We start from the raw sequence: 144,179 nt of genomic DNA, 5'->3' as shown, positions 1-144,179 counted from the left end.
AGTCTCAAAAAAAAAAATAAGAACACATAAAAAGCAGTAGAAATGACACGCTGAATATTCCAAGTCTCAATGTGATATACATTTATAAAAGACAGACAAGAATACACGTGTAAAACACGTACGTCTTTCAGAAAAAAAAAAGTTTTTATCACAATAGGAAAGTTTACAAAACTAACCATATTTGAGAAAAACTGGACGTACGGCCTCCCGCTGCTCCCTCATCATTAGATATATTGGCCATAATCAATATACTAGTGTTGTATATACAGAGGATAAGCATGCGGCTGTCTATACAATATGAGGAGTGGCTGCTGCTGTTCACCACTGCTCCCAGCTAAAGTCATCGCCTCTTCCAAAGACAATGAAAAATCCCAGAATCGTTAGGAAAATCACAGCATTCCCTGCAAGGACCAGGCCGCATGCTCCCCAGAGGATCTGAAAGAAAATACACAACAAGCAATCAAGTAAGAAAATTTTCACACTGAAATATTTGCAGACAAATCACCTATTTCTGCTATTGTCCTCAGACGCCACCTAGTGGCAAACTCTTAGAAACTACTGGAAGTGTTAAACACCTCTTAGGCCCTGTATGTCATAGCCAATTTTTCATTTTTTCCTCCCATTCTTTAAAGTGCCATTACTTTTTTCTTATTTTTTGTCTACAGAGTCATAGGAGGGCTTTTTTTTTTTGCAGGACGACTTGTAGTTTTTAATGGCACTATTCATTTTACCAGGGTGTCCGTGCAAAAAACTACCCATGTGCGCTAGCAAACAGGGTACAAATGAACTGAACACATTAATGAGAATTTCCATGTGTGCATTTCAGATGCTTTTGTTACTATATTGTTTTGTGGACAAGATGCTGTTATAGGCTTTATTTCTTTTACAGACAGACCTTCTGCTAAGAGGTATTCCTATCTCACAACCTGATTATATATAGCTAAATATATACAATCACAGTATGATCGGTTAGGGTCTAACCTCTGGGGTCTCACGGATCCCGAGAGTAAAAGGCCAGACCGCTGATTCAGCCCTGGGCCCTTATAAGCGATGCAGAGAACCACAGCTCAGCGCTGTTCCACTTGTATAGGGCTTTGCTGAAGTTTCCTGTCGAAGGACAGCGTGTTGCTGTGTGGTGGAATAACTGGAGACGCAATGATAAATCAGCGCTACAGCCTTTTCAGTCTCAGAATAAGTGGGAACTTCAGATGTCAGACCCCCACCAATAAGAAAGTAATGGCATATCCCAGCAATATACTATCCCCTTATAGGATGGGATGACAAAACCTCACAGACTAACACTAGTACAGTATGGAATCCGTAAGGATTTTGGAGCTGCAATGGTAAATGAGTCCCTATGGGCAGAGCAGGGCACAGGTTCCCAGCCTTTCCTGCAACATAAAAAGCATATTAAAGCTGTAACTGGGGAGTATCATGGGCACATACGGTTCTAGTTACACGATGGTGGTAAATATTTTCTTAGTTCTCTGCGCACAAACTGTGCAATGAAAGCTTCCAGAAAATCATGTTGCAATTATTCAGTAACTGCCTTGGTGATCGCTTCTCCAATAAAATCTGTTTTTCTATCTGAAAACTTAGCCTAAATCTCACCGCCCCAAGGATTATTTTGACAGATGAGATAATAGCCTGGAAAAAGCTTCTGCAAAGCCTCCCGAGGTCTGTCCTATTAGGTTGTAAATATGAGGGACATGAGCACCATCAGGTGGCATTTCTCAAAATCGCACCGTGGTCAGCAAATATATTCACCCTGGTTCAGCGGCTATGTCAGCAGTCCGTGGCCGCAGGGCAGGAACCTTGCAGACTGCCTCCCTGGAGTCTCTTCTGATCTGTTAACTTCAATATATAAACTTGGCACACACAAGTGGATTCCAATGCAAAAGGTGATTTAATAAAGTACAGTACATACATTAAGACGTTTCGGTCTGTATGACCTTCATCAAAGTACCCTATGTTGTACTGTGAGCTCTTAGAGATTGGGCATAAACAAGGCCAGTAGTAAATGAGGAGGCACCTGGGGCCGTCTCTCGTTAATCAGTGAGCGTTCTGTGTGCCCGAGTCCTATTGAAGATCATGGATTGGGATCCTACTTGTGCACCACGTCTTAGGGTTGTGCCAACGGTTTTGTTCTTCTGATCTGTAGGCCTGGTACAAATGTCATTGCTGCAGCCTGACGCATGCACAATGTTGCATCAGGGCTACTTGTCAGAAAAGGGGTCGAGGATAGCGGCAGGTATGAGGCAGTCTGCAGTGCTCTCGTCCGGTGGCCAATGACTACTGACGTGGCCCCTGGACCAGGGTCCTGTGAATCAGTTCGCTCATCTGTAGATTACAAGTCTGTGATTGCACACAAACGTTTAATCTCTGAATGTCTGGTACACTAAAAATATTCAGAATTGAGAGTCCTCAGTGGTTGATACCTTTTAATGGCTAACTGAAAAGATGGTAACACATTGCAAGCTTTCGAGACTACTCGGGTCTCTTCATCAGGCATTGACTAATACAAAATCTGAAGAGTCACATATTTATACTAAAAGTGACTTTCCTCACTGAAACATAAATGGATTCTTATCTTATCCCACAGAACACAATCCGCTGAACTTAACCATGTCTGTGAGGCACAATGAACAGTAACGGATCCGTTAATAAATGACTTAACGGGACCCTCATGTGTTATCGTCCCTTTCATACAGACTTTATTGTTACGAAAAACAGATCAAGCTGCTTTCCAGACTGAACAAAAAAGTTATGCAGAACTGCAAGTGCAGCTCTGGAGTATAATACAGGATGTAACTCAGGATCAGTAATGTAATGTATGTACACAGTGACTGCACCAGCAGAATAGTGAGTGCAGCTCTGGGGTATAATACAGGATGTAACTCAGGATCAGTAATGTAATGTATGTACACAGTGACTGCACCAGCAGAATAGTGAGTGCAGCTCTGGAATATAATGCAGGATGTAACTCAGGATCAGTAATGTAATGTATGTACACAGTGACTGCACCAGCAGAATAATGAGTGCAGCTCTGGGGTATAATACAGGATGTAACTCAGGATCAGTAATGTAATGTTTGTACATAGTGACTGCACCAGCAGAATAGTGAGTGCAGCTCTGGGGTATAATACAGGATGTAACTCGGGATCAGTAATGTAATGTATGTACGCAGTGACTGCACCAGCAGAATAGTGAGTGCAGCTCTGGGGTATAATACAGGATGTAACTCAGGATCAGTAATTTAATGGATGTACACAGTGACTGCTCCAGCAGAATAGTGAGTGCAGCTCTGGGGTATAATACAGGATGTAACTCGGGATCAGTAATGTAATGTATGTACACAGTGACTGTACCAGCAGAATAGTAAGTGCAGCTCTGGAATATAATGCAGGATGTAACTCAGGATCAGTAATGTAATGTGCAGGTGCTTCTCACAAAATTAGAATATCATCAAAAAGTTAATTTATTTCAGTTCGACAATACAGAAAGTGAAACTCATTATATACAGTGATTACAAACAGAGTGATCTATTTCAAGTGTTTATTTCTGTTAATGTTGATGATTATGGCTTACAGCCAATGAAAACCCAAAAGTCATTATCTCGGTAAATTAGAATACTTTACAACACCAGCTTGAAAAATGATTTTAAAAATCCAAAATGTTGGCCTACGGAAATGTATGTTCAGTAAATGCACTCAATACTTGGTCGAGGCTCCTTTTGCATCAGTTACTGCATCAATGCGGCGTGGCATGGAGGCGATCAGCCTGTGGCACTGCTGAGGTGTTATAGAAGCCCAGGTTGACTTGATCGCAGCCTTCAGCTCATCTGCATTGTGGAGTCTGGTGTCATCTTCTTCTTGACAATACCCCATGGATTCTTTATGGTTTTAAAGGGAACCTGTTACCCCCTCCATTTGCATTTTTAAGTAAAAGAGCCACCTTGTGCAGCACTAATGCTGCATTCTGTCAAGGTGGCTCTTTTACTTAGCGTCCCTTCCACCGCAGAAATAATCGTTTTTAAAATTGTTCAAAAATACCTGAATTTTGACAGGGGGGCAGGTCTTTCCCCCTCTGACAGACGCCTCTCATCCATCAGTCATTTCTTTCTTCAGTGTTTGGCGCCGCCTCCTCAGTGTTCTTTTGAAATGCTGGCGCCTGCGCTGTACTATAGTTTCGTGGGCATGCGCAATTAGCGCTGCCCGACGTCTCAGATCACATCCCGGTCTCCATATCGCGTGGCCAGAGATCCCGCCCCGCAGTCGCTTATGATTTATTCACACTGTGGGGCTGGGAATCTTGGGCATGCGCAGTAGTTCTCTGCGGCTCTCATTCCCAAGATTCCCAGCCCCGCAGTGTGAAATCATAAAGAAGAAAGAAATGACTGATGGATGCGAGGCGTCTGTCAGAGGGGGAAAGACCTACCCCCCCCCCCCCCCGGTCAAAAATCAGGTATTTTTGAACAATTTTAAAAACGATTATTTCTGCGGTGGAAGGGACGCTAAGTAAAAGAGCCACCTTGACAGAATGCAGCATTAGTGCTGCACAAGGTGGCTCTTTTACTTAAAAATGCCAGGGAGGGGGTGACAGGTTCCCTTTAAGTTCAGATAGCGGTAATAACAGTATTTAAGGAGTGCATAGCGGTAATAACGGTCTTTAAGGAGTGCCAGCCGTGCGCAGTTTGGGGCACAATGCAGCTCCAGCCGGGTACCTCTGGAGAGGAGGGTAAATGCGATGCTAGGTATTAACCTGGTCAGAAGGAGCGCAGAGAAGGGAGAGGTGGGTTTAAAATCTTCTTTTTATTGCATAATCCACAACGCTTTTTGACAGGATTATCTGTTTTCAGCAGGTGGCAGTCTGAGGAAGACAGATGATCCTGTCAAAAAGTGTTGTGGATTATGCAATAAAAAGAAGATTTTAAACCCACCTCCCCCTTCTCTGCACTCCTTCTGACCGGATTAATACCTAGCATCGCAGGTTCCCTTTAAGGTCAGGCGAGCTTGCTGGCCAAGCAAGCACAGTGATACTGTTGCTTATAAACCAGGTATTGGTACTTTTGGCAGTGTGGACAGGTGCCAAGTCCTGCTGGAGAATGACATTTCCATTACCAAAAAGCTTGTCGGCAGAGTCATGCATGAAGTGCTCTAAAATTTCCGAGCAGACGGCTGCGCTGACATTGGTCTTGATAAAATACAGTGGACTTACACCAGCAGATGACATGGCTCCCCAAACCATCACTGATTGTAGACACTTCACACTAGACCTTAGAAATCAAGGTCCCAGAGTCTGGAGGAAGAGTGGAGAGGTCACAATCCAAGCTGCTGGAGGTCTAGTGTGAAGTTTCCACAATCAGTGATAGTTTGGGGAGCCATGTCATCTGCTGATGTAGGTCCACTGTGTTTTATCAAGACCAAAGTCAGCGCCGCCGTCTACCAGGATATTTTAGAGCACTTCATGCTTCCCGTTGCCGACAAACTTTTTGGAGAAGGCAATTTAATTCTCCAGCAGGACGAAACAACAGTATCACTGTGCTTGATTGGCCAGCAAACTCCCCTGACCTTAACCCCATAGAGAATCTTTGAAGCATTGTCAAGAGGAAGATGAGAGACACCAGACCCAACAATGCAGATGAACTGAAGGCTGCTATCAAAGCAACCTGAGCTTCCATAACACCTCAGCAGTGCCACAGACTGATCACCTCCATGCCACGCCGCATTGATGCCAAAGGAGCCCCGACCAAATACTGAGTGCATTTGCTGAATATACATTTCAGTAGGCCAACATTTCAGATTTTAAAATTATTTTTCAAGTCAGTGTTATACAGTATTCTAATTTACTGAGATAATGACTTTTGGGTTTTCATTGGCTGTAAGCCATAATCATCAACATTAACAGAAATAAACACGTGAAATAGATCACTGTGTGTAATGAGTCTGACTCTATACAATATACGAGTTTTACCTTTTCTATTGAAGAACTGAAATAAACAAACTTTTTGATGATATTCTATCTTTGTGAGAAGCACCTGTATGCACACAGTGACTGCATCAGGAGAATAGCGAGTTCAGCTCTGGAGTACAATATAGGATAACTCATGTAGATTATTTATATGGTTAAATTGTAAAATATTGCTTAAAGTTAAACACATTAACTGTTTTTACATTCAATACATATATAAAAGGAGCTGCTCCTAAAAAATATGATCTAAAAGTTTAGTGAGAGTAATTATTTCAGCTGCTGCAATTCCACATAATACAGAAAACATGAGACACTGTTTTCACATACCAACTCATTATCTTTTCAAATGAATGGGACTTACAAAAATCCAAACTTCCAATGGTCAAGATTTTTTACTGACATATTACTTTGAGGTTAACCTCTTCCATGGGAATCATACATTACGTACCACATGCATCCTGGCAAGAACAATGGGAAGGCCAAATGCAGAGACCACAATCCCAGTAGTGAAAAAGTACGCCAATTCTCGGCAGGCACTGCTCGCTGCATCGCTGTCATCACTGACTCTTGTGGCAATAAAATGTGGAATGGGGCTAATAACGTAAAATATTAAAACAAAGAGGGGCCAATAGGTTCTGAAAAAAAGAAGAGAGAATTTAGGTAACAGAAAGGACTTTCCTGAAGAACAGGGGAAACTAGGGACAAAAACAGCTGGTGGCACTAAGGCTGTGTGCACACGCTGCGGATTTTGCTGCGGTTCCGCAGCGGTTTTGGCCGATGCGGACCCGCAGCAGTTTCTGCTGCGGTGTACAGTACCATGATTCCCTATGGGAATCAAAAACCGCAATGCAGACGGTGCGAAATTTTCCGCGCGGATTATCTGCGGTTTTCAATCCGCAGAAAGAATTGACATGTCAATTCTTTCTGCGGATTCTCCTGCGGTTTGCCATCTCCTCCATTGAGGAGATGAAAAACCGCAGAGCAATCCGCAGGTAAAACCGCAGGTATTTTGACCTGCGGTTTCACCTGCGGATTTTACAAAATTCGCGCGGATGAATCCGCACCTAATCCACAGCGTGTGCACACAGCCTTAAAGGGCTGTGACATAAGCAACTGATCATCAGGAAGGTTAAAGGTGTGTTCCACTTTTAAACTTTCACAGCCCAAAAGCTAAATATTTTTAGAAATAGAAAAATCAGTCTTGCATACCGTCTCCTGCGCCAGAGCTACTAATAGGTGGTCAATGTTTACATGGTTGCAGCGGTGAAGTGACATCAACTGCATGTGACCACTGCAGCCAATCACTGGGCTCGGCTGTACACTAATATAGACAGCACAGGACCCGCTGTAGACAGTGACTGGCTGCCGTAGTCACGTTCTGTCGATGGGAAGTCATCGCTCCACCTTGTGAACAAAGACCATCAAGAAGAAGAAGCAGTTTCCAAATTTAGAGAAATTGAAAAGTAAAAAAAATATAAAAACGCTTTTCCGCCATTGTTTTTCTGCTTTTATGACGTTCATTGTGCAGTAAAAATTATCTAGCAATAGGATTCACCAGGTCAGTGCAATTATGGTGATACCAAACTTATATATATTTTTTTTTTATTTAACACCTTCACGCTGCAGCCCTTTTTTGGTTTTTGCATTTGTTTCTTGGTCCCCTTCTTCCCCAGAACTTTTATATTTTTCTGTCAATATGGCCATATGAGGGCTTGTTTTTTGCGGGATGAATTGTAATTTTGAACGACACCATTGGTTTTACCATATTGTGTACTCAAAAACAGGAAAAAAAAATCCAATTGTGGTAAAATTGCAAAAAAAAGTGCAATTCTACAACGGTTTTTTGGATTTTTTTTTACTATGTTCTCCAAATGCTAAAAATTACCTGCCATTATGATTCTCCAGGTCATTAGGAGTTCATAGTGCTGAGGTGACGTTTTTAATGATACCATTTTGATGCAGAGACGATCTTTTGATTGCCTGTTATTGCATTTTAATGCAATGTCGCGGCGACCAAAGAAAAGTAATTCTGGGGTTTTGACTTTTTTTTTTTATCACTATGACGTTTAGCGATCAGGTTAATCCTTTTCTTTAATTGATAGATGGGCCGATTCTCAATGCGGCGATACCCAATATGTGTAGGTTTGATTTTTTTATTGTTTTATTTTGAATGGGGCGAAAGGGGGGTGGATTTGAACTTTTATATTTTTTTTTTTTTACTTTTGGCATGCTTCAATAGTCTCCATGGGAGATTAGAATTTAGCTCTGGTCTATACAGGCGATGATCAGATCACCTCTATAAAGCAGAATTGCTGACTTGCTATGAGCGCCGACCACTGGGAGGAGCTCACAGCAATCCGGAAGTGACAACCCACCAGTGACCCACATCGTGTGATGGGGGGGGGGGGGGGGGGGGTGTCATCGGTGGGTGGATTTCCAGACCGATGGCCGGAAGCACGCGTTAAATGCCGCGGTCAGATATATCCTTATTGCAATCTTTGGCAGAGCTGTGGCAACCTAAATCCGCAATTCTAGCATTTTTAATTCTTTTTCTCCTTAAGGCATTTACCAATTGAGTTAATTGCATATTTTGATAGATTGTACTTCACAGACACAGCAATACCACATATGCTTTTTTTTTTTTTTATTTTTATTTCTTCACTCTTAATGGGGGAAAATGGTGGTGTGATTTGAATTTTTAAAAACATTTTTTTCATCACTTTATTTTTTTTAGTCCGCTCAGGGTACACGCACACGATCAGGAACTGGCAGCACTTTGGAAGCAGCGCATGTCCACTGCCTCCAAAGTGCTGCCGGCTATTAAACGCAGGTGAATTCGCATATATACGTTCGTTGAACCGTACGGATTCACCACATCCAATACATTGTACGGGTGACATTTATCTTGCAGAGACGCATGTGTCTGCGAGATAAATAGACATGCTGCGGTCTGGAGAGACACGTCGCATGTCCATCTCCGCAGGTGATCCGCGGACGCCTCTGGACGCATAGTGGAGATAGAATTTCTTGAAATCCTATCCACTATGCTGTAACATCTGGACACTGCAGATTGGACACTGGGCAAGTACACAGCATTTACTGACCCGAATCTGATCGTCTGTGTGCATGTACTATATACCGCAACACATGGTATTTCAGTAGTAAAAAAAAAAAAAATCACAGTCTCCCAAGAACACCAGAAAGAGGCTGTTCTTCACAGGAGCATTCTTATGGCAGGTACAGGGGCCTTCAGTAGGAGCCAAGCTGCAATATTAACCCCACATCAACCCATGGATCACGTTGTGTGGGTGAGTGTAAAAGTACCCCCCCCCCCTGAGTGCTTGACAGCAGCACTTCAGGAGTTACAAGCGATGGACTGAGTTTAGCTCCACTCACTGCTGCTGGAGACAGACAGATGGTTTGATGCAGGCTCAAGAATCACACACACAGAACACCGACAAGGAAGGGGGTATAGTTTAAAATTGTATATTCCCTTTAACAATTTATACGCCAACCACAAATACATAACAGGATCCTTACTTGTAAGTCTCTAAGGCACATCCCAGCATGAGAAAGGTTAAACCAATGGCTCCACTAAATGATAAGGCGACAAGTGCTAAAAAACACAAAACAAAAATATGAAAAAAAGTAATAACCACAATTATCACTTACAGGTGTAATGCAGAGTAGATCTGTCGCCCAGAAAGCTTTATAAATAAAGTTTAATGAAGCAATAATTTATTAACAATTTATACGGTATCTGATTCGACCGAGGCTAATGAGCACGTGGGGGCACTTACTTATTTCATCCTGAGCGCCAGTTGTATAATATGGGGCCAGAATGAACTAGATGACGCACGTGACGCAAGGCCGAGCTCAGGCGTCAATTCACACCTTCTATGTGCTCAGGTTTAGGAAGATAACAAATGAAATTCACTTGCAAAAGAAATCAGGGATACAAGAGGAAGCAGGAGTGGCACGGCAGCCGTTTACGGGAGCCACCCGAGCTCAGCTTAGCGCCTTTAAAAACAAAAAAATAAAATAAAAACACATTATGCATCGTTATAAAAAATGCAATTAAAAGCGATCACGATGGTGTACGAAGCCCAGAATGATACCAATAAAAAAAAATACAAAAGTTCTGGCTCTTGTAAGAAAGGGAGGAAAGAAAGAAAAAAAGAAAGTGCACAGTCATGAAGGGGTTAAGTCAATTGTTACACTAGAATTGCAGCAGTTGTTTCATTTACGGCCAGTATTAGATCGACCTCGTTATACTTTATACACAGGACTGAATTTCGTGAGCCTTGTTGCATAGTATATATGGAGTCCGGCCATACCTTTTATCCCCGCCATGTTGGCGCACGGCTATCTTTGGTACAGTGTTTACACCGCAGCTTCCTGACTGCCAGCCACTGAGAGGAAACCGGAAGCGCTGACAGGAAAGCTGCACGCTGCACTGTGATTGGTCACATTCACCCGTCAGTCATGTAACGTAATTCCTGATTGGCCGCGCAGATCTCCCGCCTTCCTTCTTTGTAGTTTTACAGTTGCTGTGAAAACATAAGCGAGAGAGGGCAGATTACCAGAGAAAGAACGCTCTGATTGGCGAAGAGGAACGCGTCAGGAAGAGTATGGCGATTTTTGATTGGAGGATAGGAGTGGCTTGATAAAGACGTGCGTTTCTATTGGACGTTCTTCTTTTTCTTCATGGAGACTTCTCTGTGTGACGTCGAGCAGTCAGCTGCTTGGTGGGGACTCTCCAGTTCCCTCAGCCATGTTTTTTCTTTCTGTGACCTCTTGGCTGTAGATTTGTCATTTTTCATTTGTAAGTATTTTACAGCAAAAAAAAAAAAAAAAAAAGAAAATAATAAAAACTGCACCTGTTATTTTTGTACATTTTTTATTTTGTAAATGTATGGTAAGAATGTGGTGGCAATGCGATTCTCCAGGTCGGTACGATTATGGCGATAAAAAAATTATAGGTTTCTTTTATCCAAAACAATTCAGAAGTTTGTAAAAAAAAAAAACTGGTTTGTGTCGTTATTTTCCGTGACTTCTGACATTTTCTTTTTCCATGGATGGAGCTATAGATGGTTTCGATACCAATTTTGGCTACATACGAAGTATCGATCGCTTTTCATTGCATTTTTTAGGCTGTGTTCCCACGTTCAGGATTTTCACGGTTTTTTTTAGCGTTTTTTTCCCCTGCAAAAACGCTTAAAAAACGCATACATTAAGCATCCCATTATTAAAATGCATTCCGCAATTTTTGTGCCCTTGATGCGTTTTTTCCGCAAAAAAAAAAAAAAAACGCAGCCTGTTCATTAATTTTGCAGAAAATCTGTGGATTTGCCACTATGTTCATTGAATTAGGATGCTCCGGAAAACCCCCCGAAAAATCCGCACAAAAAAAAATGCGCAACAAATGCGTATTTCCTGGGAAAGAGTCCGGTTTTCCTCAGGAAAATTCTGCTTACGTGGGCACATAGCCTTAGAGAAGTGTGAGTGAAAAACAAAACAATTCTGACGGTTCAATTTTTTTTTCTCTTTACTGAATGGGTTAATTAATTTTAGATTTTGATAGTCTGGACTTTTACGGACGCGACATAATAAATATGTTTAAATATATATATATATATATACACTCACTGGCCACTTTATTAGGTACACCTGTCCAACTGTGTGTTAAGACTTAATTTCTAATCAGCCAATCACATGGCGGCAACTCAGTGCATTTAGGCATGTAGACATGGTCAAGACAATCTCCTGCAGTTCAAACCGAGCATCAGTATGGGGAAGAAAGGTGATTTGAGTGCCTTTGAACGTGGCATGATTGTTGGTGCCAGAAGGGCTGGTCTGAGAATTTCAGAAACTGCTGATCTACTGGGATTTTCACGCACAACCATCTCTAGGGTTTACAGAGAATGGTCCAAAAAAGAAAAAAAATCCAGTGAGCGGCAGTTCTGTGGCCGGAAATGCCATGTTGATGCCAGAGGTCAGAGGAGAATGGGCAGACTGGTTCGAGCTGATAGGCAACAGTGACTCAAATTGCCACCCGTTACAACCAAGGTAGGCAGAAGAGCATCTCTGAACGCACAGTGCGTCGAACTTTGAGGCAGATGGGCTACAGCAGCAGAAGACCACACTGGGTACCACTCCTCTCAGCTAAGAACAGGAAACTGAGGCTACAATTTGCACAAGCTCATCGAAATTGGACAGTAGAAGATTGGAAAAACGTTGCCTGGTCTGATGAGTCTCGATTTCTGCTGCGACATTCGGATGGTAGGGTCAGAATTTGGCGTAAACAACATGAAAGCATGGATCCATCCTGCCTTGTATCAACGGTTCAGGCTGGTGGTGGTGGTGTCATGGTGTGGGGAATTTTTTCTGGGCACTCTTTGGGCCCCTTGGTACCAATTGAGCATCGTTGCAACGCCACAGCCTACCTGAGTATTGTTGCTGACCATGTCCATCCCTTTATGACCACAATGTACCCAACATCTGATGGCTACTTTCAGCAGGATAATGCGCCATGTCATAAAGCTCGAATCATCTCAGATTGGTTTCTTGAACATGACAATGAGTTTACTGTACTCAAATGGCCTCCTCAGTCACCAGATCTCAATCCAATAGAGCATCTTTGGGATGTGGTGGAACGGGAGATTCGCATCAGGGATGTGCAGCCGACAAATCTGCGCCAACTGTGTGATGCCATCATGTCAATATGGTCCAAAATCTCTGAGGAATGCTTCCAGCACCTTGTTGAATCTCTGCCACGAAGAATTGAGGCAGTTCTGAAGGCAAAAGGGGGTCCAACCCCTTACTACATGGTGTACCTAATAAAGTGGCCAGTGAGTGTATATATATATATATATAATGGTCTTCTTTGAATACCTGACGCAGGCCAAGATTCACAGGAGTACCAAGATGGCAGCCACAAAGGCCTTCAAGGGGCTCCCAGTTGCCATGGTAACCTATCAGTCTCTCTCCATCGCAGCAAGCCTGTGCACTGAGATTGACAGCAGCATCTAAATGATTAACAGCAGCTATCGAGCTCACCTCCAACCACGGCTGTTAGACACAGATGTTGACTGTCTAATATATATTCCACCACTGTTTAAAGAAAAAAAAAAAAGTTTCTGGTACTGTGTTAGCCAGTTGAAAAAAAAAATAGGTTCTTGTTCAAACTCCGTCCAGAATATTAAGATATCATCAATGAAACAGAAATAGGCCAAGGGTTTGATGGAGCAGAATGATTATTCTTATTATTTATATAGCAGCATCAAAAAATGGTGCTGTACATGAGAAGGGGGTTACATACAAAGTTATAGAAATCATTTACAGTAAACAAATTTACGATGACAGACTGGTACGGAGGGGAGAGGACCCTGTCCTTGCGGACTTACATTCTACGGGATAGTGGGGAAGAGACAGAAGGTCGGGGGTGCGGCAGCTCTGGCGGTGGTGAGGCGGCAGAATGGTCATTGCAGGCTGTAGGCTTTCCTGAAGAGATGGGTTTTCAGGTTCCGTCTGAAGGATCCGAGGGTGGTGGATAATCGGACGTGTTGAGGCGTGGAATTCCAGAGGATGGGGAATATTCGGGAGAAATCTTGGAGGCAGTTGTGTGAGGAACTAATAAGTGTGGAGGAGAGAAGGAGGTCAGTTAGAACAGAGGAAGAGGAGTTCATGGGATTCTGGGGTGCAGTGGGTATTCTGGAATAAGATAGTTCAGACGTTCCAGTTAGAACGGAGGATGATGAAGTAATTTCCCAGTTTAGCCAAGAAAAAGTTGGCATACTGGAGAGCCATTTTACTTCCCTTAGCTATATAAAAGGCAAAAGTGCAATAAGGTCTTAGCCAAGTAAACTGGTGAGAAAAAAAGGTATAAGCTCACCTGAAGGTCTAAGACACAACAACTGATAACGCAAAACTCTCAGCTGCTGCAATATCCATGAGTGTTTTCAGAGAGATATAAGGGTATAGTGGATTTTTGATATGTGCTGCTGATGTAACACAATCCAAATGATTTTAGAAAAAAGTGATATAATTTCAACACTTTTCAGAATCCATCTGACTCCTTCAGGACAACCACAGATAAAATCAAATGGACTGTGAAATGCATTGACATTAAACCATTTTTTCCTGAGATAATTTGCATTGTGATAAACAAGCAACGCATATCAAAAATCCACTCTACCCTGATATTTTTGCTGCCCATAGCAGTTCCAATGCATTTAAGCACCTGCACTTACACAAATTTGTTACGTAATGTGGTTAGTCATGTGAAAAATCTGTGTCTAGGAATTACCTTATGTAATGCTGTTTGTAATGTTGTAATGTTTGGAATGCTGTTTGTAACGCTGCTGTAATACCATAATTTACCTCGTGATCAATAAAGTGTATCGTATCGTATCTTATCGTGTTGTAGATATATGGAGGTTGGTGGTTTTTTCACACACCATTGTTTGGCACTTCAAATCCATGTTCTTGGGATTGGCGAGTGGTAGAGACACCCTTGATGAGCAAATTATCACATGTCCTTTGGATAACTTGCTAAGATGGTAATAACTCTTTAAAGTCAGGCCTTACCGCAATAAGGCACACATTGATGTCACAGCACAAAAATGAATTGCAGTAATGGAAGAATACAGAGATAATACACAAAGTAACGTCACAACTATGATAAAAATGCAAAGACCCACAGTGATGGCTCAGGAGAAAAAGGAAGTGCAGTAATGTCAGAGTATACGGATAATGCACATAGTGATGTAATGATGCAAAGAACATATGCCCAATAATGTCATGGCACACTGAAAATGCACACAGTGATGTCACATTATTATAAAAAATGCAGTCACACAGTGATAGTACACAACAAAGGTAAAGGGCAGTAGAATACATATAGTGATATATCGTAGTTATAAAGCAAAAAGGAGGGAATGTAGCAATGATCTATAGGAACTAGTCATGTTCGAGTATACTCATTATTTGAGATTTCCTGAGCATGCTCGGGTGATCTCCAAGTATTTGGATGTGCTTGGAGATTTAGTTTCTGTCGCCGTAGCTGCATGATTTGCCGCTGCTAGACAGCCTGAATACGTGGGGATATCCTAACAAACAGGCAATCCCCACATGTATTCAGGCTGGCTAGCAGCCGTAAATATTGCAGCTACGGCGACAGAAACTAAATTTCCGAGCATATCCAATACTCGGAGATCACACCCGAGCATGCTAGTATACTCACTCATCACTAATAACAACCCTTTAAATTCTCCATCTCCCTATTATCCATGGTTTCCTACCTATCTTACCTGTTTGTTGAAATGGGCCCTACTAGTTTTTGATTCCCATAGCAGCTATTTTGCGGGATTACCTAGTAGATAGGATGCCTTACAATTAGTGTTGAGCGATACCATCCGATACCCTAAAATATCGGATCGGATGGTATCGGCCCGAAACGAAAAAAGTATCTGGTATCGCCGATTCCGATACCGGAAGTCCCATTCAGGTCTATGGGACTTCCGGTATCGGAATAAGAAAAACCCTTTTCTGTCCTTGTACAGCCTCTCGGGGGTGTGTACGGACCTTCCGGGGGTCTGTGCCGGCCTGCCAGAGGTCTGTGCGGACTGCCGGGGGTCTGTACCGGCCTGCCGGAGGGCTGTGCCGGCCTGCCGGTGGTCTGAACCGACTGTCCGGGGGTGTGTACAGGCTGCAGGGGTCTGTGCAGGCATCGTCCGATGGAACTACAAGTCCCATTGGGCGATGCCTGCTACCATGACGGTGATTGACACATTAGCCAATGATGGGACAGTAGTAGTCCCATCATCCGGCTAATGTGTTGAATGTAAAAAAAAAAAATACATACTACATACATACTACATGCTACATACATACTACATACATGCTACATACATGCAACATACATACTACATACATGCTACATACATACTACATATATGCTACATGCATGCAACATACATACATACAACATATATACTACATACATGCATACTACATATATACTACATGCATGCAACATACATACTACATATATACCACATGCATGCAACATGCATACTACATATATACCACATATATACTACATGCATGCAACATACATATATACTACATATATACTACATGCAACATGCATACTACATATATACTACATGCATGCAACATACATACTACATATATACCACATGCATGCAACATGCATACTACATATATACCACATATATACTACATGCATACTACATATATACCACATGCATGCAACATACATATATACAACATATATACTACATGCATGCAACATACATATATACAACATGTATAGTACATGCATACTACATATATACTACATGCATGCAACATACATATATACTACATGCAACATACATACTACATATATACTACATGCATGCAACATGCATACTACATATATACTACATGCATGCAACATACATACTACATATATACCACATATATACCACATGCATGCAACATACATATATACAGCATATATACTACATGCATGCAACATACATATAGACAACATATATACTATATGCATGCAACATGCATACTACATATATACTACATGCATGCAACATACATATATACTACATATATACTACATGCAACATGCATATTACCAGGGCTGTGGAGTCGGAGTCGTGGAGTCGGAGTTAGTTTTGGTTGGAGTCGGAGTCGGTAGAAATGTACCGACTCCGACTCCAGCTTTAAAAAAAATGTATTAATATTTCATAATTGAACTTTCATATGAATTTTATAAATGTTACTCAAATATATATGTTCTATCAAACTATGAACAACAGTGATAAGCAGTTCTGCTGGAGATAGAGACATTTCTTCTTGTGTGTCACTGTTCTCCACTGCCCTTATCTCATCTTATACTTGGTTAACCTCATGCTGCCCCAACCCCCCTACTTACAATGTATGAAACTGAAAGTGAAAATGTGTTGCAAATTCTTAGTAGTAAAGCTCCTCCTCTAGACTAGATCATACTAGGTGTGCGTCTTCCAAGCATCTCACAGCTGCCTGCTACTCAGAAGAGGAAGACTGTAAGAAGTATTATCCTTTCAACAAACTTTGCATCAGTTAACTGTGAGTACATGAGGAATAATAACAGTATTACTGACCACTATATCAGTTGTACGACCTGGCAATAATTTTGTACAATTGTTTTTAGGAAAAACAATTGTCATTTGGATTGTGAATGCAGAATTAAAAACCTGAGAATGTCAAAGAAGCATCACATTAAATCAGCTGTATTTGAACATTTCACCATCACTCAAGATAGAAAACATGTCTGTCAGTGTATGACAAATGATCCAGACAAAAACAAATGCTGTGAAGCCAAGATGAGTGCATATTCAGGCAAAGATAAAAATGCTCCTACCAGAGCTTCTAATCTAAAGAGACATTTACAGCGCTTTCATCCAGAAGTACTGAAAGCAGTGGATGAGAAAGACTGCATCCAAACCAATGAACCAGTGCCCAGCTCTTCCAGCTAAACAAAGGAGCAGAGAACTTTGCAGCCATCAGTTGCAAGATATTTTGTCAGTGACAAAGTTACTGTGACAATGACAGTAGATACATTTAAAAAACAGATCATAGAGCTTGTTGTAAAGGATAGTGTGCCTATTTCATTATTTTCACGACCAGCTTTTATGTGTCTGAATGGGGAAATGGCCCGCAAGCTTGGTGTTTCTCTGGAGAGAGAGAGTATTAGAAAATTAGTTATCGAAGAAGCTTTTAAACAAAAGGAAGAACTTAAAAAACTCTCAAGGGACGCTTTCTGTTTCTTAAAATGGATGCCTGCACACGTCACAGAGTGAACTATTTTGCCATCAATGTCCGATTTGTTTGTGACAAAAATGAAATAGTTACCAAGACATTGGCAGTAAAAGACACCAAAGCTCATCACACCAGTGAGTTTCTCCAGGTCTTGGTGGAAAAGGTTCTGCAAGACTATGAACTTAAAAAAGAGCAAGTTCTTTCTGTCGTAACTGACAATGCTTTAAATATAAGTACTATTAAGCTAATGAATGAGAGTAATGATGGTGACCAGCAGGTAGAAGAACATTCTGGGTCCACAGACACAGAAATGTTTGAAATAGAGGAACACAGTATTGTAACTGAGGAGCAAACTGAAGTTGCTTCAGATGAACAGCAACATGATAGTTTAAATGATCTTGTTGAAACTGTGTCAATATGTTTTTTCATTCATCACATGCGCTGTGTTGTGCATACGCTACAGCTGGCTATAAGAGACAGTCTGCAAGAAGGACATGCTGCTGCACTGATTGGCAAGGTGAGAAAATTGGCTACTGTTGCCAGAACCCCTAAAGTTGACTCAATTTTGAAGAGACGTGCTGGAAAAGGGGCAATTATTGATCAAGCCACACGATGGGGCAGTACTTACTTAATGATTCAGCGCTTGGTTGATCTGAAAAACCTTTCTTGTACACATGGCTAACCCTCAACTGACGCTAAATGAAAGTCAGTGGAATCAGGTGACTGAGCTGGAAAAATTGCTAGAGCACCCATTTACAGTGACTAAAAAATTACAAGCAGAGGACTTAACTCCAGGTATTTTCTTAAAGGAGTGGAAGAACCTGATGTTTCGCCTGTCCCAAAGAGGAGGGTTAATTGCAAGTGGCATTGCTACATCAATGAAACGGAGAGAGGAGCTACTATTACAAAATAACATTCTTTTGGCAGCTGTTTATGTAGACCCAATGCATCGGATTCTTCTAGATGATCAACAGCTAAGTAAAGGAAAAGAAGCTCTGTTTGAAATAGCAGTAAGGATGAAAGGGTTGCAGAACAGTCAGGAGGAACAAGAAGAATTTGGTCGTCCTGCCACATCTTCACCCTCATCATCAACTGATGAAGAATTTAATTTAAAAAAATATTTGGATCACAAGGACCGTGCAAAGCGTTCCCGCATAGAAGAAGAGTCATCCCCATCAAGGAACACAGCCAGTACATTTCAGCAGAATTTTTCATGTGCACTAAAAGAAATTGAGAAATTTGACCGTTCATCAAAAATAACAGTGCAACAAGCGATTCCTCTGTATCCTGACATTGTCAGAGATGTTGCCCGAGTGGTTACTGCTTTGCCACCAACACAAGTTAGTGTAGAGAGGTTGTTCTCTGCTCTCAAAATAATTAGATCAGATTTGAGGGCATCCATGAAGGAGGATCTGACAGAGGCAATACTTTTTCTGAGGACAAATTTATAGATTTCTTCTTATTAACTGCCTAAAAGTGTTTATTGCATATTTACTTACAGTTTAGAAAAGTTTATAAAAGTTATTTGCTATATTCTAATTGTATTCTAATAAATGTAGTTTTTGCTCTAAGTGGTCTGATTACTTATATGATGGTGAGAAACTGAATAAGCACGATGTTTAATATTTTACAACAGTAAATTTGTTGTTATGAATTGGCCATTTATGAAGGAGTCAGAGTCGGAGTCGGAGCCTGATAAAATCCAGGAGTCGGAGTCGGAGTCGCAACTGTGGCTTACCGACTCCACAGCCCTGCATACTACATACATGCTACATACATACTACATGCATGCAACATACATACATATAACATATATACTACATGCATGTAACATGCATACTACATATATACTACATGCATGCAACATACATACATACTACATATATACCACATGCATGCAACATGCATACTACATATATACTACATGCATGCAACATACATATATACTACATACAATACATTCATACAATACATACATATAGACATACAGTACATATAACATAGAGTACATACCATCACTTGTCACTTTGTTCCCCGAAGCCATTGTCATCTGTGGAATAAATATTAAAATAACAAACCACCAATATACTTACCCCTGATCCGCAGAAGTCCACGAGTGTCCCACGACGATCTTGCGTGGATAACAGCAACATCAGCTGATGCTACTGTTCTCTACGGGCTCCAGGAATCCAATGACGGGAGGTAGGTATCCTTCCGCACTGTATTCCGCCACTGTAAAAAAAAAAGTCCCTAGTCTCACTTTATGGCATTGCTGTGTGAGAAATTTCCCACTCAGCTTTTGCCATAAAGTGAGACTAGGGACTTTTTTTTTTTACAGTGGCGGAGGAATACAGTGCGGAAGGATACCTACTTCCTGTCATTGGATTCCTGGAGCCCGTAGAGAACGGTAGCATCAGCTGATGCTGCTGTTCTCCACGCAAGATCGTCGTGGGACACTCGTGGACTTCTGCGGATCAGGGGTAAGGATATTGGTGGTTTGTTATTTTAATATTTATTCCACAGATGACAATGGCTTCGGGGAACAAAGTGACAAGTGATGGTGAGTATGTACTCTATGTTATATGTACTGTATGTCTATATGTGTGTATTGTATGAATGTATTGTATGTAGTATATATGTATGTTGCATGCATATAGTATATATGTAGTATATATGTAGTATGCATGTTGCATGCATGTGGTATATGTGTAGTATGTTGCATGCATGTAGTATATATGTAGTATGCATGTTGCATGCATGTGGTATATATGTAGTATGTATGTAGTATGGATGTTGCATGTAGTATATATGTATGTTGCATGCATGTAGTATATATGTTGCATATTGCATGCATATGGTATATATGTAGTATGCATGTGGTATATATGTAGTATGTATGTATGTATGTTGCATGCATGTATTATATATGTAGTATGCATGTAGTATATATGTAGTATGTATGTTGCATGTAGTATATATGTATGTTGCATGCATGTAGTATATATGTGGTATATATGTAGTATGCATGTTGCATGCATGTAGTATATATGTAGTATGCATGTTGCATGCATGTGGCATATATGTAGTATGTATGTTGCATGTAGTATATATGTAGTATACATGTATGTTGCATGCATGTAGTATATATGTTGTATATATGTATGTTGCATGCATGTGGTATATATGTAGTATGCATGTGGTATATACAGTATGTAGTATGTATGTTGCATGCATGTAGTATATATATAGTATATATGTAGTATGCATGTTGCATGCATGTAGTATATATGTAGTATGTATGTTGCATGTAGTATATATGTATGTTGCATGCATGTAGTATATATGTGGTATATATGTAGTATGCATGTTGCATGCATGTGGTATATATGTTGTATATATGTATGTTGCATGCATGTGGTATCTATGTAGTATGCATGTAGTATGTATGTAGTATGTATGTATGTTGCGTGCATGTAGTATATATGTAGTATGTATGTTGCATGTAGTATATATGTAGTATATATGTATGTTGCATGCATGTAGTATATATGTAGTATGTATGTTGCATGTAGTATATATGTTGTATATATGTATGTTGCATGCATGTAGTATATATGTTGTATATATGTATGTTGCATGCATGTGGTATATATGTAGTATGCATGTTGCATGCATGTAGTATGCATGTTGCATGTAGTATATATGTATGTTGCATGTATGCAGTATATATGTGGTATATATGTAGTATGCATGTTGCATGCATGTAGTATATATGTTGTATATACAGTGGGGAAAAAAAGTATTTAGTCAGTCAGCAATAGTGCAAGTTCCACCACTTAAAAAGATGAGAGGCGTCTGTAATTTACATCATAGGTAGACCTCAACTATGGGAGACAAACTGAGAAAAAAAAATCCAGAAAATCACATTGTCTGTTTTTTTTTCATTTTATTTGCATATTATGGTGGAAAATAAGTATTTGGTCAGAAACAAGCAATCAAGATTTCTGGCTCTCACAGACCTGTAACTTCTTCTTTAAGAGTCTCCTCTTTCCTCCACTCATTACCTGTAGTAATGGCACCTGTTTAAACTTGTTATCAGTATAAAAAGACACCTGTGCACACCCTCAAACAGTCTGACTCCAAACTCCACTATGGTGAAGACCAAAGAGCTGTCAAAGGACACCAGAAACAAAATTGTAGCCCTGCACCAGGATGGGAAGACTGAATCTGCAATAGCCAACCAGCTCGGAGTGAAGAAATCAACTGTGGGAGCAATAATTAGAAAATGGAAGACATACAAGACCACTGATAATCTCCCTCGATCTGGTGCTCCATGCAAAATCCCACCCCGTGGGGTCAGAATGATCACAAGAACGGTGAGCAAAAATCCCAGAACCACGCGGGGGGACCTAGTGAATGAACTGCAGAGAGCTGGGACCAATGTAACAAGGCCTACCATAAGTAACACACTACGCCACCATGGACTCAGATCCTGCAGTGCCAGACGTGTCCCACTGCTTAAGCCTGTACATGTCCGGGCCCGTCTGAAGTTTGCTAGAGAGCATTTGGATGATCCAGAGGAGTTTTGGGAGAATGTCCTATGGTCTGATGAAACCAAACTGAAACTGTTTGTTAGAAACACAACTTGTCGTGTTTGGAGGAAAAAGAATACTGAGTTGCATCCATCAAACACCATACCTACTGTAAAGCATAGTGGTGGAAACATCATGCTTTGGGGCTGTTTCTCTGCAAAGGGGCCAGGACGACTGATCCGGGTACATGAAAGAATGAATGGGGCCATGTATCGTGAGATTTTGAGTGCAAACCTCCTTCCATCAGCAAGGGCATTGATGATGAAACGTGGCTGGGTCTTTCAACATGACAATGATCCAAAGCACACCGCCAGGGCAACGAAGGAGTGGCTTCGTAAGAAGCATTTCAAGGTCCTGGAGTGGCCTAGCCAGTCTCCAGATCTCAACCCTATAGAAAACCTTTGGAGGGAGTTGAAAGTCCGTGTTGCCAAGCGAAAAGCCAAAAACATCACTGCTCTAGAGGAGATCTGCATGGAGGAATGGGCCAACATACCAACAACAGTGTGTGGCAACCTTGTGAAGACTTACAGAAAACGTTTGACCTCTGTCATTGCCAACAAAGGATGTATCACAAAGTATTGAGATGAAATTTTGTTTCTGACCAAATACTTATTTTCCACCATAATATGCAAATAAAATGAAAAAAAAACAGACAATGTGATTTTCTGTATTTTTTTTTCTCAGTTTGTCTCCCATAGTTGAGGTCTACCTATGATGTAAATTACAGACGCCTCTCATCTTTTTAAGTGGTGGAACTTGCACTATTGCTGACTGACTAAATACTTTTTTCCCCCACTGTATGTATGTTGCATGCATGTGGTATATATGTAGTATGCATGTAGTATGTATGTAGTATGTATGTTGCATGCATGTAGTATATATGTAGTATGTTGCATGTAGTATACATGTAGTATGTATGTATGTTGTATGCATGTAGTATATATGTAGTATATATGTAGTATGTATGTTGCATGTAGTATATATGTTGTATATATGTATGTTGCATGCATGTAGTATATATGTTGTATATATGTAGTATGCATGTTGCATGCATGTGGTATATATGTAGTATGCATGTGGTATATATGTAGTATGCATGTTGCATGCATGTGGTATATATGTAGTATGTATGTATGTTGCATGCAGGTAGTATATATGTAGTATGCATGTTGCATGTAGTATATATGTAGTATATATGTTGCATGCATGTAGTATATATGTGGTATATATGTAGTATGCATGTTGCATGCATGTAGTATATATGTTGTATGTTGCATACATGTAGTATATATGTAGTATGTATGTAGCATGTATGTAGTATGTATGTTGCATGTATGTAGCATGTATGTAGTATGTATGTAGCATGTAGTATGTATGTAGTATGTATTTTTTTACATTCAACACATTAGCCGGATGATGGGACTACTACTGTCCCATCATTAGCTAATGTGTCAATCACCGTCATGGTAGCAGGCATCGCCCAATGGGACTTGTAGTCCTATCGGACGATGCCTGCACAGACCCCCGCAGCCTGCACAGACCCCCGGACAGTCGGCACAGACCACCGGCAGGCTGGCACAGCCCCCCGGCAGGCCAGTACAGACCCCCGGCAGTCCGCACAGACCCCCGGGCAGTCGGCACAGACCCCCGGCAGGCCAGCACAGACCCCCGGCAGGCCGGCACAGACCCCCGGGCAGGCCGGTACAGACCCCCGGGCAGTCGGCACAGACCCCCCCCCCAGGAAGGCCCGAACTGACGGCGCATCATGATGCGCACAGACCGCGCATCATGATGACGTCATTTCGGCAGCCAATCAGAGCCACAACAGTGGCTCATTGCATTATGGGAACTTCTGATTCCGATATCCGATATTGAAAAAATATCGGTACTCGGTATCGGAATTCCGATACAGCGAATATCGGCCGATACCCGATATTTGCAGTATCGGAATGCTCAACACTACTTACAATACTTGTTGAGCCAAAATTGTGCTACACCGAGCCCAAACAATGTCTCATTGACATTACTAGTTTTACTTTTGAAGAAATCCAGGACTATCTGATAAAATTCAGAGCCTCTTTATTCTGGCACAGTGGCGCTACTCTACTTTTATATTACGACTCTTGAATTATAGAAGAGCCTTGTAGCTTTGAGCACATGATGGCTGTTATAGTTTTGCAGCAGCTATAGTGCCACAGGATGCAAATTGCTGCTTTGCATTATAGTTGGTAAGATTATTACTTTATGCGGATCTGCTTTGTTGCCATGAGAAAGTACTTTTAATTTCCCTTAATGCTTTTTCTTATCTGAGAAGCTTTTAATTAAACTCTACAGGGGTTATTTGTCACGTGCAAAGCTGATTTTCTGAACTTGTGATATTATTATAGTTGCTTATACAGTATGTAGATCCAAGTGTTGAAAATGGCAGGTTTATAAGTATGCAAAAAGAAGTTTCTGAATCTGTCAGGTCTCCTATCTGAAAGGAGCATAGGATAGATGAGAAGACACTGAGCTCTTGGATGTAAAGTTTATATGATTTAATTCTGTATTTTTATGTAAAACCAGATTAAGGGTATGTGCACATGCTGCGGATTCTGCTGCGGATCCACAGCGGATTTGAGCCTGAGTGTCTTGCTTCCCCTGCCCACTCAAAGACAAAACCTGGGAGTCCTGCTCCACCACCTACTCATGGAGAAAGTTTCTAGGTCCTACTTCCCCCAGCCACTCATAGAAAAACACTGCGTGTCCTACTTTCCACACCAACTCACAGACCATAGTAAATGCTGGCGAGTCCTACTTTCCCCATCCACTCAAAGAAATCCTGTGAGTCCTGCTTCTCCCACCCACTCATAAAGTCTGTGAAACCAACCAACTCATAGATGGATGAAGCAGGACTCAGGCTTTCATTATGAGGGGGAAGTAGGAATCACAGGCTTTCACTATGAGTGGGTGGGGGAAATAGTATTCATAGGCTTTCTGTAAGTGGGTGGTGGAAGTAGAGCTCACAGACTTTGCGCATGGGTAATGGAAGTTGGACTCAAGCTATTTCTATGAATGGATAGTGAAAGTAGGCCTCGCATGCTTTTTCTGAGTGGGTGGTGGAAGTAGGACTCACATGCTTTATCTACAAGCGAGTGGGGAAAGAAGGACTCGCAGGCTTTCTTTGAGTGGTGGAAACTGGGCTCACAGGCTTTCTCTGAGTGGGGGGTGGAAGTAGGAGCTTTCTCTGTAAGTGGCAAAAGTGCAACTTATAGGCGTTCTCTGAGTGGATGGTGGACTTACAGGCTTTTTCTAAGATGTTGGTCGTATTTGGACTCACAGGCTTTCTCCATGAGTGGGTAGGGGAAGTAGGACTCATGCTTTCTTTGCGTGTGGATCGGGAACTAGATCCCACAGGCTTTATCCTAAGAGTGAGTGGAGAAAGTAGGACTCACAGGTGTTTTCTGTGAGCTCATGGACAAAGTAGAGCTACCAAGCTTTATCAGTGGATAGAGGATACAGGGCTCACAAGCTTTCTTTTACATTCTTATACTGTCTGCAGTGGATGTCCCCATTGTTATATGGCTATTTCCCCGTTTCCTCTCATTCTACATCAGTTTGTACTATAATTCTAGTATTCCCTTCACAAATTTGTAAGATCAGTTCATCCACTTGTTGTCAGGGGTGCTTCAGCAGCACCGCCACCTCAAGTAACAAGGACACAGAGTGCACGTGGAGGACTCTTACCCCAGCCACGGGAGTCCTGGCGTCTAACGTGGGTAGGAGCAGAGTAGCTTGAGGACCTGCGGGAGGTGGAGTAACGAAGCAGAGCTAGGTGCGCACAGGACCTACGATCATGTGACTGCAGGGGGCGGGGCTTAGCGTCCTACTACTGCAGATGATATAGTATACTCGCTACAGGAATACTGAAGTAGAGGAGAGGGGAACTCAGGTCAGGCAAGCCAGGAGGTCATACACAGAGCGGGCAGCGAGGTACAGGAGGGATAATCACAGAAAGGTCTATGTAGCCAGGGGTCATACACAGAGCGGGCATAGAGGTACAGAGTCAGAATACAAGAGACGTTAACTGTGACAGGACCGAATCAAACACCAAGCAAGCATACGAAGACAGGCATGAAGCACAGGCAGAACAGGGTCAGGCACACTCAGCTAGGAGTATAAAGACAGGGGATGGCTCCTCCATGAGGCTATAAGGACCCTCCCCAGATCCATAGAGAGGCTTCCCAGATTAACCTCTGCACCGCTTAACCTGGAGCCTCCGTAAACCATGACACTTGTCTCTCACATTGTCTCTGTATGTGGCTGGTGTCATACTACATTATAGCATCTGATGTAACATGCTAATGACCCTCGGCTCTCCTGCTCAGTTGCAAGTGGGAGCCAAGTGTCATGGTACTGTGCTCCAATCCTCTTGCATGACAGGATCGGAGCACAGCTGCAGAGGACATGGATAAAGTAATTTCTCCATCTCCTTTGCTGGTGGTGTCTGCGTATATCGCACTGCACTCGGGTGATATCCGAGTGCTGTGCGATGTTTCACTTGTACCCAAAGACTTGTATCGGTGCGAGTGAGCCAAATCTTGCTGCCAATCGCAGCTGTGAGGGTCGCTATGTGCTCCCCTCAGGATGCCCACAGAGGTGTATTGAGGCCGCGAAAGTGCATTGCAGTCACAGGCGTAGCTGTGATTGCAATGGAAAATAAAAGTAAATGTTGATCTTGGGCAAGCTATTTGTCCAAGCAAGATTTAAGAAAATCTGCTCTGGGCTTTTATTTTTGAAACGGACTACAGGATGGTAGTGGGGCAGTCCTTTTCCTTCCCGGCCGGGTTTTCCATATGGCCTACAACCACAGGTTGTTTGTAAAAACCCCTGCAGCAGAGGCTTAGGGGTGTCAGTTTGGTCTTGCAAGCATGCAGAGCAAAAGGGTCTGCAGAGCTCCACCTGTGTGAGGCAACACAGGAGCAAGTGGAGCCAAAAGGCCTGGCACCCCACAGCGTGCACAGCGGTGTAGTCGCCCACGGCTGCCATCTGGAGGTGGACTGTCTTGTTCCAGGCTGCAATCCGACTCTGGCCTATTCCTATTGCTTTTACATAGTACTGTTGATAAAATATCTCTGTCCATCTGGGAGTTAAAGACTATAATGCATGAGCTAATCTGCCCAAACATTTTCGGTTCTGATCCTGAGTGCTGATCAAGCTAGAACATTCAGTACAAGAATTTTATACATGTATTTAAATGTTGATGTTATTTTCGTCTTTTTATATGTCATTGACTGTACGTTGTATCAATAATTGCATGTATTGGAAGAATGCCCTGTTCTTTCACAATAGATCTCATCAGTCCTCCTTATGTCTGCACTGTCCATTTTTGATTCAGGTTTTGCATGTGTCTTTTTAGCAGGAACAGGCTCGTAACCTAAGACAATGAGATGAATCAGGAGTCGCCAAGCATAGTTGCATAGATCCATGGATGATGGATAACACTAATGGAAATAAGAGGTAAGGTTTGTTTCTACTTCAACCTTTGGAATAAAAATATCACCAAGTGATCCACATCGAAATAATACAAAAAGCTTTTTCATAAGAAAAAAATGCATGTTTAATCGCTTAAACCACAAACAAGCATGAAAATAAATCTTTTGAAAAATGTTAAACCGTTATGTCGCTATCTTTTCATTGAGATGACAAAATCATTTTTTCGTTAGGAGTTGAAATTGAAACTTCATTACACAATGCTAAAGCTATGAGACCGGGCAATGAGTCTAAGCTGAATTAAAATTAAAAGTAATATGACAGGCCACTCTATCACTGGCTCTCAGAACACACAAGAATATCTACAAACATAAATAATGAACCGTTCATTAACAAATCACAGGAGAGGAATTCACATTCCAGGTAAAGAAGACAAGCAAATGTTTGTTCAGAAGCTCATTACAGTTTACAGACCGTATAATCGTTAATTGTGATTTTAACCTCATTGTATTTTTTGGGGGTGTATTTTTTCAACTTTCAGTTTTGCATATAAAAAGTGGAACCCGACAATATCTTGACAATATTTCCGTACATAGAATAATAATAAAAAATGGAAAAAAAAAATTCCCAATATGGAGACATAAAACACAAGTCCACCTGTAGCCACAAAATCATTAGTAGTGAAAAAACCTTGAGATGTCCTCCTCTGCAGATTGGAAAAAAAAATATTATTCGACCTGGGTGACAATCAACATGGCCCCATTATAGTTCCCGCAGAGATTGTCACCAAGCTTAGCTCCTGGACAGACAAGACGTCCTAGTTGTGCACTGAAATATCACCCACTCATGTATTAAAGGGGTCATCCAAGACTATAACATTTTTTCTCTATGCACCGAAGAACTAACAGGCAGGTAATTGTTATCTACCTACCTGTTGTGCCCAGCACCGATATCTGGTAACACACTGCCTTAACAGACCGATCCTGCTGGCGATTTAGTGCCTTACGCTGACGCTTTATCGACATAGCAACAGCTTCTCATCCATTGACATCATGCTGATTGACAGGAGGCTCCTAGTTGCCTAACTGCAGGAAGCTAGCTGTCACTCAGCATGACATTTGCAGTCACACCCTGTCAACAGAGCAGCCCAGAAGAAAAAGAGTAGCTCTGTTGATGTGGAGCAGGGAGGTAGTTTCCTCTGTCAGCAACTACCTGCCTGATAGATTTTTGGTCCATATTAAAAAAAAAATAAAATGGTCCTTGATAACTTCTTTAAACTGCAAGTAGGCAGGAAGAGACAAGCAGAATGATATTTAGTTTGAAGGAAAAAAAAAATCAATACATGGCTGGTCGCACACAAAGGTGAAATACATACCATACTCTGATCGGAATTTCCAGCCCAATGCCGGGATTCCTGAACTGAACGAATGAGATATATATATATATATATATATATATCTATCAATCTGGGCAAGGTGCGTGTCTCACAGTTGTACGAGATCGGTCTAGCTTGCATTTTCTTTATTTAAATCCTTACTAAATCTGAGCTTGGAGGTCCATTCGGCGGTCTAGCTTATTATTCTACAAATGACTCCACCCTCTGGACTCATGAGCTCAGGACCAGCCCTGGAATTTAAGGGAATTAAATAAAAGTTACTCTGAATCTTTTCCTACAGAGCCAAACATTAATCTGCTCAGCTCCATCTGCCCTACGTTGGACACCGTGGTAAATAAATGTGAGGCTGGAGTCACAGACAACCATTAAAAAATCGGTCCGATTTTAACGGTACGAAATCGCACAAAGAATTCTTGTCCAGGGATCCGTCTGTCATCCCATTTTCTGGCGATGAACCGATTTTATTCGCATCTAAGGATCAAATTGACATCCAATGCCAATGCCTGATGCTCTTTCCTGTTGACCTGGAGAAGTCTTGCGATTTAATCGCAAGTCACACGTGTGGTGCGTTTTCAATGCGATTTTTAATCGCATCCATAGACTTGCATTGGCGAATCCGATCCGAAAATCAGTGACAATCGCAGCATGCTGCGATTGTCTCGGTCCGAGGAACGGATCCGATAAAAAAACGCATGATGGGAGCAGCACCATAGAATAACATTGGGACAAATGCAATGCGATTTTTTATCGCATTGCATTCATCCGATTTAATCACTAGTGTGACTCCGGCCTGATAGGTTTTCTCTAAGAGTAATGATATAGTAATCCCTATTTGAGCTGTAATTGCGGCCTTTAGTAATTGTCAAGTGAGAAGAAATAAACAGATATAACTTTATAATGGTTTAATATAATATTTACTAATGTTATAGAAGAGGATAACTGAAGGACTTGTATTTGCTTGTGATTTTTGACATTTTGGTGGTCTTCACAGAGGTGTATATCTTGTAGTTTATGGGCAGCAATGCAAAGCACAACACTGCTGCCTTCTTAAAAAGCAGAGGGGGCATTAGGTACAGAATGAGCTTGAACCCTGTGCACCACTCTGTAGCTACAGCTCTGGGGCTTCAGGAGAGAACAAAATATAGGTGATGCCCATAGATGATCCACCAATACTAAAAGTAATAGCTGCAATCTCCAACGTGCTGAGAGTTGATGAGAGTCGCTCTCTTAATGCAAAAATCATAAATTCTTGAATACACTTTTCTGACCATAAAACAAAGTGATTGTCTTAGACACAAAACTGTAGACTTGTTCCAATGCTGTTACCAATTACATCATGTTTTACATAGGTTGTATAAATGAATGTATTTTTCAAGAACAATCGTGTGTTGCTAGAAAATTGGAGTGATCCTGGTGGGGGTGTCCTCTACGCCTAGCGAAAAGTATGATTTCACTGTCATTACATACTGGGATTCTTTACTGTAAGAGCAGTGAGATTATGAAGCTCTCTATCAGAGGGAAATATCCTGCTGAATGCTCTACAAATGCCTTTCTTGAGTGTAATAATGTTAGGTTTGAGTAGTGGATTTCTGAAGATGGGATGCAGAGTCATGGATTTATTCTAATTGCCATATTTGGAGTCAGGAAATAATTTTTTTCTCATAATATGGGGCAATTCAAGCTTAGCAACTGTGTGATATTGCAGAGTTGAATATGTCTAGAGTGTTAAGGCCCAATGTATATTTATCATACAAGTTTACAAAAAAATCTTATCAGTAATGTTTACTTTAAAATAGAAGGGCTTACGGGTATGGCACTGAGGGATGTATAGTGGATACTTAAAATTCATTATACCATACCTCTAGCGCTAGATAAAACTGCAACATTAGTAAGATAATTTAATAATGTTCATACCACTGCGTTACAGATCCCCATCATGATGGAAATCTAGAGGGTGATTTACAGACAAGATCCATTGATGTGGCCTATGGAGATGGGAAGCTGGTATTAGGCAATGGTCCACAATCAGTGGGCTACCTGAGCATTCAGCCTTTAACGAAAGTATCCATTTGGAAATCTAAAGCTGAAAGCTTCTCTTAGAAGAGATTCCTCAGACCCCAAAAAACCATTTGATTGGAGAACGATTCTAAAATACTAGGGATGTACAGCCATGTACCTACTTTTTATTGCAGCAGGATCTTTGGTGTTGATAGTACCTCCTCTGCCCCCTGTAAAGTACTGTAAAGTAATACCCAAGTGGTAACATGTAATAGTAACCAGTTGGACGAGACCTGGACAATTGTAGTAAATGCCAGATGTCTTTTAGTCTATAGTCAGTTATTTTTCAGTGAAACTTCTACATAACATGAAGGTGATTTGCAGAGCCCTGATCTAGCAGCCACGTCGGTAGTCCACGGCCTCTGGACCAGAGCATTGCAAACCTCCTACTTATGGCATCCCCGTTGCATTTTCTCATAAGTAGGCCCCTGCACCATCATGCGCCCATTGTGACTCAATGTAGTGCCATAGCGGGACCTACCAATCAAAAGAGGAGACAGGAATGCTGCAGGGTCTTCCAAATCTTTTTGCTGAATTCTCAGAAATATCTAAGATTTTGCAATAATCTCCATTAATTAAACTCTGTAAAAAAACAAGTTGCTTTATATAATCTTTTAGGGATAGCATGGCAAGGGAGCAAAGAGTCCATAGCACTGATGGACAATTCAATATTTAATAGATGCAGGGTGACAATTTATCATTCTTACTTTATATAGCATCCTGAATATAGAGAAATATACACAATGTCAGCACCCCAAGATCCTGATTCATTAATGTAAATCTGCATCCATCCCTGAAATGCCACGGATTGCATTTGTCTCCTTGATTTAGAGACCATCCCTCAGTTGAGGCAATATAGCAGGGGTCTCAAACACGCGGCCCGCAGTCACTGTAGACCCCTTGGTGATCCCTGTCCAAATTTGTGATGAGTCTGCAGTCATATACTGAATATAGTAATATCCAAAAGCAATGTAAAATGCAGTAAAACAACGAAATAATTTTTAATTGAGATTCCGATTTAAGTTTTCAAATCAATTACATATTAACTGTATAGAGCTAATATGTTACCTTAAACATTGTAACAAAAACTAATTGATTGAAGGGGAATTACACTTGGTCATAAAGATCTGCCACATTCTCAGGAATTCAATGTCAATCCCACTCATGATGTCTCCTTCTGATGAGCAAATATGATTTACCATATTAACGGAGATTTCCTATCGCAGTCTATTGTTAACTCTCCTTAGGTACTGCAGATAAGCTCCTATTTCTTAAAAAAAAATTGTTCTGCAGTACCTGGCAGCAGCTGCTACACATTAAATGGAGCTGTACATTGCATCTCAGTTCAATGTGAATATCCAACCTCTATCAGAGCTTATAGCAATTGGTTAGTCAGGGTGCTGGGTGTCAGACCCCCATCAATCTGATATTGATGACATGTCCTACGATTCTTGCTACTGGTCAACCCGTTTAAGTTGAATATTTCATGATAGTATGTTATTTCTCTGCATCCTAGAAAATGAAGGGTTTGCTTCTCTACCTCCAATAAGGAAAAGGAGAGTTCAACACACATTTTCTTCCTAGAGAAATCTGTAAAATATGTTATTCCTATGTGTTTGGGAAGGGTATAGGAGAATTCGTATTTATATTAAAAAAAAAAATAATAATAATACAGGCACATACCACGGACAAGAGCTGTCACTTGTGTTTAAGTTAACGGTTTCAACTCCAGAGGATTTTACTTGAAATCCACTTTATAAATAATTCAATAAATTATCAAAATAAATAAAACACTAAGGAGGGGAACTCAAGACAGCGATATTTACTGCTACACGTTAAGTGCAAATGTTTGTTCTCAAAAGGATATCCATGTCAACAACATTCGCCCTAACACACGAGATAAATGGAAATATTGAGGTTTGTAGAGAAAACCAGGGAAGGTCCGTCACGTTCATGGATGGATGTTATACTGCACAGAAGATAAGGGAGAGATATGTAGATTAGTATAACGCTTTCTGTCCTTGATTCTCAAATTCTGACCAGGCGTCATTCAGCTCCATAAAGATCATCTTTGCATATTGCTCGTAGGGCTGCCCAGTGGCCTGTGAAATAAACACAGTCATTAAAGTCATCTCGTTTATTCATGTGCAGTTGTGCACCACCCCTTTACCTAGCTAAGGGGGAAGATATTCTTCCCTTTTTCTTTTTGTAACTTGCTGATTAGACTAGACAAACTGATAGTGCTCTGTTCCGCCCTTGAGACTGCAGAACTGAAGGCAGCAGTGCTGGAAACTACGGAAACTACATGCCCCATGATGCCTCGAAGAAGGTCACAAAGAGACAGAGATATCACAATGCAGAAACATATCCCAATACAGAAAAATATAACTCAACACCTAATGATACACATTCAATGTCTTTTGTTGTGTTATGGGTTAAGAATTAAAGAGGTTGTCTGGTCATGACGCCTAATCTGATAGGTAAACAATATCAGATCAGTGGGGGTCTGACACCCAGCACCCCAGTAATAAGCTTTTATTTGTTCTGGTGGCAGCCAGATATAAAGACTTTGAGCCCCATTCATTAACACTGGCTTTGTGCACCCCAGTCTAAGTGAAGACACTCTTAGAATAACTTGCACCGAATTAAAAGGCATTCTCCTCTTAATTAATTAGATGCATCTTACAACTGCCCTGCACCTTTGCCAGATATGTTACTCCAGTCAGTGACTAGAGTACAATTCTGGTGTAATTAATGCACTAAAGTGGTGTAATTTTTTATGTATTTGCGGAGCAGGCTTTGTCATGACATCCGTTCGAAACGCGTTGCTTTCTGCATTTCTTCTCTGTATCAAAATGATACTTTTTAATCTATGATGGAATAAAGTTCTAAGAAATTTTACCAGGAGCTAGAAATATCTTTTTTTTCTTCGTCATGCCACAACTTACCCAAGGGTTGCCCACTTTGGCAGAGCTGGCTGAGACTGGCGTAGCTATGCCAAAAGTCGCAAAATATTTGTTCTGCAAACATTTTTCGACATTTCAAGATGTTTTACGTCGGATAATTGGCTAAAACAACTTGATGAATTAGGCCCTTTGTATTACAAAGTGAAGCTCCATTTAAGGTGTAGTAAGATGCTGCCAGGTACTGCAGAACAGCTCCGAACAGAAAGAATACGGCAATTCCTGGCGGTGACCGCTACACTTTGGATGGAGATGCACAGTGCAGCTGTGTTCAAACCATTCTTTTCTGGCCGCCACAGGAACAAATAACAGCTGAGCGTGGGGGGTGCGGTGTCATTGTTTCGGACCACCACTAATCTGATATTGATGACCTGTCCTTAGTGTTTATAGGAATCGTCACACTTTGCACTGATGTTTGTGGGAGAGAAAGAAGGACTGGGCATTTTGAATTTTATAATGTTCAATCCTTTGTCCCCATGGAGGATAAGTTAATGCCAGAAGGGTTTGGCAACTGCTTGTCTCCCCTTTAAATGTTTATCAGACAGCAACTGTTATACTATGAGGACCTTAAAAATAACATATTAAATTTGTGGGACCATGCACGAGAGCAGATGTAGCTTTGTTACTATTAGATGCTGATTGTCAACACAAACGTTAGTAATGGCCGTGTCTAATTACACTGAGTCATTGAGTGCCGGGAAGCTTCCCCCTATGCCCTCACTTATGTGCCATCCCTCTGCCGGCCTTGTTTAACAGCAGACCATTTCAGAGATACAAATCTATAAGTAACATTGTATATAAACGTGTAAACGTGATTAAGTCCATGACATGACCTGACAATAAAGCTGCCGACACTGCTAAATAATTTATCTGGGGAGCAGAAAGTGGTAACGTTTCCATCAAAGTCAATGTCAGTGTCACATTTCTGAGAAGGAAGAGGAGATTGTACAGGTGGCTCACCTGGAAGAGTCGCTGAGTAGGGAATGTATGAATTGTAGGTTTTTATCTGGTTACTTCACCCTCACCCCAAAAAAATTGGAGTAAAAAGCAATCAAAAATGATTCCAATAAAAATTACAATATGCACAGAGCTCCATAAAAGGAAAAAAAATAACGTTACAGTACTTAGAATATGGCAACATAAATCCAATTATTCTTTTGAATGGTTCTGAATATTTTAGAAGCATTCAAATATTTACTTAGGTTTGTTTGTCTGTTATCACCGTATTTGTACTAATCTGAAGAATCAAGTTGCCAGATCATTTTTATTGTACAATGAATGCCGTGAAAATAAAACAAAAAAATTAAGGAATTTGTTTTTCACCATCTCTCCTCTGTTAGAATTTGTTTCCTGCATTCCAGTACATTATATGGTCAAGTGAATGGTATAATTTAAAAATTAAAGTTATCCCACAAAAAACAAGCTTTCCTTAACTATGTACAAGGAAAAAAGTTATGTTTCTTGGGAGAAAGGGAAGAAAACATAATGGGAGTAGCTGGTACTTACTTTGTCTGGGTGAACCACTAACACAGCTTTCCGGTATACTTTTTTAACTTGTTCCGGGGTGACCAGATCGGCCATGCTGATTGGTTTCCACTTGGTTTCCCCTGCCCAAAGCACAGTGTGCATGGTGGAGAGCAATGCTCTGATGTTTCGCTCTTTACCTTCAATCCAGTCTAAGATCTGCAATAGAAAATGCAAGTTGATATCACCATTATCAAGGATTATGGCATCTCCGTCCCACCAGGGGTGTACATAGAAATCATGTTGCCCCATAGCAGAAGTTCTAATTGCCCCCCCCCCCACCAAACAAAAAATAATATTTGTCGGGGTCACACAAAAGCATATGTCACAACTTTGCAGACTTTACAAATTAATTTTCCTCCTACTGAAGATCTAGATTCCCCTTTCATTGAACCCATAAAGTATGATGCCAACAAAGTGCCACGCAAACACTGTATGATACCCCCCCACAGTGGATTCCTCCACACGCACTGTATGATGACCCTACTACATGCTTTCTAGTAGTAGTAATACTATAATACACTCCCAATAGTCCTCCATATAGTATAATGCATTCCCCATAGTCCTCCATACTGTATAAAGCATTCTCCATAATCCTCCATACAGTATAACGCACTCCCCATAGTCCTCCATATAGTATGATGCATTCCCCATAGTCCTCCATATAGTATAATGGGCCCTATAGTCTTTCATATAGTATAATGCACCCTGCATAGTCCTCCATATAGTATAATTCACTCCCCATAGTCCTCCATACAGTACAATGCACTCCCCATAGTCCTCCATATAGTATGATGCATTCCCCATAGTCCTCCATATAGTATAATGGGCCCTATAGTCTTTCATATAGTATAATGCACCCTGCATAGTCCTCCATATAGTATAATTCACTCCCCATAGTCCTCCATACAATACAATGCACTCCCCATAGTCATCCATTTAGTATAATGCACTCATAGTCCTCCATATAGTATAATGCACTCCCGCTAGTCTGCAATATAGTATAATGGGCCCCATAGTCTTTTGTATTGTATAATACACCCTGGATATTTCTGAAAAAGTGCTAGAAGTTTATTTTTTGTTTTTAGCACATTAATACAAGTTATCAAATACCCACAACTATAGATCTTGGGGATTTCACCGCTCTGCTGAGATCAGCACCAATCAACATAACTGTGCACTTTTGTTCCTGTTACAATAAAGCAGCAGTGCATAGGTCCAAATGTTTCTCCATTTATTTCCTATGGGGCGGCTGAGTGCTGCGCTGGGCTTTTTCTGGCAGCTCCAGCTGTCTGGAATATGCACTGCTACTCCATTCTAATGAGGATAAAAGTGTCCTATTGCGGATAAAATTTCATCGTCCTGCTGGTCTCAGTGGTCAAACTCCGACGATCAATAAATGATCACCTATCCTGTGAGTATGACTTGGTTTCACCAGACAAGCCCTTTACATTTTCCAATACTTCTCATTCTCCCAATACTTTTGCTACTTATTTTTAACTGCGTCAGCGTTCATAAATCAAGTAACATGTTTATTCTTCGGGCGACTTCTGCTAGGAAGCCGCTTGCCACTAAAAAAAAAAAAAAGACATCATGTGCATATACCCTTTATTGGAAAGTGCCTAGCTTGGAGAGGTTTTCAGGATCAGCTTCAAAGAAGTAATATGCACTGTTTCCAGTCAGTCTTTTTCAAAACATCTTCAGTAAAAACCTCTCAAAACTTCATATGAACAGAAAAGTGTATGTCCCAAATCAGAAGAGTATTCCAAACGGTCTTTATATATGTGCACTATGAGGCTTCTTGCTGAGTTTTTGAGCGGAAACTGTGCAAAAAACGTTTTTGAAGCGTTTTGCATTTTTGATGAGGATGTGGAGAGTTTTCTCTATAAATTCTCCACAAAAGCTCTGTGTGCACATACTGTTAAGAAGGTTTTTGCGGAGGATCCACTCCGAAAAATACCTACAAAAAATTGTGTGAACACATAACCTTAGGGGATTTTAATATTCGATCCTCTGATGGATGGGCTTCACAGGAGAACTAAGATGACTGTCACGGTAGCTTTCAGTGGGGTGATAGACATCAATATGTAAATGGTTAAACAGCAGGGATCAAAGCAAGCTGCCAGGTAATATGATAGCGTGGGTGCTCAGCCTGATTCATACACTGGGACCCAATGTAGGATTTATCATGACTTCCTATGTTGGAAAGGGGTTTAATAAAAAAATTAAATGGCCTTTTAAGGAACAATTAGTAAAAAGATGGGAATTTCTTATTTCGGGACTGCACTAATTATCTGAACTCCAGAGAGGATACAAATGGTGCGGTAGCTCTCTGTGGAAGAATCTGAGAATGAGAATTGTGATGCATTTTCATTAGTGTAAATCTGCTCCACTCTTCTCACCTTTAATTTTTCAGGATCCATTTCTTTTGACATTTCTTCCTTCCTCATTTCAGCAATAGTTCTTGGTCCTCTCCTCTCCTTGTGTGCATTGAACCCTTGACTAGAGAGCAAATCTTCAAAGTTGTCGGCTGAAGCCTTCGGTTTCACATCTTAAATAACAAGAATACCCGAGTATAATATCTAGTATAATATCTAGTATATATAGTAATAGCTTGTAAAGATAACGCTAGGCAATAATTTTGTATAAGGTGGTGACAATGTAGTACATTTCACTAAATTTATTAAAATGACGCATGCAGTGTAACACATGGGACACTTCTGCTTATTCAACTTAAGCTTGACAGACTTTACACCAGTATTTTGGACCAAATAAAGTGGTCATAACATTAATTTACTACTTTTTGGGCTTTTGTAAGCCATAGCTCTTTTTTTCAGAACACTTCAAAAAAATCGCCAAAGTAGGTGCAAAATATGTGATAAATGCACTCAACTTTTTGGAGCACTTTGCTCGGTAAATCTGCACAAAGCCGACGTCACACTACAGTAAAATACAGCCAAGTGCTATGCGAGAAAACATCTCTTAGCACTCAGCCCAGTTTTAATCTATGGGGCAGCTCACATCACCATTTATTTTATTGGGTGTATTCAGCGTATGTGTAAAATCGCAGCATACAGTGATTGTCACCGAGACTCAGCAATGTAAGCTTATGGGTGAGAGAATAAAAATCGCACAGCACTCGGACCATGCGAGTGCTATCCGATTTTTACGCACCGGTGTCCTTTGAAAAGTCGGCAATTCATGTGCCGTGTACTGTAAAGTCACACTGACAGGTTAGAATAGAATAAATATAAACACATAGAATACATAGATATATAGAGGTCAGTGGCATACATATATATATATATATATATATATATATATACGGTATGTATATACTGTATATTACATAGATAGAAGAAAAGCCAGCACACACACTGTAATAATTGTATTTGTCACTGACATCTATATATCTACCTACAGTATTCTATTTACTGTATGTGATCCATCTCTTCTATCCTGTCAGCTCTTGCAGTGATTTTACAGAGCACGGCAGATGAATTACCGGCTTTTATTCTATGTAATCTAAATACATTATATATATACTGTGTATACAGCGTTGGACTGGAACACCTTGGGCCCACCAGAGAAAATCATTCTTGGGGCCCACTATGTAGCTGCATAGAGTTAAATACCAGACCACCAATTATGCGGTAAAACACGCTAATATCCGGGTATAATATAAGGTTGTACATGTCTTAATTATGTAGCAGGAGTTGGGGTAGCCCCCTCATAGAATATAAAGCAGCCCCCTCACATAGTATAATGCAGCCATCTCATAGAATATAATACTGCCCCCCTCATAGGGTATAATACTGCCCCCCTCATAGGGTATAATACTGCCCCCCTCATAGGGAATAATGCACCCCCTCATAGGGTATAATGCACCCCCTCATAGGGTATAATGCACCCCCTCATAGGGTATAATACTGCCCCCCTCATAGGGTATAATACTGCCCCCCTCATAGGGAATAATACTGCCCCCCTCATAGGGAATAATACTGCCCCCCCTCATAGGGAATAATGCTGCCCCCTCATAGGGTATAATACTGCCCCCCTCATAGGGAATAATGCACCCCCTCATAGGGTATAATGCACCCCCTCATAGGGTATAATACTGCCCCCCTCATAGGGTATAATACTGCCCCCCTCATAGGTCATAGGGTATAATGCACCCCCTCATAGGGAATAATGCACCCCCTCATAGGGAATAATGCTGCCCCCTCATAGGGTATAATACTGCCCCCCTCATAGGGTATAATACTGCCCCCCTCATAGGGAATAATGCTGCCCTCCTCATAGGGTATAATGCTGCCTCCTCATAGGGTATAATGCTTCCCCCTCATAGGGTATAATGCTGCCCTCCTCATAGGGTATAATGCACCCCGTCATAGGGAATAATGCTGCCCTCCTCATAGGGTATAATGCTGCCTCCTCATAGGGTATAATGCTGCCCCCTCATAGGGTATAATGCTGCCCCCTCATAGGGTATAATGCTGCCCTCCTCATAGGGTATAATGCACCCCGTCATAGGGAATAATGCTGCCCTCCTCATAGGGTATAATGCTGCCTCCTCATAGGGTATAATGCTGCCCCCTCATAGGGTATAATGCTGCCCCCTCATAGGGTATAATACTGCCCCCCTCATAGGGTATAATACTGCCCCCCTCATAGGGTATAATGCTATATAGATATATTGATCTAGAGTTAGATAGATATAGATAGAAAGATAGATGTAGAAATAGATATAGAGATAGATAGTAGATAATGAATAGAAAGTAGATAATGGATAGATAGATTCATAGAGATAGATAGAGATAGATATAAAGATAGATATAGAAAGAAATATAGATAGATAGATAGATAGATAGATCTAGATAGCTATAGATAGAAAGATATAGAGATAGATATATAGATAGAGATAGATAATAGTTAGAGATATACAGATATAATAATAATAATATAGACATATATAGATAGATATAGAGATAAATATATATAGATAGATGGATATAAATAAAAATAGATATAGAGATATATATATATAGATAATAGATATAGAGATAGATAGATAGATAGATATAGAGATAGATATAGAGACAAATAGATATAGAAAGATAGATATAGAGATAGATATAGAGATAATAGCTAGATATAGAGATATGTATAGAGATAGATAGATATAGAGTTAGAAAGATAGATAGATAGATATATAGATAGATAGATAGAGATAGCTAGATAGATAGATGGATAGATAGATATAGATAATAGAGATAATAGATAGATATAGAGATAGATGGATAGATCAATAGATAGATAAAGAGAGAGAGATGGAGATAGAGATAGAGATAGATAATGATATAGAGATAGATATAGAGATATAGTGTTAGATAGAAAGATAGATATAGAGATAGATAGATATAGAGATAGATATGGATATAGAGATAACAGATATAGAGATAGATAGATATAGAGATAGATAGATATAGAGATAATATATAGATAGATATAGAGATAATATATAGATAGCTATAGAGAGAGAGATATAGAGATAGATATAGAGAGAAACAGATATAGATATAGAGATAGATATAGAGATAGATAGGTAGATAGATATAGAGATAATAGATAGATATAGAGATAGATAGATATAGATGTAAAGATAGAGACCGAGAGAGCGGTAGATAGAGAGATAGAGATAGAGAGAGATAGATACAGAGATCGATAAATAGATAGAGAGATAGATATAGATAATAGATAGAGATAGATAGATAAAGATAGATAATAAATATAGAGATAACAGATAGATATAGAGATAGAGTAAGATAGAAAGATATAGAGATAGGTAGATATAGATAATAGAGATAGCTAGATAGATAGACATAATAGATAGATATAGATAGATATAGAGATAGATAGAAAGATAGATATAGAGATAGATGTAGAGATAGAAAGATAGATATAGAGATAGATAGATAGAGATAGATATATATAATAGATAGAGATAAATAGATAGATAGATAAAGATAGATAGATATAGAGATAGATATAGAGATAGAAAGATAGATAGATATACAGAGAGATAGATATAGAGATAGAGATAAATAGATAGATGGATATAGAGAGAGATATAGATATAGATATAGAGATAATAGATATATATAGAGATAGATAGATATAGATAGAGATAGATACAGAGAAAAGATATAGAGATAAATAGAGAAAGATAGATAGATATATAGATATAGAGATAGAAAGATAGATAGATATACAGAGAGATAGATATAGAGATAGATAGAGATATATAGATAGATAGCTATAGAGATAGATATAGAGAGAAATAGATATAGATATAGAGATAGATATAGTGATAGATATATAGATATAGAGATAGATATAGAGATAGATATAGAGATAGAGAGATAGATAGCGAGAGATATAGATATAGAGATAGATAGATAGATACAGAGAAAAGATATAGAGATAGATAACGGATAAATAGATAGATAGGTATAGAGATAGATAGATATAGATATTAGATAGAGATATATATAGATAAAGATAGATAGATATAGATGGTAGCTAGATAGATAATAAATATAGAGATAATAGATATAGAGATAGATAGATAGACATAATAGATAGATATAGAGATAGATATAGAGATAGATAGATATAGAGATAGATGTAGAGATAGAAAGATAGATATAAAGATAGAGCGATAGATAGAGATAGATATAGAAACAGACAGATATAGATAATAGATAGATATAGATAATAGATAGAGATAGAAAGATAGATAGATATAAGAGAGATAGAGAGAGAGAGATATATAGAGAGATAGATAGAGAGAGAGACAGATAGAGAGAGCGAGAGAGATATAAAAAAAATACCAAAACACAATACTCACCTCTCCTCCTCGCTCCCACGCTGATCCCGGCTTCAGTGTCAGGAGCTGCCCCCTCTGCCAGACACACAGCGGGTGCGCGATGTAGTGACGTCATCGCGCACTGGCTGTGAGCCAGGAGCAGAGAGGACTGAGGGCGGCGCCGGCCCTGATTTACAGCTGTAGTCTGCAGAGCAGCTTACTGGGCTGGGGGCGGGGCCTCTGGGGGGTGGAGACCTGAAATGATATTCACTGCTTCGCAGTGAATATTCATTTCTCTTTAGCAGCGGGGACAGGGGCTCCTGCCTCCTGACACCCGCTGCTGCTCCGCTGGCAGGGGCCCCCATAGCAGCTGCATGGTGTGCGACACACCACTGGCTGGGGGCCCCTGGAGCAGCGGGGGCCCAAGGCAACTGCTGGCCCTGTATGCCAGCAGGTGCCAGGGCCCACCAGATGCCAGGGCCCACCGGAGAATCCTCCGGTTCTCCGGTGGGCCAGTCCGACGCTGTGTGTATATCTATCTATATGTGTGTGTGTGTGTCACGGACATCTATATATCTATGTATTCTATGTGTTATGATTGAGTCACCGTAGGAGGCAAAAACAGAAATGCTAGCTAAGTCCAGAAAACCAGAGAAGTTGGCAGCTATCGGATTGCAGACCCCTGAACCTATCAACACAACTAGCAGTAGCCGTGGGGGGTTCCTACGATGCCCTAGACCCCTCGATCACAGCCGGAGAATTAAATAGGCCTAAAGAAAGAAAGGGGAAATCTAAACTGCCCCAGAGCAGACCCCAAAGCAATAGGCAGCCCCCAACATATAATGACGGTGAAGCAAGATGAAAATACTAACACGGACAGAAAGATAGACTGAGCAAAGACGGGGCCCAAGCTAACTAGATAGAAAAGGACAGGAAGGCTGCTGTCTGCAATCCATGAAAAACCCTATGAAAATAAGAGCCAACAGACTGACAGTGAAAAAGGCCCTGAAGACGCTAGGCTTCAAAAAAGCTATGTCAGTACTCAGGAATATTCTGAAGACAGAGCTACAGGCAAAAGGAGATTCTGCTCACCCCAGCAGGGAATGGCAGAATACAGAAAAGCAAGGAAAACAAAAAACAAAACAAAAATGCTAACAGGCAAAACAGAAAACTTAGCTTTAGAGGAGCAGGAATCAGACTGGTGTCCTAGAAGTCCACAGAGAAATCACCCGCAGGGCAGAAGGGCGTCGGCAGCCTTATATCCAGTCCGTGACTCCACTCAGCCAGTCATCCTCATTAGGCTCAGGTGCCTGATAATCAGGCTCATTACCTTCCTTTACCAGAATAGGGAGTTCACCAGACCTCAGTGACGAAGGGGAAAATGAACTCACAACACTATGTGTATATATCTGTTCTATTCTAACTTGTCACTGTGTGATTTTACTGTATGCGGCACATGAATTGCTGGCTTTTCTTTTATCTATTATATGTGTGTATTTCCTTTGAAAACGATGTGTAAACGACAGAGAATTGCTGTATGTAAAAGCTTATGTTAAAATCGCATTGCAATCGGATAGCGATCGCACTGCATTCGGATGTAAATCGGATGCTAAGTGTGAAAAATAAGATTGTACTCGCATGACATTCGCATTACACTCCTGCGACTCTCGGCAGGGAGACTCGGACCAATTTTCCATACTTTTAGTGTGACACCAGCACAATAGTATAAATACAACAACTATGTGACTCCCTGATAACTGCAGTGCAGCGCCAGGAGCCAAAATTCTGAACATGTGAACAGTAATAATATAATAATAATACATTTTATTTCTATAGCGCCGACATATTCCGCAGCACTTTACATTTCAGAGGGGATTTGTACAGACAATAGACATTACAGCATAACAATAATCACATAGATCATAACAGATACCAAGAGGAATGATGGCCCTGCTCGCAAGCTTACAACCTATGAGGAAAAAGGGGAGACACGAAAGGTGGGTGGTAACAATTTCCCTGATTGTTTGGACCAGCCATAATGTTAAGTGTGTAACAGTACAGACACAGAGGGCTAATGGATGCATAAAGCAGGTGGGAACATGATGCGGGGAACCTGGTTATGGTAAAACTTTTGACTGTGCCACCCAGGGATAGATTAGGTTAATGTGTTGAGGCGGTAGGCCAGTCTGAATAAATGCGTTTTCAGGGCACGCTTAAACTTGTGGGGATTGGGGACTAATCGTATTGACCTGGGAAGTGCATTCCAAAGAATTGGCGCAGCACGTGTAAAGTCTTGGAGACGGGAGTGGGAGGTTCTGATTATTGAGGATGCTAACCTCAGGTCATCAGCAGAACAGAGGGCGTGGGTAGGGTGGTATACTGAAACAAGGGAGGAGATGTAGGGTGGTGCTGAGCCATGGAGAGCTTTGTGGGTGAGGGTAATAAGTTTGTACTGGATTCTGGAGTGGATGGGTAGCCAGAGAGATAGCGGGTAAGACGGGAGTGGACCAGGCGTTCCAGGAGTTTAGAGATGAAGGGAAGATTAGAGACAGGTCTATAGTTAGCGGCACAGTTTTGGTCGAGGGATGGTTTTTTAAGTTGTGGATGTATGATGGCATGCTTAAATCAGGAGGGAAAGATACCAGAAGAGAGAGAGAGGTTAAATATTTTAGTTAGGTGAGTGGTGACAGCAGGGGAAAGGGACTGGAGGAGATGTGATGGAATGGGTCACTGGTGCCAGTAGTTGGGCGAGAAGATGCAAGGAGCCTGCTTACTTCTTCTTCTGTGACTGGTTCAAAATCAGAGAGTGAGCTAGATGCAGTGGGGGAGGGAGGACAGTGCATGGTATGAGGGGATTGGGAGATAATTTCCTGTCGAATCTGGTCAATTTTTTCTTTGAAGTAATTGGCCAGATCGTCAGCTCGGAGCTCCGTGGTTGGGGCCTGTACTCTTGGGTTGAGTAGAGAATGAAAAGTGTCAAAGAGACGTTTAGGGTTATTTGACAGTGAGGTGATGAGGGTGTTGAAATAGCTTTGTTTGGAGAGGTGAAGGGCAGTGTTGTAAGTTCTAAGCATAAACTTATAATGGATGAAATCTTTTTGTAGATTGGATTTTCTCCACAGACGTTCGGCGCACCTGGAGCACCGCTGCAGGAAACGTGTTTGCAGGGTGTGCCAGGGTTGTCGCCGTCTGTGTTGTGGAGTTCTATTTATAGGGGTGCAAATTCATCTAGGGCACTTTGAAGTGTTTCATTGTAATGCTTCAGTGCAGAATCAGGACATGAGAGGGAGGAGATAGGAGCCAATGAAGACTGCAAGTTCTTCATACGTTTCTGGGTGTTAATGGCCTGTATGTTTCTATAAGTATGGACAGTGGGGGTGACCTGGGCAGCCTGGCAGTTCTTAATAGAGAATGAAAGAAGATTGTGGTCAGAGAGCGGGAGAGGGGAGTTTGCAAAATCATCCACTGCACAAAGCCGAGAGAAGACCAAGTCGAGGGAGTTTCTGTCTTCATGCGTTGGAGAACAGTAGATAGAGCTTTATCACTGTGTAATGTCCTGCAGCTTTCTAATCTACTTTATGCCTCAATTTTAAACCATTTTCAATACTTGCTATTAATGAAAAGGCAAATTATTATTTTTTACATCCAAAGGCTGAAAAATGTTCAGTGATAATGTGAGCAAACTGTAAAACGCTGTGGAATATGTTACCGCTATATAAAAATAAAGATTATTATTATTATTATTTAAACACATGAAAAAAATGGTACTAGTATATTCTGTGTTTTGGATTGGCGTGTCTTTGTTTTTACCATCAGTGTGTCAGTGTTTTTCAAGGATGTATAAATAAATAAACAAAGCTTCGCCTATACTATGCAATACTAGACACGGACAGCACATAGACGGCACACAGAGCCCACCAGATCCCGCATCTTTTCAGGCACAGGACAGCTGATTTGATCAGCTGTCATATGTGCCTAACAGCTGCAGGTGGAATCTTGATCCATCCCTGGCTGTTAACATGTTAAATGCCGCTTTCAATCTCTGACAGCTGCATTTAGCATGAACGCGCCGGAAGTGTGTCATTAACCACGCCCATCGGCAACACCTGTAACATGATCGTGGGGTGCCGATGGGTTGACTTGACAACCGGGGGTCGTCGCAGCCAGCGTTCATAGTAGATGAGCATTTATGTAGCACATGCGATCAGAAGATCACAGCTTCAAGTCTCCTAAGAAGACTATTGAAGCAAGTAAAAAGTTAAATAAAATTTAAAAAAAAATAAAAAATAAAATTTAATGCAAATACTTTTATGCCCAAAAATGACAAAAGTATTCTCGAAGTCATACCTTTATTGGCTAACCACAAAAAAATATATTTGCAAGCTTTCAGATCACAGGGGCTCCTTCTTCAGGTGGGTTAACAAATGAATACTTTTGGGCATAAATACTTTTGGGCATAAAAGTATTTACATCGATTTTCTGGCTAACACAGTACCACAATATAATTAATTTTTTATTGTACTTAAAAAAAAATATATATATATGGTATGTATAAAAGTTCAAATCACCCCCATTTTGCCCCATTTAAAATAAAGCCATAAAAAAGTAAAAAATCGCAGCGTTCAGAAACGCCCGATCTATCCAAATATAGAAAGAATTAATACAATCGGTAAACCCAAGAAAAAAATCAAAACTCCACAATTATGCTTTTTTGGTTGCCGCAACATTAAAATAAAATGCAGTAACAGGCAATCAAAATATTTAATCTATCCCAAAATAGTATAAATAAAAACATGAGCTTGGCGCACAAAAAAATAAGCCCTTACCCAGCCCCAAATTCCAAAAATGGAGACGCTACAGGTCTCTGAAAATGACGCCATTGTTTTTTATTTACAAACTTTTAATTTTTTTCACCACTTAAATAAAAAAGAACCTAGACATGTTTGGTCTCTGCAAATTCGTAATGACCTTGAGAATCATAATGGGAGGTCAGTTTAAAAAAAAAAAAAAAAACAATTGTAGAATTTTTTTTTTTTTGCAATTTCATCACACTTGGAATCTTTTTCCCGTTTTCCAGCACACTATATGTTAAAATCAATATTATTGTTCAAAAGTGCAACTGGTCTTGCAAAAAAACGGTCCTCACACGGCTATAATGACAGAAAAATAAAAAGTTTTGACCCTGGGAAGAAATGGAACAAAAAACGAAAGTGCAAAAACGAAAAATTGCAATGTGGTGAAGGGGTTAGTAAAATTAGTGTTTTTTTTCATCAGAAAACTATAAAAACGCAGAAAAACCTGTTTCCTGTAATTTTTGCAGTGTTTTTGCACACTTGTTTTTGTATGGGTGAAAAAAAAAGGAAAAAATGCTAAATGAATTAACTTTTCCAATTTAAAAAACATGGCAGGAAGTAGGGGCGTGCCTATGTTTCTACAGGAAGTAGGGGCGTGCCTTTGTTTCTATAGGAAGTAGGGGCGTGCCTTTGTTTCTCAAGTAAGTAGGGGCGTGCCTTTGTTTCTACAGGAAGTAGGGGCATGTCTTTGTTTTAAGAGGAAGTGAAGGGCGTACCTTAGTTTTTATAGCAAGTGTGGTGAGCGTCTTTGTCTTTATAGCAAATGTAGGCTTGTCTTTGTATTTATAGTGAGTGTGGGCATGTCTTTATAGCAAGTGGGGCATGTCTTTATCTTTATAGCAAGTGTAGGCGCATCTGTCTGTGTAGCGCGTCTTTGTATTTATATTGAGTGTGGGCGTGTCTTTTTGTCTTTATAGCAAGTGTGGGTGTGTCTTTGTCTTTTTAGCGAGTTGGAACTTGTCTTTAAAGTGAGTGGGGGCATGTCTGTATCTTTGTCTTCATAGCGAGCAGGGGGTGTCTTTATAGAGAGTGGGGGTATTTATTTGCTCTTATTATAAGTAGGGGGTGTCTTTGTCTTTATAGTGAGTCTGTGCTTTTCTTTATAGCGAGTCGGGGCGTGTCTTTGTCTTTATAGTGATTGGGAGGTCTCTTTGTCTTTATAGTGAGTGTGTGCTTATCTTTATAGCGACTGTGGGGGCGTGTCTTTGTCTTTATAGCGAGTGTGGGCATCTCTTTGTATCATGTGTGGGTATGTCTTTGTCTTTATAGTGAGTATGGGCGCGTCTTTGTCTTTATAGTGAGAGTGGGCGTCTCTTTGTACAATGTGTGGGCGTGTCTTTGTCTTTATAGCGAGTGTGGGCGTCTCTTTGTACAATGTGTGGGCGTGTCTTTGTCTTTATAGCGAGTGTGGGCGTCTCTTTGTACAATGTGTGGGCGTGCCTTTGTCTTTATAGCGAGTGGGGGCTTGTCTTTGTAGAGAGTGGGAGTGTTTCTTTGTTCTTATAGTGAGTGGTGGGTGTTTGTGTCTTTATAGTTAGTGTGTGCTTGTCTTTATAGCGAGTGTGGGCATGTCTTTGTCTTTATAGGGAGTGTGGGCGTATTTTTGTACCATGTGTGGGTGTGTCTTTGTCTTTATAGTGAATGTGGGCGTGTCTTTGTCTTTATAGCGAGTGGGGGCATGTCTTTGTCTTTATAGCGAGTGGGGAAGTGTCTGTCTTTCTAAAGGAAGTGGGGGCAAATATTTGTCTCTACAGGAAGTGCGGGCAAAAGTTTTTGTCTCAAAAAGAGGTTTCTTTCTCCTTTTTACCTGTCCGTCAAAACAGCATACAAGCAGAAAGAGCAGATGGCACATTACAGGGCATTGGGGTTTGAGGACCACAATATCATGCCTTCAGGTTATAGGATGGGTCTGCTTTAGGCATGTAAAATAACCATAAATATTCTGTAAATCAGCCTCACCAGAGCTGGCTGCACTCTTTCCCCTATCGTTCTGGCCACTGTTCACTGCGGAGAAACTGATATTGTAGTTCGGTCTGTTTTGCGGTGATGAGTGTGGGACATTTTGTTGAGGTTTGGAATGTGGCTGCCAGGAATATCCAGAATTCGGCTGCCAGCTGCCTCCTGCATGCTGTGGCGATGGCTTCTGGGGTGATCCTACAGGGGGAAATCCCCCGCCGCTACCGGTTGGGGTTGTTGGCTTACTTGCAAATCCGGAACCACCTGTATCAAGACAGTTAAAAACATATGACGAGTGACAAGAAACAGAACCAATACATCATTACTGATAGCTATTAGCGTCTGATAACTTTATGTGACTATAATGTGAGTTATTTGCTGGCAGGAATTGGTTGCAAAAAATGTACATACCTTCTAAAGATCATTTACCTTATAATAAAAAATAAATCACCAGTATTTTTATGACCTTTAGTCATGGTGTTAAAAAAATGCAGTTCATCAGCTTAAGAAAAGCAGTATAACAACCAGTATGGCCCCATTAAAGCTTCTAGTGGGGTTATCATTCTAGATAAAGAGAAAATCCATCTTTACAAAACATGACTTGGAAAGATGGGTCACAATCCCCTCAGAAGCTAGAATAAAGGCCAAAAACAGCTGTAACTAGAAAATGGCTGAATAAAAATTTTAACAACTTCACAAAAGGTTTTTTTTTGTGAGTGTTTTGCTTTGCAGACCATGCTATTAAGATATAGAGACATAATATCACCAGCAAGATTTGCACCCAGGGCTCCAAGGTCAGCAAATGGATCCAGAGTCTGCGGCTTGGTATGGTGCTGCGGGGTACTGTGCGGTGATCCCGTTGGACTTGTAGCAGCCGATCGACTCCCTACTCCTAATCCACCTTCAGGAAATGAATCAACAATGAGAACTTGTCTTAAGCTTCATTCAGACAGCCACTGTTTTCTCATACATGAAAAAAGCAAACTGATTTTCATCTGTTTTTTTGGGGTCACATTTTCATCACTGTTTGGTAAGTGAGTCTGTTTTCACCATCAGTGATTTAGTCAATTAAAACATAAAAGTAAAAAAAAAAAATCACAAAGCTTCTCCATGTCATTACAATTTTAAAAAGAATCATAAGGGAGGGGGGGAGTTGGGGTTGGGACTGACTGTTATACTGAATAACCCCGTCTTCCTTTGAGTCTTTCAAGCTTCACTTTCTGGATATTGTTATGTCCTTCTTTGTCTTTATATGCTATGTATGTCACTGATTCTTATCTTGTTTGCAGACGATTATAAATAAATATTTAAAAAAAAAAAAATCATAAGTTTAGAGGAAAACTGTGGAAACCACACTTTACCTTGTGCTGGGGAACCCCAGTCCCATGTTGATGATGATATGTCAGGCTGGATAGATACAGATGGTGGAGCTGGGAAGAATACAAAAGACATACGGTAATTAAATAGGGTCTTCTGGTTAAAGAATAGGAATTTCCCAGGCAAACTATCTCTATAAGGAATGCACCTAAAAAGGGGTTTTATGTGTGTAACTATCTGCTGTAATTTTCCACTGCATCCGACCTGCTGCTCCATTTTGCAACTGGCACGATCCATGCTGTATTGTGACAGATTTAGCACAAGTAACCTTTTTTTTCCTTTAAGCTTTTGGCTTAAAGTTAGTTTTGCCCCCCGGTGGCCACTAGCGTTATTGCATTGTAGTTTATTTAGCTCTAGTTTTGCCCCCGGTGGCCACTAGCGTTATTACACGTCATTTACTAGCAGGTGTGCTTGCCCTGGCTCCTACCTATAAAGGAGTGTCAGGTGGTTGCAATCACTGTTGGTGATATTGATCATTTCCAACCATACTTTGGTGAAGGAAGGAGCTAGAGAAGAGTTCCTTGCAGCTCAGGCAGAGCTTTGGTGTGGAAGGAGCTATAGAGAGGAGTTCCTTGCAGCTCAGTCAGAGTTTTGGTGTAACAGCGATTCAGGAGGAAAGCTGTATTCGGGTGCCGGACTCTGTTGCTGGGAGCAATGGCAACAGAGCAAAGCTAAGTGGTGTTTTCCCTGTTTGTATATTTTTCCTTGTGTGTGTATTAGTGCAGCGGTGAGATTAGTCTCTGCACCATCCAGCTTACTAGTAAGGGATAGGTGCAAGGTGAGCTAGGGGTTAAAGTATCCAGCTCGGCGACAGGTGAAGAGCCTATATAGGGAACGTTAGGAGTGCAGGGGCACTGGCTCAGGGGAGTGCAGGAGGTCTCCACGTCTCCGTTCCCTAGTGCAGGGCTCACTGTGGTATCTGATTTCCCCGGTGTTCCCCTTGTTTGTCCTGGTGTTAGTGCCGTCCTGCGAGCCGCGGCATAGAGGACAGGTCACACCGTGACAGCAACATGGAAAAAAGTACCCATTTTTCCTGTTGATGAGGATCCAACACTTTCCAATCTGTAATTTATCATCTATCCGACAAATATACATTAATTTATTTTAGACGGACAACACCTTTAATATACAGTAGACCTTCACAAATGGAATACATATAGCCAATGAAATCCCAGTGGAAAAAAAAAAAATCCCTGTTAAGTCTGGTTAATGCCTTCAGAATGTACAGAGAGGCTGTACATACGTTCAGGATTTGCAGCTGAAAATTTGGCTGCATATCCCAATGTGTTAGCAGTAAAAACTCTGCGTAAAATATGCATGTTTTTTTCCCCCACTCATAAGTATAGGTGAAAGCTGCTGCAAAATCGATGGAAATTTAAATCTGCTTGTGCATAAGGCATCATGAATCTCATTCACTTTGCTGGTACTAGGAAATCCTTCAGGTTTTGTGACAAAACTGTGCAGAAAAAATATGACAAAAACACAACTTGTGCACATACTCTAATGAACCTACCCATGCCATGCTGTACTCTGAGCACCTACCCTCTTGTTTATTTCTTTCATTTTGCTGTGATTGTGAATTAGTCCACAAAGCCCTGAAGAGTAAGGGACACAACTAGTCAATGCAAAAAGCCCTGTATTTATGAGGCATGGCAAACTGCAGTGCATACATCTAAGGTAAGTTTCATCAGGTTACGCTATTGCTGCCTCCATAGCTGCTTCTTGGTTATGGTTTCTAATTTTTAATTAAAGGGAATTGGTCACCCATCCCCTCGGATTTATATGACCTATTAATATGGCCATACAGGTGATAGAATTGTTAAACTAGTCCTATCTGTATGTCTCATATTTGCTGCCTTGTTGTTGAGAAATGATATTTTATTTCTGTATGGTAATGATTTCTTCCAGGCTCAGGGATATGCAGTGCCTGGAAGAAATCTCTGCCTCCTTTCTTCAATATCATACCACCCCCCTCCCATCAGTGTCACAATGCCCTGTGATGTTTAATGGTGGCACTGGAATCCTGCACCTGTGCCCTGAAATAGCCCGATTATACAGTACCTTTTCCTCCCTTCTATGGGCACTGGCTTCAGCGTTCTTCTGTGCAGGCGTCGGCGAGTCATAGCTCCTTCCATTGCAGTGACCTCCAACGTGTGCGGCGAAAAGGTGCTTTCCCCACCATGCATACAGGTGACAGGGACATCAGAAACTGTATGGTTCCTAACTATGCATGGAAGAAGGAAGAGAGAGCACCTTATTGCCACGCACGCGGCACCTGTGTAGAAGAACGCTGAAGCCAATGCCCATATGAGGGCGGAATAGGTACTGTATAATCGCACAATTGCAGGACGCAGGAGCGGGATTCTGGGGTCACCATTACGCATCACATGACACTGTGACGCTGATGGGACGGGGGTGGTATGATAATAAAGATAGAAGGCAGAGACTTCTTCCAGGCATGCTCTGGAGCCTGGAAGAAATCATTAGCATACAGAAATAAAATATGATTTCTCAACAACAAGACCGCAGCTATGAGGCATACAAGTAGGACTAGTTTAACATTTCTATCACCTGTATACCCATATTAATAGGTCATATATGTCCCAGGGGGCGAAAAATTCCCTTTAATGTGATTTTCCATAAGAATGTCCACAAATTTTCTATGTTTAACAGTGGCTCCAGGAGGACAGTAAATAAGATGACATTTTTTGTTTACTGTAGCCCATTTGTCAGCATTGCTGTGCAGACTGGGACAGGGCTCAAGGGAAGGATGATTTAAAGTCCGATCTATTGAACTGCTGGAGGCATAGCTAAAGAAGGATAGTCAGACTATACCCAAGTCTAAAGCCCCCGTTACACACTGCGATATCGCTAGCAATATCGCTGTAAAGTCACCGATTTTGTGACGTTATAGCGATATTGCTAGCGATATCGCTATGTCTGATACTTACCTCCGACCGGCTCCCCCGCTGGTTATCGCTGATCGCGCGAGAAGCTCCTGGATCATTCCTCGTCGGTCACTTCCTGCGGCGCTTCCTGTGGCGCCGACGAGCGACGCGTGGAGCCGGGCGAGAGGACGCAGGATCGCCTCGTCTGACAGGTAAGTAGCGACCCCAGTCCCCAGCGATGTCGCTGGTGAGATCTGCCTGTGTGGCAGCTCACTAGCGACCACTTAGCGATGCACCAGCGATCCTGACCGCGTCATATCGCTGGTCGGGATCGCTGGTGCATCGCTAGGTGTAACGGTACCCTAAGGCTTGATATACAGCTCTCTTGTTGCTTCCTAGTCACTTGGGGAGGAGCAATACTACATCACTTGCAGGAGACACAATACAATGAGTTGCGCAGGTCTCCAATATGGTTGCCACCAGGTTTATTTATATATGTATATATATATATATATATATATATATATACACACACACACATATATACATACACATACAGTGGCGTGAAAAAGAGTTTGCCCACTGCCTGACTTTCTCTTCTTTTGCATTTTTGTCACACTTAAATGTTTCAGATCACCAAACAAATGTAAATATTAGACAAAGATAACGCAAGTAAACACAAAACGCAGTTTTTAAGTGAAGGTCTTTCTTATTAAGGGAATAACAAATCCAAACCTACAGGGCCCTGTGTGAAAAAGTGATTGCCTCCTAAACCTAATAACTGGTTGGGCCAACCTTAGCAGCAACAACTTGATGAGTTGTCGCTGCGCTCCTGGGGTAATTTTGGTCTGCCGGCCACTCCTGGGAAGGTTCACCACTATTCAAAGTTTTTGCCATTTGTGGATAATGGCTCTCACTGTGGTTCACTGGAGTTCCAAAGAATTAGAAATGGCCCAATAACCTTTTCCAGACTGATAGATCTCAATTACTTTGTTACTCATTTGTTACAGAATTACTTTGGATCGCGGCATGATGTCTAGCTTTTGAGGAACTTTTGGACAACTTCAACTTGTCAGGCAGGTCCTATTCAAGTGATTTCTTGATTGAAAACAGGTGTGGCAGTAATCCGGCCTGCCTGTGGCTAAGGAATTTGAACTTAGCATCTCAAAGATGTGATAAACCACAGTTAATTTATGTTTCAAGAGGGGAGGGGCAAACACTTTCACACAGGGCCCTTTAAGTTTGGATTTGTTTTTTCCTTAATAATAAAAGACCTTCATTTAAAAACTGCATTGTGTGTTTACTTGTGTTATCGCTGTCTAATATTTACATTCGTTTGGTGATCTGAAACTGCGACAGACCTGCAAAAGAATAGGAAATCAGGAAGGGGGCAAACACATTTAACAACCACTGTGTGTATGTATGTGCATATATATACTGTATATATATAGGGGAGATATGTCTCGCTACACCTAGTGTCAGTGATAGAAAATCCAGCTTTATTTCCTCCAGCATAGTAAGTGTTGCGAGGGTTAAGTTAACGAATGTTATGGGCTGGTTTTTAGGGGGACATTCATAGAGCGGGTGGTAAAGTGTCCACCCATATCTCCACCTACAGATCCGGCACCACTGTGTGCTGCCAGGACCTTGGTGATGTCACAGTCATGTGATTAGTCATGTGGTTGAGGACCCGTGTCTACCTCCGTGTGCAGCCAAGTGAGCGACCTTCCACTATATATATGTATATATATATATAATATATATAGTGGCACCTGGATAGGTTGTGGATGGGAGGTATGTGTCCAATGTGCCAAGCCTTGGTGATGTAGGACCTGGAGAAGCAAGCTCCAGCACACTTAGTGCTGAGAGGTGTTTTAATGAGCCCGGATTATGGGTCCAGCTTTACGAGCAGCTGAAAGAGCTGGGTGGAATTGCCAGCTCACTTACCTCCAGTCCATGTTTTGGATGGTCTGATTTAAGGCAGCTGGGGCTGACTCACTTTTGTCTGTGTTTTGCAAGGTGAGGAAGCCTTGCATGTGCTGCTTAAACCCTGCTGGTTATATGGACTTCTTATTTTCCGTTTTGTTCTGTGATACCTTTATTTACCTGGAAGAGGTTGCTTTATTTTGTAACGCTGATGGTTTGTGAACTTCTTTTAATAAACCACCTGTTTGTTTTAAACCAACAAACAACGTCCCGTGTGTGAACCAGCGTCTACCGCAGAGCCGATCCCTCACTATATATATACTAGATGGTGGCCCGATTCTAACGCATCGGGTATTCTAGAATATGGCCAATTCGCATGCGTTTTCCCGCGGAAAACATGCGTTTTTCACACGATTTTCACGAGCGGAATTCAAGTGCGTTCCAAGCGATTTGAAGCATCGCTTGGAATGTGATTGGTTGGTCACACTTGTCAAGCATAGTGTTTGACAATTGTGATCAACTTTTTACTATTGATGCTGCCTATGCAGCATCAATAGTAAAAGATAGAATGTAAAAAATTAAAAAAAAAATGTTATTGTCACCTTCCGACGGCCCCTGATCTCCTCTCCACGCTCCCGGCATCTTCCGGTCCCAGTAGAATTAAAATAAAAAATAGTGATATACTCACCTTCTGACGGCCCCCGGACTCTTTCCCTCCTCTCACCACGTGCACAACATTTTCTGGTCCCAGTAATGCTTAGCGCGAAGGACCGGAGATGATGTCACTCTTGCGAGAGTGCGACGTCATCAGCGGTCTTTCGCGCAAAGCATTACTGGGACCGGAAGATGCCGGGCGCGTGGTGAGAGGAGGGAAAGAGTCCGGGGGCTGTCAGAAGGTGAGTATATCACTGTTTTTTATTTTAATTCTATTTTTTACAGGTTTATGGTACCTCCAGACCCTGGGTACCGGCTAACGCCGGTCATCTCCCGGCTGCGTCGCCGCTGACCTCCGTGCGGCCAGAGATGACCCGCAGCAAACGCCGCAGATCTCCCGATGGTAGCGGTGGCGTGCGTCCTTCGAATTCCACGCCAATCAGCGATGCGGGATTTCCGTAACAGACGGACAGAATTAGATGATTATATAGTAGATAAAATTATAAATACCCACAACATTTAATAAACAAAAAAAATACATTTTGCTTGTACAGAAAGACAATTGTTAGCTATTCCTTTTAGATTACATATACCGGTAGAATTTTTCATATTTTTACATGCTAGTCACCTTCTTATATTTGGAATTAAAATTATATCTTACCCATGTTAAAAGGATCAGCATGGCCTCCTGGGGTGGGAGAGGGGGATGGACTCCTTGTGGCTTGCAGAAACGTGTCTCCGGAGGTGGCGTTGGACGCACTCAGAAAGGAGCCAAGCAAGTCCGGCTGTTTAGGGCTTGATCCAAATGGGTCAAAGGTGGAAGCTGAGAATGGTAAAGAAGATATTTCTTAAGTTCCATTTACAATACTCTGGTTCTACTTTACAATAAATATGGCTTTAGAGATCATCCTCAATTACTATTGTAATGTTTATATGGCTACTATTATCCATTCTGACCTAGGGAAATTGAGGACATAAAATAATGGGGGTTTACAGGATTAGAAGATGACAGCACAGCGCAGACAGCAATATAACACAGTCACGTACAAACCTACACAAACCAAGAAAATAGCAAGTTTATTGTACCTTCCCCTACTCTCGGAGACTGCGATGGAGAGGGTGATGCTGCAGATCGCCGTGGTGTTGAGTGAGCAGATCCTACTCCTCCTGTCTGAAACATGGCATCTCCAGGTGCCTGAGCTGCCCCAAAAAGGTCACTGAGGAGGTCGGAGTTAGAAGGGGGTGGTTTGGGCTGAGATGGAGCTGTATTTACCGAGCTTCCACCTAAGCAGAGAAGATCCGCGTCTTCCGGAGGAGCTGAGGGAGCCGGAGGGTCGATCTTTTTGTGTTTGGGTGTTCCATGGTGCTTTTCACCGCTGGTGTTGCTATGCTGACTAGAGAGGGAGAGAAGTTCATCGTCTGATTGCTCACTCTCTTCATGGACCAGGGCAGCCCGATCATCTGAGGCAGGATGAGAGCTGGCCTTATCTGACTTCTGGTCTGAGGAATCAACACACAAGAGCATACAGAAAATTCATTCACTGATCAGAAATCATTGTCACATTTACATTTTTATTTTTTAGAAATTTCTCTAAACAAAAACAAAAAATCCAATACTTAGGAGAGCAGCCAGAATAAAACAAGAGCAAACTTGGCCAGTGACAGGTCCTCCTTAGGCTATGTTTACACGCTGCGTTTTCTTTTCCGCCAATTAAAAGCTAATTTTTACAGTACCAGCAAAAGCTATGAGGTTTCGGAAATCTCATGCAGACAATTGTTTTTTTTTTCCTGACTGAATTTGAAAACTGCAGCAGGTCAGTTCTTTCAGCGTCTTTTTTCAGAAAGCAATGAGAAAGTGCAAAAATGATGAAATTCAAACAAGCAAACTGCATTTTGCTGCTTTTTTGTTGAATAAAACAAATTTTATTAAACAGTGACACATCTAATCCACACCAAAAAAGCTGCAAAAACGCAGCAAAACCTGCTTTTGGTAAGCAAGTTCTTTACTGCCAAGAGAACCGGTTTTGCCTGCAGAAAAAAAACACAGCAAAAATACAACATGGGAACATAGCATTAAAGGGGATGTGTCATCAGGAAATTACCTATTGTTTAATCCAAGTTTCTGTGTAAAATGTTGGGGGGGGGGGTTTGGCAATGTTTTTTTTTCAGTATCACAATCTTTGATAAGGAAAGTGCTGAAAACTCAGAATCTAAAATACTGAAATAATTGCAAGAGTGGTAATTTTTTTTTCATAAAGATCGTGATCGTTAAAAATAAAGGTAACACAAAATCCTGTTTTAAACAAGTCATTTTCTGATGATAGCTTCCTTTTAAGCGCAAGGATTGTGGTGCATTTCTTGCCCATGAAGGTAAAGCAGAATATTTGATGCAGATTGTACCTTGCCAGCTCAAGGAAGAGAAGAAAGCCCCCTGTCCAGCATTCCTGATGTTGTCTTGATGTTGCTCTATGGGAGGAGGTCTGCCTGTTTCAGACAAAGAAATAAGATAAGTTATGGTAGTTTCTCTATATGAGACAGAAGTACCACAGTGCAAGCAAACAGTCTCTGCTCCACTGCTTACCTGCCACAGCCACTGCGTCCTGCTGCTCCTGCTGCGATGAGAACAGGATACTGGGGTTCACATCTTTAGATACAAAATTCTCCCAAGGAGGGGTGAGGTCAGTCTGTCTGTCGGTGGCTTCAATCTCAATGTCCAAGGTGACATAAAACAGCTGAGGGTATTTGTCTGGTGAGTCACAAGCATCAAGTTCTGGTCTACAAAGTCGCATCAGGAAAAAGAAAAAAAAAAAAAAAAAAAAAGATGCATTAGGTGTTCTGAGCTGTAACAGGTGTACATGTAAGTTGTCACTACCAGGGTCCTGCATCTGGAATGAATTGTCTCTACTGGTAAAAGGGGCATCCAATGACTAGCACATATATGAAGTGGTGCAGTGGGGTTGTTACGGGGTGCTCAATCCTGCCTGCCCTGCTTTCCTCTCTACGGACATTCAAATAGGAAAGCAGATTTAGCTTCTGAATGTGGGCGTCTACCAGGAATATGATGGACTTAAACTTAGAGATCTCCTAATGTAATCATGCTGGCTTCTAGGTCGAGAAGAAGACCCAAGATCCATGAGAAATAATGCTAAATCTAGACCTGTATATACAGCAGCGCTCCTCTTTACCACTCTGCTTCTTGAGTAGATATGTATATACCACCATGTCACACAGTTACAGAACCTTTCGTAGCTTCATACTTACTTTGTAAATTTTAACACTGTTGTCCCGAGTGCTATAAATCCAGTATGAAACTGTATCTGCAATATCTGAGTATTTGTCATCTGGAATCAAAAAATGATAATATACAATAACATATCCACTTTTTAAGAAAAAATGAGCTCCCAACACTATAAAGCTATATTAAAAAAAATAATTGGAACAACATTTTTGAGTCTAAAATGATATTTATGTAACAGATGGAGATTCAATTTAAATGGGATTGTACTGTAAAAAACATCTTGTGATCTACAGTATAAAGAAACACAGTTCCTGAGACCTGTGTCTCAATGAGAGGAACTGTATTGTAAGCACACAAACCTCAGTGAGCTGAGGGGAAGGGCTGTGACAGGAGAAGTAAATCTTCTCTCCCACTGACTGCACATAGTGGACCGAGGCTGAGAAAAAACTTTGTGCTATGTTATCTGAGAAGACTTATTTTCCCTTCTCAGCTCACTAGTATGTGCACTTAGAATACAGCTCTTCTGTCAGTTGGGACACAGGTCTCGGGAGCTGTGTTTCTTAAGACTGTAGCCCACTCAGATACTTGACTAGGATGAGCCACCGTTTAAATTATGTGATGGGGGCCAATATATTAAAACTTGGGAGAGCCCCTTTAAGTTGCAAGAGAAATAAGCTTCATGTAGCCAAAAAGGCCAGATTAATTTTTCTGGAACATACAGTTCTACCTTCGCTTGTAGTCTTCCTCCAATTGTAGACCTCATATGATAAATGGAAACCACAACATCTCCATGGACCGTGACACCCAAAGGAAATACCACTTTTCCTTCCTGGACACGATACTCTCTAAAACATAAATTGAAAGAGTAAAAACGTAAAATTCTAAGGCGTTTGCTTGGCGTACATTTACATATATTATAGCGTAAAATGTACACATAGCTAAATTTCTAGGGTCGCAGCCAACATAATTTTTTATGAAATTCTTAATGTGATCTGAGCATAAGACATGTTGCAACTCAAGATGAGTACAAGATACTTTATCGATTAGATCAATTAATGAATATAAATCTTTCAGGGCTCATACATTGTGTTACATCTTCATTCATCCTTATGGTTACAGAACTCTAACATCACCCCCATAGTAGTCTATGGAGCCCTACTACAGCTTTGCATGACTCCGGTTCCATATGGAAGCACAGAAAGTTTTTTTATGTAGGCTTTATTTGTGCAATGAATGCTACTTTGCCTTGAGTTATGGATCTCAATATCTGGACGTTTATTATTCCACTAGGTGCAACAGAAGCCTTTATAAAATATGAATGCAGCTTCTATACTCTCACATATTGGCAACCTCTTCAAGTAAACAGCTTTTACACTGTACAGAGAGTGTCAAAAGTGGTGCTCTGTGTGCAAATGCCTTTCCCTCCCCCATTAAGGAATGAATAAAAACAGCTCAGCATCTTACTGAAAACCAAAGACAAGATAAAAGGGTCATTGTATCACTCACTTCATTCTCTCATAGTCTTGAATTGTGCTGAAGATCCGCGTTTCCCCAATAAGAACTTCGCAAAACGGCCGGCAGCCATTCCTCTGCTTGTTGAAGCACGGCACTGGGCTGATGGTGGCACTCTTGATGACAATAGGTTTACAGTGAGGATGCACAGGTTTGTCAGACACCAGGTCACAGATATGCCCGATGTACCTGAACAAGAATCATAGAGGAATCATTTCATTGTTTACCACTGAGTTGCTTTATTCTGATGTAATGCAGGTGTTCTCACCTTCTGTGTGATGGCCACAGTCCTATTCCTGGACGTTTCGCATTTAGAAGTTGGATTGCAGACACCGGATTGGTGAAAAGGTGACAAAAACAGAACATGGCGCTGACTAACACTGCAGATGCAGCACGACCATCCTATTCAGATAGCAAGCAAATAGTAAGCACTAAAAGCACAACTGACAACTTTATTTAATCTACAGAAAGTGGAGTCACTTTTAAAACATATTATATTACTGATCCTTTACTGATCCTGAGTTACATCCTGTATTAGGCTATGCGCACACGTTGCAGATTCTGCTGCGGATCCGCAGCGTTTTTGGCTCTGCGGAACCGCAGCAGATTTAGCTGCGATGTACAGTACCATTGTTTTCAATGGTAAAATGAAAAACGCTGTGCACATGCTGCGGATTTTTCCGCGGCTATGTGCACACGTACTGAAAGGTGCTGCCGATTTTTCCACGCGGATTTGGAAAAATCCGCAGGTCAAAAGACCTGCGATTTACCTGCGGATTAGCCTGCGGTTTCACACCTATACAATGGAGAAGGTGTGAAACCTCTGCGGATTCCAAACACAGAATTGACATGCTGCAGATTTGAACCCGCAGCAAATCCACGCGGAGAAATCTGCAGCATGTGCACAGCGTTTTTCATTTTACTATTGAAAACAATGGTAGTGTACAACGCACCTAAATCTGCTGCACTTCCGCACAGCCAAAAACGCTGCGGATCCGCAGCAGAATCCCCAATGTGTGCACATAGCCTAATACTCAAGAGCAGAACTCGCTACTTTGCTGGTGCAGTCACTGTGTACATACATTACATACTGATCCTGTGCTGATCCTGAGTTACATCCTATATTATACTCCAGAGCTGCACTCACTATTCTGCTGGTGCAGTTACTGTGTACGTACATTACATTACTGATCCTGAGTTACATCCTGTATTATACCCCAGAGCTGCCCTTACTATTCTGCTGGTGCAGTCACTGTGTACATGCATTACACACTAATCCTGTACTGATATTGAGTTACATCCTGTATTATACTCCAGAGCTGCGCTCACTATTCTGCTGGTGCAGTCACTGTGTACATACATTACATACTGATCCTGTGCTGATCCTGAGTTACAACCTATATTATACTCCAGAGCTGCACTCACTATTCTGCTGGTGCAGTTACTGTGTACATACATTACATTACTGATCCTGAGTTACATCCTGTATTATACCCCAGAGCTGCCCTCACTATTCTGCTGGTGCAGTTACTGTGTACATGCATTACATACTAATCCTGTACTGATATTGAGTTACATCCTGTATTATACTCCAGAGCTGCGCTCACTATTCTGCTGGTGCAGTCACTGTGTACATATATTACATTACTGATTCTGTACTGATCCTTAGTTACATCCTATATTATATTCCAGAGCTGCACTCACTATTCTGCTGGTGCAGTTACTGTGTACATACATTACATTACTGATCCTGAGTTACATCCTGTATTATACCCCAGAGCTGCCCTCACTATTCTGCTGGTGCAGTTACTGTGTACATGCATTACATACTAATCCTGTACTGATATTGAGTTACATCCTGTATTATACACCAGAGCTGCGCTCACTATTCTGCTGGTGCAGTCACTGTGTACATATATTACATTACTGATTCTGTACTGATCCTTAGTTACATCCTATATTATATTCCAGAGCTGCACTCACTATTCTGCTGGTGCAGTCACTGTGTACATACATTACTGACCCTGAGTTACATCCTGTATTATACTCCAGAGCTGCCCTCACTATTCTGCTGGTGCAGTCACTGTGTACATATATTACATTACTGATCCTGTACTGATCCTGAGTTACATCCTGTATTATACTCCAGAGCTGCACTCACTATTCTGCTGGTGCAGTCACTGTGTACATACATTACATTACTGATCCTGAGTTACATCCTGTATTATACTCCAGAGCTGCACTCACTATTATGTTATCTTTTTGGAAACAGCAGGATTGGCAATGCAGCTGTGAAGGAGAATGTGTTAATTATTTCAGTAAAAAATGCTGTGGTGGAACAACAGCCGCTCTAAGTCAGACACAAAACATAGTATGGCTATGTCTTTAGTAACATCAGGCAGGTTTCTTGTTTTTCCTGAATTTTATCCAGTTCTACTAGAATCTAGCTGGATAATGATAACCTATGGGCACATTGGACATATATACTGAATGAATCTCCCCCAAAGCTGCCGCCGCAGCATTTACAGCATCCTATGTGATATTTCATTCACATTGGCCAAAACCTTGAGCAAGTACTGCACATCTTATATCTGCAGTATACTATTCTATACGATGTAGCACTAAGCCAACACTTACCATGCAGTGGATGACGCAGACATTTTTGGGGTTCTGCTGTAACCAGTTGTGCATGTTCTTGCAAACTGCAAATAAATTATGCAAACTGGGAGCTTGTCTTACAGGCCAACTGCATTCTGAAACCTGCAAGAAATAAGCACATATCAGACCCGACCCACACAGGACATCAAGATGGATTAAAGTAACACCAGACTAGTGTGAGCGTGTACCCAACTCATTCCTACATGGAAATGAGAGGATCAGTGATTCTTCAGAGCAGATCAGCAGTGCCGAAAAGAATCACATGATGCAACAAGCGTTGGACAATCCCAACTTAGTAGGGTTCCTTGACAATAAGCTGATCACATAGTTTCACCCTGTTGAGACCCCAGCGATTAGTTGTTATTTATAGGGAAATCTAGTACTTAATGTTTTCCCTTTTTCTCATCTGTTTTTTCTTCCCCTTCTTCCAAAAGTCATAACTTTTTAATTTACTTTTGACATAGACATATGCAGGCTTGTTTTGGGTGGGACGGCTTGTAGCGCCATTAATTTTACCATATAACGTCCTGAAAATGGGCAGAAAATTCCTAGTACAATGAAAAGCTGAAAAAATCCCTCTGTTGTTTTTTGGGGTTCCATTTTTCCAGCTTTCATTATGGAGTAATAATAACCCAGCAGCATTATTTCTCAAGTCAATGCGTTTTGTATATATATGGTATATATTTATATATTTTTTATATATACGTATATTAGGGGGTTAAAAAAATCAGAACCCTGTGAAAAAAAAGTCTGGTGTGTGTCACCTTTTTCTGAGACCTGTAACTTTTTATTCTCTCTCTCTCATCAGTGGAGTCATGTGAGGGTTATTTTGTGCCTTTTAAGCTGTAGGTTTTATTTATAATATTTTGGGTTATATACAATGTTTCAATTGCTTTTAATTTAATTTTGGGGGAGGCAACTATGGCAGCCAAAAAATAGGCTATTCTGGCATTGACTTTTGTTTATCTACAGTGTTCCCTGCATGGGATAAATATTTTTATCTTTTATCACTTCAGGCAATTACACATGTGACAACACAAAATATGTTAATTTCTTTATTTTTAAAAATGTAGCTATTTAAATTTGGGGAAAAAAGGGATGATTTAGCACCACCATAGGATTGTAAAATAGACCAGTGCATGCTTAGGTATGCTAATCTTCTCCCGATAGTCTTTCACAATTTTTTAAAGGGAATCTGTCACCCCATTTTAGCCCTATCAGCTGCCGGCATTCTGTAATGCTGTAAATAAGCCCCCGATGTAACCTGAAAGATAAGAAAAACAAGTTACAGTTGTGGCCAAAACTACTGACACCCCTGCAATTTTGTCAGCTAATACTCAGTTTCTTCCTGAAAATGATTGCAATCACAAATTCTTTGGTATAATTATCTTCATTTAATTTGTCTTAAATGAAAAAACACAAAAGAGAATGAAGCAAAAAGGAAAACATTGATCATTTTACACAAAACTCCAAAAATGGGCCATACAAAAGTATTGGCACCCTCAGCCTAATACTTGGTTGCACAACCTTTAGCCAAAATAACTGCGACCAACCGCTTCCGGTAACCATCAATGAGTTTCTTACAATGCTCTACTGGAATTTTAGAGCATTCTTCTTTGGCAAACTGCTCCAGGTCCCTGATATTTGAAGGGTGCCTTCTCCAAACTGCCATTTTTAGATTTCTCCACAGGTCTTCTATGGGATTCAGGTCTGGACTCATTGCTGGCCACCTTAGAAGTCTCCAGTGCTTTCTCTCAAACCATTTTCTAGTGCTTTTTGAAGTGTGTTTTGGGTCATTGTCCTGCTGGAAGACCCATGACCTCTGAGGGAGACCCAGCTTTCTCACACTGGGCCCTACATTATGCTGCAAAATTTGTTGGTAGTCTTCAGACTTCATAATGCCATGCACACGGTCAAGCAGTCCAGTGCCAGAGGCAGCAAAGCAACCCCAAAACATCAGGGAACCTCCGCCATGTTTGACTGTAGGGACCGTGTTTTTTTCTTTGACTACCTCTTTATTTCTCCTGTAAATTCTATGTTGATGCCTTTGCCCAAAAAGCTCTACTTTTGTCTCATCTGACCAGAGAACATTCTTCCAAAACGTTTTAGGCTTTTTCAGGTAAGTTTTGGCAAACTCCAGCCTGGCTTTTTTATGTCTCGGGGTAAGAAGTGGGGTCTTCCTGGGTCTCCTACCATACAGTCCCTTTTCATTCAGACGCCGACGGATAGTACGGGTTGACACTGTTGTACCCTCGGACTGCAGGGCAGCTTGTGTTTGGATGTTAGTCGAGGTTCTTTATCCAACATCCGCACAATCTTGCGTTGAAATCTCTTGTCAATTTTTCTTTTCCGGCCACATCTAGGGAGGTTAGCCACAGTGCCATGGGCTTTAAACTTCTTGATGACACTGCGCACGGTAGACACAGGAACATTCAGGTCTTTGGAGATGGACTTGTAGCCTTGAGATTGCTCATGCTTCCTCACAATTTGGTTTCTCAAGTCCTCAGACAGTTCTTTGGTCTTCTTTCTTTTCTCCATGCTCAATGTGGTACACACAAGGACACAGGACAGAGGTTGAGTCAACTTTAATCCATGTCAACTGGCTGCAAGTGTGATTTAGTTATTGGCAACGGTAAGTTACAGGTGCTGTTAATTACACAAATTAGAGAAGCATCACATGATTTTTCGAACAGTGCCAATACTTTTTTCCACCCTCTTTTCTATGTTTGGTGTGGAATTATATCCAATTGGGCTTTAGGACAATTCTTTTTGTGTTTTTTCATTTAAGACAAATTAAATGAAGATAATAATACCAAAGAATTTGTGTTAGCAATCATTTTCAGGAAGAAACTGAGTATTATCTGACAAAATTGCAGGGGTGTCAATACTTTTGGCCACAACTGTAGATTTTACTTACCGGGGGCAGGTGCGGTGAGTGTCGCGATCCGGTCCAGCGCCTCCCATCTTCTTACAATGCCGTCCTCCTTCTTACTTCTCCCTCGGCTCCTGCGCAGGCGTACTTCCTCTGCCCTGTTGTGGGCAGAGTAAAGTACTGCAGTGCGCAGGCACCGGGAAAGGTCAGAGAGGTCCGGCGCCTGCGCACTGCAGTACTTTACTCTGCCCTCAATAGGGCAGATAAAGTACGCCTGTGCCGGAGCCGAGGCAGAAGCAAGAAGGAGGACGGCATCGTATGAAGATGGGAGGCTCCGGAACGGACGCCAGGGTGAGTATAATCTAACTCGTTTTTCTTATCTTTCAGGTTACATCGGGTGGCTTATCTACAGCATTACAGAATGCTGTAGATAAGCCCCTGATGGCGGTGCCGGCAGCTGATAGGGCTAAAATGGGGTGACAGATTCCCTTTAAGTTGCTCCATAGCAACATAATGCTGGAAATGTAGTAGTATAGAGTCTATTGCTGGGAAACTGCAGGCAGAATGACAAAAGTGTTATTAGTTGTCTGATTTTCTGGTGTAACACTCCTGCAACTGTACGATAGCAGGAGAGTAAATGAATGAGAATTGGAACCAGGCATAATACTGTACTGGCTTGGTACGATTGTCACCCCAACAGTACCTTGCTGTGTGCAGAAGCATTGCACCAATCTAGAAGGTCTGATAATGGAGGAGAATGACAGTATAGATGCACAGTTTATCAAAACTAGACTGTTGGGAGGGGCACTGCAAGTAAACTTTGCTGCACTTTCCAGTGGATCTGTAGAGGGGTTTCTGTATGAAAGACCACCACCACTGACAAATCAAATGACAATCACACACCCGATTATGGAACTTGGCACTGCGGTAAGACTTGGGTGACAAATTGAACACGGTATAATGGTCCAGATGTCTTGAATCCAGGAAGGAGCGAACATCCTCAATGTGGTTTCTGAATCCTAATTCCACACCTTCTGCCGGGAAGGACATAACTAGGAAAATCATAAAATGCTGCATTACTAAAGATTAGGCCAGAACAATAAACACACATAGAAAATAGAGCCCTAAGTTCCATTGTATGACCAGTAAATTTAATACAACAACTATACTGTACTTGAGTCACTCTGTACATACATTACATTACTTATCCTGTACTGACCCTGAGTTAAATCCTGTATTATACTCCAAAGCTGCACTCACTAATCTGCTGGTACAGTCACTGTGTACATACATTACATTACTTATCCTGTACTAATCCTGAGTTACATCCTGTATTATACTCCAGAGCTGCACTCACTATTCTGCTGGTACAGTCACTGTGTACATACATTACATTACTTATCCTGTACTGACCCTGAGTTACATCCTGTATTATACTCCAAAGCTGCACTCACTATTCTGCTGGTACAGTCACTGTGTACATACATTACATTACTTATCCTGTACTAATCCTGAGTTACATCCTGTATTATACTCCAGAGCTGCACTCACTATTCTGCTGGTGCAGTCACTGTGTACATACATTACATTACTGATCCTGAGTTACATCCTGTATTATACCCCAGAGCTGCACTCACTATTCTGCTGGTGCAGTCACTGTGTACACACATTACATTACTGATCCTGAGTTACATCCTGTATTATACCCCAGAGCAGCACTCAGTATTCTGCTGGTGCAGTCACTGTGTACATACATTACATTACTGATCCTAAGTTACATCCTGTATTATACTCCAGAGCAGCACTCACTATTCTGCTGGTGGAGTCACTGTGTACATACATTACATTACTTATCCTGTACCGATCCTGAGTTATATCCTGTATTATACTCCAGAGCTGCACTCACTATTCTGCTTGTGCATGATGTACCTCAGGATCACTACAGGATCAGTAATAATGGATGTACACAGTGACTCCATCAGCAGAATAGTGAGTTCAGCTCTAGAGTACAAGGGTATGTGCACATGTTGAGTTAAATTTCTGCATCTCTTGGCAGGAAAAACGCAGCTGCTAAAACTGTATCGGGACAACATAAGTGATGCAATGTAAGTTCACAGAACCCCTGAATCAAATATGTCAACAATAAATTCATGATCAAATAATTAAATTTAAAAAACTGTACAGACGTGAATAGTTTGCTATGCAGAACAACAATTTCTTACCAATAATTCTTGAGGTAATGTATGAGATATCCAGCTCTCCTTTTGCATAACTGAAAAAAAAAAAAAAAAACAAGGAAAATGTCACAAATTGTAAATGCAAGAAATTCCAAAACAAACCTAACATAATGACTATGGTATGTTGTTCCACTTCTTATCTGAACAATACTGATTACAAAATTAATCTCTTTATCTATGCTGAGTTCTTGATGATTTAATAAACCCATATTACATATTACAACGTACAAGACCATTTATAACTTTCCCCATCTGTACAATTAAAGGGGTTGTCCGGGCTTTTCACATAATCTCAGTACATATCTGGGCTGCAGAATTATGACAATAAGTAATCTACTTTCTGTCACCAGTTTGCACGGTTTTTCTAGATATTCTGAACAGAACGTCCAAGGGGGGGGTGTTATGGCATTGAAATGAGAACTAGTCGTAACCTCCTACTCTACTACAAACATGCCCTCTATAGCAACAACCCCACCCTCCATAGCTACAGGCCCTCCCTGTCCACATGAAGAAGCCCTCATCACACAGTAACAAATCCTCCCCCTCTAGCAGCCTCAGTGCAGAGAGCAGACCACCCAGCTGCTCCTCCCCCAGACACACACTGAACAGTGATCTATGGAAAGTGAAACTAGTGAGGAGGGAAAATCGTCCTGTATTCTGGGACAGGCTGCTCCCATCAGTATTTGTGTCATTAGAGACAGTGCTCACACATACACTGCACCAAATCTGCTGCTGTGTGAAGACATCGGTGACACAGATCTGTCTCATTCACACAGCAGAGGCTGTTAGGCGTCGGATTTCCGGCGCTGCACAGCGGGAATCCCGAGCCTTGCCTCCGACGGTCTCCCATTCCTCCCCAGCCGCAGAGGAGCTTGCACAGCAAACTCGTCGATCCCGGCGCTCTGTCCAGACCAGCTCCGTGGGTTTGCTTGCTGCTGCCACCCCTGGTTCAGCTTTGGCAATGCATGCTGCTCAGCAGCAAGATCCTCCAGGGACTAAGTCCTCATGTCGGGCCACTGAGCATGCCTGTGGAGTGATCTCCCATTGGAGATCAAAGGTCATGTGCTCAGGTCCAGCTCGTGTTCGGATTGGCCCATCCGAGAAGCAAGGAGGATCACGGACGCCTGCGGCTATAAAAGGTTCAAATAGATAGACTCAAATAGTTTGGTGTGTATGATGATGGATGCATGTATCTGGTGTCTGACTCATTATGAAACCCCTACCCTTTGATACGTCTGTTGTTAGGGTTTAGAGACTGAGTCAGCGCCTGCTAGTGGCTAGCCTGTAGGCCACAGTGCATACCGGCCGTCTGCACACTTGCACACGCCATTTATTTGATCCCTGTTGGTATCGCAGTCGCGGTGCCGGGCGCTAGCGGTCTAGAGGGACTTCAGTCCTGCTGTCTAAGGGCTGAGTTCTGTGACGTTACGCTAGCGCTTACTCTGCCGAGCTGTTATGATCCAGTGTTGGATCTGGCGGTATTAAATTGACAAAGTGAACTTTTTTTACTTTGTCAGGTTCAGGGTGTCTTGACTGTCCCCGGTGGTGGTGAGTGGTATCGCACCTTAGCTTTAGTTTTAGGTTAATGTGCACGTTAATTACATGACAGGTGTTAGGCTCTATAAAGGACAGCCAGGGGTTTTCAATCACTGTTGGTGTTAGTTGTTCATTTGCAACCAACCTTGGTGGTGGAAGGAGCTGAAGAGAGTGCTCAGCTCAATCTGAGTCCTGGTGTGGAAGGAGTCACAGAAGGGAGTTCTTGGCAGCTATTCAGGAGGAAGGCTGCAGTCGGTCGCTGGACTCTGTGCTGGAGCTTTAGCACAGAGAGAGCTAAGTTTTCTTTTTCCCCTGTTTGTGACTTTCCTTATGTGTGTTCTAGTGCAGTGGTGGGATTAGTCTCCGCACCGACCTATTCTCTAGTTAGGGTTTAGGTTTAGGGCTTGCTAGGGTATTAAGGCACGCGTGCGGCGACAGGCGAGGAGCCTGTATAGGGAATGTGAGGAGTGCAGGGACACTGGCTCAGGGGAGCTTAGGAGGTCTCCACATCCCCCATTCCCTATCACAGGGCCCACCACTGTATTTGTTCCCTGTGTTTACCCTTATTATTTAAATTCGCCAGCTGGAGGCGGGGTATCCAGTTTTACGTGTATTTCTTAAATTCGCCAGCTGGAGGCGGTATATCCGGCTGCACGTCCCATTATTGTTTAAATTCGCCCTGCTGGAGGCGCGGTATCCAGGATCACGTGTGTCATAAATTTGCCCTGCTGGAGGCGCTGTGTCCAGTCACACGTGATCATTACACGAGCTCTGTGAGCGAAAACAGGCTACGGCATCTATTATTTGCGGTAGTGCGGCTCTAAGTCATAAGAGTTCGCCTCGGTACACCTTGGGTGAGGTTAACCCCGTGTGTGCCGTTATTGCACCGCCATATCGCGTCCGCCATTACCGAGCAGCAGTTAACACCTCTGCACGGTGGACCTCGGGCTGCGAACACACCTAAACACCATCTTATTATTTGGTGTGTTCCGCCAGCCCTTAACATTATCTTAGCGCCAGGGTCTGGCCGATAATGGCGGATGAACAACGACTGCATAGGTACATCCAGCAGCTGGAGGGTAGGTTGGCAGCGCTAGAGCGTTCCACCTCAGCTGCGGATGTTACCTCGGTCGCCGTTCAGGCAGCTACAGAGGCTGTCGCTCGTGTCTCCACGGCCAGTCCTGCCCCGACCTTGTCCCGCCTCCCGCTGCCCGAGAAGTTCTCAGGGGTTAGTGCTTCGTGTAGGGGTTTCGTGAGTCAGTGCTCCATTCACCTAGAGCTGCTGGCTACACGATTTCCCTCTGAGCGGGCCAAGGTGGGATTTATCATCTCCCTCCTGTCGGGCAGGGCCTTGGAATGGGCCACTCCACTGTGGGAGCGTGGGGATGCCCTGGTACAGAGTGCCACCCACTTCTTGGTCGCTCTGAAACAGGTGTTCCTGGGACCTCAGGTCACACATGATACGGCACTCCAGTTGCTGGCGCTAGCCCAGGGTTCGTCTTTGGTCAGCCAGTATGCCATCCTCTTCAGAACTCTGGCCTCTGAGCTGGAGTGGCCAGATAAGGTGCTCATACCCATATTCTGGAGAGGCCTGGCTGATCATGTCAAGGATGCCCTGGCCACCAGGGAGGTGCCCACCACCCTAGAGGAGCTCATTACAGTCTCCACCCGGATTGACGTTCGCTTCACTGAGCGAGGGTTGGAGCGCTCCAGGTCCCGCCAACGCTATAAGTTGGCTCCAAATTTTGCCAGACCGCTGGAACCCCTCGGCCCACCGCCTGAGCCTCCAGAGGCCATGGAGGTGTCCCGCACAGGGTCCAGGGCCCGGTCCGTGCGGGTACCCCCAGTCTGCTTCCGTTGTCGGCAGACTGGGCACCACGCTAACCAGTGCCCACAGCGGCCGGGAAACGCCCCCGTCTAGTGGTTATCGGAGGGGGCCTACTAGACACAGCTAATTTCTCCTCCAAGCTCCTGTTTAAAGGGGCGTTAGAGTTTGAGTCTTCCACTCTGATGGTGGAGGTTTGCGTGGACTCTGGGGCGGAGGGCAACTTTATGTCATCTGCCTTCGCTCAACAACACGCAGTCCCTCTGGTTTTGCTACCTCAGCCAGTCACCATTAGGGTGGTGAATGGGGCGACACTCCCGTCCCTAATCACCCACCAAACGGCTCCACTGAGACTCTCACTGTCTCCGTCTCATCAGGAGATGCTGTCTCTCCTTGTGATGCCAGAAGGTATCGACCAGGTCCTCCTAGGGGTTCCCTGGTTACGGGCCCACTCTCCCCACATAGACTGGTCCTCGGGGAAAATCCTCGCTTGGAGTAAGTCCTGCGAGGGTAGGTGTCTGAGGAACTGCATTCAGGTCGCTACTTCTGAGGTTCCTGCAGATCTCTCCTCGCTTCCCAAGCCATATCGGCAGTATGCAGACGTTTTCTCCAAGAAGGCGGCGGAGATCCTTCCGCCGCACCGCCCTTACGACTGTCCTATTGACCTCTTGCCCGGCGCTGAGCCTCCCCGGGGTCGAGTATACCCCCTATCTCTCCCAGAGACAGAGGCCATGTCGCAGTATATCAGGGAGAATCTGGCAAGGGGATTCATTAGAAAGTCGGTGTCCCCGGCGGGAGCGGGATTCTTCTTTGTCCAAAAGAAGAATGGGAAATTACGTCCGTGCATCGATTACAGGGGACTTAACGCCATAACCGTTAAGAACAAGTATCCTCTGCCCCTGATATCGGAACTATTTGATAGGCTACGGGGAGCGAGATTGTTTACTAAGCTTGATCTGCGGGGAGCCTATAACCTGATTCGCATCCGTGATGGGGACGAATTGAAGACGGCATTTAACACCAGAGATGGGCACTATGAATATCTGGTGATGCCCTTCGGGCTATGTAACGCCCCAGCCGTCTTCCAAGATTTTGTGAACGATATCTTCCGGGATATGCTTGCCACCTCGGTAGTAGTCTATCTGGATGATAGTCTTATTTTTTCTCCAGATATTGACTCCCACCGGAGAGATGTTCGCAAAGTTTTGATCTCCTGCGGGCCAACTCCCTCTATGCCAAATTGGAGAAATGTGTGTTTGAGCAGGAGTCCTTGCCTTTCCTGGGTTACATCATCTCAGCCCAGGGTTTGGCCATGGATCCTGCCAAGATACAGGCGGTGATGGATTGGCAGGAACCCCATTCTCTCAAAGCGGTGCAGCGCTTTATGGGGTTCATAAATTACTATCGCCAATTCATTCCCCATTTCTCAACTTTGGTTGCACCCGTGGTAGCCCTCACCAAGAAGGGTGCGAACCCCAAACTGTGGTCGGAGACTGTCTCCAAGGCTTTCGCCTCCATTAAGTCCCATTTTGCTAGCGCTCCCATTCTACATCGCCCTGATGTAGATAAGCCATTCATTCTAGAAGTGGATGCCTCCTCCGTCGGTGCTGGGGCGGTCCTTTTCCAGAAGGACTCGCAAGGTCGGAAGCACCCATGCTTCTTCTTCTCCAAGACCTTCACACCGGCGGAGAGGAATTATTCCATCGGGGACAGGGAGTTGCTAGCAATGAAGCTGGCCTTCTCAGAATGGAGACATCTCCTGGAGGGGGCTCGCCACCCTTTCCAGGTGTTCACCGATCACAAAAATTTGGTCTATTTGCAGACGGCTCAGCGGCTGAATTCTCGTCAGGCCAGATGGTCCTTGTTCTTCTCCCGGTTCCATTTCACACTACACTTTCTCTCCGGGGAGAAGAACGTCCGAGCCGATGCTCTTTCTCGCTCTGTGGTGTCATCAGAGGAGGAGGAGGAGCCTCGACTGATAGTCCCATCGGAGAGCCTGAGGACCGTGGCTCCGGTTGCTCTTGAGTCTGTACCTCCGGGCAAGACTTTTGTCGCTGTCCATCTGCGACCGGAGGTCCTCTCGTGGGCTCATTCGTCCAGAGTGGGAGGTCATTTCGGGATCAAACGGACCACTGAACTACTGGCGAGGACGTACTGGTGGCTGCATATGGCCCGTGACGTCAAGGACTATATTCAGGCGTGCGTCTCTTGCGCCCAGAATCGGCCCTCTCGGCAGCGGCCCGCTGGGTTACTCTACCCTCTGCCAGTTGCGGACAGGCCCTGGGAGATGGTTGGTATGGACTTTGTGGTGGGTCTGCCCAAGTCCAGTGGCAGCACCGTCATCTGGGTGATCACCGATCATTTCTCCAAGATGGTGCACCTAGTACCACTCTCTCGGTTACCGTCGGCACGAGGCCTAGCGGCATTGTTCATTAAACATGATTTCCGCCTACACGGCATGCCGGATAAGATTGTCAGCGACCGGGGTCCCCAGTTTGCTTCTCGGTTCTGGAGAGAGCTCTGTTCTCTGCTCAGCATTGAGCTAAATCTCTCTTCGGCCTATCATCCCGAGATGAATGGGTTGGTGGAGAGAGCCAACCAGACCCTGGTGACATATCTGCGACATTTTGTCTCGGCTAGGCAGGATGATTGGGCATCCTTACTGCCGTGGGCGGAGTTCGCCTTGAACAACGCGGTAGCAGATTCCACCGGTCAGATCCCATTTCTCTTAAATTACGGTCAGCATCCGCGCGTCCCCGTGCCCATGTCATCCACCGACTCTAGAGTGGCAGACTGGGCGGTGGAAGCACGTGACATTTGGGACCGCACGCAGGATGCTATCCGGGCCTCCAAGGAGAGAATGAGGTCCTCCGCTGATACCCGCCGGCGCCCTGCTCTGACCTTTGCCCCTGGCGACTTAGTGTGGCTCTCTGCCCGTAACATCAGGCTGCGGGTGGAATCCGCTAAGTTCGCACCACGCTACATCGGCCCTTTCAAGGTCCTCGAGCAGATTAATCCCGTGGTCTACCGTCTAGCCCTTCCACCACACTTGGCTATCTCGGACACGTTTCATGTGTCTCTCCTCAAGCCAGTTCACATGTCCCGGTTTTCTGAGCCAGCTGCCAGAACATCAGATCTGTCGTCTGACGAGTTTGAGGTCAATGCCATCGTGGGATGCAAGGTGATGCGGGGCAAAAAGTTTTACTTGGTGGATTGGAAAGGTCATGGTCCAGAGGCCCGGACCTGGGAGCCGGTGGAGAATATCCACGCTCCTCTTCTCATTGCAGAGTTTGAGCGGAGCGAGGCTCAGAGAGGAGGGGGCCCTAAGAGGGGGGGTAATGTTAGGCATCGGATTTCCGGCGCTGCACAGCGGGAATCCCGAGCCTTGCCTCCGACGGTCTCCCATTCCTCCCCAGCCGCAGAGGAGCTTGCACAGCAAACTCGTCGATCCCAGCGCTCTGTCCAGACCAGCTCCGTGGGTTTGCTTGCTGCTGCCACCCCTGGTTCAGCTTTGGCAATGCATGCTGCTCAGCAGCAAGATCCTCCAGGGACTAAGTCCTCATGTCGGGCCACTGAGCATGCCTGTGGAGTGATCTCCCATTGGAGATCAAAGGTCATGTGCTCAGGTCCTGCTCGTGTTCGGATTGGCCCATCCGAGAAGCAAGGAGGATCACGGACGCCTGCGGCTATAAAAGGTTCGCATGGCCGCTCGGCCATGCGCTAAGATAGACTCAAATAGTTTGGTGTGTATGATGATGGATGCATGTATCTGGTGTCTGACTCATTATGAAACCCCTACCCTTTGATACGTCTGTTGTTAGGGTTTAGAGACTGAGTCAGCGCCTGCTAGTGGCTAGCCTGTAGGCCACAGTGCATACCGGCCGTCTGCACACTTGCACATGCCATTTATTTGATCCCTGTTGGAATCGCAGTCGCGGTGCCGGGCGCTAGCGGTCTAGAGGGACTTCAGTCCTACTGTCTAAGGGCTGAGTTCTGTGACGTTACGCTAGCGCTTACTCTGCCGAGCTCTGTGAGCGAAAACAGGCTACGGCATCTATTATTTGCGGTAGTGCGGCTCTAAGTCATAAGAGTTCGCCTCGGTACACCTTGGGTGAGGTTAACCCCGTGTGTGCCGTTATTGCACCGCCATATCGCGTCCGCCATTACCGAGCAGCAGTTAACACCTCTGCACGGTGGACCTCGGGCTGTGAACACACCTAAACACCATCTTATTATTTGGTGTGTTCCGCCAGCCCTTAACAGAGGCTTTGTCACACAACAGATTACATCAGTGACTGCCATCCCCTGTGAAGATTAGAAGCTGCAGACCCCCATCACTGGCCATCACACAGTCTGTTCTCACTGCTGCCAGCAGCCTGGGACAGTGAGGGAAGGAATTACTGATAATGAGTTATGTATTGTAATCATGGAGTGGCCCAGAATACAGGACAATTTTCCCTCCTCACTAGTTTCACTTTCCATAGATCACTGCTCAGCGTGTGTCTGGGGGAGGAGCAGCTGGGTGGTCTGCTCTCTGCACTGAGGCTGCTAGAGGGGGAGGATTTGTTACTGTGTGATGAGGGCTTCTTCATGTGGACAGGGAGGGCCTGTAGCTATGGAGGGTGGGGTTGCTGCTATAGAGGGCATGTTTGGAGTAGAGTAGGTGGTTACGACTAGTTCTCATTTCAATGCCATAACCCACCTCCCCTTGGACGTTCTGTTCAGAATATCTAGAAAACCGTGCAAACTAGTGACAGAAAGTAAATTACTTATTGTCATAATTCTGCAGCCCAGATACAGTGGGGAAAAAAAGTATTTAGTCAGTCAGCAATAGTGCAAGTTCCACCACTTAAAAAGATGAGGCGTCTGTAATTTACATCATAGGTAGACCTCAACTATGGGAGACAAACTGAGAAAAAAAAATCCAGAAAATCACATTGTCTGGTTTTTTTTCATTTTATTTGCATATTATGGTGGAAAATAAGTATTTGGTCAGAAACAAGCAATCAAGATTTCTGGCTCTCACAGACCTGTAACTTCTTCTTTAAGAGTCTCCTCTTTCCTCCACTCATTACCTGTAGTAATGGCACCTGTTTAAACTTGTTATCAGTATAAAAAGACACCTGTGCACACCCTCAAACAGTCTGACTCCAAACTCCACTATGGTGAAGACCAAAGAGCTGTCAAAGGACACCAGAAACAAAATTGTAGCCCTGCACCAGGCTGGGAAGACTGAATCTGCAATAGCCAACCAGCTTGGAGTGAAGAAATCAACTGTGGGAGCAATAATTAGAAAATGGAAGACATACAAGACCACTGATAATCTCCCTCGATCTGGTGCTCCACGCAAAATCCCACCCCGTGGGGTCAGAATGATCACAAGAACGGTGAGCAAAAATCCAAGAACCACGCGGGGGGACCTAGTGAATGAACTGCAGAGAGCTGGGACCAATGTAACAAGGCCTACCATAAGTAACACACTATGCCACCATGGACTCAGATCCTGCAGTGCCAGACGTGTCCCACTGCTTAAGCCTGTACATGTCCGGGCCCGTCTGAAGTTTGCTAGAGAGCATTTGGATGATCCAGAGGAGTTTTGGGAGAATGTCCTATGGTCTGATGAAACCAAACTGGAACTGTTTGGTAGAAACACAACTTGTCGTGTTTGGAGGAAAAAGAATACTGAGTTGCATCCATCAAACACCATACCTACTGTAAAGCATGGTGGTGGAAACATCATGCTTTGGGGCTGTTTCTCTGCAAAGGGGCCAGGACGACTGATCCGGGTACATGAAAGAATGAATGGGGCCATGTATCGTGAGATTTTGAGTGCAAACCTCCTTCCATCAGCAAGGGCATTGAAGATGAAACGTGGCTGGGTCTTTCAACATGACAATGATCCAAAGCACACCGCCAGGGCAACGAAGGAGTGGCTTCGTAAGAAGCATTTCAAGGTCCTGGAGTGGCCTAGCCAGTCTCCAGATCTCAACCCTATAGAAAACCTTTGGAGGGAGTTGAAAGTCCGTGTTGCCAAGCGAAAAGCCAAAAACATCACTGCTCTAGAGGAGATCTGCATGGAGGAATGGGCCAACATACCAACAACAGTGTGTGGCAACCTTGTGAAGACTTACAGAAAACGTTTGACCTCTGTCATTGCCAACAAAGGATATATCACAAAGTATTGAGATGAAATTTTGTTTCTGACCAAATACTTATTTTCCACCATAATATGCAAATAAAATGAAAAAAAAAAACCAGACAATGTGATTTTCTGGATTTTTTTTTCTCAGTTTGTCTCCCATAGTTGAGGTCTACCTATGATGTAAATTACAGACGCCTCTCATCTTTTTAAGTGGTGGAACTTGCACTATTGCTGACTGACTAAATACTTTTTTTCCCCACTGTATGTACTGAGATTATGTGAAAAGCCCGGACCACCCCTTTAACATAATCTACAATATGCCTGCATAGTCTATATACCTGTATACAAGAAGTTCTAAAAGTTGTACATACAAGTGCTTCTCACAAAATTGGAATATCATCATAAAGTTAATTTATTTCAGTTCGTCAATATAAAAAGTGACTCTCCTATATTCTATAGAGTCATTACACACAGAGTGATCTATTTCACGTGTTTATTTCTGTTAATGTTGATGATTATGGCTTACAGCTAATGAAAACCCAAAAGTCATTATCTCAGTAAATTAGAAAGATTAACCAAAAACACCTGTAAAGGCTCCTAAGCGTTTATAAAGGTCCCTTAGTCTGTTTCAGTAGCTCCACAATCATGGGGAAGACTGCTGACCTGACAGGTGTCCAGAAAGCAGTCACTGACACTCTCCACAAGGAGGGGAAGCCACAAAAGGTCATTGCTAAAGAAGTCGGCTGTTCACAGAGTGCTGTATCCAAGAATATTAATGGAAAGTTGAGTGGAAGGGAAAAGTGTGGTAGAAAAAGGTGCACAAGCAACCAGGACAACCGCAGTCTTGAAAGGATTGTTAAGAAAAGGCTATTCAAAAATTTGGGGAGATTCACCTCTGCTGGAGTCATTGCTTCAAGGGCCGCCACACACAGACATATCCAAGACATGGGCTACAAGTGTCGCATTCCTTGTGTCAGGCCGCTCATGACCAATAGACAACGCCAGAGCTGAAATAAATTAACTTTGTGATGATATTCTAATTTCGTGAGAAGCACCTGTATACGATTATATACAGAAGATGCTCAGATTATGCCAGCATTTTTCGTACCACAAATCCTCAAGAATATATCATCCTCTTGAACATACAGTCTGCTTGCTATATGGATTTTAGAGCTTACCTGGCGACAGATTGCATTACTTTTGTAGATGTATCCTTTAATGTATCCTTCAGGTTGTCCTTAAAGTTACTGAACAGACGTCCTGCTCCCCCTTTGACCATGTCCAATAAGCCTCCTCCATAGTTCGACTCCAAGTCTGGTGACGAGGCACCTGAAAATACATGGCGTGAGGGGGTTATGTAACTATTACAAATAAGCAAAATTTGATCAATAAAGAAATTTGCAGGTTTTACATTTTAGGACTCATTAAATATATTTCCATTACCAAGCAATTGAAATTGCCAAGCTCTTCTAGAAGATTTGCTGAGCACATTCATAATAGACACAGGATATAGTCAGATTTACTGAAAACAACTTTCCTATTGATGGAGAAAGATGCTGCAGAGCAGTGTCATGTTGACGGCTCTGCCGTCAATCTGTCACGTCGCCGTCAGACTTGGGACCTGCTGTTCCGGTCGCGGCCACTAGGAGGCGCCGGACCGCCACTTCACCGTCAGACTCAGGGACGGCTGTTCCTGCCTCGGCCACTGGGAGGCGCCATGGTTCGCCCGTGAGTTATGGTGGTGACAGAGAAGGGGCTCCTGCGCAGGCATCTGGTGGGCGCAGGCTCCGCCCCTCTATCAGTCGTCAGGGGGTTACTGCATCACCATCTAGCCTGGTCCGGGGGTGGTCCTAATGACATCAGTCCAGGAACCTGTGAGGGATGACCTGATCCCTCAAATACCTTGGGACTGGTCTTGCAAGCCGCCGGATATATTCTTGGTTCCCCTGCATGCTACTGTGTGAATTGCTATAGTTAACTCTGACCTTGGCCTGGATTTCTGACTCTGCTTCTGCCTAACGATTTTGTACTTCTGCCGCCCTCCTGGTTTATGACTCTGACCTTGGCCTGGATTTCTGACTCTGCTTCTGTCTGCTGTTTTTGTACCGTTGCTGCCCGACTGGTTTAGACTCGGATCCCGCTACGTTTTTGGTCCTGTATTGGAACACCTCTCTGGCAACCGCCCTGCTCTGGTCCACTGCTCTTGTTCAGACAGCTACCTCCTGGGCTCTGCTATAAATCCAGATCCCTGTATAGGGGTAAAGGGTATCAGGGTTGCTCGGGGTGTTGTCTTACTGCAGCCCAGACTCGCAGACGGACGTCACACAATCAGTTAGCTCAGCGGTTAGCTCAATGAGTAGATGGCATGAGCTGCTGAGCTCAATGAGTAGATGGCATGAGCTGCTGAGCTCAATAAGTAGAAGGCATGAGCTGCTGAGCTCAAAGAATAGATGGCATGAGCTGCTGAGCTCAATGAGTAGATGGCATGAGATGCTGAGCTCAATGAGTAGATGGCATGAGATGCTGAGCTCAATGAGTAGATGGCATGAGATGCTGAGCTCAATGAGTAGATGGCATGAGCTGCTGAGCTCAATGAGTAGATGGCATGAGCTGCTGAGCTCAATGAGTAGATGGCATGAGCTGCTGAGCTCAATGAGTAGATGGCATGAGCTGCTGAGCTCAATGAGTAGATGGCATGAGCTGCTGAGCTCAATGAGTAGATGGCATGAGATGCTGAGCTCAATGAGTAGATGGCATGAGCTGCTGAGCTCAATGAGTAGATGGCATGAGATGCTGAGCTCAATGAGTAGATGGCATGAGCTGCTGAGCTCAATGAGTAGATGGCATGAGCTGCTGAGCTCAATGAATAGATGGCTTGAGCTGCTGAGCTCAATGAGTAGATGGCATGAGCTGCTGAGCTCAATGGATAGATGGTATGAGCTACTGAGCTCAATGAGTAGATGGCATGAGCTGCTGATCTCAATGAATAGATTGCATTAACTGCTGAGCTCAATGAGTAGATGGCATGAGCTACTGAGCTCAATGAGTAGATGGCATGAGCTGCTGAGCTGAATGATTGGCTGCACGGCAGAAAACAACAGACGATGGGAGCAGCGTCAGAGACTCAGCACTGGACCCAGGGAGCGCCAGTAAAACCTAGTTTGCTTTTTTATAGCTGCTTCAGCCCATGAAATAAAGCAGTTTTTTTTAAAGGGTACAACATTTTTAAAAAATTAAAATACAAAGGGCTGAATTCATTACTGTTTTTTTTTGTCAAATATCTGGTGTTTTGAGCCTTTTTTTTGTTTGCACCAAATATATCTTTTCTTTTGCACCGTTTTAATTTTCTATTTTATGTGTTTTAACTGGTTTTTTTTTTTTAGTTTGCTATCATGGGCCTTGTTCAGGGATTCCAGATGCTTTTGCTGATTCATCATTTACAACTTTTCAAAAAGTTGCAAAAATTGTCGCACCTGTACTCCAGTCTCCCTCTAGAGTGTTTTTATGTACAAAAGAACTTTTTACTAATTTTTATGACATTCTTAAAAAACATCAATTCTTGCTCTAAAAAAAGACATGAAAAATTAATGAACTTATGTGCATCATTTTGATTAATTCAGCATAATAATTATCAGTGAATACCACAAGGTTAAAAAAAGAAAAGTGTCTTAAAAATAATTTGCAAATAATAAATCAGGCCCAAAATTCTTATACTATATTTAAACATTTATAAAACCTTCTGAAATAAAAATGAACACACTTAACAGGTTTATTAAGAGTAAGTTTAAAAAAAAGGCTTAATATGCATTTTCAAAAACTTTGCATTTTTACACCAATACTAACTTGGTTTACTTTGTGCATATATATTTTCAACACATTCTAATATTTATGATTAATGTATCAAAAACAGTCGTCACTTTGAAAACAAAAGAAAAGGAAACAGATTTGAGCTTGTCAAATCACGATACAACATTCATTAAGGCGCATTACATTTTAAACGTGGTGCAAATCTGAGGCGACAAAGTTCTGGGGCAATTTATGATTAGAACCTGGGTTAAATGCAAAAGTTAATGTCCCTCAATGTCCTATGAACTGTATGACCCTAATGACACAAACAATAAGAAGCAAAACTTTAGAATGAGCAACCCTAAAAGAGCAGCGACAAAAGTCCAGATTTTAACACACAGAAAGCTCCAAATCTCCTGCTTCACTTCAAACTGGCAAACTGCAGCCACCACAAAGGGGACTCTGTGCATACAGATGTGTACAACTACAAGTAAATAAATATTTAGGCTGTGAATAACTTAATCTCTGTTAACATTTGCAAAATGGTTTCCGTTTGTAACAGAAACCGTGACATAGTGCCCAAAGAAATCAATGCATGCAAATGTTATGGAAGTCCTTCTACACAGACTTGAAACTTGAGAAGCAGTTCACTTCTGGGCTCCCTCTCATTATGAATATCAAAGACTGACCGTCACTTTCAAACATAGAACAGGTGTGATTAGGTGCATACTAAGAGTAGCCACCTCCATATATAAGTTGCACCCTGTAACGCTATAGCATGCAAACATGAAATATATGAAATTGGAATTGCATTACTGCTCTAGAAAATAGGAAAAAAATAAAGATACTAAGAGCAGAAATTGATCAATTCATGTGTGCCCAGCAGCCACAACAAGGCGATCCTCTTTGCTAGGAATCTAACATATACCTCTCCTGGCCTGTTAGTGTGCCATGTTGGGTATGTAGGATCCTGCTGTGATTAAAATCGCCATAGGCTGATGGGCGGAGTGCTCTGTCAGAGAGCCTATGTATACCAATATCAAAGACTGACCATCACTTCCAAACAGAGAACGGGTGTGAACAGGTGGCTACTAAGAGTAGCCACCTCCATCATATATAACTAACAAATAAAGTTGCATTCTGTAATGCTATAGCATGCAAACATGAAGCATGCAATTGTTACCATCCACCTTTCCCGTCTCCCCTATTTCCTCATAGATTGTAAGCTTGCGAGCAGGGCCCTCATTCCTCTTGGTATCTGTTGAATTATGTGATTATTGTTATGCTGTAATGTCTATTGTCTGTACTAGTCCCCTCTATAATGTAAAGTGCTGCGGAATATGTTGGCGCTATAGAAATAAAATTTATTATTATTATTATTACTATATGAACAACTTTTAATCGCTGTTCACATCTGCAACATAGTTTCCATTGGTAACAGAAACCGTGACATAGTGCCAAAAAAATCAATGCATGCAAATGTTATGGTATCTGCAAAGGAGACTCCTTCTACGCAGAGTCGACCATATGTCGAGCAACATGAGAAGTTCACTTCCGGGCTCCCTCTCATTATGGGCCCCTTTGTATGGTGTTATCTGTCCGGCCTTGAACACTAAAGGCTAAAGCTATAAAGTAATGTCTGCTTTAGCCGACAGTGGAGTTATCACGTGAGGAGGACAATCCATCATTGCTTTGTGTTGTCCTGGAATACCCACAATACCAAATTTCCTATGACATTCACTTCACAGGTAAATTACAATTTAACCTGCTATCCTTTCACTCCACTCATGTACAAAAATACTCATTGTAGAATAGGTAGTAATGCACAGTTTCAAAACAATGATTTATTTAATGAACATTCTCAATTCTGCTGTTTATAGTTTTATCGCTCACGGCAGCCCACGTTTCCAATACATTTCATGAGTGGGCATTATAAAAACAGTATGCGCTGGGTACAGTCAAATCTAAACATAGTTCAAACTTTAGCAGGAAACCTACTCCTACGCTGTACAAAATCTGTGGGGATGGCATTTTCTTTGGCAACTGTCACCTACCTTCAGAAAAAGCAAGCTCTCAGATTAAATGCAATAATGTGACATAAGCATGCCATCATCCTAAAACAGTTTGCCTTGACCTGTCCAGGCCAGTTTATAAAGTACCAATCCCATAAGTGTGCCAATCATGGTTGTAATATTAAAATTCTGCCAGTCATCAAGCTCATTTAACATAGCTCTACATACAAATTACCAAGTGTAGCCACTATCTACTGGCTAACAAGGTACAAAGATATATATCTTTCCTGTATCAAGTGTAGCCACAAATGCAAATACAATTGCCATTGAAATTAGTCAAACCCCATTACAAATTAGGTCTATTAGACAGACTTATAATCTTTCTGCTGTTTGCAAAAAAAAGCCAGTCAAACAAAAACAATGTAAATAGTTCCACAAAAAAAGAAAAAAATAGGACCCGCACACCACAAGTGCACAAATAGCTATGTGGCCAATACCGTATATCTTTCCCACATAATTTTTTAATTGCAATCTATGCCTGGTTTTCTTTTCACTCCCCACTTCACATGAGGCTGTTTTGGCACATAGAGAGGTCAGGCAGTTAGTGGCCAGTGATCTTCCATATAAAAAGGTCCCCTTGACATGGTTGATTTGCTTTTGTGCTCTTTTGATTAAAAAAAAACACTACACCTTTTACGTTTTTAGTGTTTGCAGCAATATTGGAGTTATTGTATGCACTAGTCGCAGTGTGCTAATGCACAATGTAAATAGCTCAATTCAACGAATGGTTTCTCCAAATTCACCACTAAATGCCACCTTTACTGACTATTGCAGTGTCAGAATTATTCACCACTTCATTACAATTGTCTTTAGTGCTTAGTAAAGCTCCTATGGCTGTTATAACTTGCTGCAGATGTGATGTAAAGCCAGACACCAGCTTCTGGCAGCTATCTTGAGGAATCTTAACCCAGTCCTCAAGGGCAATGTCCTCCAGGTCACTAATTTTCTTGGGTTGTCAAGAGAGTGGTCCAAAAATTTAAGAGAAGAGAACAATGCCTGGCACAAGCAAGCAAAAGGATACAAAACGATAACGATGGCAAGAAATGTCCCTTGAGATACTGCTGGAAGTATAGTTCACAAGTTCGAGGAACACTGGCTATACTTCCTGGACGTGGCAGAAATAAAAATTGATCACTCGCTTCTATGAGATTCCTGAGCTGGCAAGTGGTGAAAACACTTTGAGTGACTTCAAAAGACTTGCAAGTGTTTTGGTGGCAGTGAGCACTGAGGTTTCAGCTTGCACCCTAAATTGCATACTAAGTACTGAAGGTCTCCATGCCCAAACTCCAAGACATCACCACTACTGGCCAAAAAGCACAAGAAAAGTCACGTGCAATAAGATCAAAATAATATAAATATGCCACAGAAGTTATAGGATCCTGTTATGTGGAGCAATGAAAACAAACTAGAATTTTTGGGGTAATTTTAGAGGAGGAAGAATTAAAGAGGTTATCCACTACTTTATCACTGATGACCTCTTGTCATGGGGATATTGTGACAAAGAAGGACAAGAAGACTGTAGTGTCTGGTTTCACATACTCCTGCACTGGTCAGAAGTACTTCACCATCTTATTAAACAGCATAGGGGTTTTTCCTTGCTTGCAGTGCAAAGGTTAATCTATACAGTTGAAGCTTCTGGAGCTTTCCTACCTGGATGGTCTCAGCTGTTCTGTCAGTGTTAGCCACTCCTCTCTGCTATATATGCTTACCTCTGGCACTTAGGGATTGCCAGAGTTAGTTCTTACTGCCTGGTTTTGGAGTTGAGGGGGCGCAGTTTGTTGTTGGAGTTGGTGTTTGGAGATTGTTCAGGAGATATTTGCTTGGAGTTTTGTCTGTGTTCACAGCCTCATCCACTCCTGTTTGGTGTCTCCTTCCTTTAACTATTTTGTGTCCCACTTTGTTGTTTGGTGTGTGTATTTTGTATGGCTGGTATTTTCATTTCTCTGCGAACATGCGGTACCCAGCCGCGGCAACAATCAGAAGATGGAGCAGTTCCACAATTGAGCATCTCCGGCCAGCAGCGGCCGCCAGCAGCAAGAATAGCTGATCGGCGGGGTTGCCAGGTGTCGAACCCAGACTGATCAATCAGACATTGGTGTCCTATCCTAAGACTAGGTCATCAATGATAAAGTAGGGCACATCCTCCCTCTTTAAGCATACACAAAAAAGAACACTCTGCTGACCGTGAAGCAAGATAGTGTCTCGGTAATGTCTGCAGTGGAGCATGGTAGTGGTTCAGTGATGCCTAAAGTATAGTTTGGCTAGCTCAGTAACTCCAACATTGAAGAATGGCAAGAGCTTGGAACTGTCTAAAGCGATATATGGCAGGGGCTCAGTTATGCCTACAGTCAAGCATGGCGGTGGCTCGGTAATGACTTCAGTGAAAGTGAAGCATGGTGGTGGCTTAGTGATGCCTACAATGAAGCATGGTAATGGCTAGATGATGCCTTCAGTAAAGATGGTGGTGGTTTGGTGTTGTCTATAGTGATGCATGGCTGTGGTTGGCTGATGCCAAAAGTGAAGAATGGTGGTGGCTTGATGATGCCTATAATGAAGCATAGCGGTGGCTCTACGAAGCCTGCAGAGAAGCATGATGGTGGTTCAGTTCTTCCTATAGTGAAGAATGGTGGTGTCTAGGTGTTGTTCTGGGCCTGATTTTCTTCCACTAGCATTGTAAACCTGCAGCACATGGAGTACAAGATTAAATCAATCATCTATCATGAAATCCTTGGGAAAAAAAAACAAAAGCTGATGTCTCTAGTGATAGATCTCATCTGTAGCAGATCATAACAGCTGAAGGGACTCTACTATGTATTAAATACAGAGAGAAGGGAAAATGGATAGAGCTCCCCACACACGGTAATCGATGGAGATACCTGTGGAGGGTGCCACAGCCAGCCTGTAAAGATTTTACGAGCTTAAAGGATACATGGCAAATAATGAAATCAAGCATAACCCCCGTGTGTCCAGTACGGAATAGAAACCGATGTCTTAGAATCCTTAGATGAAGCCATCGATACAGACATCATTGGTCAGGTGACTGAAGAACAGGATGTCATTGCTTCTTTATTGGGATACATCCAGTGGAGACATCCAAATAAAAAATGAAGACAGCGCCTCAAAAGTTGGTGAAAAATTCTTTCTGTTTCTTTATTCTGCCATCTGTGGCAACGTTTCGATCTTACATGATTTTTTTCAAGCACATCCAGTGGAGAATCCTGCGCTGGATCCACAGAGGTTTTAAAGTTGGTGAGTTTGTCCAATTTTATGCCAGCTTTGAGAACATTTTACTTCTCTTTAGATTTTATGGGGTGAATAAGAATATTCCATCTTATTTATGCCGTGAAATTGAACATAAAAATGATAATGATACTGAAACATTTTGAAAAGCTGGAAAGATTTCTCTGACTTTTCTACTCATCTCAATGGGGTTTTGCTAAAATGATCCCATTTGCAGGAATTAATTTTTTAATTGCAGAAACCTGCTGTATGTGAAAATGTCCTATGTACGTAAAACTAGAATAGGATTTTATGTCTAGCTCCTTGCTTGTTTTATATCTGCACTATGAAGACGAAAAGATTGCAAAAGGACATGCGAACCATAAAGGCATCACATATAGTTTCTGGAGTGAAAGGATCACTTTTGGTTGCCCACATATTATTGGGTTGTGATAACCTGCACAAAGAGGTGCTGCAATGTTAGCATGCTTAGAAAATGGAACAGGGTCACAAGGACTTCTTCCCGTGGGTGGCTGTTAGTGTACTGATGTCATGATATATTACAGCGCCATGTTCTGGAGTCTCCACAAATGAGAAAATAATGTTAGTTTTGTCATTTTTCTGTAATACACCAGAAATTACCTGTAATGACAATTAGGTAATTACCTCCTAACGATGACACAAATGATCACTATAATGCATTAACCTCACATCAACAACCCAACTTCGGTCATTGTGCTGAACCAGATGCAGGATCATGATATCACCATGAACTGCTCTTTATCGTATTATCATCCATACACATAAAACTGATTCCCAGACATCTCCACGGCCAACCGGAGCGTACGACGAGGAATTAAGGGAACGCTTTTACATCCAACATCAATTCTAAGCAGCTCTAACATTTTCCTGCATATTTTTGACTTTCTGATGAGCAACACAAGCTTGTATAATCCAGGAAAATTTCCATAGAACATGAGCTGCATGACAGTCGTTCCTGCCAAACTCCCCGACCCCACCATGAGGTATCAGTCAGCGTGAAGAAGGAGACACAAAACTGGCTCCTTTGTATGGAAATGCAAACACACAGCAATACAAAGACATCCTTATGTGAAGGTCGATGGGAAAAACAGATAAATAGGCTGCCTGAACGCCGCGCGTCATCGCAGTGATGCACCAGAAGCAACACATTAGCTAGAATTAATGGAAAAGTTGAGAAAATAGAGAGTTTGAAAGTTACATAGGATACAAAAAGTCACCTCTCCTTGATCGCCTGCAGTGTTTGCTCAAAATCATGTGAACACTACATAGGTGTTGTGGTACAGTAAAGGGTGTTTTACTGGATGGGAGATACATTTCTCCCAGCAGATTAAGGTTTGGCAGTATTTTTTCCTAAAGACAGGACCTGAGATGATGTCATGGTCATGTGATCAGCCCATGTGATGTTTACCTCACTTGTAGGAGGGGTTATGGGCTATGTAATGGAGGTTGGTGTTTGGCACATGGTGAGTGTCTGAAAGTTACAGGAACTTGGCTGGACTTAGCCTGAACTTGTATACAGGATCTCCGTGCTGCAGGACTATGACAAGACTTTTAACAACCCTAGGAATGGCACCTGGTGGATGCCGCGGACCTGGCAGCCGCTTAGTTAAGTCCGTTCCGTGCAAGGGATGAGTCTGGGACCAGTAGTTCTCCAAGCTGGAGTATATTTATGTTTTTCCTTACTTTCTGTTAATCTGCTGTTTGCAACATGACATTAAACCACTGAAATTGGATTTTAAGCCTGTGTGTTGCCTCGTTACTGCTGCCCTGCCATTACCTACCAGAGCGAATCCCCACAGTGTTTAGATTGCGGGTCCATTGCAGATGGATATTTGTGGGGGGAGGGGTCTCTACCTGAAAACATAGAATCCATTCATTTCTATACTGTGGCCCTCAGCTTCAGCTAAAGGAATGGAGCCCCAAACAACGAACCCTCTGCATTAGTAGAGCATTCTCTAATAAGTCATCTACTTCAGAAAATCTCTTGAAAGGAGTTTTCCAACATCTAATTTAACAGCCGTTGTAATGAATGAAAGAAAAACAAAAAAAGTCACAGAATTACCTAGTCTTTTCCCCAATGCTGACACTCCTGCTGTGCTGTCGGTCCTTGTTTGCATACAGGTGGTATATGACTGCTATGCCCAAACAATGGCAGCAGCGTTCACGTGCCATACTACTGGCATTATGGCACTCATATCTGAGCAGTGATGCCAGTGGTACAGCAGAGGTCATTGCCCTCCACATGAAAACAAAGACTAGGAAGAGAACCAGAGGTGTGTCGCTGGGAGAAAAATTAGCGGAATACTTTTTTTTGTTATTTTGTAACATTGGCAGCTATTTCTAAAAAAGTTTAATGCTAGATAAAACTTCAAAAAAGTTTAGTATAGTGGCGCTATTGTATATACATTGAATCAGCTGCAAGTAGAATCCCAAACCACATAGGAATAAATACGAATTTAAATAAAAATACAGTATACTATCGCAATGACAGACACGCGAGTGTAGACACACGAGCACCCGTGCTTCCACTGTTTGGCATAGTGAGCGTCTGTCACCGACCGTGACAGCGCTCCTGGATTTGCTTCAAATTGGACAACTAGTGGACTACTTTAAGCTAAGTACCTAATCTTGCTACCATCAAATGAATTTATGCTATTTAACCCTCGAGCAACGAACATCACAGGTACCGGGTTTTATCTAAGACGTCTCACCTCCAATAACTCTGCCTCTAACCATGGTAACTTTCATTAGGATTACTGTATGCATACTCACCTTATTTATTTTACGCATAACCTACTATAGGTACTTAGTTTTAAGGAATAACCACCACTCTTAATTGAGTATTTATTTAAATGGGTATTCACATATTTTAGAGCGCATTCTTTTCATATATAATATATGTGGTCTTTAATAATTCCCCTCTTCTTTCACTCTAGTTTTGTCAAATAGACACCATACCTGATTTTGCCCACCCATACCACGCTTATGAAAGCCACCTACTCCCTAATAGGTATTTAATATCAACCAGTGCTGTTCTTATACATCCTTGAGTCATAGCGCAAGAATACTGTATTTGTCGCTAGATAAAACTTGTTAAAGGGCTGTCAAATCTTGGGACAAAGTCTGCAGTCACTAATCAAGACCAAATGATGACAGCATGTGATGTGCACCACGTTACGATTCTCCGGTATTCCCTGTGTTAGTCACCAGTCACGTGAGCTCATGTATGTGAATTGCACCCTTGAGATCAAGTGCCGACTAAACTCAGTTTATATTGATCCCCACCCACTATATGATTTTATTAGGAAATTAGTCTGTACAGAGTTTTTGACCAATTTAGATTTAAAAAGCAAAAGCTGAACTTCATTATATTAGGTATGGAGGACAGAATCTTTGTGTTAACACACTGATAAGGAAATCAGTGTGCTCCCTCTGCTTCTGGGAGCTTTAGAAACTTCCCCTCAGAGGAGACAGGGATCCCGAAACACTGCAGATTCTACCTACACCCCTGGGAATGAGAACTAATGAACCTGAACTGGGATGCAACATCATTGTCCTTCATGGTGTTTTATTTCAGCAGTGAAATGTCTCAATAAACTGAATCGTTCCCTGAATAGAAAATATTGAAAAATAGTTTCTAAACCGATATGTTACATCCTTTCCGCTAGTAGTGCTATATGGGACATAAGAGGAGACGGGGCCCCTTATAATGTGCTGCGACAGACCCCACACTAATCTCAGGTAACAGGGACGTGACAGGGATGTGTTTACAGACCTTTAGGCATGGATCACACATGCGAGAAATTCGGACGAGTCTCGCATATTAATACCCGGCACTGCCGCCGGCACTCAGGAGCGGAGCGTGCGGATGCATGTATTTCTATGCAGCTGCACGCTCTGCCCCGAGTGCCGGCGGCAGTGCCGGGTATTAATATGCGAGAGTCGGCCGTATTTCTCGCATGTGTGATCCAGGCCATACAGAGAGATCTCCTCCACTAGGAGTAAGTATGAGATAAATCTGAATCAGGCCATCTTCTCTACAGTTCTCACAGCGCTGGACAGGCCTATATGGTACACATTATATTATACATAATTGCTATGCGTATGAATGCTACTTGATTAAGTGAACAGCACTGAGTTTACAGCCCGTTCGCTAGTAGAAAAATATCCATATGTTAAAGGGAACTTGTGTACAGAAGGGGTAATTTCCTGCAGATATTGGGTTCATTTGCAGGTAAACAGCATTAAAATCAAGCGAGCCTGCCTTACTGGAGCAGAAGCTACAGGGAGAAAAAAGTAACTTATATCCTTCTTACAGCCGCTGGCTTCCAGTTATTGGGGTGGTGCAGGGAGCGGTTGCAGTTAATCACTATACAGCGTAATCACATCTGGCACACTGATTGACAACCTGCTCTGCGCACACACACAGCACACACAAACTGCGGAGCAGGCTGTCAAAGTGCCAGGGAATGATCACAGCAGTCTCACTGTATATAGGATGACTATCCGCTCCCTGCTCCTCTCCTATGACTGGACAGAGGCTGTAGGAATGATATAAGTCCATTTTTTCCCTTAGCTGCTGCTCCAGATTTTAAAAATATTTACCTGACTATATCTGCACGTAAATAATATTTCTGAACAAAACAGGTGTCACGCTTACCGCCTCCGCTGGCTCCACGCTCACCGCCCCCACCTCATGTTTGGCTCCTGCTGTCGCCTCCCTATCGGGCTCCGCGTCGCCCGTGACCTCCGGGAGCGCCCGCCGCCTTCGGCGCGCTCCTGCAGCAGGCGCGCGCTCACCTGCACTCCTGCCCTCTGGCCCGCGCTCAGTCCCGGTGGTCTACCCGCGGCGCATGCGTGCCTTGCGCCTCAGATCCCAGTACAGGCCAAGCCAGTCCTTCTCCCCGCCTTCCTGACCCTGCTGACCTGACCCGGAACTCTTGTCTCCATAAGAGGCAGCCTCTTCCTCTGAATCACTGCCTGTTCGTCACTTGTGTCTCTTACTGTGACTCTGGCTCTCAGTCTGCCTGTCGTTTCCCGTGCTCCCTGTTTAACCTGGTCCTTGTGTTCCTCCCAGTGCCCGCCATCTCGTGTCCGCCTCCAGCCTGTGTCTTCGTCTGACCCGTGTTTCACTTTTCCTGCCTTGTCTGCCAGTATCCTCCAACCTCCGTTCCTGAGTTCCAGTCCTACCGGTTCCGGTCCAGCTCTTCCATCTGCCTGCCTGTTACATCTCTTGTCGTGCCCTCCATCCTCCTCGGGTACCAGCTGCCGTGGTGAGTAGTTTCCCCTGGGCCTGTCCCTAACGCTCCCTCTATAGGGGGTGGTCCACCTGGCCCGCTCGCCCAGGGGAGGTTCGCTTACCGCGGTCCAGTGGGTTCACCCTTGGGAACCATCACAACAGGTTCCCTTTAACCCCTTCACGACCTTTGATGTATACAGTAGGTACGTCAAAAGTCGTGTCCCTGCCTTTGATGTAGGCTGTCATGTGCCTCTAGCAGCCGCAGGTGGATCTGAGGACCGAAAAAGAAAAAAAGTTGTGGCTCTGGGAAGAAGGGAAGCAAAAAACAAAAGCGCAAAAGTGGAAAATTGTAAGGTCGTGAAGGGTTTAAAGAGGATTGTCTAGGTTACAGGTCCAATTTTCCAATTTAGTAGTAAGGAATTATGAGATAACAAAAGAGGGATCCCCCATTCAGGGTCATTATCTGTTAGAGTGGGAAGCCGATATAAAGAAAGTTTCTCATTTTGGAGGACCTAGGATGTCCATGTAACAGGGGATAGCCCATTCATCTGAATGAAAACAGTAATACCTCATTTCTCCAGTGGATGCGCTGCAGGGAATATCAATTATAAGTCGCTGAGATGCCTAACATCTGCAGTAACTGATGGTGGCAATGAAGTGCATTGCCACCGGGCAGCCTGACCATTGGCCTGGCTTTAAGTACAACCTGGCAATGACAAACCACATACAGATTCTCCATGTTGCCTAGAAATACTGATCTGTGTAAAATAATAATGGCACGACTGGAGGCTACATTTTATAATTGACCAGCAACTCTATGTGTTATTTGCATACACAGAAGCCCTCCTTGTAGCATCTAAATCCTAAATCTGATATAAAATAAACATCCAAGTCCACAGCAAAGATTTAGAGATGTAGGAGAGCCGAGTCTGTCAAGTAACTCCTTTAAGAAAAGCAGAGACAGTGTATGTCGATATTGTGGTAGGGTAATGTGTAGTCCTATGTAAAATAACAGCAAAACATGATATGGACATGATTTGCAACAACATCAGCTCTGCTACATCTGTGAACAATAGTTCATAAAATCAGTGGAGAAGCACAATAATAATGTTCTGAGGTACATGAATAACCAACAATGAAAGTACAGCCTTACAGTAAGAATAGAGGACTATGTAAGGACTAGGCATGGATTACAATATAGATATGATCACAGCTGAGTAACATTTTGTGAATGCAGCAAAGACAGTGCGACTAAAACCCTGGGGTGCAGAATATCAGTGCAGCTATAATATATTATCCACAGCATAGTTTTTATAGTGTAACAGCGCACACATGCAGGTAGAAGGGTTTCATATTAATATCACAGTTCATCTGGAAAAACAAAAATAATAGCAATGACAGGGTTTGGAAATGTAAGCGATTTCTACGTGTCATGTCCACGGGACCAGCATGCGGGACCCCCAAAAAGCAAATGCTGCCTACTATGTACAGGCTCAGAGCCCAACATACTGCAATCAACAAATTGCAGCATAGACAGGACCACCCCAAACAGCATTCACTGAAGCAGAGACCCACAGTCAGCATGTACAACTGCAGGACCACCACATGTGGAATATATGTAAGCAGGGCACCCCACAAAAGCATATATACAGCAGATTCAGCCCCCCCCTCTCCCAAATCAGCATGCATAGAATCAGTACTTTCATATGCAGCATATAGAAAAGCAGGGACCCCACATGTTGTATATACTAGAACCCACTCCTCTCCTGCAGCATACACACCAGCAAGGCACCCCCCACACAGCATATATAGGAACAGCCCCCCACATGCAGCATACAATACAGACAAGCAGGGCACCTTACATGTAGAATCCCCCACCCCCTATACAGCATATAGAGGAACAAGCCCCCCAGATGCAGCATACAATACAGAGAAGCAGGGCACCCTACATGTAGAATCCCCCACCCCCTATACAGCATATAGAGGAACAGGCCCCCCAGATGCAGCATACAATACAGAGAAGCAGGGAACCCTACATGCTGCATATGGAGAAGCCGGGCCCCCACATGTTGTATATACTAGATCCCGCTCCTCTCCTGCAGCATACATACAAGCAAGGCACCCCCCATACAGGATATAGAGGAACAGCCCCCCACATGCAGCATACACTACAGACAAGTAGGGCACCCTACATGCAGCATATGGAGGCACAGGCCACCGGATGCAGCATACAATACAGAGAAGGGCACCCTACAAGCTGCATATGTAGAATCAGCCTCCCCCACCCCCCATACAGCATGTAGAGGAACAGGCACCACCATGCAGTATATGGAGGAACAGGCCCTCACAATGCAGCATACAGTACAGAAAAGCAGGGCACCCTACATGCAGCATGTAGAGGAAGAACCCCCACGGCATATGGAGAAGCATTTCCACCTCACTCCCCTCATGCTGCATAAGGAGCAACAGGCCCCCACATGCAGCATATAAAGAAGCAGGGGTACCTATATACAGTATATACAGCCACAAGAGCCCCCCATATGCAGTATATTCAGGATCAACCCTCACAAGTATATAAATAATTAGGGGCCCCATACGCAGCATACACCGAAACAGGTCCTCACATGCAGCATGAAGAGAAACAGGAGCCTCATATACAGGATCAGGGCCCCCACATGCAGCGTATAGAGAAGCAGGGGTCCCCATATACAGTATATACAGGATCAGGGCCCCCCACATGCAGCGTATAGAAAAGCAGGGGTCCCCATATACAGTATATACAGGATCAGGGCCCCCCACATGCAGCATATAGAGAAGCAGGGGTCCCCATATACAGGATCAGGGCCCCCCACATGCAGCGTATAGAGAAGCAGGGGTCCCCATATACAGTATATACAGGATCAGGGCCCCCCACATGCAGCATATATAGAAGCAGGGGTCCCATATACAGTATATACAGGATCAGGGCCCCCCACATGCAACATATAGAGAAGCAGGGGTCCCCATATACAGTATATACAGGATCAGGGCCCCCACATGCAGCATATAGAGAAGCAGGGGTCCCCATATACAGTATATACAGGATCAGGGCCCCCCACATGCAGCATATATAGAAGCAGGGGTCCCCATATACAGTATATACAGGATCAGGGCCCCCCACATGCAGCATATATAGAAGCAGGGGTCCCCATACACAGTATATAGAGGATCAGGGCCCCCACATGCAGCATATAGAGAAGCAGGGGTCCCCATATACAGTATATACAGGATCAGGGCCCCCCACATGCAGCATATATAGAAGCAGGGGTCCCCATATACAGTATATACAGGATCAGGGCCCCCACATGCAGCGTATAGAGAAGCAGGGGTCCCCTTATACAGTATATACAGGATCAGGGCCCCCCACATGCAGCATATAGAGAAGCAGGGGTCCCCATATACAGTATATACAGGATCAGGGCCCCCCACATGCAGCGTATAGAGAAGCAGGGGTCCCCATATACAGTATATACAGGATCAGGTCCCCCACATGCAGCATATAGAGAAGCAGGGAATCCCCATATACAGTATATGCAGGATCAGGGCCCCCACATGCAGCATATAGAGAAGCAGGGAATCCCCATATACAGTATATACAGGATCAGGGCCCTCCACATGCAGCATATAGAGAAGCAGGGGTCCCCATATACAGTATATACAGGATCAGGGCCCCCACATGCAGCGTATAGAGAAGCAGGGGTCCCCATATACAGTATATACAGGATCAGGGCCCCCACATGCAGCATATAGAGAAGCAGGGAATCCCCATATACAGTATATACAGGATCAGGGCCCCCACATGCAGCATATAGAGAAGCAGGGGTCCCCATATACAGTATATACAGGATCAGGGCCCCCACATGCAGCATATAGAGAAGCAGGGGTCCCCATATACAGTATATACAGGATCAGGGCCCCCCACATGCAGCGTATAGAGAAGCAGGGGTCCCCATATACAGTATATACAGGATCAGGGCCCCCCACATGCAGCATATAGAGAAGCAGGGGTCCCCATATACAGTATATACAGGATCAGGGCCCCCCACATGCAGCATATAGAGAAGCAGGGGTCCCCATATACAGTATATACAGGATCAGGGCCCCCCACATGCAGCATATAGAGAAGCAGGGGTCCCCATATACAGTATATACAGGATCAGGGCCCCCCACATGCAGCATATAGAGAAGCAGGGGTCCCCATATACAGTATATACAGGATCAGGGCCCCCCACATGCAGCATATAGAGAAGCAGGGGTCCCCATATACAGTATATACAGGATCAGGGCCCCCACATGCAGCATATATAGAAGCAGGGGTCCCCATATACAGTATATACAGGATCAGGCCCCCCACATGCAGCATATATAGAAGCAGGGGTCCCCATATACAGTATATACAGGATCAGGGCCCCCCACATGCAGCATATAGAGAAGCAGGGGTCCCCATATACAGTATATACAGGATCAGGGCCCCCACATGCAGCATATAGAGAAGCAGGGGTCCCCATATACAGTATATACAGGATCAGGCCCCCCACATGCAGCATATAGAGAAGCAGGGGTCCCCATATACAGTATATACAGGATCAGGCCCCCCACATGCAGCATATAGAGAAGCAGGGGTCCCCATATACAGTATATACAGGATCAGGGCCCCCCACATGCAGCATATAGAGAAGCAGGGGTCCCCATATACAGTATATACAGGATCAGGCCCCCCACATGCAGCATATAGAGAAGCAGGGGTCCCCATATACAGTATATACAGGATCAGGGCCCCCCACATGCAGCATATAGAGAAGCAGGGGTCCCCATATACAGTATATACAGGATCAGGCCCCCCACATGCAGCATATAGAGAAGCAGGGGTCCCCATATACAGTATATACAGGATCAGGGCCCCCCACATGCAGCATATAGAGAAGCAGGGGTCCCCATATACAGTATATACAGGATCAGGGCCCCCCACATGCAGCATATAGAGAAGCAGGGGTCCCCATATACAGTATATACAGGATCAGGGCCCCCCACATGCAGCATATAGAGAAGCAGGGGTCCCCATATAGAGTATATACAGGATCAGGGCCCCCACATGCAGCATATATAGAAGCAGGGGTCCCCATATACAGTATATATAGGATCAGGCCCCCCACATGCAGCATATATAGAAGCAGGGGTCCCCATATACAGTATATACAGGATCAGGGCCCCCCACATGCAGCATATAGAGAAGCAGGGGTCCCCATATACAGTATATACAGGATCAGGGCCCCCACATGCAGCATATAGAGAAGCAGGGGTCCCCATATACAGTATATACAGGATCAGGCCCCCCACATGCAGCATATAGAGAAGCAGGGGTCCCCATATACAGTATATACAGGATCAGGCCCCCCCACATGCAGCATATAGAAAAGCAGGGGTCCCCATATACAGTATATACAGGATCAGGGCCCCCCACATGCAGCATATAGAGAAGCAGGGGTCCCCATATACAGTATATAAAGGATCAGGCCCCCCACATGCAGCATATAGAGAAGCAGGGGTCCCCATATACAGTATATACAGGATCAGGGCCCCCACATGCAGCATATAGAGAAGCAGGGGTCCCCATATACAGTATATACAGGATCAGGGCCCCCCACATGCAGCATATAGAGAAGCAGGGGTCCCCATATACAGTATATACAGGATCAGGGCCCCCCACATGCAGCATATAGAGAAGCAGGGGTCCCCATATACAGTATATACAGGATCAGGGCCCCCACATGCAGCATATATAGAACCAGGGGTCCCCATATACAGTATATACAGGATCAGGCCCCCCACATGCAGCATATATAGAAGCAGGGGTCCCCATATACAGTATACACAGGATCAGGGCCCCCCACATGCAGCATATAGAGAAGCAGGGGTCCCCATATACAGTATATACAGGATCAAGGCCCCCACATGCAGCATATAGAGAAGCAGGGGTCCCCATATACAGTATATACAGGATCAGGCCCCCCACATGCAGCATATAGAGAAGCAGGGGTCCCCATATACAGTATATACAGGATCAGGCCCCCCACATGCAGCATATAGAGAAGCAGGGAATCCCCATATACAGTATATACAGGATCAGGGCCCCCCACATGCAGCATATAGAGAAGCAGGGGTCCCCATATACAGTATATACAGGATCAGGCCCCCCACATGCAGCATATAGAGAAGCAGGGGTCCCCATATACAGTATATACAGGATCAGGGCCCCCACATGCAGCATATAGAGAAGCAGGGGTCCCCATATACAGTATATACAGGATCAGGGCCCCCACATGCAGCATATAGAGAAGCAGGGGTCCCCATATACAGTATATACAGGATCAGGCCCCCCACATGCAGCATATAGAGAAGCAGGGGTCCCCATATACAGTATATACAGGATCAGGGCCCCCCACATGCAGCATATAGAGAAGCAGGGGTCCCCATATACAGTATATACAGGATCAGGCCCCCCACATGCAGCATATAGAGAAGCAGGGGTCCCCATATACAGTATATACAGGATCAGGGCCCCCCACATGCAGCATATAGAGAAGCAGGGGTCCCCATATACAGTATATACAGGATCAGGCCCCCCACATGCAGCATATAGAGAAGCAGGGGTCCCCATATACAGTATATACAGGATCAGGGCCCCCACATGCAGCGTATAGAGAAGCAGGGGTCCCCATGTACAGTATATGCAGGATCAGGCCCCAGACATGCAGCATATAGAGAAGCAGGGGTCCCCATATACAGTATATACAGGATCAGGGCCCCCACATGCAGCATATAGAGAAGCAGGTGTCCCCACATACAGTATATACAGGATCAGGCCCCCCACATGCAGCATATAGAGAAGCAGGGGTCCCCATATACAGTATATACAGGATCAGGGCCCCCACATGCAGCATATAGAGAAGCAGGGGTCCCCATATACAGTATCAGGGCCCCCCACATGCAGCATATAGAGAAGCAGGGGTCCCCATATACAGTATATACAGGATCAGGGCCCCCACATGCAGCATATAGAGAAGCAGGGGTCCCCATATACAGTATCAGGGCCCCCCACATGCAGCATATAGAGAAGCAGGGGTCCCCATATACAGTATATACAGGATCAGGGCCCCCCACATGCAGCATATAGAGAAGCAGGGGTCCCCATATACAGTATATACAGGATCAGGGCCCCCACATGCAGCATATAGAGAAGCAGGGGTCCCCATATACAGTATATACAGGATCAGGGCCCCCCACATGCAGCATATAGAGAAGCAGGGGTCCCCATATACAGTATGTACAGGATCAGGGCCCCCCACATGCAGCATATATAGAAGCAGGGGTCCCCATATACAGTATATACAGGATCAGGGCCCCCCACATGCAGCATATATAGAAGCAGGGGTCCCCATATACAGTATATACAGGATCAGGGCCCCCCACATGCAGCATATATAGAAGCAGGGGTCCCCATATACAGTATATACAGGATCAGGGCCCCCCACATGCAGCATATAGAGAAGCAGGGGTCCCCATATACAGTATCAGGGCCCCCCACATGCAGCATATAGAGAAGCAGGGGTCCCCATATACAGTATGTACAGGATCAGGTCCCCCCACATGCAGCATATATAGAAGCAGGGGTCCCCATATACAGTATATACAGGATCAGGGCCCCCCACATGCAGCATATATAGAAGCAGGGGTCCCCATATACAGTATATACAGGATCAGGGCCCCCCACATGCAGCATATAGAGAAGCAGGGGTCCCCATGTACAGTATATGCAGGATCAGGGGCCCCCACATGCAGCATATAGAGAAGCAGGGGTCCCCATGTACAGTATATGCAGGATCAGGGCCCCCCACATGCAGCATATAGAGAAGCAGGGGTCCCCATATACAGTATATACAGGATCAGGGCCCCCCACATGCAGCATATAGATAAGCAGGGGTCCCCATGTACAGTATATGCAGGATCAGGGCCCCCCACATGCAGCATATAGAGAAGCAGGGGTCCCCATGTACAGTATATACAGGATCAGGGCCCCCCACATGCAGCATATATATAACCAGGGGCCCCCATATACAGTATATAGAGGATCAGGGCCCCCCACATGCAGCATATAGAGAAGCAGGGGTCCCCATGTACAGTATATGCAGGATCAGGGCCCCCCACATGCAGCATATAGAGAAGCAGGGGTCCCCATGTACAGTATATGCAGGATCAGGGGCCCCCACATGCAGCATATAGAGAAGCAGGGGTCCCCATGTACAGTATATGCAGGATCAGGCCCCAGACATGCAGCATATAGAGAAGCAGGGGTCCCCATATACAGTATATGCAGGATCAGGGCCCCCACATGCAGCATATAGAGAAGCAGGGGTCCCCATATACAGTATATACAGGATCAGGGCCCCCCACATGCAGCATATAGAGAAGCAGGGGTCCCCATATACAGTATATACAGGATCAGGGCCCCCCACATGCAGCATATAGAGAAGCAGGGGTCCCCATATACAGTATATACAGGATCAGGGCCCCCCACATGCAGCATATAGAGAAGCAGGGGTCCCCATATACAGTATATACAGGATCAGGCCCCCCACATGCAGCATATAGAGAAGCAGGGGTCCCCATATACAGTATATACAGGATCAGGGCCCCCACATGCAGCATATAGAGAAGCAGGGGTCCCCATATACAGTATATGCAGGATCAGGCCCCCCACATGCAGCATATAGAGAAGCAGGGGTCCCCATATACAGTATATACAGGATCAGGCCCCCCACATGCAGCATATAGAGAAGCAGGGGTCCCCATATACAGTATATACAGGATCAGGCCCCCCACATGCAGCATATAGAGAAGCAGGGGTCCCCATGTACAGTATATGCAGGATCAGGCCCCAGACATGCAGCATATAGAGAAGCAGGGGTCCCCATATACAGTATATACAGGATCAGGCCCCCCACATGCAGCATATAGAGAAGCAGGGGTCCCCATGTACAGTATATACAGGATCAGGCCCCCCACATGCAGCATATAGAGAAGCAGGGGTCCCCATATACAGTATATACAGGATCAGGCCCCCCACATGCAGCATATAGAGAAGCAGGGGTCCCCATATACAGTATATACAGGATCAGGGCCCCCCACATGCAGCATATAGAGAAGCAGGGGTCCCCATATACAGTATATACAGGATCAGGGCCCCCCACATGCAGCATATAGAGAAGCAGGGGTCCCCATGTACAGTATATACAGGATCAGGCCCCCCACATGCAGCATATAGAGAAGCAGGGGTCCCCATATACAGTATATACAGGATCAGGGCCCCCACATGCAGCATATAGAGAAGCAGGGGTCCCCATGTACAGTATATACAGGATCAGGCCCCCCACATGCAGCATATAGAGAATCAGGGGTCCCCATGTACAGTATATACAGGATCAGGCCCCCCACATGCAGCATATAGAGAAGCAGGGGTCCCCATATACAGTATATACAGGATCAGGTCCCCCACATGCAGCATATAGAGAAGCAGGGGTCCCCATATACAGTATATACAGGATCAGGGCCCCCCACATGCAGCATATAGAGAAGCAGGGGTCCCCATATACAGTATATACAGGATCAGGGCCCCCACATGCAGCATATAGAGAAGCAGGGGTCCCCATATACAGTATATACAGGATCAGGCCCCCCACATGCAGCATATAGAGAAGCAGGGGTCCCCATATACAGTATATACAGGATCAGGCCCCCCACATGCAGCATATAGAGAAGCAGGGGTCCCCATGTACAGTATATACAGGATCAGGGCCCCCACATGCAGCATATAGAGAAGCAGGGGTCCCCATATACAGTATATACAGGATCAGGCCCCCCACATGCAGCATATAGAGAAGCAGGGGTCCCCATATACAGTATATACAGGATCAGGGCCCCCACATGCAGCATATAGAGAAGCAGGGGTCCCCATATACAGTATATACAGGATCAGGGGCCCCCACATGCAGCATATAGAGAAGCAGGGGTCCCCATATACAGTATATACAGGATCAGGCCCCCCACATGCAGCATATAGAGAAGCAGGGGTCCCCATATACAGTATATACAGGATCAGGGCCCCCCACATGCAGCATATAGAGAAGCAGGGGTCCCCATGTACAGTATATACAGGATCAGGCCCCCCACATGCAGCATATAGAGAAGCAGGGGTCCCCATATACAGTATATACAGGATCAGGCCCCCCACATGCAGCATATAGAGAAGCAGGGGTCCCCATATACAGTATATACAGGATCAGGCCCCCCACATGCAGCATATAGAGAAGCAGGGGTCCCCATATACAGTATATACAGGATCAGGGCCCCCACATGCAGCATATAGAGAAGCAGGGGTCCCCATATACAGTATATACAGGATCAGGGCCCCCACATGCAGCATATAGAGAAGCAGGGGTCCCCATATACAGTATATACAGGATCAGGCCCCCCACATGCAGCATATAGAGAAGCAGGGGTCCCCATATACAGTATATACAGGATCAGGGCCCCCCACATGCAGCATATAGAGAAGCAGGGGTCCCCATGTACAGTATATACAGGATCAGGCCCCCCACATGCAGCGGCAGCCCTGCTCTGGAGGAGGCAGTGCACAGATCCACATCATGTACCTGAGCTGTCCATGGTGCTGAAGTCAGGCTGCTGCCGGCCCGGGCTCCTGGATGCTGGGGGTGAAGATGCCGCCGCCCCGCTCACTCCTGGCCTGCTCCCCGGCCGCTCCCTGCTGCAGCCGCTTCCTCCGTCGCTATTAGCCTCCCCGGCGCTGCTCTCCACCAGCTGTAAAGACTCATAGCCGTCATTGTTGGTCTTTTTCCGGTAAGCACCGAGCAGGCTCATGGGTGACCTTCCCTCCCTCTCCTCCCCGGAGCTGAGGGGATTACTCTGGGAAGGGACTGGCCTGGATGGCGCCTCCCCCTGGTGGCACTGGCACTTCTAGGTGTCTATTGTCCTGGCAGAGCCCGCCCCCTGCCCTCCCCTCAGTGTAATACACCCAGTATCAGACTATTCCTGGCCCCTCTGCCAAGGGGATTAGCTGGGGCCATATGCTGCTGAGCAGGGACAGGAGGCTAGAGGAAACTGGAGATGTAATAATAACCAAAAGAGAACATATAATAACCAATATATACTGTACATATAACACATATACTATATATGGGAACACATTTACTATAGATGGGAACACATATACTGTAAGGAGGTTTTCCCACTAACAATAGGTAATTTTAATCAATAAATCTTGGAATAATAATCATTTCCACAAATGGATGTGGTTAAATAAAATGTTCCTCTGCTGAGACAATCTTATAAATGTGCCCTGCTGTGTGCTGTGTAATGGCTGTCTCTCACTGTGCAGGGACATGGTCTGATCACACCACAGCTCCTAGACAGGGGAGGAAGCAAAAGAGTATACCGACATTACAGCAGGGGCTACATCAAATTGTGAAAATTATTATTATTCCAAGATCTATTGATTAAAATTAACTTTTGTTAGTGGGATAACCCCTTTAGGCTGTGTGCAAACGTTGCGGATTGTCCTGTGGACTTTTCCTTGAGAATTTGTCAAAAACCACAGGTAAATCCGGTTTATCTGCAGCTTTCCCCTGCAGTTTAACACCTGCCATGGAGCAGGTGCCAAACCACAGCGGAATCCACATAAAGAATTGACATGCTGCGGTTTTGAAACCACAGCAAATCCGGGCGGAAAGATCCACACTGCACTGCGGTTTTCATTTTTCATTGATTTTAATGGTACTGTACTACACTGCGGATTTGATGCAATTCCGCGTGTCCAAAAACGCTGCGGAAACGCAGCAAAATCCGCAACGTGTGCACACACCCTTAGGCTGTGTGCACACGTTGTGGATTTTGATGCGTTTCCGCAGCGTTTTTGGACACGCGGAATTGCATCAAATCCGCAGTGTAGTACAGTACCAATTATAGTCAACAGGAATTTGAGATTTGCTGTGCACATGCTGTGGAAAAATCCGAACGGATTCGCTGCTTTTTTTTTTCTTTCCGCAGCATGTCAATTCTTTGTGCGGAAACGCAGCGTTTCTGCACCCACTGACTATACATTGAGTAAGGCAAATCCGCACATCAAAAAACGCATGACAATCCGCAAGAAATCCACATCAATTCCGCATGAAATCTGCAAGCATTTTGGCCTGCGTTTTCAGCCAAGAGATGCAGATTCTGTGCGGAAAATTCCGCAGGCCAATCCGCAACGTGTGCACATACCCTTAATGGAACATATATACTATTCATATAACTCATGTACTGTTCATGCAATACACACACAACTGTGCGAAAGTTATAGGCTTATGTGGGGGAAATGCTGCAAAGTGAAAACGTTTTAAAAAATAGAAGTGTTAATAGTTTATTTTTATAAATTAACAAAATGCACAATTAATGAAAAACTAAAAATGTAAATCCCATCAATATTTTGTGACTGCCCATCGCCTTCATCACTTCTTCTCGGTACTTTTACACAGATTTTGAAAGAACTTGGCAGGAGATTGGCCTAAATATCTTGGAGAATTGACCCCAGATCTTCTGTGTATGAGGCTTGTGCAGATCCTTCTGTCTCTTCAAGTGATCCCAGACAGACTGCGTGATGTGAAATCAGGACTCCGGGGCCGGATCATCACCTTCAGGACTCCTTGCTCTTAATGGCATTCGCTGGATGGTTGGGGACCTTGTCCGACTGCAGAATAAATTTGGAGCCAGTCGCCTCTCTGATGGTATTGCATTATGGATAAGTATCGGCCTGTATTTCTCAGCATTGAGGTCACCAAAAAATGAGCAATGAGGACCATAGACACAGAGAAGAAACTTCATGCAGCAGATGAAAGACACATCATCACTATCTCCCCTCGAAATCGTAGGCTATGCAGCAGTGCCATCAGCTCAGAACTAAGAAGAAAAAAAAGGAGCCAAATGTGGTTTATCCACGCCTCTGGTAGGCAAAAATGATCCTAAACCCATCTATTGTACAGAGAAGTCTCGCCAGGAGTGGTCATCATGGAAGAATTGTGGCCAAAACTCATACCTTCTACATGGAAACAAGGTCAAGCGACTCAACTATGCACAAAAACATAGGAACTTGGGTGAAAAAATGTCAGCTGGTGCTCAGTCCTCTGGACTGATCAGTTACAATGTGAAATATTCAGTTGTAATAAAAGCAGTTTGTTTGCTGAAGAGCAACACAATAATGAGCGTCTTCAAGGGCAGTGACGCACGGTGGAGGGTCCTATAAGTTTGCAGCTGCATTTCAGCAAATGGGGTTGAGGATTTGGCCAGGATTAATGGTGTCCTCAGTGTTGAGTAATACAGGCAGACGCTTTGTATAAAGTATTGAATATCAGGAAGGCTTCTCATTGGCTCCAAAGTTATTCTACAGCCGGACAACAACTTCAAACATCCAACCAATGTCATTAACCCCATTGCGACGTTGGGCGTAACAGTACGCCCACATTGGAATCCCACCCGTTGATGTGGGCTCCGGTGCTGGGCCCACATCTTTCATGGCACATGTCAGCTGTTTTGAACAGCTGACATGAGCCTCTAACAGCCACGGGTGGAATTGCGATCCACCTGCGGCTGTTAACTTGTGAAATGCCGCTGTCAATCTCTGACAGCGGCATTTAACTCGTGCTTACCGGAAGCGCGCTGGAAATCCATCTGTGACCCAGTCACATGATTGCGAGTCATCTATGAGTTGGCATGACAAAAAAGAGGTCTTCAGCAGACTTCTATGGTTGTCATAGATGGATTGCTATGAGTGCCGCCTGGTGGCCAGTGCTCAAAGCAAGTGAGTTTTTCTGTAACACGCAGTTGATCTGATCATCATGTGTGTAACACAGGCGATCAGACTGCTGCAGCTTCTAGTCTCCCATAGAGAATATTAAAGTATGCAAAAAATAAAAAAAAAAAAGTTTTAAAAATATTAAAAAAAATTAAAGTTCAAATCACCCCTCTTTCGCCCCATTCAAAATAAAACAATACCAAAAATCAAATATACACATATCTGGTATCTCCGCATTTAGAATCATCTGTTCTATCAATATAAAAAAAGAATTAACCAGATCGGTAAACGGAGTAACGTGAAAAAATGTTAAAACGCCAGAATTACGATTTTTTTTTGGTTGCTGCTACATTGCAATAAAATGCAATAACAGACGATCAAAAGATCGTATCTGCACTAAAATGGTATAAATAAAAACGTCAGCTCGGCGCGCACAAAATAAGCCCTCACCCAGCCCCAAAGCACGAAAAATGGAGACGCTACAGGTCTCAGAAAATGGCGCCTTTTTTTAACAAAGTTTGGATTTTTTTTTCAGAACCCTGACTTGTTTGGTGTGCATGAACTCGTAATGACCTGGAGAATCATAATGGCAAGTCAATTTTTGCATTTAGTGAACATGGTAAAAAAAAAAAAAAAAACCTGTGGAATTGCAATTTTTTTGCATTTTCACCACACTTGAAATTTTTTTTACCGTTTTCCAGTACACTATATGGCAAAACCAATGGTGTCATTCAAAAGTACACCCATCTCGCAAAAAAAAGCCCTCAAAGGGCCATTTTGACCGAAAAATAAAAAAGTTATGGCTTTTGGAAGAAGAGGAGCAAAAAACGAAAATACCTCCCATCTTTAAGGGGTTAAAGGGGATATGGGAGATAAAAAAAAAAATGCACCTAAGCACTAACAAGCAGGTAATTGCAACATAACTGCCTGTTGTGCACAGCACGTTCTTCCCTGGGGATTCAGCTCCCTATGCTGACCTGACGGAGCGTGACCTCTGAGGTAATTTTGATTGAAAGCTAGCTCTCCCAGTTAGGCAGCGGGGATCCAGCTGTCAGTCAGAATGACCTCGCAAGTCTGGCCCCATGGACAGAGCAGAGTGGAAATGAAGACACTGCTCTGTAGAAGTGATGTCAACAGAGGATCCTGAATCCCCAACAACAGCGTCTGTGACTGCTCTGTACCAGCCCAGAATGGCGCTGGGAACAGTAGACAGGTAAGTTGCAATTACCTGCCTGTTACTGCTTAGGCCTGTTTCACACATCAGTTTTTCTTGTCAGTCTAAATCCGCCAAAATAGCGGAAAACGGATCCGCAAGTGGACTGACAGGAACGGGTGTCACCGGAATGGCGGATGTACGGATCCGCCAATGGTTAAAATTTAAAGGAACCCTCGCAGAGAGCATATCGGCGCGATATAGCAGAGTATCTGCATGTTGGAGCGGGGGTCCATGGCTGCGATATGAAGGCATCGCGCGATGACGTCGCGGGAGTACAGCAGTGAAGGTATCGCGCGATAATGGCTGAAGTCGCGGGAATACAGCAGTGAAGGTATCGCGTGATAATGGTTGAAGTCGCGGGAGTACAGCAGTGAAGGTATCGCGCGATAATGGCTGAAGTCGTGGGAGTACAGCAGTGAAGGTATCGCGTGATAATGGCTGAAGTCGCGGGAGTACAGCAGTGAAGGTATCGCGCGATAATGGTTGAAGTTGCGGGAATACAGCAGTGAAGGTATCGCGCGATAGTGGCTGAAATCGCGGGAGTACAGCAGTGAAGGTATCGCGCGATAATGGTTGAAGTCGCGGGAGTACAGCAGTGAAGGTATCGCGCAATAATGGCTGAAGTCGCGGGAGTACAGCAGTGAAGGTATCGCGCGATAATGGCTGAAGTCGCGGGAGTACAGCAGTGAAGGTATCGCGCGATAATGGTTGAAGTCGCGTGAGTACAGCAGTGGAGAGAGAGAGAGAATTTTCATCCAGCAGCGAGACTTGATTCAGGGTTAAAAGGGGAAAATGCGGATCCGGACAGCAAAAAAACGTTGGATTGTCTGTTCGGTGATCTCAGCGGACTCCAAAATTTTGGCGGATCCGCGCAAATACGGACGCAACGGACGATCATCAGTCAAAATCCGCCGATAATGAAAGTCAATGGGGAAAAAAACGGATCCGCCAATAAAAATGGCAGATCCGTTTTTTGGGCAAATCGGCGGATCTTAACTGATTGTGAAAAACTGAAGTATGAAGCAGGCCTTAGGTACATGTTTTTTGTAAAGATGATCCGCCCTCACACAGTCTTGATCTCACATCATCCAGTCTGTCTGGGATCACATGAAGAGACAGAAGGATCCGCAGAAGCCTCATACACCGAAGATCTGGGTTCAGTTCTTCAAGATGTGTGGAACAACATTTCTGCGATTTCCTTCAAAAACTGTGTACAAATATACTTAGGGCTCATACTCGCATGCGAGAATCTCGGGCGACTCTTGCACGTCAATACCCAGCACTGCCGCCGGCATTCGGATCGGAGCGTTCAGCTGCATAGAAATACATGCAGCTGAACGAGTTCTGGCGGCAGTGTCTGGTATTGACGTGCGAGACTCGCTCGAGTTTCTCGCATGTGAGTATGAGCCCTTAGAAGAACAATTGCTGTTTTGAAAGTGATGGACGGTCACCAAATATTGGTGCAATTTAGATTTTTCTTTTGTTCATTCACTTTGCATTTTGTTAATTGCTAAAAATATGGAAATATACATATATACTGTATCTGTGCTATATATTTGTTTTATGTATAGCTTATTTCTAGCAGTTACCAAAATGCAATTTGAATAACCAAAAGAGAAATCTAAATCATATAAAAAGAACTTAGCATATATTTACATATAGGCCACGCTCACACCTTCAGTATTTTGTCAGTATTTTACATCAGTATTTATAAGCCAAAATCAGGAGAGGAACAATCAGAGAAAAATGTAATAGAAACACGTCACCATTTCTGCACTTTTCACCCACTCCTGGTTTTGTCTTAGAAATACTGATGTTAAATACTTACCATATAGTGAACATGTGAATGTGGCCAGATAGTGTGTGTGTGTGTATTATCTATAACATATAGAGACATATTATCACGTGAAATGACACATTTTAGGCACGAAACACTGATACATATTATGTACACACGTATGACCAGAGCCATTTCCCACAAATATCTTCAACTTCAGTTATTTTGTGATTTGAGGCTTCTACACATTTTGGGGGGAGATTTTGTGGAGCCATCTCCTATAAGATCAGATGCCCGTTTGATTTTTTTTGCTACTCGTCTACCACTTTTTCCCAATATAACCATCTACCAATCACTGCTCCTCTTTTTAAAAAAATAATATTTTTGTTTTGAGTTTTCATAGCCTCAATCTTTACCCAAACCTATGGAAACACAAGAGCAGAGTAACTGTCTTGTCCTCGACTTCTGGCTGATATTTTTTTTCTACACCAAGGAAATGTAAAGCACTGCAGCAGCTGAGTTTTCATTCACTAACAGCAAGCAGTGTTCTTTAAACTGATTAAAAATATACTCACAAAGCATATTAGTCAGTTGTAGTATCATTAGACAATCATACACTTGACAAACCCTTTATTAAGTCATAAGATATCTTAATGAGATCTGAGTAAGAAACCCCATCTACTGATTTGAAAAAAAGGGGCACCATCACTCGTGTAAGTAATTTGTTCTTTGGTTTTCCTCTGTATTTAGCTAATATAATATACATGTAACTTGTGCGCTGCTTACCCCAATTCTCATATAGGGCAAGAGCCGGATTGGTGAGGCACAGTGGCGATCTCACCTGTGGCCCTCGCAAAACAATTTGGCCCTATGGTTCCAGTAGGTGCACAAAAAGGCGATCAGAGACAAAGTTGTACAGTCACGAAATGCTCACATATTATTATAACGATTAGTGAGGGTCTCAGCAGTCAGACCCCCACAATCAAAGTTTATGATGAGTGATTTGATCCTAAATAACCAGACCCTTTTTCTCACAACTATTTTGTGTTTTGTGAGGAACTCAGTATCTATAGTTTTCTTCTAAATGTTTTATTACATGACTCCATTGAAATGAGAATGAGATCCACTTTTTTTTCTCCGTTGGTTATTAGAAGATGGTATAATTTTATCTGAAAAACAGTTTTCCATACTAGATAAATATTTGTGGCATTGATTTATTTGTGTCTGTTTATTTCAAGTCTTGTGGTATAAACCTGAGATTTACTTCTCTCATCCTTATTCACATGTCCTATGCACATATACACGTACAGTATGTGACATCTGTGTATTCATTTGCTGTCCGTGTGTCATCCATGTGTCTATGTGACACGTACCGGCACCTGGGAAAAGCAGTACAGTTAGATGTTCCCAGGCTCCGGCTTCTGAAAGTAGCTACTATATGATCATTGTCGCCTGGTCTCCCTGAGTTTAGCGCAACCAGGAGACAATGATGGGAGTTGTATTTAGCACCCGCTGTGTCCCTCCTGTGCAAAATTAAGAATTAAATTAAAAAAAATGGAGTGGGCCCATGTGTCCATGTGAAAAACCAGCAGCCATGTCAGTTTTTAAAAATTAATTTAATTAAGAATTAAAAAAAGTGGAGTGGGCTTCCACATAATTTTCATAACCAGCAGAGGAAAAGCCCATGACTGATGGCTGATGTTAATATTCTGGGACAAGGGACAATGCCCCATAAGGTTCCCAGGCTGTTAATAACAGCTCACAGCTCTTTGCTTAGCCGTTACTAGCTAGTTTACAAGGGATCGGAGAAAAAAAAAGACCTACGGTTCCCCGATAAATTCAAACCAGAAAAGGCTAAACAGACAGCTGTGGGTTGATTTTAATAGCCTGGGAAGGGGTCAGAGATATTGCACCCCCTCACAGGCTACCAACATCAGCCCTCAATTGGCACATCCATAAGATACGTCAAATCTGGCACTCAGCATCGCTCTCCCCACTCGTCCTTTGGCAAGTGGGGTAATAGGGTTGGGGTTGATGTCAGCTTTGTATTGTCAGCTGACATCAAGCCCAGGGAATTAGTAATGGCCTCTTCCCAGACTATTAATATTAACCCACAGCTGTCTGTTTAGTCTTTGTTGATTTGAATTTACAGGGGTCACTACATCATTTTTTTTCTGGGGTCCCCCGTAAACTTACCAGTAAAGGCTAAGCAAACAGTTGTGAGCTGTTATTAATAGCCTGGGAACCTTTTTGAATATTGTCCCTTGTCCCAGATTATTAACATCAGCCCCCAGACTTGGATTTTCCCTCTGCCGGTTATGAAAATTATGCGGAAGCATAGTACAATGGGTGTGCGTATGTCCGTATTTGCAGTCTTTAAAAAAAGGAACGCATACGGTCACAAAAAACGGACGTGTGAAGGTGGCCTTAGCCTGTCTTTGTGTATAGTCACATGATTCACTAGCCCTCTCTACAGATCACTGAAGACATAGCAGTCACATATTGGTTTCTAACTGATGAGGAGAACGATGCTCCATCTTAAAATGTTTTTTTTTCTTATCATAAAATACTTGTACAAACAAGCAACTTTGGAATTTGTTGTTAAAAATCCTCTCCGTTCTAAAAAAAATCCAGGGGATTTTTCATTTTATACAAAATGTTCATTGCCTATATTAATTGCCACCACTGCATTGTATCAGCTGTGGCCGGTCTTGAAGGCAAGGAGGGCAGTGCTTACAAGCTCTTGAAATTAGAGATTGTAAGAGCTGCTCTGAGACTGGCCAGATCCTCTGATGCTGTAGTGGCAAAATTACCTCTGGTTGCAGCATCAGAAAGTGCACAGATTGAACCAGCAGTGCAAAGATGCCGCTAGTAGGATCTGTCAATTTAGCAGGAGTGCATCATCACCTGACAAAGCCGGACACAAAACCTTTCTAAAAGAGAATCTCACAACTATCTTGCAATACCTGAAAAAAAATGATGAAAAAAAGTAGTAATATGCCCTGATTCCAGCACTTTACTACTTCCTTTTTTTTTCTCCAGTAATAAATTCAGCAGCAGGTAGACTGTTCATGAATATAGCTTTCCCCAACCCTCCAAACAATATTCTCATTACTGTGCATTGGAAATAAGCTGTCACTTAGTAGTTAGTGGGTGGGTCAGGTGCAAACTGTCCAGTCACAGAGGGGCCCAAGAGGTAAGGGGGCCACTATCATCTCCAAAGCAAGTGAAATTGTGCATTCTTATGTGCTAATGGACTGCAAAGGGCCCATATATTGTTAATGCACCAGGGTCCTCTTGTGTCTGTGTCCGCCACTGGATGCGGGGGGGGGGGGGTGGCATTCACAGTTTATAAATAATGAGGACTCCACACATGAAGAGAAACTGCATTCTGATTTGTACTGATTGGGACACCAAAAGAACCACAGCACTTGGGACTACACTATAAGATAACGAATCTAAGAACGATAGGCCATGAAGCAGACAGCTATGTTGCCCCAGCAAACAGCTGATTTAAAATGGGTGCCAGTATCCAGACCCCCCACTTAGTTGAAGGGAACCTATAACATGTAAAATTGCTATTAACTGCAGATATGGGGTCAGTCTGCAGGTTAATAGCATTTTTAACCTGTCTGGAGGCGGCACTTAGAGCCCCGCTGCCGGGAGGAAATTTTTCTTTATTCCTTCCAGTAGCATTTGGGTTTCATTGATGCGGGCCGCACCGGCATGGGTGCAGTCATCGCACTGTGTTTTGAGAGTAGTGGCTATAACTGCGACCCTGACACTGCCAGCTCTAATGCTGAGCTATTGACAGTCAATGTTGGGGTCACAGTTACAGCTACCACTCACTATAAACAGATCGGTGACTGAACCCGCACCAGCGCTGCCCCCCGTGCCTGAAACCCGAATGCTACTAAGTTAAAGGCAGTCTAAGTGCTAGCACCAGGCAGGTTCAGAACGCTATTAACCTGCAGATTAACTACATATGTGCAGGTTAATATCGTTTTTTCACGTAACAGGTTCTCATTAATATTAATGGACTATCCTAAGGATATTTAAAGATTGGAAACCCCTTTATTTTTGCCTATACAGCAGATCTGGAGCATTGTCTCAGGAATCAGGAGCAGTTAGTGACTGCTATGAAGAAATATACAGAAATATCATAGAATGAATCAGCCCAGAACATTGGATACAATGGCACCCTATGATTTCTGAGTAAGCACCTCTTTATGCATCGGGGTGATTATATATATAGTTGTGTAAAAACGTGATTTCCTATTCTTTTGCACATTTGTCAAACTTAAATGTTTCATATAATCAAAAAATTTAAATATCAGACAAAGATAACACAAGTAAACACAAAATGCAGTTTTTAAATTAACGTTTTAATTATTAAGGGAAAAAGAAATCCAAACCTACAGGGCCCTGTGTGAAAAAATGATTGCTCACCCTTAAAACATAAATTAACTGTGGTTTATCACATTTTCCGGAAGCTGACTTCAAATTCCCTAGCTGCACACAGGCCTGATTACTGGCACACCTATTCTCAATCAAAAAAATCACTTAAATAGGAGCTCCCTGACACCGTGAAGTAGACCAAAAGATCCCCAAAAGCTAGACATTATGCCGCGATCCAAAGAAATCCTGGAACAAATGAGAAACAAAGTTATTGAGATCTATCAGTCTGGAAAAAGATATAAAGCCATTTCTAAAGCTTTGAGACTCCAGCGAACCATAGTGAGAGCCATTATCCACAAATGGCGAAAACATGGAACAGTGGTGAACCTTCCCAGTAGTGACTGGTTGACCAAAATTACCCCAAGAACGCAGCGATGACTCATCCAAGAGGTCACAAAAGACCCCACAACAACATCCAAAGAACTGCAGGCCTCACTTGACTCAGTTAAAGTCAGTGCTCATGACTCTACCATAAGAAAGAGACTGGGCAAAAATGGCCTGCATGGCAGAGTCCCGACACAAAAACCACTGCTGAGCAATAAGAACATAAAGGCTTGTCTCAGTTTTGCCAGAAAACATCTTCATGATCCCCAAGTCTTTTGGGAGAGTACTCTGTGGACTGACGAGACAAAAGTTGAACTTTTTGAAAGGCGTATTGCCCATTTCATCTGGTGTAGAAGAAACCCAGCATTTCAGGAAAAGGAACATCATACCAACAGTAAAATATGGTGGTGGTTGTGTGATGGTCTGGGGTTGTTTTGCTGATTCAGGACCTGGAAGACTTGCTGTGGTAAATGGAACCATGAATTCTGCTGTCTACCAAAAAATCCTGAAGGAGAATGTCCAGCCATCTGTTTGTGACCTTAAAGGGAATCTGTCACCCTATTTTTGGCCTATAAGATGCGGCCACAGCCATCAGGTGCTTATCTACAGCATTCTGTAATGCTATAGATAAGCCCCCAATGTAACCTGAAAGATAAGAAAAACGAGTTAGATTATACTAACCCGGGGGTCCCGTCCGGTCCGATGGGTGTCACGGTCCGGTCCAGCGCCTACCATCTTCTAGTGATGATGTCCTCCTTCTTACTTCTGAGGCGGCTCCTGCGCAGGCGTACTCTATCTGCCCTGTTGAGGGCAGAGCAGAGCACTGCAGTGCGCAGGCTCCGGACCTCTCTGACCTTTCCCAGCGCCTGCACACTGCAGTACTTTACTCTGCCCTCAATAGGGCAGATATAATACACCTGCGCAGTAGAAAGGAGGAGGACGTCATCGCTAGAAGATGGGAGGCGCCGGACCGGACCGCGACACCCACCGCACCGGACCACCAGTGAGTATAATCTAACTCGTTTTTCTTATCTTTCAGGTTACATCGGGGGCTTATCTACAGCATTACAGAATGCTATAGATAAGCCCCTGATGGCAATGGCCGCATGTCATAGGCCAAAAATTAAGTGACAGATTCCCTTTAAGCTGAAGCGCATTTGGGTTATGCAGCAGGAAAATGATCCAAAACACACCAGCAAGTCTACCTCTGAATGACTTAAGAAAAACTAAATTAATACTTTGGAGTGGCCTAGTCAAAGTCCTAACCTTAATGACCTTAATCCGATTGAGATGCTATGGCATGACCTTAAAAAGGAGGTTCATGCTCAGAAACCCTCTTCTAATGTGACTAAATTACAACAATTCTGCAAAGATGAGTGGTCAAATTTTCTCCAGAGCATTGTAAAAGACTCACTGTCAGTTATCGCAAATGCTTGATTACAGTTGTTGCTGCTAAGGGTGGCCCAACCAGTTATTAGGTTTAGGGGGCAATCACTTTTTCATACAGTGCCCTGTAGGTTTGGATTACTTTTTCCCTTAATAATAAAGACCTTCGTTTAAAAACTGCATTTTGTGTTTTTATTTGTGTTATCTTTGTCCAATATCTAAATTTGTTTGCTGATCTGAAACATTTAAGTGTGACAAACATGCAAAAGAAGAGGAAATCAGGAAGGGGGCAAACACATTTTCACACAACTGTGTATATATATATTTATTTGTTTATACTTATATTTGTTTATATATACACTGCTCAAAAAAAATAAAGGGAACACTAAAATACCACATCCTAGATGTCACTGAATGAAATATTCCAGTTATAAATCTTTATTCATTACATTGTGGAATGCATTGAGAATGATAAAACATAAAAATGATACATTAAATCAAAATTAATATTCCTTGGAGGTCTGGATTTGGAATGATACTCAAAATCAAAGTGGAAAATCAAATTACTGGCTGATCCAACTTCAGTGGAAATGCCAAGACAAGGAAATGATGCTCAGTTGTGTGTGTGGCCTCCATATGCTTGTATGACCTCCTTTCAATGCCTGGGCATGGTCCTGATGAGGCAGCGGATGTTCTCCTGAGGGATCTCCTCCCAGACCTGGATTAAAGCAACAGACAACTCCTGGACAGTCTGTGGTGCACAGTGGCGATGGTGGATCTGTCATGCTCGCCGTGTCGGTCATGTCTGCCATGTCTGTTTTGCCTCAAGAACCCCTGGAGTGGTGTGCATGCGCATCTCATGTCTGCTATCCTGCATGTTCTCTAGAGCAGTGTGCACACTCCTCATGTCTGTTGAGCTGCAGGATGCCTGCGTTTCTGCTCTGCCTTCTGTGATCATCTCGTCATGTCTAGAATCCCTGAACATGTGTCCTTCCTATGTTCCAGCATAGGCTGGTTCTGCATTCGTCTCTACATGTCTGAAACCCTGATCATGTGACCTTTCCTAGGATCCTGCACTGTCCGGTGCTGCAATTGTTTCTGCATGTCTGAAACCCTGATCATGTGACCTTTCCTAGGATCCTGCACTGTCCGGTTCTGCAATCATCCCTGCATGTCTGGAATCCTGATCATGTGACTGCGTTCTGTGATCCTAGAGGATATAAACTGGAAGCTCTTCCCTGGTCCTGACCCGGAAGTGGAGGTGTTATGCCCTATATCAGACCGCCCCTTCCTATGCTCAGGGCCTGAGTATTGTGTTGCTTCCCTGCATGGCTGCTTGGTCTGTGGGGTTGCTCCCTCTATTCTGTGCCCTTGCACTCTGCTCTGTCGTGCGTCTCTGCACACGCTCCGTGCTCGTATTCCGTCTCTTGTCTTGGGCTTTGTCTCGTGTTGTCTTCCGTGCTCTGTTTGTCCTCGCTGTCTTCTTATGTCCGTTCTGTACCCTGTCCCTGACGTGACTTTCTACACGTGCAGGCCACCGCTCTGTACCCTGTCCCTGGCGTGTCTCCCTACACGTGCAGGCCTCCGCTCTGTACCCTGTCTAGTCCCAAGGTTCTCCCTTGGCCCGGCTCTGGGCTTCGGCCTACGCTCCGCTGCTAGACTCTGTCCCTGACGTGTCTGTCTACACGTGCAGGCCTCCGTTCTGTCCTCTGTCCCGTGCGTGCCCCTCGGTACGCACAGGCCTCGCCTTGTACCTTGCCCCTGGCATGTCCTTTGCATGCGCAGGGTCCTGTCTACTACTCTATGCCTTGTCTCTGATACTTCGTGCGCTCTTGCACTTTTCGTACTAGGCTTTGCCGTGCTGTCTGCACGCGTCTCTGTCTTGTATCTTTGCCTAGCCCTGCCTTGTGGCTCCATGCCTCTGTACACGTGCCTGGTCGCCTGTGCCTGCCTGGTGTGCCGCAGCGGTGCCGCCTCTAGTCGTGCCCACCTGCTTATGCCATCGTCGGTACCACCTGCCGGTGCCCCAACCGTGGTTTTCGTGCTCCCTTGTACGCATGCTGGTTCTCGCACTGTGCCTTTTCGTGCTACTCTTGCACAAAGTCTTTTGCCTCTTTTGCTCTGCTCTGAACCCTAGTTTGCCTGCCGGATTCCGTAACCTGCCAACCGCTGCCAGAGCCCCGGACCTAGACGACTGCGGCCTGATGTCCGGAGCTGATGTCCGTAGACTGATTCCTGGACCCTGTCGGTCGATGCCAGCATCCCGGATTCCAATGCCATTTGAACCCGTCCCTGGCGTGCCCTCGCACGCGTAGGCCACCGTCCTTGTGCTCCTCCCTGGCATGCCCTTGCACGCGCAGGCCTCCGTCCTTGTACCTGTCCCTGGCATACCCCTCGGCATGCGCAGGTCTCCGTTCTGTGAATCTGATCCTGGCGTGTCTCCTTGCATGCACGCTGTTTTGTCTCCTAGTTTGTCTGCCGGATTCCTGAAGCCAGCTGACTACTGCCGGAGGTCTGGAGCCAGATGTCTACACTCTGATGCCTGGACCCTGTCAGCCCTTGCCAGTCTTCCAGAGTCCGATTCCTCGCACCCTGCCTTTGACTTTGGCGTACCCTGGCACGCACATTATATGGATTCTGTGTGTTCACGTTTTGCACCTGTTTTACCTTGAAGAGTTCCTCATGCCTTGGACCTCGGCATGCCCTTGCACGCATCTTGCTTTGTGTTCTTTGTGTGTTCACCTTTGCACCTGTTGTACCCTGAAGTGTTCCTGAATGAAGTTTACTTGAACTAATGCCTTGTCTTGTCTTGCTTCCTGAGCCGGCTGTCTGGTCCAGCAGCCGTGGTGGCTCACCCCCTTGGTCTTGCCCCTGACACTCCCTGTATAGGGGGTGGTTCCTCACTAGGTCAGCTCGCCCTAGGTAGGTGGGTGCCACGGCCCAGAGGGTCCACTCATTCAAAGAAAAACGACTCAGCGTAAGCGGACGCTCGTCACAGGATGGAACGAGTCATGATGTGCCAGATGTGCTCGATTGGATTCAGGTCTGGGGAAAGGGCAGACCAGTCCATAGCATAAGTGCCTTCATCATGCAGGAACTGCTGACACACTTCAGCCACATGAGGTTTAGCATTGTCATGCATCAGAAGGAACCCAGAGCCCAGTGCACCTGCATGTGGTTTCAAAATGGGTCTGAGGATCTCATCCTCGTACCTAATGCAGCCAGGGTACCTCTGGCTGTTGTGCCCTTCAAAGAAATGCCTCCTCACACCATTACTGACCCACTGCCAAACCGGTCATACTGGAGGATGTTGCAGGCAGCAGCACATTCTCCGCGGTGTCTCCAGACTCTGTCATGTCTATCACAAGTGCTCAGTGTGAACCTGCTCTCATCTTTGAAGAGCACATGGCATCAATGTCAAATCTGCCAAACACTATGTTCTCTGGCAAATGCCATTCGTCCTGCACGGTGTTGGACTGTGAGCACAACCCCCATCTGTGGACGTTGGGCACTCAGACCATCCTCATGGAGTCAGTTTCTAACCGTTTGTGCAGACACAGGCACATTTGTGGCCTGCTGGAGGTCATTTTGCAGGGCTATGGCAGTGCTCCCCCTGTCCCTCCTTGCACAAAAGCTGAGGTAGCGTTCCTGCTGCTGGGTTGTTGCTCCCCTCCACATTTCCTGGTGTACTGGCCTGTCTCCTGGTAGCGCCTCCAGCCTCTGGACACTACGCTGACAGACACAGCAAACCTTCTTGCCACAGCTCGCACTGATGTGCCATCCTGGATGAGCTGCACAACCTGAGCCACGTGTGGGCTGTACAGCCCGTCTCATGCTACCACAAGTGTGAAAGCACAACCAACATTCAAAAGTGACCAAAACATCATCCAGAAAGCATTGGTGCTGAGATGTGGTCTGTGATCCCCACCTGCAGGACCACTCATTTATTGAGGGTGTCTTGATAATTGCCAATAATTTCCATCTGTTTTCTATTCCATTTGCACAACAGCATGTGAAATTGATTGTCAATCAGTGTTGCTTCCTAAGTGGACAGTTTGATTTCACAGAAGTTTGATTCACTTGTGCTTCCTAAGTGGACAGTTTGATTTCACAGAAGTTTGATTCACTTGGAGTTATATTCTGTTGTTTAAGTGTTCCCTTTACTTTTTCAGCAGTGTGTGTATATATATATATATATATATATATATATATATCTATAGTGAGAATCATGTGGGAATAGTGGATGAGGGCAGGTATATCTCGCCCAGATTCCTTTCCTATGTGGCCTAGTCTGGTCAGTATCGCACCTGCTTGCTAATGAATAATGGGAGGTGGATATAAAAGGATGCCAGGTGGTTGTGTGAGTGTCTCAGCCTGGGAACACAGAGAGCCTGTCTGTGTGAGAGACACACGTGAGTGAAAGCAGTGCCCACTGCAACTGTGGTTTGGCTGGACGGGAGAAGCCCGCCAGTTGGTAGTTAGGTTGTCCATTGTTTAGTTAGTGCTGGACAGGCAAGGATTTGTTTTATGTTTTATTTCCTTTTTGCATTGCTTTCACCGTTAATAAACCTGACCCAGTGTCAGTTGTACCCGAATCCCCGCTCTGCGCCTGAGTTTCATGCTGAACGCACGTGACCTTTGACCCCAGCAAAGGCGATCCCGGAGTGTTTTATCACATTGTTGTGGAGAACGCGGGCATCACGTTGCAAGCATGAGCATGGAGGATGTGGTGAAAGCGCTGGTACAGTCCACCGCCGTCCAGCAAGAAGCTAATCGGGTGATGATGGCCCAGCTGAAGGAGTTGGTGGACATGACAGCTACCGATCGTTCGCTTCTCCAGTAGGTGGCGCAGCGCCTGGCAAGCTTACCTGAGGTTAACCTGGAAGCAGAGTCGAGAGTGATTCACATGAGTCGGTACTGGCAGAAGATGACGACTGAAGATGACGTCGAGGCATACCTGACCACGTTTGAACAGACGGCGGTGCGAGAAAAATGGCCGAAGGCACGATGGGCCGGCCTGATTGCCCCGTTTCTTTCCGGTGAGGCCTAAAAGGCGTATTATGACTTGGAACCTGAAGCTGCGCAGGACTTTGACAAATTGAAAGCCGAGATCTTGGCCCGGCTGGGAATGACGACCGCTGTCCGTGCACAGAGTGCATCAATGGACTTATCAGCCGGATAAACCACCGTGGTCACAGATGTTCGACCTGATCCACGTGACGAAGAAGTGGCTACAACCCGAGGTGTTGACAGCGCCAGAGATAATCCAGAGAGTCGTCATGGACAAGTACCTGAGAGCTCTACCGCCAGCCCTGAGGAAGTGGGTAAGCCATGGAAATCCTACGACGGCAGATCAACTGGTGGATCTGGTTGAACGTTACTCCGTGGCGGAAGGACTCCGAGACGACGCTACCCCACCTCGTTCTTCATCATCTCCACGTGGAACCGGTAAGACTGTTCCAGGGAGTAGGGGAGATGGAAAAATCCCTAAGACAGTGGGGGAGGAAAACGGGACTGCCCGCACTGCGAGGCAGAGAGTAACGAACTATGGTCTAAGCAAGGGGCCCGTTAGGTGTTTCCGCTGCCAAGAGATGGGACATATTGCTGCGAACTGTCTGGTCACTACTGAACCCATGCAGTGCGACGTCACAGACTCTAAAAACTGCATGTCTATGGTTGCACGGGTAGTGAGTGTGAATGCCGGTCAAAAGGATGTGGAAAAACACTTGTGTGATTTAACTGTTGATGGCAAAAATGTGGTGGCATTGTTAGACTCGGGAAGTGTGGTGACTCTGGTGAAGGCCAGTCTGGTGTCAGCCCCGACTGGACCATCAGACAAATTTTCTGTAACGTGTATGCATGGAGACACCTGTTCGTACCTCACCACGGTCATATGCATTACTACTTCCTATGGGGCTGTGCAACATAAAGTGGGACTTGTCCCGGCGTTATTGCATGCTGTTATCCTGGGCCGGGATTTTCCCCACTTCTGGCAATTGTTGGAGAATCAGTTGATGCCCTCGGGTAATAGTGTACATGATTCTTCTCCCAGGTCGCGTGTGGGTCCCGAACCCCTGGAAGAGGTCTCCCCGGAAGACTCGGGGGAAGAGTCTGCGGGAAATGACCTGCAGTTCCCGTTTTCAGTAATGGCGGGTGATACGGAGGAGACCGGGGAAGAGGAGGAGGCCGACAGCCGCCCACCTCCCCGTTTGCCGGATTTAGAAGTTCAGCGGAGCTGGCCCGTCCCGTCTGCTCGCATACCGTACTGGAGGTACGGGTTGCAGAGACTCTCTCAGAGCGGCAAAAGACTGAGGTCAGGCAGTTTCTGCTTCACAAGTTTTTCTCCAAAAGTTTTTCTCAGAAAAACCCGGGCAGACTACACTAATGAAACATAACATCGTAACGGAACCTGGTGTCACAGTTCACGTAAAGCCCTACCGAATCCCGGAAGCGCGCCGTGAAGCCGTTTCCCGAGAAGTGAAGGCAATGTTAGAGTTAGGTGTCATTGAGGAATCGCACAGTGCTTGGTCCAGCCCGATTGTGCTAATTCCTAAACCGGACGGCACCATCCGGTTCTGCAATGACTTCAGGAAACTGAATGCGGTCTCAAAATTTGATGCCTACCCTATGCCCCGGGTCGACGAGTTAATAGATCGGTTAGGAAAAGCCCGGTATATTACGACCCTAGACCTAACAAAGGGGTATTGGCAGATCCCTCTGGCGGAGGCTGCCAGAGAAAAGACGACATTTTCTACCCCAGAAGGTCTATTTCAGTATGTGTATATGCCGTTTGGCCTACACTTTTACGGTGGAGCACCGCCCAGGGGTACAGATGGGAAATGCAGATGCCCTGTCCCGAGTGCACTGTTTGGCGGGTGTCATTGCTCGACCGGAGTGGTCTGAGCAGAGGGGGGGGATATGTGAGAATCATGTGGGAATAGTGGATGAGGGCAGGTATATCTCGCCCAGATTCCTTTCCTATGTGGCCTAGTCTGGTCAGTATCGCACCTGCTTGCTAATGAATAATGGGAGGTGGATATAAAAGAATGCCAGGTGGTTGTGTGAGTGTCTCAGCCTGGGAACACAGAGAGCCTGTCTGTGTGAGAGACACGTGAGTGAAAGCAGTGCCCACTGCAACTGTGGTTTGGCTGGACGGGAGAAGCCCGCCAGTTGGTAGTTAGGTTGTCCATTGTTTAGTTAGTGCCGGACAGGCAAGGATTTGTTTTATGTTTTATTTCCTTTTTGCATTGCTTTCACCGTTAATAAACCTGACCCAGTGTCAGTTGTACCCGAATCCCCGCTCTGCGCCTGAGTTTCATGCTGAACGCACGTGACCTTTGACCCCAGCAAAGGCGATCCCGGAGTGTTTTATCACTATATATATATATATATATATATACACACACACATTGACCAACACATCCTTCTGGTTTTCAGTAGGAAGTAATGAAGTCACTCATACACCTTTTTTTCTCGGTTAGTAATCAATCACTATAATTCCTAATTAGAGGTAATACTCAAGGAAATCATTTGTATATTTTTACAGGAGATTACTGCTGAAATGACATTATGTCTATGTGTAATATATAGAATGCATAGCTAATGATGGAATATAATTTCCGGTCGTTAGCTCATTTCTGTTTATATTACATTCATAGCCAGAAGAGCAATAACAATAACACTATTATCCAACAAGGGCCGGAAATCTTCAATATATGATGCAGATGGACTTTAGCGTAGCTAGGAGGGGGCGGTCGCCCCGGCCCTCGCACTCTGAGGGGGCCCACCCGGATTTACACTTAACTGTATCTGCAGCAGAGAGGGAGAATCGGTCATCTCCCTGTTCTGCCCCTATGTTCTCTTCTCTGCCACAGGACCTGTGATGAGGTCACAGGATGGGACGAGTCGAGGTCACATGATCAGGGGCCTCTGAGTGTATATGCAGGACTCTGCTGTGCTGGTTCTCAAGGTGCTGGATGAAGGGAAGTTTCTGTGTGGGGTCAGGAGGGGTTTACAGGGTCCATGTAGCAGAGCTGTGTGTGTATGAGGTGTACGGAGCGGAGCCGTGTGTGTACGAGGTGTACGGAGCGGAGTCGCGTGTGTACGAGGTGTACGGAGCACAGCCGCGTGTGTACGAGGTGTACGGAGAGGAGCCGCGTGTGTACGAGGTGTACGGAGAGGAGCCGCGTGTGTACGAGGTGTACGGAGAGGAGCCGCGTGTGTACGAGGTGTACGGAGAGGAGCCGCGTGTGTACGAGGTGTACGGAGAGGAGCCGCGTGTGTACGAGGTGTACGGAGAGGAGCCGCGTGTGTACGAGGTGTACGGAGAGGAGCCGCGTGTGTACGAGGTGTACGGAGAGGAGCCGCGTGTGTACGAGGTGTATGGAGCAGAGCCGCATGTATACAAGGTTTACGGAGTGAAGCCGTGTGTATGAGGTGTACGGAGCAGAGCCGCGTGTGTGCGAGGTGTATGGAGCAGAGCTGCATGTATACAAGGTTTACGGAGTGAAGCCATGTGTGTACGGAGCGGAGCCGCGTGTGTACGAGGTGCATGGAGCGGAGCCGCGTGTGTACGAGGTGTACGGAGCGGAGCCGCATGTGTACGAGGTGTACGGAGCGGAGCCACGTGTGTACGAGGTGTACGGAGCCGCGTGTGTACGAGGTGTACGGAGCGGAGCCGCATGTGTACGAGGTGTACGGAGCAGAGCCGCGTGTCTGCGAGGTGTATGGAGCAGAGCCGCATGTATACAAGGTTTACGGAGTGAAGCCATGTGTGTACGGCGCAGAGCCGTATGTGTGCGAGGTGTACAGAGCAGAGCCGCATGTATACAAGGTTTACGGAGTGAAGCCATGTGTGTACTGAGTGGAGCCGTGTGTATGCGAGGTGTACGGAGCGGCGCCATGTGTGTACGAGGCATAGAAAGTGGAACCGTGTGTGTATGAGGTGTGCGGAGCTATGCGTGTACAAGATGTATGGTGGGGAGCATTAATACCTCCCAACCGTCTCAATTTTTCTGTCGGGAGCTTAATTTTCCCGCGGACACAGGAGTACATGGCAGAGCCTGAGGAGCACTTTAAAATTTGAACGTGACGTTCCACCAAAAGTGACATGCTGGAAGCTGACTGGAAATGAGGTAATTTCGGGAGGAGATTGTGATGGAACCATGGGGGCACCTCAGGGAATGCTTCAGATTCATCACAGTCTCCTCCGACAGCGGGATCGCCTTGGACTCGGGGATGTCGGCCATGTGAGCGGATCATGATATGTCGTGCACTGGGAGGCTCAGGTGGGCACTACAATGGGAGCCGGGCTGCTATAGTATCTTTATAGAATCTTTCTTTCTCTCTCTGTTTCTTTCTCTCTCTCTGTTCTTTCTTTCTCTCTCTGTTCTTTCTTTCTTTCCCCTCTTCCGTTCTCCCTCTCTCTGTTCTTTCTTTCGCTCTGTTCTTTCTTTCCCTTCTTTCTTTCTCTCTAATCTTTCTTTTTCTCTCTGTTCTTTCTTTCCTCTCTTTCGCTCTGTGTTCTTTCTGTTCTTTCTTTCCCCTCTTTCTTTCTCTCTAATCATTCTCTCCCTCTAATCTTTCTCTCTCTGTTCTTCCTTTCTCTCTCTGTTCTTCCTTTCTCTCTCTGTTCTTCCTTTCTCTCTCTGTTCTTTCGCTCTGTTCTTTCCTCTTTCTCTCTCTGTTCTCTCTCTTTCTGTTCTTTCTTTCTCTATAATGTAGCCCCCTTCATATGGTATAATACAGCACCCCCAAAAAATATAATGTAGCCCCTTCAGAATATAATGCAGCCTCCCTCAGAGTATCATGCTGCCCCCCTCATGGGGTATCATGCTGCCCTCCCTTATATGGGGTATCATGCTGCCCCCCTTATACGGGGTATCATGCTGCCCCCCTCATGCGGGGTATCATGCTGCCCCCCATCATACAGGGTATCATGCTGCCCCCTCCTCATACGGGGTATCATGCTGCCCCCTCCTCATACGGGGTATCATGCTGCCCCCCATCATACGGGGTATATCATGCTGCCCCCTCATACGAGTATTATGCTGCCCCTCCCCCATACGGGGTATCATAATCATGCAACCAGGACTCACTATATAAATTTAAAAAAAAAAAAAAACTATACTCGCCTCTCATTCTCGCTCCCACGCTGATTTCTGATGTCAGGAGCTGCGCTTCAGTCAGATCGGCACACAGAGGGGACGCGATGAAGTGACATCATCGCGCACCCGCTGTGTGTCAGAGGAAGAGGGTAATGATGGGAGAGGGAGCGTCATGTGATGCTCTCTCTTCCATTATTGCGGCCTGCACTGGGGGGCCGCACTGACGTCGCAATAATGGAATATATATATATGTATATATATATTTTTTTTTTTTTGGCAACAGCGTGGCCATCTCCTGAGGTTCTCTGGTTAAGGGCCCACTCAGAAGTTTCGCCCCCCCTGAACCAAAACCCTAGCTACGCCTCTGCAGAAGGATGATGTCTTCAGAACATCTAGGGCACAGTTACTTATAGGGTTATTCCCAGGATCAAAAGTTATCCCCTACCCATATGATAGGACATAACTTACTGGACCTCCAGCGATGCCAAAAAAAACAGAACTCTGGATCCTGAGCTTTGCAGAGCCATGGCGTGAATGGAGTGGAGGTTTGCATGCTCGACCTCCACTCCATTTAGTCTTCGAGAGTATTTGAAATAGCCGAGTACAGTATTTCCAGCAGTTCCATAGATAAAGAATGGAGCGGGCTTGGAGCATGCACTTCTCCAATGTATTCAAGACGAGAATCTGCAGACTCCACGTCCTGGGATCAAGAGCTCCATTCTTCTTTTGATTCTGGTAATCTTCTAAAACTGCCTTGTGATATGCCAGCCTTAATCCCTTAACTGCTGATTAAAAAGAACTGTATTTACAAAGAGTTGCATGCCATAAAAATAAATAAAACCTCTACAGTAATGGTACTTTTGACCACTTTTAATCTCTTTGTTTCATACTCTGCAATTTGTTTACTTTCTGTGGCAGCTTCTGCTAACCCGTCATCTCCTGTGTTCCTCCCCAGACCGGCAATGAAAATAATCCTGCACATATAACCTCAGCAATCCCACTAATTAATAGCTAATATCCCACCTATCTAATTATCCATCCATCACTGTCTCTCATGTCTGTCAGCAAGGATTAAGGCCCCGTCACACTAAGCGACTTACCAGCGATCCCGACACCGATATCAAGGTGTCAGGATCGCTGGTAAGTCGCTATGTGATCGCTGGTGAGCTGTCACACAGACAGCTTCACCAGCGATCAGCACAGCGATGCCGAGCGCCCGGCATCGCTTGCCATCGCTGTAAAAAATAGAATCAAAATAAAAAATATAGTTATTCTCACCTTCCGACGTCCCACGCAGCCATCCCGCCTCTCTCCACGCTCCGGTCCCTGTGATCCTTTGCACGAATGACCGCGAGACTTTGTTATCCCGCGAGACCGTGACATCTCGCGGTCATTCGTGCAAAGGATCACTGGGACCGGAGCATGGAGAGAGGCAGGATGGCTGAACGCGACGTCGGAAGGTGAGAATAATAATATTTTTTATTTTTTTTATTATTTTTTACACCTGATCGCTGGTCTCCCGCCTGTCACACGCAGCGATGCGTGCTGGCCAGCGGGAGACCAGCGACAAAAGAAATGTCCAGAGATTTCTTGCAGCGATCAGCGATACCGGCAGGGGGCCGCTCGCTGATCGCTGTCACTCGCTGGTGAGATCGCTGTTATGTCACAAAAGTTGTGACTCAGCAGCGATCTCGCTACCGAGATCGCTTAGTGAGACGGGGCCTTTAGCAAACAGGCAAAGCACTGATAAAAAAAAAGCTTCCTCCTTGTACTGACTATCCATCCATCTCCCATCCTAAAGGGGGCTTTACACATAGCGATATTGCTAGCAATGTCGCTAAAGCGTCACCAATTTTGTGACGCAGCAGCAATATTGCTAGCGATATCGCTATGTGTGATACTTACCTCCGACCGACTGCCCCGCTAGCTATCGCGCGAGATCGTCCAGGTCCATTTCTCGTCGGCTGCTTCCTGCTGGCGCCGACGAGCGATGCGTGGACGCGGGCGGGAGGACGTCATCATCGCCGCGTCTGAAAGGTAAGTAACGACCGCTGCTGCGTCGCTACGTCGCTAGTGAGATCTGCCTGTTTGGCAGCTCACTAGCGACCATTTAGCGATGCACCAGCGATCCTGACCGCGTCATATCTAAATTTAAAGGGGCCTTAACTTGCTACATCTACTGCACATACTACACACAATTTTGGATAACTAGAGGAGGAAGACCTGTGATGACTCAGTCATCAAGGTTAGATTTCAGAAAGGCAGATTTTAAGGGACTCAGAAAGAGAATTGGAGGGATCCAATGGCTGGATATCCTTAAAGACAAAAATGTACAGGAAGGATGGGAAATCTTGAAAAATGAAATTATCAAAGCACAATTGTTAACAATTCCGAAAAGAGGGACGAATAGGAAGCATTTAAGGAAACCAGAATGGATGAACACAGAACTTAAGCACATGTTAAAAAGGAGAAAGAAATGTTTATAAAATGGAAAGAGGGAGGCATATCTAAAGAAGAATATAATGCTGTCTGCAGAACCTGCAGGGCACAAATCAGATTATCCAAAGCTGACAATGAATTGAGGCTTGCAAGAGACATCAAAAGCAATAATAAAGGATTTTGAGGATATGTCAAAAGTAAAAGAAAAGTCAAAGATGCTATAGGATTTTTACAGGATGAAAATGATGAAATGGTAAAACAGGATGTTGAGAAGGTCGAACTTTTAAATTCCTATTTTGCATCTGTTTTCTCTCAGAAAGGAAATGTAACGTCAACTGTTCTTCACTGTCCTATTAAGGGAATAGAAGAATCCAGGATATCTATAAACAAAGATAGTGAGGAAACACTTAGCTAACCTAAATGAATTCAAGTCTCCAGGTGCAGATGAATTACACCCCAGAGTACTGAAGGAGATAGCAGAAGAAATTTTTGAACCCCTATCCATAATCTTTGAAAATTCTTGGAGAAAAGGAGAAGTCCCAGAAGACTGGAGAAGAGCAAATGTTGTTCCTATCTTCATAAAGGGGAAGAAGGTGGACCCAGGCAACTATAGGCCGGTGAGTCTGACTTCTATACCAGGAAAGATCTTTGAACAAATTATTAAACATGTATGTCAGTACCTGGATAAGAATGAAGTGATTAAACAGAGTCAGCATGGGTTTGTAACTAATAAGTCATGTCAGACTAACTTAATTTCCTTCTATGACAGAATCACTGATTGGGTGGATCAGGGAAATGCTGTAGATATAGTATATCTTGACTTCAGCAAAGCATTTGACAAAGTATCTCATACAATCCTTATTGAAAAAATGACTAAGTATGGAATGGACAAGACAACTGTTAGGTGGATTCATAACTGGCTTAGTGATCGGACCCAAAGAGTGGTCGTAAATGGCTGCACATCCAGTTAGAAGAATGTCTCAAGTGGGGTACCACAGGGCTCTGTCCTGGGCCCTGTATTGTTCAACATCTTTATCAACGATTTAGATGAAGGAATTGAGGGTAAACTGATAAAATTTGCTGATGACACAAAGCTAGGAGGGATAGCTAATACTAGAGAAGAGAGAGATAGGATTCAAAAAGATATAAATAAACTGGAGAAGTGGGCAGAAACTAACAGAATGGTTTTTAACAGGGAAAAATGCAAAACGCACGCCTGCGTTCCCATAGACTGTAATGTGATTTTTTTTTGCGCATTCCGTGCGCAAGCGTTTTTTTGACACAGGTCGGACGGACCAAAAATTCAACAGGTTGCGTCCAGCACGCCTAGGCGCACACTACAAAAAACGCATGCGCACGAAAACGCATTTGAACGCGTGCAAACGCTAGACCATGCGCCCCCATGTTAAAGATAGGGGCGCAGGACGCATGCACATGGACGCGCACGATGCACTGCGCTAAAAACGCTAATGTGAAACCAGCCTTAGATGCTACAAAACGTCCAACTAATTTTCTTCAACACTTACATGTGTCACATTTTGTGAAGCAGATCAAAAACTGACCACTTCCCCTCCCCAGTGGATTTGGTTGGACATATTAATGAAAATACACCCACCTATCCCAAGACTTATCTCGAAAATTTAGATTAATCTTATAAACTCTAAATTAAACACTACCCTTCTATTTCTCCATTCTTGGGAAGTTGAACTTAATACCACCCTATCACCACAAGAAAGACAAATGGTGTGTTCCAACCCACATGGCTTCTCTAGATGCATCCTGCTTCTGGAAATTGCGTATAAAATTCTATCCAGGTGGTATTACACCCCAGAGAAGCTCTTCCATCTGGGCTTAGCAGAGTCCCCTCTATGTTGGAGATGTGAGACGTCGAGAGACACATTAACTCACATATTCTGGACATGTCAGAAACTTCAATATTTCTGGTCTAAAGTTAATGATACCTTAAAAGCCCTAGAGGTGATAAAATTGGAACTTTCTGCCCCAGAAGTACTTCTGTCCCTTCCCACACCCAACTTCAGACCTAAAAATCATGACCTTCTCTCCCTTTGATGTTGGGAGCCGCAAAACACCTAATTGCCTTAAAGTGGAAACAACAATCCCCACCAACTATAGGGGAATGGTTAGAGATAATTAAAGATATGTACAGATTGGAGGAACTCTCCAGTTGGGAGACCTTCTCTCATGACCGTTTTCTTAAGATCTGGGGTCCCTGGACTAGATGGTACGGGAAGAATGAGGGTCACTATTTTCTTCCTGGATTCCACGGTTATCAAGCTCCCATGAGGGAAGGGCCCCTTTAGGTGTGCTGAATGTTCCCTCCATAGATAGCTCAACTCTTGATTTTAGCCACAATTTCTCTTCTAGGATTGCAAGTTTGATTCTGTTAACACATTAATCACAAATAATTGCTTACTCGATGAATCTACGCCGTCTGTAAGTTTATGGATACACCTGGTATATGTCTTGTTCCTTTTAATTTGTCTATTATTGTTTATTTCGTTTTTACAAGCTCACATGTATAACTTGGTTTATACAGGAGACAACGTTCGCTGTGATCTATCAAGCTGTGAATTTACCTTCATTGTATGTTTAAAATTTATAAATAAAGAATTAAAAAAAAATTTCACTAAGGAGTTCGTGCTCCAGACGGATGCCTCCGACGTCAAGGTGGGAGCTGTTTTGTCCCAGGAGATAGATTGGGACGAACATCCATTTAAAGCGAGAGTGTACCTGTATCTACCTCAGTGTGCAGCGATTGAGCTGACCTACAGTATATAAACTGTACAGTATTTCAACTTATTTATATAACAAATACACTTCTTTTGACATTGCGTATACTTTTTGTAGAACAATCCCTATAAGCAGTGTTTTAAGGGGAGTGTCAGAAATAAAGTAGTGATCATGGGAGATGAGAGTCTGCTGGGCCTGTCAGTCATCCCATAGAACAACATTACAACCAGACTCATGCCTGCTTAAAATAGCTGATAACAGAAAGCAGTAGCTTATAATTATTTGCACAGCAAATGTAACATAGTAACATAGTTATTAAGGTTGAAGGGAGACTTTAAGTCCATCTAGTTCAACCCATATCCTATCCTAACTTGCCCTAACATGGTGGTCCAGAGGAAGGCAAAAAAAACCCATGTGGCAACAGTAAGCTTCACATTGGGGAAAAAAATTCCTTCCCGACTCCACATACGGCAATCAGACTAGCTCCCTGGATCAACGCAATATTAAGGAGACTAGTGTATATACCCTGTAATATTATACTTTTCAAGAAAGGCATCCAGTCCCTTCTTAAATTTTAGTAGGGAATCACTCATTACAACATCATATGGCAGAGAGTTCCATAGTCTCACTGCTCTTACAGTAAAGAATCCGCGTCTGTGAGTATGCTTAAACCTTCTTTCCTCCAGACGTAGAGGATGCCCCCTTGTCCCCGTCACAGGTCTAAGAGTAAAAAGATCATTAGAAAGGTCTTTGTATTGTCCCCACATATATTTATACATTGTAATAAGATCACCCCTAAGCCTTCGATTCTCCAAACTAAATAACCCCAAGTGTAATAACCTGTCTTGGTATTGCAGACCCCCTAGTTCCCTAATAACCTTGGTCGCTCTTCTCTGCACCCGCTCCAGTTCAGCTATGTCTTTCTTATACACCGGAGACCAGAACTGTACACAGTATTCTAAGTGTGGTCGCACTAGTGACATATAGAGGTAAAATTATGTTCTCCTCATGAGCATCTATGCCTCTTTTAATGCATCCCATTATTTTATTTGCCTTTGCAGCAGCTGCTTGACTCTGGCCACTAAATGTGAGTTTGTCATCCACCCATACACCCAGGTCTTTTTCAGTGACTGTTTTGCCCAGAGTTTTACAATTAAGCACATAATTATACAACTTGTTCGTTCTACCCAAGTGCATGACCTTACATTTATCCCCATTAAAGCTCATTTGCAATTTATCAGCCCAAGCTTCTAGTTTACATAAATCCTCCTGTAATATAAAATTGTCCTCCTCTGTATTAATTACCCTGCAGAGTTTAGTGTCATCTGCAAATATTGAAATTCTACTCTCTATGCCCCCTACAAGGTCATTAATAAATATGTTAAAAAGAAGCGGGCCCAAAACTGACCCCTGTGGTACCCCACTGCTAACCGTGACCCAGTCCGAGTGTGCTCCATTAATAACCACCCTTTGTTTCCTATCCCTGAGCCAGCTCTTAACCCACCTACACATATTTTCCCCTATCCCCATTGTTCTCATTTTATGTATCAACCTTTTGTGTGGCACCGTATCAAAAGCTTTTGAAAAGTCCATGTACACCACGTCCACTGCATTCCCTTGGTCCAGTCCGGAACTTACCTCTTCATAAAAGCTTATCAGATTAGTCTGACAGGAACGGTCCCTTGTAAACCCATGTTGATATTGGGTCATGAGGTTATTCTTCTTCAGATACTCCAGTATAGTATCTCTTAGAAAACCCTCCAGGATTTTACCCACAGTTGAGGTTAAACTTACTGGCCTATAATTTCCAAGTTCAGTTTTTGTCCCCTTTTTGAATATTGGCACCACATTTGCTATACGCCAGTCCTGTGGTACAGACCCTGTTATTATGGAATCTTTAAAGATTAAAAATAGTGGTCTATCTATGACTGTGCTTAATTCCTGCATTACTCGGGGGTGTATCCCATCCGGGCCCGGGGATTTGTCAATTTTAGTGATTTGTAGACGCCGCCGTACTTCCTGCTGGGTTAAGCAGGTGACATTTAATGGAGAATTTTTATCCCTGATCATGTTATCCGTCATGGGATTTTCTTGTGTAAATACTGTTGAAAAAAAGTCATTTAGCATATTGGCTTTTTCCTCATCCTCATCCACTATTTCACCCAGACTATTTTTAAGGGGACCAACACTATCATTTTTTAGCTTCTTACTATTTATGTAGTTAAAGAATATTTTGGGATTATTTTTACTTTCTCTGGCAATGAGTCTCTCTGTCTCAATCTTTGCTGTCTTGATTTGCTTTTTTACAGAATTTATTTAATCTTCTGTATTTATTTAATGCCTCATCACTACCTACTTGCTTTAATTCTCTAAATGCTTTATTTTTATCTCTTATTGCGCCCCTTACAGCTCTATTTAGCCATAGTGGTTTCCTCCTATTTCTCGCATGTTTATTCCCATACGGTATATATTGTGCACAGGTCCTATTCAGGATGCTAATAAACGTCTCCCATTTTCTTTGTGTATTTTTATGTCTCAGGATATCGTCCCAGTTAATTGCACCAAGATCATCTCTCATCCGTTGGAAATTTGCCTTCCTGAAGTTGTGTCCTTGTAACCCCTCTACTACACATCTTATTAAAGGATACATGAAAACTTATTAATTTGTGATCACTATTACCCAAGTGACCCCCAACCCTTACATTTGATATGCTGTCTGGCCTGTTGGTTAATATTAGGTCTAGCAGTGCCCCCCCTCTTGTTGGGTCCTGAACCAGTTGTGAAAGGTAATTGTCTCTCATCGTTGTCAGAAACCTATCACCTTTGCTGGAACTGCAGGTTTCGGTTCCCCAATGTATTTCAGGGTAGTTGAAGTCCCCCATAATAATGACTTCTCCTTGAGTCGCTGCTTCATCTATTTGCTTTATGAGGATATTCTCTGTAGCTTCCATTATTTTTGGAGATTTATAACAAACCCCTATCAGTAATTTATTATTTTTCCCCCCTCCCCTTATCTCTACCCACAGGGACTCTACATTTTCATTAGATTCATATATATTATCACGAAGGATGGGTTTTAAGGATGATTTTACATATAAACACGCCTCCCCCTCGCTTATTTGTACGGTCATTTCTGAACAGACTATAGCCCTGTAAATTAACCGCCCAGTCGTGGCTCTCGTCCGGCCATGTCTCAGATATCCCCACCATGTCATAATTATGTTCCAACAACATTAACTCCAATTCCTCCATTTTGTTGGCGAGACTTCTGGCATTAGTATACATGCACTTTATGTATCTCTCTGTACCTCTATTCTTTCTTAAATTATTAACTGTTCTAACCCCACCCCCCATGCCACCTCCACCCCCAATGTCATTATTTGTGCCCAGGTCTCTATCTGCACTGTCTTCCCCTCCTATAAAAGGAATACCCTCCCCCCCATCCCTAGTTTAAACACTCCTCCAACCTTCTAGCCATTTTCTCCCCCCAGCACAGCTGCACCCTCCCCATTGAGGTGCAGCCCGTCCCTAGCGTAGAACCTGTAGCCAACTGAGAAGTCGGCCCAGTTCTGCAGGAACCCAAACCCCTCCTTCCTACACCAATTCCTGAGCCACTTATTAACCTCCCTAATCTCCTGTTGCCTCTCTGGCGTGGCACGTGGTACAGGAAGTATTTCCGAAAATACCACCTTAGAGGTCCTTGCTTTAAGCTTACAGCCTAATTCCCTGAAATCATCTTTAAGGACCTTCCACCTACCTCTAACTTTGTCATTTGTGCCAATGTGCACCATGACCGCTGGATCCTCTCCAGCCCCTCCCAGTAATCTGTCAACCCGATCAGCGATGTGTCGGACTCGAGCGCCAGGTAGGCTGCACACCGTTCGACGATCCCTGTCTTTGTGACAGATTGCCCTATCTGTTCCCCTAATAATTGAGTCTCCCACTACCAGCACCTGTCTGGCCTGCCCTGCTCTCCTATTTCCCCCCTTACTGGAGCAGGCACTCCTCCGGCTTTCAGAGGACATGCCTTGCTGCAGCAGTGCTACTCCTGCACTAACACTCCCCTCATCTGCCAACTTAGCAAACTTATTGGGGTGTGCCAGATCAGGACTAGCCTCCCTGGTGCTCTTCCCTCTACCCCGCCTTCTAACTGTCACCCAGCTAGCTGCTTCATTGTCCTGCAGCTCCAACCTAGCATCCCCCCCCTCATCTATCCCATTGAGCGTCTGCTCAGTGAGCAGAAGACTCCTTTCCATATTGTCTATGGATCTCAGTGTTGCCAGCTGCACATTTAGATCCAGCATCTGGGCTTCCAAATGCACAACGTGCTCACATCTTGCACATCAGTATGCACCCTCGACCGGCTGTTCAAGGATTTCATATATGCGGCAAGACGTGCACTGGATGGCATTGGCAATAGTGGAGCACATCCTAATGGGGATTGCACCAGACAATAAGATAAGCAAAAATATATTAAAAAAAAAAAAAAAAAAAAAAAAGTATTAATATAACAGCAATTCAGTAAGACCTCCCTTGGAAACTCCCTGAATCTAAAGTCACTGAATTTCAAGTCACACACTTACCACAGTTCGCACTTACGCTCAGGTCAAACTGAGCTCGTTCACACTCGCTCAGGAAGAAGATTTAAAAGAGTTTTTGTTTTTTTTTTCCCCTTTTACCAGCACACCACCTTGCTGCTCAATGCACTTCCAAAAGGAGTTGAGCCCCAACCAGCTGCCCCTTATAAACCCTTAATTACTGTATGAACTCCCACCCTTAATTAACCCCTTGTGAATATAGTTACACCTCAAGATTTAAATGCAATATAGTTAACCCTTAAAAACACAGGTAGTAAAATAAGAGATTAACCCTGAAGAGAGAAAATATAGGTTAAACAAGCCCCCAAAGCCCCGCAAAAATTGAACAGGTAGAAAGCACTCAGCAACCTACAATTCAGCAACTCACACAGGTATTTGTTATACGTTTTCCAAATACCTCTTCACTGAATTTCAAGTCACACACTTACCACAGTTCGCACTTACGCTCAGGTCACACTCAGCTCGTTCACACTCGCTCAGGAAGAAGATTTAAAAGAGTTTTGTTTTTTTTTTTCCCCTTTTACCAGCACACCACCTTGCTGCTCAATGCACTTCCAAATGGACGTGCATTGTGAACGTGTTTTTTTTTTTCCTGCTCACGGATTTTAGTTTTTTTTTCTTGTTATGCTAGTGTTTGTACAGCAGGCTGTACACATTTCTAATATCAAGGCAGTTACGAATCCATCATGTCTTATTTCGAATTGCTGATTTTTTTGTTCTTGGCAAGATAAACCACCGCAAGAGGAGTCCGTTAACAGCTGTCTCATAGACAACACAGGAGCGCGTGGCCAAGCCGGGCACAACTGGGGAACAAGCGATGGAGAATGTTTTGACATTGTGCTGGCCTCTAGGACCAGACTGGCCACCTGGCAAATGCTAGAAGGGCCCGTCTAACCATGGGCTGCATTGTGTGCTACACTCTTAACAGTATTGGAATCCTCAGGACGCCGATGTTGTTAACAGTTGTGACGGAGCACAGAGCTACCTACTCCATAACCTACTCCAGGAGGCATACTTTAAGACTGCGACCTGCAGGAGGCCAGCACCACTCAGGGGATGTCATCGCACACCCAGCATCCACTGTGAGACAGGATATTAAAGTAGATGGGTCAGCTTGGGATTATGGCTATATTGGTAGGGATGCACTTATGCCTCCTACACACCTTTAAGTATTCAGTAGTAAAATTGTATGCATAAATTGCATAAACTATTGGCCTAGATGGCCATAAATGTCTGCCTTGATATGGGCAAAACAGGTGACGTACTATATTACCATATGACTCTTTAATTCTAACTTGCAGTCAAAGGGACTTTTGTTTTCTGACTCTTCAATTCCATGACCCTCAGTAGTTCCCTAAGAAAACAAGAGCACTGTGCAGGATTGTACCATTTTCGGAAGAAATATGATGAAGAATAGAATACTGGACAGAAAAGGTAGCTTTGGCACTCCATTCTTGTAGTTGTTTCATTCAGCCACCTCCCATAAAAAGTAACACTGTAATAAAGTTTATATCCTCTTAATATATTGCAATAATCATATTATACAGCACTGTGTACTTACAATTGCTCATTTTGCCCTTGTACCCAGCTAATTCTTCTATTTACTATGCTGTATATAGAAACAGGAACTTTCTTGCCCCTGAAAAAACATCACCCCCCCTTCAACTCCTGCCCCAATTGCTCCATTCCTCCCTCCCCTTTGCCATAGACTTTTGGAGTGATGACACGACTTGTGCAGAGAAAATGTACCTCCTGTTTCTACTTAGAGCTTAGAAAGATTCAGCTCATCAGTTTTTGATCTTGTGATGTCATAGACCTAATGGAAAACAGAAGAAATACCTGGGTAGAAAGGCAAAATGAGCAATTGTAAGTGTACAGTGCTGTATAATATGATGACTGCAATATATTAAGAGAATAAAAACTTTGGTGGGAGTGCTACCTTAACGATACTATGATGCTATGCAGGTCCACCCTTGCTTGAATATAGATCACAAGGAAGTTAGGAGGTTCAAAGAAATATTAGGTTGGTGAACCCCAAAGCTAAAATCATTCTATGCTGATTAATTTTATAGCATGTCTTTTTAAAGACTTCAGATCACTTATTCTGATACAGAATTGCAAACTCGCTGCTTTTCTTGTTTCAGCCACTGAGTGAAATGATAAAGTTCTGCCTGAAGCAGCAAATCTGGGGGGCTTACTGCCTACAGATTCATAGAGCTGTCACTGAACTCTAGTGGCAGCTGTGAAGAGACGCAGCTGAGCAGTTCAGTGCTGGGCAAAATGTGACTGGTGTGATCTGCCTGGATAGTAGGTTAGTTTCCAGATAAAGTGGTGTAAATCCAATATCCAGTGAATTTTGGTTAAATTAAAGTGGAAAAAATTGTTGCAGATTTTGCTCCATAATTTCACATGCTTCAGTTTTAAAATAGAGAAAGTTACAGGGAACCAGTCACCAGGAAAACCGCTATTAACCTGCGGATAGCGTTCTGGTTTCTGTTACCGCACCCTTGACTAAGGGTATGTGCACACGCTGCGGATTTTGCTGCGGGTCCTCTGCGGATTTGGCCTCTTCGGATCCGCAGCAGTTCTGCAGACAGTGTAGAGTACCATGTAAGTCTATGGGATTTACAATCCGCTGTGCACATGCTGCGTTTTTTTCACTGCGGAAAAGCGGTTTTGAATCCGCAGAAAGAATTGACATGTCAATTCTTTCTGCGGATTCCGCTGCGGTTTGCCACCTATTCCATTGTCCAGGTGTCAAACCGCAGGGGGAAACCGCAGGCCAATCCGCAGATAAACCGCAGGTCATTTTACCTGCGGTTATACCTGCGGATCAGCACAGAAAAATCCGCTGGTGAATCCGCAGCATGTACACATAGCCTTATGCTGGTTTTGTCAGTCAGGGCCGGAGGTACTGTTACAGCTGCTCCTGTGTATTCTCAGAGCGGTGTCTGAGCCAGCGCTGGCGCCGCCCCCATGATTGAAATCGGAACACTGCCGTGGACAATAAAGTTTGTTTTCTCCCCGATGCGTTTGTCTAATTGCGGGCATGGGCAGGTTAGTAACGCTATTAACCTGTAGGTTAACCTGATATCTGAGGGTTCATATCTTTTTTTTCTGGTGAAAGCTTCCCTTTGATTTCTGTGATTCTGTGTAAATTTATTTTAATCAGTGTGGATAATATTTGGTGAAATCTCACTCACTGCACCTGTCATACTTTGCAGAGTTTTCACAAAATATCCACCTTATGTGAACATACCCTAAAGAGTATTTCCATGTTCGGTAAGTAATATTACTTCCAATCACTTAAAAAAAAAATAATGAAGAAACTCTTAAAAAAAAAAAACAAGTTTCCTATTTGTTCATACAATATCTCCATGGTACCATGTTGTATGATCTTACAATCAATAGCCCTTCCATCTGCCCCCCTATATCTTTGTAACATAGTCAGAAGGTTAGCAAAACTTGGACATGTACAAGAGAGTATGACTATAGCATCAGACTACACAGGGTTTTTTGTAGTTTGTAACCATGGAGACAAAAAAGTCCAAATAGGAGCCGCGTAACACAATTGTAGAGTTATCATCAATATTATTTTCAAAATTGCTTTGCTTTTTTTTTAAATTTCAGTTTTGGTTGTAAAACTTAACCTAGACTTTACATACATAAAAATGACACAGACTCATATAAATGTCTGGTACTAAAGAACTTGAAGAACTTGGGGATTTTTATCAATGTGTCGGACTATTGGAATGTTTCATGATAACTGACATTGCAGAGAATCGGACACCCTACCATTATCTATTACTGTGGATGGCAAATAACAAGTCAAAGCTTTGCACCAATGTGAAGCGCCCATCTAGTCCTGGGCGTCTGAGCGTCAGGATTTATCTCCTGGAAGTATGGAACGAATAGTCCAGTTAACCCAATGGACCATAATCTTGTAAATGGCAGCATAATAAAATGTATCTGTATATTCTAATAATGTACCCATAATAAGAGACCCAGAGAGCAGGAGAAGTAAAAAATAACTTTTTCTACAGGGTGGGCCATTTATATGGATACACTTGGTGGGCCATTTATAAAGTTGGATTAAAAATGGCCGACTTCAAAATGGCCGCCATGGTCACCACCCATCTTGAAAAGTTTTCCCCCTCCCATATACTAATGTGCCACAAACAGGAAGTTGATTTCACCAACCATTCCCATTTTATTTAGGTGTATAAATGAAGGATGAACCCAAACGGAAACCATCTGGACTACTGCAATACTAGAGTCTCTGTAGTATTCCGATTTATACCTAAGGCATCGCTTTGTCTGTAAAATACTTCATTAGTTAATTATCTTCTCATAAAATAAACCCAAGCACAAAGGGAAAGGTGCAAAAGACCAATGACGGACAGATGACATTCTGGAAATGTAGCTAACATTCCTTAATATTTTTTCCAGCAATATAGTAACTTCTCTTTGGCTGCAACCCCAGCACGAAACATGTTAATCAGATTGATAGGATATTTGTATAATCAAATAATAAACCAAAAATGCAGGGGTAAAAGTGCTTCAGACCACCAAATGCCGGTTATTAGGAAGCTAGGATTATAACCAACCTTCTTCCAAAATATTCCTGCCAAATAGTCCAGAGAGTCTGCTGCCTGGAACAGAATATTTCTTTCCATTAATGTTCGTTTCACCCAAGTGACTGCCTTCAGCTTCTTTCTTGTGACATTGAAATGAAGCGCTCTATAAATACAACGTGTCATTGATTTCTTTCTATTTTGCCTCTCTGAGCGCTCAACCACAACGTATCGCAGAGATGCCACCGATCAGATATGGTAGCATTGCAGCCTGACTTATAGGCTGAGCGCTTATGACTTTCTCATTTTGGAGAGGGATTGTTGTGATAGACTGCATTTTTTGTGTGGCACGCTGCACTCTTTTTAGAAGCACATAGATGGAGAAAGCACATACGGGGATTAAAAAAAAAAAAAAAAAAAAAAAGTGGAGTCAGCAGAAACCGGCGGCTTCCTAGGGTCTTTCTATATAACGCAGCTGCTCAAGTGCAACATCCAACCTCTACATGATGATGTAAAAAAAACACATAGAACACAACCAGGTTCTACAATTCCCCATGGGCATATGGATGTAGCACATCCCTGTCCTCAGCAGCCGAAAGGAAGATGGAGTCCGTTTTACAGACCCAGGGAAGCTTCTTGATGCATTAACTCCTTCACTGCTGTGGAGACACTACGAGCTGGCAACATTGTGATTGTCCTACACGTGTACAGATGATTCCTTACTTTATTTACCCTATTCCTGATTTTTTTTCCCGTCTTTCTATTTTTTTCCACCCTTCCCCCCTTTTTCCCATTCCTCCATGTTTATTGCAAGCACTGTATCCAAAAGTGATCGCTCTCTGCTCGCTTTGTGGGTGGATGTGAATAGCGCTGTCATCGAGTGTGAATTATTGTAGAGTATTATTTGATACATTGTATAGTATGTGAGATACATGTACACACACAATCAACTGCACAGATCTGATCCTTTGCCTCCATTGATCTCCCTTTAATCTGATTATGCTCAGATGAAGCCCACTGCCCTGTATTCCCCATGATCTGTATATAAGGAGGGTCCTTACCTTGCTGTGCAGATTCTTTCATTTTCTAAACGGAGAATATAAGGCTTCTGTCTCCAGCTGCTTTTGGGATTGGCGAGTTTTGATTTGTCATTCACAGGCAGTCAAAGGTCACCGGAGTGCTATGTCCATGGACAGGGCTACTGATATGTGACTATTGCAAGCAATTGCGTTTTGTGCTGTGGTTGGCCTGTGTCGATTTAAGGGAAGGCTTAGCAACCTGTCACCGAGACTCACTCTAAAACATGGCATGGATTCATCCACGTCCCGCACCTTCCTAGCAGATTTCCCAAATCTGCACCCAGTTAATCAGCGTTCATTTCCCATTGTCCCTAAAGCAGAACATTGTGTTAAACAGGATTGAATAGACTGGCGTTACACAAAAGACTGCAGTAATCCCTGAGCTGATTCCAAATGGAAAGCCCTTTACCCCTGAGGCCGGGAAGGGAGTCAAAGCATGGTCTTCTCTCTAAAGCTATCAGAACAGTTATCATCAAGAAAGGCTCATGTACACTTTTATATTCCTAAAACAAAATTCCAATTATCCTGCATTATCGACACCACTGAAATGCCCAACTATGAAAAATTCAGGATTTAAAAGATTTCCCAAGCATACTCGGGTGAGATCCAAGTATTTGGATGTGCTCGGAGATTTAGTTTCTGTCGCAGTAGCTGCATGATTTGTGGCTGCTAGACAGCCTGAATACATGTGGGGATTTCCTAACAAACAGGCATACCTCGCATGTGTTTAGGCTGGCTAGCAGTCGCATATCATGCAGCTACGGTGATAGAAATTAAATCTCAAAGCACATCCAAATACTCGGAGATCACGCAAGCATGCTAGTTCTGACTAGTGATGAGTGAGCACAAGGTATCTGCTTACATCTGCTGGTGTAGGTCCACTGTGTTTTATCAAGACCAAAGTCAGCGCAGCCGTCTACCGGGACATTTTAGAGCACTTCATGCTTCCCTCTACCGACAAGCTTTTTGGAGATGGAAATGTCATTCTCCAGCAGGACTTGGCCCCTGTCCACACTGCCAAAAGTACCAATACCTGGTGTACACACAACAGTGTCACTGTGCTTGATTGGTAGCAAACTCGCCTGACCTTAACACTATAGAGAATCTATGGAGTATTGTCAAGAGGAAGATGAGAGACACCAGACCCAACAATGCAGATGAGCTGGAGGCTGCTATCAAAGCAACCTGGGCTTCCATAACCCCTTAGCAATGCCACAGGCTGATCGCCTCCATGCCACGCTGCATTGATGCAGTAATTGATGCAAAAGGAGCCCCGACCAAGTATTGAGTGCATTTACTGAACATATACTGCTCAAAAAAATAAAGGGAACACTATTCCATTTGCAACAGGCTGTTTGTGTTCCCTTTAATTCTTTGAGCAGTATAGATTTCAGTAGGCCAACATTTCAGATTTTAAAATAATTTTTTCAAGCTGGTGTTTTAAAGTATTCTAATTTACTGAGATAATGACTTTTGGGTTTTCGTTGGCTGTAAGCCATAATCATCAACATTAACAGAAATAAACATGTGAAATAGATCACTCTGTGTGTAATGACTCTATAGAATACAGGAGAGTCACTTTTTGTATTGAAGAACTGAAATAAATTCACTTTTTGATGCTATTCTAATTTTGTGAGATGCCCCTATATATTCTATATACTGCAGCAGTAATTCAGTTCAAATTTCTTATATTCAATATTTACGCATCTCAGCGCTTGCAGATGCGGCTGGATTCCCTTGTTTGTATATTATGCAATCATGGCAGCCTGCAGCTGTTCACACTGTATTCTGTTCAGAGGTGCTGATCATTTTTTTTTTCCGGTTTATGAATTCTACACTAGATTAAAAACAAAAAAAACATGTAAATGGCAATTTTTTTTAAAATCTATATAGTGGATGTGACCTGTGGCATAACTAAAGTCCTAGAGTTGTAACTGTTACGTGCTACAGAACCACTCAGCACCCAGAATATGATGTGCAGTTATATGTATGTATAATAGGTTCTATGTGAGATGCATGTCCCTAATGCATCAGCCCACAGGCTGCTCCCCTGGGCAGAGGGGACACGATATTCTCCTTTTGTCTGCCCTCCCCCCACCTTTGTAATTCCCACAGTAAACATCGGCAGGCTCCGGCCACCTGCGGCTTTTGTAATGCATGTCTGTATCTGTGTGATATATTTTGTGTCCTGTGAGTAAAGTGTTGTCAGACTGGAAATACATGGAGAAGCAGTGATCTTTTATATGCGCCCATGTAACAAAGGAATTCCAGCCATCGTCATTCATTCAGACTCCATCCAAAGCAGAGCGGACCTCCGAAAACATGGGGTGGTACTGAAAGAGGTACCCCAGCCTGGGTAGATCCCGTTACACTGGTGGAAGACAGCGGGATTTGATACCCCTTCTACAGGAGGAACGGAATGAATGGAAAATAACTACCAGAAGTTAAAGAGGACTACATTAAAAGATCTGGTGGAAGCCCGAGGGTTGATCGCCAGCAACAAAACAAAAGCGGATTTGATAGCAGCCATCATGGAACACGACAGTGCAGCGCCCCCCAATGTGAATGTGGAGGAGACCGAATTCCAGAGGGAGGTAAAGAACAGACTGGCGTTCTATGGCCTAAACCCTGCAGTAGAGATCATACGAGAGGTGATGGCTGATGTGCGTACTGATCTGAAAGAAAAAATGGCCGAGCGGACCAGGATAGAGCTAGCCAAGATGGAGATGGCAGAGCGGACCAAAGTGGAGCTGGCCAAGATGGAGATGGCAGAGCGGAGAGAGGAGAGCCAGCAAGCAGGAGGAGCTCTGGCCTTCGACCAGGTACCTTCA

The 144,179-nt window shown here is 43.7% G+C and overlaps 2 protein-coding genes across 5 annotated transcripts in view; both read right to left on the bottom strand.

Annotated features, from left to right (window-relative positions):
- Nucleotides 1-10,493, bottom strand: part of LEPROT (leptin receptor overlapping transcript) — an 11,351-nt gene extending 858 nt beyond the window's left edge. Inside the window, exons 1-4 of one of the 2 annotated variants that reach the window (XM_073544701.1) lie at nt 10,308-10,493; nt 9,511-9,586; nt 6,419-6,605; nt 1-435 (exon numbers count right to left, since the gene is read on the bottom strand). The exon at nt 1-435 is cut by the window's left edge and continues 858 nt beyond it. In XM_073544701.1, coding sequence (XP_073400802.1) covers nt 319-435; nt 6,419-6,605; nt 9,511-9,586; nt 10,308-10,323 — 396 coding nt within the window. In that variant the 5' untranslated portion in view covers nt 10,324-10,493 and the 3' untranslated portion in view covers nt 1-318. Of the gene's footprint in view, nt 436-6,418; nt 6,606-9,510; nt 9,587-9,770; nt 9,986-10,307 lie in introns of those variants that run through there. The other variant, XM_073544702.1, reaches the window with a different exon arrangement.
- Nucleotides 10,494-27,959: 17,466 nt separating this feature from the next.
- On the bottom strand, nt 27,960-141,496 carry DNAJC6 (DnaJ heat shock protein family (Hsp40) member C6). 3 transcript variants are annotated; one of them, XM_073544697.1, is made up of 20 exons: nt 141,331-141,496; nt 103,447-103,612; nt 79,519-79,669; nt 68,823-68,872; nt 67,504-67,652; nt 63,708-63,830; nt 61,339-61,472; nt 61,065-61,259; nt 60,286-60,403; nt 59,582-59,661; nt 58,902-59,095; nt 58,721-58,804; nt 57,407-57,820; nt 56,982-57,143; nt 50,837-50,905; nt 50,242-50,376; nt 49,479-49,739; nt 38,201-38,349; nt 35,781-35,957; nt 27,960-33,413 (listed from the first exon to the last, which is right to left on the bottom strand). In XM_073544697.1, exons 2-20 carry the CDS (start codon nt 103,457-103,459, stop codon nt 33,312-33,314), a joined length of 2,760 nt encoding a protein of 919 aa, XP_073400798.1. In that variant the 5' UTR covers nt 103,460-103,612; nt 141,331-141,496; the 3' UTR covers nt 27,960-33,311. The 3 variants fall into 3 exon arrangements, with proteins under 3 accessions (XP_073400798.1, XP_073400797.1, XP_073400796.1); XM_073544696.1 differs by lacking the exon at nt 103,447-103,612; XM_073544695.1 differs by lacking the exon at nt 141,331-141,496 and having other exon boundaries at nt 103,447-103,749.
- Nucleotides 141,497-144,179: the final 2,683 nt, after the last annotated feature.

Source organism: Dendrobates tinctorius, unplaced genomic scaffold (genome assembly GCF_039654945.1).
Source record: "Dendrobates tinctorius isolate UK_male_01 unplaced genomic scaffold, ASM3965494v1 ptg000138l, whole genome shotgun sequence".
NCBI classification, from domain to species: Eukaryota; Metazoa; Chordata; class Amphibia; order Anura; family Dendrobatidae; genus Dendrobates; species Dendrobates tinctorius.
Note: the sequence above shows the minus strand (reverse complement) of the source record. Positions and strands in the feature narration are given on the sequence as shown.

Coding starts and splice junctions, on each gene's coding strand:
- DNAJC6 (XM_073544695.1), bottom strand. CDS start 103,672: ATGAGCCTGCTCGGTGCTTACCGGAAAAAGACCAACAATGACGGCTAT. Junction 63,831..67,503: donor GTGCCAAGTTCCATAATCGG/GTGTGTGATTGT, acceptor TATTTCTTGCAG/GTTTCAGAATGCAGTTGGCC. Junction 61,473..63,707: donor TCTGCGTCATCCACTGCATG/GTAAGTGTTGGC, acceptor CTATCTGAATAG/GATGGTCGTGCTGCATCTGC.